The sequence below is a fragment of the Salmo salar genome, chromosome ssa10, assembly GCF_905237065.1.
Source record: "Salmo salar chromosome ssa10, Ssal_v3.1, whole genome shotgun sequence".
Classification (NCBI taxonomy): Eukaryota; Metazoa; Chordata; class Actinopteri; order Salmoniformes; family Salmonidae; genus Salmo; species Salmo salar.
Window position 1 is genome coordinate 70,559,068 of NC_059451.1, and position 144,179 is coordinate 70,703,246.

The 144,179-nt window shown below is 42.8% G+C and overlaps 2 protein-coding genes across 4 annotated transcripts; one reads left to right on the forward strand and one right to left on the reverse strand.

The window, feature by feature from the left end:
- Window positions 1-5,430: 5,430 nt before the first annotated feature.
- psma4 (proteasome 20S subunit alpha 4) lies at window positions 5,431-37,826 on the forward strand. 3 transcript variants are annotated; one of them, XM_014124037.2, is made up of 9 exons: window positions 5,431-5,559; window positions 6,233-6,257; window positions 6,388-6,430; window positions 9,819-9,981; window positions 10,110-10,187; window positions 19,995-20,083; window positions 20,394-20,524; window positions 33,279-33,402; window positions 37,562-37,826. In XM_014124037.2, the coding sequence occupies exons 1-9, from the start codon at window positions 5,519-5,521 to the stop codon at window positions 37,714-37,716; spliced, it is 849 nt and encodes a 282-aa protein (XP_013979512.1). In that variant the 5' UTR covers window positions 5,431-5,518; the 3' UTR covers window positions 37,717-37,826. The 3 variants fall into 3 exon arrangements, with proteins under 3 accessions (XP_013979512.1, XP_045544005.1, XP_013979515.1); XM_045688049.1 differs by having other exon boundaries at window positions 5,520-5,637; XM_014124040.2 differs by lacking the exon at window positions 6,388-6,430 and having other exon boundaries at window positions 5,548-5,637.
- Window positions 37,827-39,763: 1,937 nt separating this feature from the next.
- oaz2a (ornithine decarboxylase antizyme 2a) lies at window positions 39,764-69,050 on the reverse strand. Its single transcript, XM_014124041.2, is given in 6 exon segments — window positions 39,764-42,286; window positions 44,442-44,527; window positions 47,186-47,358; window positions 59,561-59,641; window positions 59,643-59,709; window positions 68,825-69,050. Coding segments are annotated over 6 exon segments (648 nt in total). The 5' UTR covers window positions 68,935-69,050; the 3' UTR covers window positions 39,764-42,155.
- Between the last annotated feature and the right edge of the window lie 75,129 nt (window positions 69,051-144,179).

A 144,179-nucleotide genomic window follows, 5' to 3' on the forward strand; every position in this document is an offset into this window, starting at 1 on the left:
GTTTTCCCCGCATTCATAGCATAAGGCGCTCGTCGATTCAGGCGCAGCTGGGAATTTCCTTGACAGATCATTTGCCCATAAATTAGGGATCCCCATTGCTCCTGTGGATATGCCCTTCCCAGTTCACACCCTAGACAGTCGACCATTAGGGTCCGGGTTGATTAGGTAGGTCACCGCGCTCCTGGGCATGGTGACGCAAGAGGCTCGTAAGGAGAGAATCAGTCTCTTCCTTTTTGATTCTCCTGCGTTTCCCTTTGTGCTAGGCCTACCCTGGTTAGTCTGTCATGATCCCACTGTTTCGTGGCAACGGAGGGCTCTCACGGGGTGGTCATGAGAGTGCTCAGGGAGGTGTTTAGGGGTTTCCGTTGGTGCTACTACGGTGGAAAGTCCAGACCAGGTCTCCACCATGCACATTCCTCCTGAATATGCCGAAGAAGGCAACTCAATTACCACCCCATTGACAGGGGGATTATGCAATAAATCTCCTGGTAGACGCCGCACTTCCCAGGAGTCACGTGTATCCCCTGTCACAAGCGGAGACGGCGGCTATGGTGACATATGTCTCCGAATCTCTGTGTCAGGAGTACATTCGATCTTCCACTTCACCCGCCTCCTTTTTCTGAAGAAGAAGGAGGGAGGTCTGCACCCGTGTATTGACTATCGAGATCTAAATCAAATCACGGTGAGGTACAGTTACCCGCTACCTCTCATCGCCACCGCGATTGAGTCAATGCACGGGGCGCGCTTCTTCTAGATCTCAGGAGCGCGTACAACCTGGTGCGTATCCAGGAGGGAGACGAGTGGAAGACGGCATTCAGTACCATCTCAGGGCATTATGAGTACCTCGTCATGCCGTATGGGTTGATGAATGCTCCATCAGTTTTCCAAGCCTTTGTAGACGAGATTTTCAGGGACCTGCACGGGCAGGGTGTATATTGATGACATTCTGATATACTCCGCTGCACGTGCTGAGCATGTGTCCCTGGTGCGCAGGGTGCTTGGACGATTGTTGGAGCATGACCTGTACGTCAAGGCTGAGAAATGCCTGTTCTTCCAGCAAGCTGTCTCCTTCCTAGGGTACAGCATTTCCACCTCAGGGGTGGAGATGGAGAGTGACCGCATTTCAGCCGTGCGTATTTGGCTGACTCACACCACGGTAAAGGAGGTGCAGTAATTATTAGGGTTTGCCAATTACTACCGGCGGTTTATCCGGGGTTTTGGCCAGGTGGCGGCTCCCATTACCTCACTGCTGAAGGGGGTCCTGTACGTTTGCAGTGGTCGGCTGAGGTGGACAGGCCTTTTGGTCACCTAAGGGCTCTGTTTACCTCGGTTCCTGTGCTGGCCCATCCGGATCCTTCTTTGGCGTTCATAGTGGAGGTGGACGCGTCCGAGGCTGGGATAGGAGCCGTGCTCTCTCAGCGCTCGGGCACGCCACCAAAGCTCCGCCTCTCGAAGAAACTCAGCCCGGCGGAGCGGAACTATGATGTGGGGGACCGGGAGTTGTTGGCTGTGGTGAAAGCTTTGAAGGCGTGGAGACATTGGCTTGAGGGGGCTAAACACCCTTTTCTCATCTGGACTGACCACCGCAACCTGGAGTACATCCGGGCAGCGAGGAGACTGACTCCTCGTCAGGCAAGGTGGGCCATGTTTTTTACCCGTTTTGTGTTTACCCTGTCCTACAGACCAGGTTCCCAAAATGTGAAGGCAGATCCACCAGCTACAACCACCGCCTGACAAGATCGCACTGATGCACAAGTGATAGGCCTACATTGTATATCATGCTGACCACACCGTCTGCGTTGCGTGTGTGAGCGTTGAAAAATAAATGTACACATACATGTTATTCAATCATTTCATCCAAAGCTTGCACGTCAATGAGCGTCTGCGTGGCCAGGTGCTAAAATAGAATTTGGCTCTATTTTTGACGCTTGACATGCTGCAAGTCCAGCCTCTCTAATTTCCTCATTGGTTTTTAGGAGCATATACCCATGTGGGTGATTTGAAAGATGACTGAGGTCCACACTCCAGTCAAAATTGTTTGCCAACCGCCATATAAAGGCCATAGAAGAAGACTAAACTAACTAGGTTTCTCCTTTTATCTGTGGATTCATTGTTGGAGTAGAGAACACATGATTTTGTGTGACTCAAAATAGGTAAAAATTCTACAAAGATCCATAAAAAAAGGACCTTGTACATTTCAGGTTAAATAACAACCCAATGTTTATGTCCCTGGACAAATAAGCTAGCAATGGCCAGCTAGATAGGTAAATATCCATTCATGTTTCATGTGTTTCGACCTGTCCCCAAATTAATATAGTTGGTTCAGAGTTTGTTTGGATATTTCAACCTACGGGTCCTGATCACATCTGGTGTGGATGGACAAAATCAACATGCACGGTCTAGTCAGCACGACTCGGTGAACATAAGATATTACCGTTTTTAATGTCCATTGGTAGGATATTCGTGATCGTAACTCGTCTATTTTGTTATCCATTGATTGTACGTTGGCTAATAGGACCGATGGTAAAGGCAGATTACCCACTCGCCGTCAGATCCTTACAAGGCACCCCGACCTACGTCCCCGAAAACTCTGTTTCTCCTGCGAATGACCGGTTGGCCTTGTCGGGTGTCAGACGTAAATCCTTCGCATCCGACTCGTTAAAGTAAAAATCTTTGTCCAGTACGAGGTGACTAATCGCTGTCCTGATATCCAAAAGCTATTTTCGATCATAAGAGACAGTGGCAGAAACATCATGTACAAATAATGTGAAAAAACACACACAATAGCACAATTGGTTAAGAGCCCGTAAAACGGCAGCCATCTCCTCCGGCACCTATTATGGCCATTGCACTACTGACGTCACAAACTGCAGTAAGAAATCCATCGCCATCTGCGCCCATTCAACATAGCCTATGTTTACGTTTTTATTACTTCTAAATAAAATAACTTTTTGGGGTTCTCATACGCTTTCACTGATGTTTTGATTCTTGCTTTAACAGTCGCTAAGATTAGATTTGGTTGTGATATTTTCTAAATAACTATTTTGGATGCGGCAGTTGTTAGCTAGAATGCTACCTTGCATAACCTAGGACCTAGGTGCATTACTATCAAAGGTCATAGAGGGGGCAGAGGATACGGACTGTACCTCTCAAAGGACCAAAATAACAAGGGTTACATAAGCATAACTCAGGAAGTGTAGCGGAAATGTTGTTTCCTCAGATGGAGCTGTAAGTGTATATTTTCTAGTTGAAGGATTCTTTCTCGCTGATGAAAGATAAGGGCCATATGTTTCGAAAGCCGTGTCGCAAGCGATGATTATTGATGTTTCTAAACGTTAAAACATAGCATTGGGATTTTAGTTCACGAGTTAATCGTGAGCGTAGCCAGTGGTGTAAAGTACTTAAGTAAAAATACTTGAAAGTACTACTTAAGTCGTTTTTTTGGGGTATCTGTACTGTACTTTTCTATTTATATTTTTGACAACTTTTACTTCCCTACATTCTTAAAGAAAATTACGTACTTTTTACTCCATACATTTTCCCTGACAACCAACAGTACTCCTACATTTTGAATGCTTAGCAGGACAGGAAAATGGTACAATTCACATACTAAGAGAACATCCCTGGTCATCCCTACTGCATCTTATCTGGCAGACTCAGGAAACACAATTGGTTTGTTTGTAAATTATGTCTTAGTGTTGGAGCATGCCCCTGGCTATCTGTAAAAATAATAATAATTATGTCATCTAGTTTGCACAATATAAGGAATTTTAAATGGTTTATACTTTTGATACTTAAGTATATTTAAAATCAAATACTTTTAGACTTACTCGAGTAAAAGTAAAGATACCTTCATAGAAAAGTACTCAAGTAAAAGTGAGACATCCAATAAAATACTACTTAAGTATGACAATTGGCTAATGGCTGAAAACTGTAGGTAGAAGGCAGAATGCCCCTGAGATTGAGAGCTATGTTCAAAGCAAATATCTTGAAAATGTCATGTCCAGGGCCCAGTTTTCTATTTTCTTTTCTAAAGCTGTCTATCTGGATTTCGGATATTGGATGGGATTAAATGCATAGAAATAGAATGAATAGAATGAGAGTCCCCATTAAACTCAATTATTTGTATTTCTATGCATTTAATCCTATCCAATAGGTGAAATCTAGAAATACAGATAGATAATTTTTGAAAACTGGGCTCTGGGGTGCAAAACACGTGCCAAGTCCTCCACAACACTAGGTGGCATAGCCGAGGCAGTTGGATTTTGTATTATAATATATATTTTTTATTTCACCTTTATTTAACCAGTTAGGCCAGTTGAGAACAAGTTCTCAATTACAACTGCGACCTGGACAAGATAAAGCAAAGCAGTGCGACACAAACAACACAGTTACACATGGGATAAACAAACGTACAGTCAATAACACAATAGAAAAGTCTAAATACAGTGTGTGCAAATGAAGTAAGATTAGGGAGGTAAGGCAATAAATAGGCCATAGTGGCCGAAATAATTACAATTTAGCATTAACACTGGAGTGATAGATGTGCAGAAGATGAATGTGCAAGTAGAGATAATGGGGTGCAAAGGAGCAAAAATATTAAACAATATGGGGATGTTGGGTGGGCTATTTACAGATGGGCTGTGTACAGGTGCAATGATCAGTAAGCTGCTCTGACAGCTGATGCTTAAAGTTAGTGAGGGAGATATGTGTCTCCAGCTTCAGTGATAAAAAAATAAAATAATAATATTATTATTATTATTTTTTGCAATTCGTTCTAATCATTGGCAGCAGAGAACTGGAAGGGAAGGCGGCCAAAGGAGGAGTTGGCTTTGGGGGTGACCAGTGAAATATACCTGCAGGAGCGCGTGTTACGGGTGGGAGCTGCTATGGTGACCAGTGAGCTGAGATAAGGCGGGGCTTTACCCAGCAAAGACTTATAGATGACCTGAAGCCACTGGGTTTGGTGACGAATATGAAGCGAGGGCCAGCCAACGAGAGCATACAGGTCGCAGTGGTGGGTGGTATATGGGGCTTTGGTGACAAAATGGAGGGCACTGTGATAGACTACATCCAGTTTGCTGAGTAGAAAGTTGGAGGCTATTTTGTAAATGACATCGCCGAAGTCAAGGATCGGTAGGATAGTCAGTTTCACAAAGGTATGTTTGGCAGCATGAGTGAGGGATGCTTTGTTGCGAAATAGGAAACCAATTCTAGATTTAATTTTGGATTGGAGATGCTTAATGTGAGTCTGGAAGGAGAGTTTACAGTCTAACCAGACACCTAGGTATTTGTAGTTGTCCACATGTTCTAAGTCAGAACCATCCAGAGTAGTGATGCTAGACGGGCGGGCGGGATCTGTCTAAAGTCGGAGTGGCCGGTCTTTAAGATTGTTGAGTCAATGGGCGGGTAACAACACAACCAAATCACAGATAGAACAAGAAAGGAAAGGGAATTTTATGTACTTTGCCCGTGACTGGCTTCATACTCCAGTACAGTAGGTGGCGGTGTAAATTGGATGCGATCCTCCAACCTAATCCCGAAGAAGAAGTTGAAGGGGTAAAAAAAGTTGAACAAGGAAATATCTTTGACAGTCTTCTTTCACGCCGGCTACGTTAGGTTACAACGCAAGAGAAGGTGTATGACAATTTGCGTTGTATATTTCAGCTTTTAGTTATCCCTTTAAAAAAAAAATGAAAACACGCTTGTTGCTTTGCACAGTAATGATATTGTAATTCATGTCATTAGCTAGCTAGCCATTTCCTTTAACATCTATAATGGTGGATGGAGTGGGGAGCTAGTGAGCTAAAAGTTGCTGCTTCATGGTAGCTCGAGAGCTAACAGTTAGCTAGCAAGCATCCTAATTGATAGAGCTTGCGCTAGTAAAAAAGTTGTAACTTCTATTTCTGCCATAGTTAACTAGCTAGTAAACGTTAGCTTGCAATGAATCAAACCATATTGGTGTGTACATATGTTGTCCTTTATAGCGAATTATTTCCAATTCCTCCGGTACTACTGCACTTTCAGTTTCACTTTGCTGGCCTCCGTACTAGCGCAGGCAAACTAGCTAACGTTAGCCATAGCTATGACATGCAAGTGCTGTAGAACTAGAATACCGGTACTGATAAATATCAATCTGTGGCAGAATGAGTTGACTAAGTCTTTAGCAACTTGCTTATCACATAGTGGAGTTGATTAATTTATCTAAACATTATTTGTTTAACCTCCACAGCATTTTAAAGGAAACTACTAAGATGGTGAGTATCAAATCAACCTGAGATCTAAGTTTTTGTAATGGAGCCAAAGAAAAACTGATGGAAGCACAACAGCAATTTGTGATAGTTTGTAGTCTGCCCTATATAGTGTGATATTGTTGACCTTTTACAGTCTCGTCGATATGATTCAAGAACAACCATCTTCTCGCCTGAAGGTAAGATTGAGCCTCTCAATTTATAGGCAGTGAAGTTATTGACAACTGATGGACATTCATGTTGGAATACTTTTGAATGCATCCTTCATTTGCTCCTTGAAATAAGATGGATCAAATACAATTGGATAGGTGAAAGCTTATGATCCTACTGCGAAGGTTTACAAATCCAATAATGTCAGATTAGTTATTTCTAAATCTTGGGCCAGCCCGCTCATTAGGCAGGACTAGGCGGCCGCCAGGTGGCAGATTGACAAGGATGGTATTTTCTGAACTAAACTGATCAAGACGCACCTCTAACAGCACAAAATCTCACAATTCTACCCCAAAACAATGACAATTTGTCAGCCAGTGTCATGGGCTTTTTGGGTGAGCGTTGATGCCACCCTGTGATAAGCAGTGCCCACTTTGTCAAAGGCAGGGCCGAAAAATATTTATCTTGTCCATTCAAAGCACGCCTCTCCAGGCTGCTGTTGGAGAGACTCACCTCCACCAACATTCTGTCAAAAATAATCAAACGTAAATCATGTAGCAAATATAGCATATGGTAGAGTATGTGGTCTTCTCTGTAGCCTACAGGCTGGAGATAAATGTATGACAACGTAATGAGACAGAAACATTTTACCTCATGCAGGTTTCTCTGATCAAATAGCCTAACCTAAATGGTGCCCAATTTACCCCCCCCCCAAAAAAAATGTGCTGACCTGTTGAACAACATATCCTAAAAACAGGACAGGCCAAAGTAAAATGTAGAATATGGAACGGACAATCGGGCTACTCACAACTGCTGTCCATGAGTTCCGTGGACAGCAGTTGTCATGATCAGTGATTTCAAGTTTTTAACTGTCAATCTTTTATGGGCTGATCATAGCGAAAAGAAAATACTTCTGCATTTCCCACTGTGTTAACATATTGCAAATAGGTTTAGGAGAACTCCTGATAAATTTGGGTATCTGATATTCAGAGCTTAAAGAGCCACGTCGATTAGTGACAGGAAAGAGGACTAATAAAGCCAATGCGATGGCCTGTTTTTTGAAGTGGTGGGCCTACCACATGGATGGGCTTTCATAAAATTCCGTTGCAGGCTGATATGTTAGGCTGACGCCAACATCTTTTTTGGGGTCCTGTCCGGACTGGCCGTCTTGTGTTTTACAAACATTAGACCTACCACATAGATGGGCGTTCCTAAAATTAAATTTCAGACGACACTGTAGGCTATACCTCAGTAATCACGGACCGCCGCAGACGTCTTTTGGACATTTTTTTTTTTGGTGCAGTTCGGACCGGCCTTGATTTCCATTTCCACGGACTTTGCTTTTTGGTCCGGACCAAATCCAAACCAATCATAGACGTCTAATGTTTGGTTCAGATTTTGTCCGGTCTGTACAGACCTTGATTTGGCCCAAACATGGATGTCTTTTAAATTATGTATTTTTACCATTCATATCATAACTTCAATGGCTGGTAAATAGGTCTCAGAACGGCCAGGACCGGCCCTGTCTAAAAGGAAAGGTGCATTTATAAACTCAGTAAAAAAAGAAACGTCAACTGCGTTTATTTTCATCAAACTTAACATGTGTAAATATTTGTCTGAGCATAACAAGATTCAACAACTGAGACATAAACTGAAGAAGTTCCACAGACATGTGACTAACAGAAATGTAATAATGTGTCCCTGAACAAAGGGTGAGGTCAAAATCAAAAGTAAGTCAGTATCTGGTGTGGCCACCAGCTGCATTAAGTACTGCAGTGCATCTCGTCCTAATGGACTTCACCAGATTTGCCAGTTCTTGCGGTGAGATGTTACCCCACTCTTCCACCAAGGCACCTGCAAGTTCCCAGACAAATGGCCCTAGCCCTCACCCTCCGATCCAACAGGTCCCAGACGTGCTCAATGGGATTGAGATCCGGGCTCTTTGCTGCCATGGCAGAACACTGACATTCCTTTCTTGCAGGAAATACCGCACAGAACAAGCAGTATGGCTGGTGGCATTGTCATGCTGGAGGGTCATGTCAGGATGAGCCTATAGGAAGGATACCACATGAGGGAGGAGGATGTCTTCCCTGTAATGCACAGCGTTGAGATTGCCTGCAATGACAACAAGCTCAGTCCGATGATACTGTGACACACTGCCCCAGACCATGACGGACCCTCCACCTCCAAATCAATCACGCTCCAGAGTACAAGCCTCGGTGTAGCGCTTATTCCTTTGACGATAAACGCGAATCTGACCATCACCCCTGGTGAGACTAAACCGCGACTCGTAATTGAAGAGTATTTTTGCCTGTCCTGTCTGGTCCAGCGACGGTGGGTTTGTGCCCATAGGCGACGTTGTTGCCGGTGATGTTACAATAGGCCTACAAGCCCTCAGTCCAGTCTCTCTCAGCCTATTGCGGACAGTCTGAGCACTGATGGCGGGATTGTGTGTTCCTGGTGTAACTCGGGCAGTTGTTGTTGCCATCCTGTACCTGTCCCGCAGGTGTGATGTTCGAATGTACCGATCCTGTGCAGGTGTTGTTACACGTGGTCTGCCACTGCGAGGACGATCAGCTGTCCGTCCTGTCTCCCTTTAGCGCTGTCTTAGTTGTCTCACAGTACGGACATTGCAATTTATTGCCCTGGCTACATCTGCAGTCCTCATGCCTCCTTGCAGCATGCCTAAAGCACGTTCACGCAGATGAGCAGGGACCCTGGGCATCTTTCTTTTGGTGTTTTTCCAGAGTCAGTAGAAAGGCCTCTTTAGTGTCCTAAGTTTTCATAACTGTGACCTTAAATTGCCTACAGTCTGTAAGCTGTTAGTGTCTTAACGACTGTTCCACAGGTGCATGTTAATTAATTGTTTATGGTTCATTGAACAAGCATGGGAAACAGTGTTTAAAACCGTTACAATGAAGATCTGTGAAGTTATTTGGATTTTTACGAATTGTCTTTGAAAGACAGGGTCCTGAAAAAGGGACGTTTCTTTTTTTGCTGAGTTTAAATGTGCTGAGCCACAGGCAATTCCATGGTAACAGAGTTACGCAGTGACTCAGATTTTCACAGTAATGTATACCAAACAAAAACAATGATTTCACAGTTTAATAAACCATAGAGCTCTATGCACAAGGACTACTTTTAATAATTTCCACTGACAATTTTACAAAAACACATTTACAGGAACTGTGGAGATGCAGTATTTGGTAAAAATAAAAAAACTGAAGGAGGTTTTACCTTTGTTTCCAAACTTTGCATCTGCACAGTTATTCCTGGAAAGTTTCTTTTTATTATTTCTTACTGTGTAAATTGTTCAAAGTAGTCATTGTGCATGGAGTTATATGGTTTGTTAAACTTTGACATTCCGTTACCATGGAATTGCCCACACTTATTATTTTCCATCTCTGTCATTGGCAGGCCGCCTATACCAGGTAGAGTATGCCATGGAGGCCATTGGTCACGCTGGCACTTGTCTGGGGATTTTGGCCAATGACGGTGTGCTGCTGGCGGCTGAGAGGAGGAACATCCACAAACTATTGGACGAGGTGTTTTTCTCAGAAAAGATCTACAAGCTGAATGAGTAAGTTGCTGCATCCTTTGTGTTTATCTTCAGATAAAAGTCCAGATGCATCATCTAGTGGCAAGCAGAAGTGCCCTTCCATTGCCTCTACTGGCTTGTGTGACATTTCCTTTTGTCTTGCGTTGCAGGGATATGGCGTGTAGCGTGGCTGGAATCACATCAGATGCCAACGTACTGACCAATGAGCTGAGACTAATAGCACAGAGGTGAGCAGAGGACCACCTAAGAGATGAATAGAGGGTGGCGCTGGGTGGGCAGAGCAGCGTGTCAATCAAGCACTTATATACATTTGATTGATTGATTGATGCGCTTCATAGCTATGATGAAACATAATAATAAATTAGGAAAACATTTCGGAGAACCTTACCAATGACAAATGTCACTGTTCCATTTTACTGTCAGTGACATCTGAAATGCCTCTCTGTGTTCACTTCACACAAGGGTTTGCGCAAGGTGCTTAAAGTACTTGAATTTGGCACTCTGAAATTCAAGTACTGGAATACCTTGAAAATCAGACATTTTCGGAAGTTAGTACTTGAATTGAAATGAGAGAACAGAAAATGATCGAATATATTAATATGAAAAATGTATTGGTCTTAAATTAATTTCCTGGCAGACTGACAACTTTTATTTCATTGTGTGTTTTGTGTTCTGGTTGCCAAGCGAGCTCACTCATTCCACCCACACTGCCACTCAGCCAAGCAGGTACAGAACTGACTGATTAGGCGGTGGAAAACGTCACATCGATAGGTAAAATGACTGGCAAATGTAGATTAAATCCTGCCTTTTGTACGTATGAAACATTTCTGGGATCTTTTAAATCTGCTCATGAAACATGGGACCAGCACTTTACATTTTGCGTTTTATATTTTTGTTCAGTGTAGTTTACCCACTTACATTTCTTTTATATACCACTATCACTGGTCCCAACCAACCCACACCGTGTAAGGTGCAAGAAATGCGTCAGACTTTGACATTGCGAGCATGGGTGAATCGCCCCTGAAGGGGGAAAGACCCAATGCTGCATCCATCCTCCGTATGTGACTTTTTTTCTCTCCAGAGATTTTTTGCCTCTTTCAAGGGGTGCCCGTGATATTCCACTTTATCAAGCGTCAGCTCCTGCCATTCTGGTGGCCGTTCACCTGCCGTTTTCCTCACACAGCCCACCCGCCCTTCTCCTCACCGGTGACATTAAAGCTGCCAGTCGGAAGCAAGAGGCTTTTTCATAGCTATTAAGTAGTAGATTCCCAAATGCCCAATAATGTCTTCCGGCGCCGACAGAGATGGCCGCCTCGCTTCACATTCCTAGGAGACTATGCAGTATTTAGTTTTTTTATGTGTTATTTCTTACATTGTTACCCCAGGAAATCTTAGGTTTTATTACATAGAGTCGGGAGGAACTATTGGATATAAGAGCAACGTCAACTCGCCAACATTACGACCAGGAATACGACTTTCCCAAAGTGGATCCTCTGTTTGGACCACCACCCAGGACAATGGCTCGGATCCCAGCCGACGACCCAAAACAACGGCGCCGCAGAAGGGGCAGACGGAGCGGTCTTCTGGTCAGGCTCCATAGACGGGCACACCGCTCCTGAGCATACTACTCGCCAATGTCCAGTCTCTTGACAACAAGGTAGACAAAATCCGAGCAAGGGTTGCCTTCCAGAGAGACATCAGAGACTGTAACGTTCTTTGTTTCACGGAAATATGGCTCACTCGGGATACGTCATCAGTCGGTACAGCCACCTGGCTTCTTCACGCATCGCGCCTACAGAAACAAGCATCTCTCTGGTAAGAAGAAGGGCGGGGGTGTATGCCTTATGATTAACGAGACGTGGTGTGATCATAACATACCGGAACTCAAGTCCTTTTATTCACCTGACCTAGAATTCCTTACAATCAAATGCCAACCGCATTATCTTCCAAGAGAATTCTCTTCGATCATAATCACAGTCGTGTATATCCCCACCCCAAGCAGACACATCGACGGCCCTGAAATAACTTAATTTGACTCTTATGTAAAATTGGAAGCCACATATCCTGAGGCTGCATTTATTATAGCTGGAGATTTTAACAAGGCTAATCTGAAAACAAGGCTCCCTAAATTTGATCAGGATATCAAATACACGACCTGGGCTGGCAAAACCCTGGATCATTGTTGTTCTAACTTCCGCGACGCATATAAAGCCCTCCCCCGCCCTCCTTTCGGAAAATCTGACCACGACTCCATTTTGTTGCTCCCAGCCTATAGACAGAAAATAAAACAGGAAGCGCCCGTGCTCAGGTCTGTTCAACGCTGGTCCGACCAATCGGATAACACGCTTTAAGATTGCTTCGATCACGTGGATTGGGATATGTTCCGCATAGCATCGGACAATAGCATTGATGAATACGCTAATTCGGTGAGCGAGTTTATTAGCAAGTGCATCGGTGATGTTGTTCCCACAGCGTCTATTAAAACATTCCCCAACCAGAAACTGTGGATTAATGGCAGCATTCTCGCAAAACTGAAAGCGCGAACCACTGCTTTTAATCAGGGCAAGGTCACCGGAGACATGACCGAATACAAACAGTGTAGCTATTCCCTCCGCAAGGCAATCAAACAAGCTAGGCGTCAATATAGAGATAAAGTAGAGTCGCAATTCAACGGCTCAGACACGAGAGGTATGTGGCAGGGTCTACAGTCAATCACGGACTACAAAAGGAAACCAGCCCCGACGCGGACTACGATGTCTTGCTCCCAGACAAACTAAACAACTTCTTTGCTCGCTTTGAGGACAATACAGTGCCACTGACATGGCCTGCTACCAAAACCTGCAGGCTCTCCTTCACTGCAGCCAACGTGAGTAAAACATTTGAACGTGTTAACCCTCGCAAGGCTGCCGGCCCAGACGGCATCCCCAGCCGCGTCCTCAGAGCATGCACAGACCAGCTGGCTGATGTGTTTAGGGACATATTCAATCAATCCTTATCCCAGTCTGCTGTTCCCACATGCTTCAAGAGGGCCACCATTGTTCCTGTTCCCAAGAAAGCGAAGGTAACTGAGCTAAATGACTACCGCCCTGTAGCACTCACTTCCGTCATCATGAAGTGCTATGAGAGACTAGTCAAGGACCATATCACCTCCACCCTACCTGACACCCTAGACCCACTCCAATTTGCTTACCGCCCTAATAGGTCCACAGACAACGCAATCGCAATCACACTGCACACTGCCCTAACCCTTCTGGACACGAGGAATACCTATGTAAGAATGCTGTTCATCGACTACAGCTCAGCATTTAACACCATAGTACCCTCCAAACTCGTCATTAAGCTCGAGACCCTGGGTCTCGACCCCGCCCTGTGCAACTGGATCCTGGACTTCCTGACGTGCCGCCCCCAAGTGGTGAGGGTAGGTAACAACCTCTCCACCCCGCTGATCCTCAACACTGGGGCCCCAGAAGGGTGCGTTCTCAGCCCTCTCCTGTACTCCCTGTTCACCCATCACTGGGTGGCCATGCATGCCTCCAACTCAATCAAGTTTGCAGACGACACTACAGTGGTAGGCTTGATTACCAACGATGATGAGACGGCCTACACGGAGGAGGTGAGGGCCCTCGGTGTGTGTGGTGTCAGGAAAATAACCTCACACTCAATGTCAACAAAACAAAGGAGATGATCGTGGACTTCAGGAAACAGCAGAGGGAGCAGCCCTTATCCACATCGACGGGACAGTAATGAAGGTAGAAAGTTTTAAGTTCCTCGGCATATACATCACGGACAAACTGAACTGGTCCACCCACACAGACAGCGTGGTGAAGAAGGCGTAGCAGCGCCTCTTCAACCTCAGGAGGCTGAAGAAATTCGGCTTGTCACCAAAAACACTCTCAAACTTTTACAAATGCACAATCGAGAGCATCCTGTCGGGCTGTATCACCGGCTGGTACGGCAACTGCTCCGCCCATAACCGTAAGGCTCTCCAGAGGGTAGTGAGGTCTGCACAACGCATCACCAGGGGCAAACTACCTGCCTTCCAGGACACCTACAGCACCCGATGTCACAGGAAGGCCAAAAAGATCATCAAGGACAACAACCACCCGAGCCACTGCCTGTTCACCCCGCTATCATCCAGAAGGCGAAGTCAGTACAGGTGCATCAAAGTGGGGACCGAGAGAGAGAAGCTGTTTTTCAGTCTCAAGGCCATCAGACTGTTTAACAGCTATCACTAACATTGAGTGGCTGCTGCCAACATACGGACTCTAGCCACTTTAATAATGAAAAAAAATGGATGTGATACATTTATCACTAGCCACTTTAAACAATGCCACTTTATATAATGTTTACATACCCTACATTACTCATCTCATGTATATACTGTACACCATCTACTGCATCTTGCCTATGCCGTTTGGCCATCGCTCATTCATTTATTTGTATTTACATATTCTTATTCATTCCTTTACATGTGTGTGTATAAGGTAGTTGGTGTGAAATTGTTAGGTTAGATTACTTGTTAGATTTTACTGCATGGTCGGAACTAGAAGCACAAGCATTTCGCTACACTCGCATTAACATCTGCTAACCATGTGTATGTGACAAATAAAATGTTATTTGATTTACAATAGTCATTAACCTGGAATTGTGTAGTAATGCCAATAGGAAATGTGTTCACCAGTACGCATGTCTCAACTCTGCTCATCACTACTCAAATTTTATCCACAGTACTGACTTACCACTCATGTATGTATTGAAAGGTAGCGATGAATAGTATGTGTAATTGTTTGTTTTTTCTTTAGGTTGAGATATACTGGCATCTGGTGGCGACTAGAAACAATAAAAAGTAAATATTAGAGCTTAAAGTCCTTGAATTTGACTTGCCACTGTCTGTACGAACCTTAATTCACACTGAAAAAGTGCACATATCCCTGTATGAACCGGATCCTGGATCGTTTGTTACCCTGTTCCGCACTGACTCGTGTGAGTTTATTCCACGTTTTGTTGTTACATCCTGAATAAAAAATGGATACCAATAGATTTATTTTCTACTCATCTACACACAATACCCTGTGATAACATGTTTAGAATTTTTTTTTTAAATGTCTTGAAAAGGAAATGCAGAAATGCACTATATATACAAAAGTATGTGGACATCCATTTAAATGAGTGGATTCAGCTATTTCAGCCACACCTGTTGCTGACAAGTGTATAAAATCGTGGCCACAGCCATGCAATCTCCACAAGGAACATTGGCAGTACAATGGCCTTACTGAAGAGCTCAGTGACTTTCAACATGGCACTGTCATAGGATGCCACCTTTCCAACAAGTCAGTTCATCAAATTTCTGCCCTGCTAGAGCTGCCCCGATCAAATGTAAGTGCTGTTCTTGTGAAGTGGAAACGTCTCGGAGCAACAACGGCTCAGCCGACAAGTGGTAGGTCACACAAGCTCACAGAACGGCACCGCCGAGTGCTGAAGCGCGAAAAAAATTATCTGTCCTTGGTTGCAACACGCACTACAGAATTCCAAACTGACTCTGGAAGCAAAGTCAGCACAAAACTGTTTGTCAGGAGCTTCATGAAATGGATTTCTGTGGCCGAGCAGCCGCACACAAGCGTAAGATCATGTGCAATGCCAAGCATCAGCTGAAGTTGGTGTAAACCTTGCCACCATTGGACTCTGGAGCAGTGGAAACGCGTTCTCTGGCATGATAAATCTTCACCATCTGGCATTCCAACGGACAAATCTGAGTTTGGCAGATGCCAGGAGAACGATACCTGCCCGACTGCATAATGCCAACTGTAAAGTTTGTTGGTGGAGGAATAATGGTCTGGGGCTGTTTTTCATGGTTTGGGCTAGGCCCCTTAGTTCCAGTGAAGGCATATCTTAACGATACAGCATTCTAGACGATTCTGTGCTTCCAACTTTGTGGCAACAGTTTGGGGAAGGCCCTTTCCTGTTTTCAGCATGACAATGCTCCGTGCACAAAGTGAGGTCCATACAGAAATGGTTTGACGAGATCGGTGTGGAAGAACTTGACTGGCCTACACAGATCCCTGACCTCAACCCCATCAAACACCTTTGGGATGATTTGGTACACCAACTGCGAGCTTAATCGCCCAACATCAGTGCCAGACTAATGCTCTTTTGCTGTGGGGACTTGCTTCCATTCAGCCAATGTTCCAACAGCCTTTCTAGAAGAGTGGACGCTGTTATAGCAGCAAAGGGTGGACCAACTCCATATTAATGCCCATGATTTTGGAATGAGATATTTGAGCAGGTGTCAACATACACTACCTGAGCAAAAGTATCTCATTTACATAAGTATTCACACCCCTGAGGCAATGCATATTAGAATCAAATTTTTGTAGGGCTTCCCGAGTGGCGCAGCGGTCTAAGACACTGCATCGCAGTGCTTGATGCGTCCCTACAGACCCGGGTTCGGTCCCGGGCAGTCACAGCAAGTCGTGAACGGAAGAGCCGTGAGGCGGTGCACAATTGGCCCAGCGTCGTCTGGGTTAGGGGAAGTTTCAGCCGGCCGGGATGTCCTTGCCCCATCGCGCTCTAGTGACTCCTTGTGGCGGGCCAGGTGCATGCACGCTGCCACGGTCGCCAGTTGTATGGTGTTTCCTCTGACACATTTGTGCGGCTGGCAACCGGGTTAAGCGCGCAGTGTGTCAAGAAGCAGTGCGGCTTGGCAGGGTCGTGTTTCCGAGGATGCATGGCTCTCGACCTTCGCCTCTCCCGAGTCCGTACGGAGTTGCAGCGATGGGACAAGACTGTAACTACCAATTGGCCATCATGAGAATTTGGGAGAAAAAAGGGTTAAGTACAAAATAAGAATAACCTTTAGCAGTGACTACAGCAATTAGTCTAGAGAAGTCTCTAAGAGCTTTGCACGCCTGGATTGTACAATATTTGCACATTTTATTATTTTCCAAATTCTTCAAATTGGTTGTTGACCGTTGCTACATTTTTTTACATTTACATTTTAGTCATTTAGCAGATGCTCTTATCAAGATGATAACTGTTGTGAATGCATTCCATTTTTTTGTTTTTGTACTGGCCCCCCGTGGGAATCGAACCCACAACCCTGGCATTGCACACACCATGCTGGCGTTGCAAACACCATGCTCTACCAACTGAGCCACAGGGAAGAAGTCTTGCCCTAGATTTAAAAGCAGATTTAACTTCCCTGGCGTCCCACCTAGTCAACAGCCAGTGGAATCGCGTGGCGCGAAATACAAATGCCTCAAAAATGCTATAACTTCAATTTCTCAAACATATGACTATTTTACACCATTTTAAAAACAAGACTCTCGTTAATCTAACCACATGGTCCGATTTCAAAAAGGCTTTACAGCGAAAGCAAAACATTAGATTATGTCAGGAGAGTACCCTGCCAAAAATAATCACACAGCCATTTTCAAAGCAAGCATATATGTCACAAAAACCAAAACCACAGCTAAATGCAGCACTAACCTTTGACCTTTCTCAGATGACACTCCTAGGACATTATGTTATACAATACATGCATGTTTTGTTCAATCAAGTTCATATATCAAAAAACTGCTTTTTACATTAGCATGTGATGTTCAGAACTAGCATACCCACCGCAAACTTCCGGTGAATTTACTAAATTACTCATGATTAACGTTCACAAAATACATAATTATTTTAAGAATTATAGATACAGAACTCTTTTATGCAATCGCGGTGTCAGATTTTAAAATAGCTTTTCGGCGAAAGCACATTTTGCAATATTCTGAGTACATATCACGGCTAGCTAATTTGACACCCACCAAGTTTGGCCCTCACCAAACTCAGATTTACTATAAGAAAAATTGGATTGCCTTTGCTGTTCTTAGTCAGAATGCACTCCCAGGACTTCTACTTAAACAACAAATGTTGTTTTGGTTCCAAATAATCCATAGTTATATCCAAATAGCGCGTTTTGTTTGTTCGTGCGTTCAAGTCACTATCCGAAGGGGGACGCGCGAGCGCATTTCGTGACAAAAAAAATTGAAATATTCCATTTCCGTACTTTGAAGCATGTCAAACGCTGTTTAAAATCAATTTTAATGCTATTTTTCTTGTAAAATAGCGATAATATTCCAACCGGGCGACGTTGTATTCATTCAAAGGCTGAAAGAAGAAAATGGAGAATTCTCATGAACGCGCATCTCCAGTGTCACTGTTCCCAGCCTGACCACTCACAAATTATCCTGCTGTTCTTCGCCCAGAGACAGGAGACATGTCATTCCACTTTCTGGCGCCTTCTGAGAGCCAATGGAAGCCTTAGAAAATGTCACGTTACAGCAGAGATGCTGTATTTTCGATAGAGATGCAACGGAAGGATAACAAATTGTCAGACAGGGCACTTCCTGTATGGAATCTTCTCAGGTTTTGGCCTGCCATATGAGTTCTGTTATACTCACAGACACCATTCAAACAGTTTTAGAAACTTTAGAGTGTTTTCTATGCAAATCTACTAATTATATGCATGTTCTCGTTTCTGGGCAAGAGTAGTAACCAGTTTAAATCGGGCACGTTTTTTTTATCCGGCTGTGCAAATACTGCCCCCTAGCCCCAACAGGTTTTAAGTCAAAACTGTAACTTGGCCACTCTGGAACTTTCACTGTCTTCTTGGTAAGCAACTCAGTGTAGATTTGGCTTTTTTTTATTTTAGGTTATTGTCCTTCTGAAAGTCGAGTTCATCGCCCATTGTCTGGTGGAAAGCAGACTGAACCAGGTTTTCCTTTTATGGTTTTGCCTGTGCTTAGCTCCATTCCATTTATTTGGTATCCTGACCAACTCCCCAGTCGTTAATGATTACAAGCGTACCCACAACATGATGCAGCCCCCACTATGGTTGAAAATATGGGGAGGGTATTCGGTAATGTATTGGATTTGACCCAAACATAGCCCTTTTGTATTCAGGAAAAAAAGTAAATAGCTTTACAACATTTTTTGCAGTATTACTTTAGTGCGTTGTTGCAAACAGGATGCATGTTTTGGAATATTTGTGTTCTGTACAGTCTTCTTTTTCACTCTGTCAATTAGGTTAGTATTGTGCAGTAACTATACTGAACAAAAATGTAAATGCAACAATTTCAACGATTTTACTGAGTTACATTTCATATAAGGAAATCAGTCAATTGGAGAAAAAAATATATTAGGCCTTATCTATGGATTTCACATGATTGGGGTGCAGCCATCTATGGCCCTGGGAGTGCATAGGCCCACCCACTTGGGAGCCAGGCCCTGCCAATCAGAATTCGTTTTTCAGAAATACCCATCACTTTCATCAACTGTCTGGGTGGCTGGTCACAGATAATCCACAGGTGGAGGTCCTGGGCTGGTGTGGTTACATGTTGTGAGGCCGGTTGGACGTACTGCCAAATTCTCTAAAATGACGTTGGAGGTGGCTTATGGTAGAAAAATGTACATTAAATGCTCTGGTGGAGACATCTGTGGCATTATGTTGTGTGACACAACTGCAGATTTTAGTATCCTTTTGTTGTCGCTACCACAAGGTGCACCTGTGTAATGATCATGATGTTTAATCAGCTACTTAATATGCCACACTAGTCAGGTGGATGGATTATCTTGACAAAGGCTAAAATGCTCACTAACAGGGATGTGCTCAAAATTTGAGAAATAAGCTTTTTAATGCGATTGAAACATTTCTGGGATCTTTTATTTCAGCTCATGAAACATGGTCCCAACGCTTAACATGTTGCATTTTATTTTTTTTGTTCAGTGTGTTTGCCTGTTCTAAGTAAGCTAGCAAGCTAACGTCACGTAGAATGTGTGTCTTGCTAGTCGCACCCTGAAAAGTTTTCTGTAGAAATCTCACACGCTCCAGGAATCCAAACCAGAGTAACATGTTTCATATGTGAAAATGCCCTAAAGGTAGCCTAAATTTCGGTCTATGTGCCTTTTTGTTGTTGCTCCTAAATAGTTTATTGAAGCTAGTGTTGAAGCAACATTGTGGAAACGTATGGAATTCCTCTTCTCCCTTCCCACAGATACCTACTGCAGTACCAGGAGCCTATTCCCTGTGAGCAGCTGGTTACAGCTCTATGTGACATCAAACAGGCCTACACACAGTTTGGAGGTAAGTTACTGTCTACACCAGATGAGGCTTAATTCAGTAGCACTCTCCAATGAAACGAGAGTCCACCTGCAGGTCACCGTAAGCAACTAGAGCGCTGTGTCAATTGGAAGGCCATTGTGTTTAGCTCACTGCTCCTCAATAGTGTCATTTCAAGTGTGAAGTTGTAACTGGCTGGTCCGGCCACCTTCAGTGTAAAAAGCAGTGTCTTCTGAATTCATGATTGCCTTTCGTTCTCTGAGGTTGTTCAAAAAGCAAAGTTGAAGTTATAGATCCAATTCTTTACATTTCTGTTTGTGCGGTTTGACCACAGGGAAAAGGCCATTTGGCGTGTCTCTGCTGTACATGGGTTGGGACAAACACTATGGTTTCCAGCTCTACCAGAGTGACCCCAGCGGCAACTACGGAGGCTGGAAGGCCACCTGTATCGGTAACAATAGCGCCGTAAGTCCCTCTTAACATTGGATGTGTTTACATGCTGCGTTCTTCATCTGCTGTGGCAAATTGCAATCACCAGAGATGGACCACGGGTCGACTATGGACTTCAACCACAAATTACCCTCTTTTTTTTTTTTGTCAGCCCTAAATCCCCTTTATATAAAGCAGCCTGTTTCTGTGGTGGATTCTCAGATGACCTGTAGTATACTTTGAGATTTGGGTTGGTTATGGAGAACCAGTACATGAACGGTACCATAATATAGGTTCCTACATAACTACCACACCTGATTTCACTTAGTCCACCAAAAGACCACTCATGACTGCACCTGATTCTCCTGCCCCTCTTTGTCCGTATGCTGTGACGTCTCTCCTGCAATAAACTGAATGATGAAACTATGCAACGCTTGGGCACCAGAGGGCGGCAGCTGTGCTTCTGAAGGTCTCTGCATGTTGGAAAGGCGCTCACCATTGAACAGATTAAAAGAGTAAACTCAAATGTTTCACCACACAGCATTGTAGTATAAGAAGTGTCACCATGATGGCTCAGTCTTTGACTAACCTGAATATCAAGGACATGTTTGCTTAGCACGATTGTCTGTGCATAAGAGCTCTTAATGGTGCACTATGGAAATGGAGTTGCTAATTGTTTTCCCCAAAATGTTGATTGTGTTGGCTGTATGATTCATACACTTAAATACTTTATTTCATTTTTTTGCCAAACCAAGATTGAACTATTTGTCCTGAATGCCAAGCGTCATGTCTGGAGGAAACCTGGCACCATCCCTACATTGAAGCATGGTGGTGGCAGAATCATGCTGTCAGGATGTTTTTCCGTGGCAGGGACTGGGAGACTAGTCAGGATCAAGGGTAAGATTAACGGAGCAAAGTACAGAGATCCTTGTGCTCAGGACCTCAGACTGGGGCGAAGGTTCACCTTCCAACAGGACAATGACCATAAGCACACAGCCAAGACAACGCAGGGGTGGCTTCGGGACAAGTCTCTGAATATTCTTGAGTGCCAGAGCCTGGACTTGAACCTGATTGAACATCTCTGGAAAGACCTGAAAAAGCTGTGCAGCAACGTTCCCCATCCAACCTGACAGAGCTTGAGAGGATCTGCAGAGAAGAATGTGAGAAACTCCCCAAATACAGGTGTGCTAAGCTTGTAGCGTCATACCCAAGAAGATCCAAGGCTGTAATCGCTGCCAAAGGTGTTTCAACAAAGTACTGAGTAAAGGGTCTGAATACTTACAGTACCAGTCAAAAGTATGGACACCTACTCATTCAAGGGTTTTCTTTATCTTTACTATTTTATACGATGTAGAATAATAGCGAAGACATCAAAACTATGAAATCAAAATATATTTTAGGTTCTTCAAAGTAGCCACCATTTGCCTTGATGACAGCTTTGCACACTCTTTGCGTTCTCTAAACCAGCTTCTTGATGGAGTTCCCACATATGCTGAGCACTTGTTGGCTGCTTTTCCTTCACTTTGCGTTCCAACTCATCCCAAACCATCTAATTTGGAGGCCAGGTCATCTGTTGCAGCATTCCATCACTCATTCTTGGTCAAATAACCCTTACACAGCCTGGAGGTGTGTCGGGTCATTGTCCTGTTGAAAAACAAATGATAGTCCCACTCAGCGCAAACCAGATGGTATGGCATATCGCTGCAGAATGCTGTGGTAGCCATGCTGGTTAAGTGTGCCTTGAATTTAAAAAAAATCAGACTGTGTCACCGGCAAAGCACCATCACACCACCACCTCCATGCTTCACGGTGGGAACCACTCATGCGGAGATCATCCGTTGACCTACTCTGCATCTCACAAAGAAAAGGCGGTTTCGACCAAAAATCTCCAATTTGGACTCCAGACCAAAGGACAAATTTATTCCGGTCTAATGTCTATTTCTCGTTTCTTGGCCCAAGCAAGTCTCTTCTTATTATTGGTGTCCTTTAGTAGTGGTTTCTTTGCAGCAAATCGACCATGAAGGCCTGATTTCAGTCTCCTCTGAACAGTTGTCTGTTACTTGAACTCTGAAGCGTTTATTTGGGCTGCAATATTTAAAAAATATATATTATTTAACCAGGTAGGCCAGTTGAGAACAAGTTCTCATTTACAACTGCGACCTGGTCAAGATAAAGCAAAGCAGTGCGACGAAAACAACACGGAGTTTCCCATGGGATAAACAATCGTATAGTCAATAACACAATAGAAAAATCTGTATACAGTGTGTGCAAATGAAATGAGGTAAGGCAATAAATATGCCAATAGTGGCAAAGTAATTACAATTTAGCAATTTACACTGGAGTGATAAATGTGCAGATGAGGATGTGCAAGTAGAAATACTGGTGTGCAAAAGAGCAGAAAAACTAACAAATATGGGGATGAGGTAGGTAGGTGGTTGGTTGGGCTATTTACAGATGGGCTGTGTGCAGCTGCAGCGATCGGTAAACTGCTCTGACAGCTGACGCTTAAAGTTAGTGAGGGAGAAAAGTCTCCAACTTCAGTGATTTTTGCAATTTGTTCCAGTCATTGGCAGCAGAGAACTGGAAGGAAAGGTGGCCAAAGCAGGTGTTGGCTTTGGGGATGACCAGTGAGATATACCTGCTGGAGCGCGTGCTACGGGTGGGTGTTGCTATGGTGAACAGTGAGCTGAGATAAGGCGGAGCTTTACCTAGCAAAGACTTATAGATGACCTGGAGCCAGTGGGTTTGGCGATGAATATGTAGCGAGGGCCAGCCAACGAGAGCATACAGGTCGCAGTGGTGGGTGGTATATGGGGCTTTGGTGACAAAATGGATGGCACAGTGATAGACTGCATCCAATTTGCTGACGCTATTTTGTAAATGACATTGCCGAAGTCGAGGATCGGCAGCATAGTCAGTTTTACGAGGGTATGTTTGGCAGCATGAGTGAAGGAGGCTTTGTTGCCAAATAGGAAGCCGATTCTAGATTTTACTTTGGATTGGAGATGCTTAATGTGAGTCTGGAAGAAGAGTTTACAGTCTAGCCAGACACCTAGGTATTTATAGTTGTCCACATATTCTAAGTCGGAACCGTCTAGAGTAGTGATGCTAGTCGAGCGGGCGGGTGCGGGCAGCAATCAGTTGAAGATCATGCCATATGTGAATTGATACCATATGTGAATTGATTGCCCCCCATCTATCTTCAGAGCTTGTGCTTTTAGGTGACCGAAACTGGGACATGCTTAACACCCTGGCCATCCTACAATCTAAGCTTGATGCCCTCAATCTCACACAAATTATCAATGAACCTACCAGCTACAACCCCAAATCTGTAAACACGGGCACCCTCATAGATGTCATGCTAACTAACTTGCCCTCCAAATACACCTCTGCTGTTTTCAATCAAGATCTCAGCGATCATTGCCTGCATCCGTAATGGGTCTGCGACCAAACAACCAACCCTCATCACTGTCAAACGCTCCCTAAAACACTTCTGTGAGCAGGCCTTCCTAATCGACCTGGCCGGGGTATCCTGGAATGACATTGACCTCATCCCGTCAGTAGATGATGCCTGGCTATTCTTTAAAAGTGCCTTCCTCACCATCTTAAATAAGCATGCCTCACTCAAAAAATGTAGAACTAGGAATAGATAGTCCTTGGTTCACTCCAGACCTGTCTGCCCTTGACCAGCACAAAAACATCCTGTGGCGTTCTGCATTAGCATCGAATAGCCCCCGTGATATGCAACTTTTCAGGGAAGTTAGGAACAAATATACACAGGCAGTTAGAAAAGCTAAGGCTAGCTTTTTCAAACAGAAATTTGCATCCTGTTGTACTAACTCAAAAAGGTTCTGGGACACTGTAAAGTCCATGGAGAATAAGAGCACCTCCTCCCAGCTGCCCACTGCTCTGAGGCTAGGAAACACTGTTACCACTGATAAATCCACTATAATTGAGAATTTCAATAAGCATTTCTCTACGGCTGGCCATGCTTTCCACCTGGCTACCCCTACCCTGGTCAACTGCCCGGCACCCTCCACAGCAACCCGCCAAAGCCCTCACCATTTCTCCTTCACCCAAATCCAGATAGCTGATGTTCTGAAAGAGCTGCAAAATCTGGACCCATACAAATCAGCCGGGCTAGACAATCTGGACCCTCTCTTTCTAAAATGATCTGCCGAAATTGTTGCAACCCCTATTACTAGCCTGTTCAACCTCTTTCACATCGTCTGAGATTCCCAAAGATTGGAAAGCTGCCGTGGTCATCCCCCTCTTCAAAGGGGGGGGACACTCTAGACCCAAACTGCTACAGACCTATATCTATCCTACCCTGTCTTTCTAAGGTCTTCGAAAGCCAAGTTAACAGATTACCGACCATTTCGAATCCCACCGTACCTTCTCCGCTATGCAATCTGGTTTCAGAGCTGGTCATGGGTGCACCTCAGCCACGCTCAAGGTCCTAAACGACATCGATAAGAGACATTGCAGCCGTATTCATCGACCAGGCCAAGGCTTTCGACTCTGTCAATCACCACATTCTTATTGGCAGACTCGACAGCCTTGGTTTCTCAAATGATTGCCTCGCCTGGTTTACCAACTACTTCTCTGATAGAGTTCAGTGTGTCAAATTGGAGGGCCTGTTGTCCGGACCTCTGGCAGTCTCTATGGGTGTGCCACAGGGTTCAATTCTCAGGCCGACTCTCTTCTCTGTATACATCAATGATGTTGCTCTTGCTGCTTGTGATTCTCTGATCCACCTTTACGCAGACGACACCATTCTGTATACTTCTGGCCCATCTTTGGACACTGTGTTAACTAACCTCCAGACGAGCTTCAATGCCATACAACTCTCCTTCCGTGGCCTCCAACTGCTCTTAAACGCAGGTAAAACTAAATGCATGCTATTCAATCGATCACTGCCCGCACCTGCTCGCCCGTCCAGCATCACTACTCTAGAAGTCTCTGACTTAGAATACGTGGACAACTACAAATACCTGGGTGTCTGGTTAGACTGTAAACTCTCCTTCCAGACTCACATTAAGCATCTCCAATCCAAAATTAAATCTAGAACCTATATCGCAACAAAGCATCCTTCACTCATGCTGCCAAACACACCCTCGTAAAACTGACCATCCTACCGATCCTCGACTTCAGTGATGTCATCTATAAAATTGCCTCCAACACTCTACTCAACAAACTGGATGCAGTCTATCACAGTGCCATCCGTTTTGTCACCAAAGCCCCATACACTACCCACCATTGCGACCTGTATTCTCTCATTAGTTGGCCCTCGCTTCATACTCGTTGCCAAACCCACTGGCTACAGGTTATGTACAAGTCTCTGCTAGGTAAAGCCCCGCCTTATCTCAGCTCACTGGTCACCATAGCAGCGCCCACTCGTAGCATGCGCTCCAGCAGGTATATCTCACTGGTCACCCCCAAAGCCAATTCCTCCTTTGGCCGCCTTTCCTTCCAGTTCTCTGCTGCCAATGACTGGAATGAACTGCAAAAATCTCTGAAGCTGGAGACTCATATCTCCCTCACTAGCTTTAAGCACCAGCTGTCAGAGCAGCTCACAGATCACTGCACCTGTACATAGCCCATCTGTAAACAGCCCATCTGTCTACACCATACTGTATTTATTTATTTATTTATCTTGCTCCTTTGCACCCCAGTATCTCTACTTGCACATTCATCTTCTGCACATCTACCATTCCAGTGTTTAATTGCTATATTGTAATTACTTAGCCACAATGGCCTATTTATTGCCTTACCTCATTTGCACTCACTGTATATAGACTTTTTGTTTTCTTTTGCTCTACTGTATTATTGACAGTATGTTTTGTTTATTCCATGTGTAACTCTGTGTTGTATGTGTTGAATTGCTACGCTTTATCTTGGCCAGGTCGCAGTTGCAAATGAGTACTTGTTCTCAACTAGCCTACCTGGTTAAATAAAGGTGAAAAAAATAAAAATGCATTTAGTTTTACTAGCATTTAATAGCAGTTGGAGGCCACGGAGGGAGTGTTGTATGGCATTGAAGCACGTTTGGAGGTTTGTTAACAGTGTCCAAAGAAGGGCCAGATGTATACAGAATGGTGTCGTCTGCGTAGAGGTGGATCAAAGAATCACCCGCAGCAAGAGCGACATCGATGTATACAGAGAAAAGAGTCGGCCAGAGAATTGAACCCTCTGGCACCCCCAGAGACTGCCACAGGTTCGTACAACAGGCCCTCCGATTTGACACTGAACTCTATCTGAGAAGTAGTAAGTGAACCAGGCGAGGCAGTCATTAGAGAAACCAATCTGAGGTGCCGTTAACTCTAATGAACTTATCCTCTGCAGCAGAGGTAATTCTGGGTCTTCCTTTCCTGTGGCGGTCCTCATAACGCTTGATGGTTTTTGCGACTACGCTGGAAGAAACTTTCAAAGTTCTTGAAATGTTCCATATTGACTGACCTTCATTCCTTAAAGTAATAATGGACTGTCGTTTCTATTTGCTTATTTGAGCTCTCCTTGTCATAATATGGACTTAGCTCTATTTGGTAAAATACAATTTTCTGTATAGCAACCCCCCTAACACAACTGATTGGCTCAATTGTATTAAGAAGGAAAGAAATTCCGCAAATGTACATTTAACAAGGCACACCTGTTAATTGAAGTGCATTCCAGGTGACTGCCTTATGAAGCTGGCTGAGAGAATGCCAAGGGTATGCAAAGCTGTCATCAAGGCAAAGGGTGGCTACTTTGAAGAATTTCAAATATAAAATATATTTGTTTAACCTGTTAGGGCTAGCGGGCAGTATTGACACGGCCGGATAAAAAACGTACCCGATTTAATCTGGTTACTACTCCTGCCCAGTAACTAGAATATGCATATAATTATTGGCTTTGGATAGAAAACACCCTAAAGTTTCTAAAACTGTTTGAATGGTGTCTGTGAGTATAACAGAACTCAAATGGCAGGCCAAAACCTGAGAAGATTCCATGCAGGAAGTGGCCTGTCTGACAAGTTGTGTTTCATCTTGGCTCTTTTTATTGAAGACAGAGGATCTTTGCTCTAACGTGACACTTCCTACGGCTCCCATAGGCTCTCAGAGCCCGGGAAAAAGCTGAACGATATCGAGGCAGCCTCTGGCTGAAACACATTATCGCTTTTGGCAAGTGGCCGATCAGAGTACTATGGGTTTAGGCGCGTGCCCGAGTCGACCGAATGCTTTATTTTCTTTCGTCTGTTTACCTAAACGCAGATTCCCGGTCGGAATATTATTGCTTTTTTATGACAAAAATGGCATAAAAATTGATTTTAAACAGCGGTTGACATGCTTCGAAGTACGGTAATGGAATATTTAGAATTTTTTTGTCACCAATTGCGCCATGCTCGTCACCCTTATTTACCCTTTCGGATAGTGTCTTGAACGCACGAACAAAACGCCGCTGTTTGGATATAACTATGGATTATTTTGAACCAAACCAACATTTGTTATTGAAGTAGAAGTCCTGGGAGTGCATTCTGACGAAGACAGCAAAGGTAATAACATTTTTCTTATAGTAAATCTGACTTTGGTGAGTGCTAAACTTGCCGGGTGTCTAAATAGCTAGCCCTGTGATGCCGGGCTATCTACTGAGAATATTGCAAAATGTGCTTTCACCGAAAAGCTATTTTAAAATCGGACATATCGAGTGCATAGAGGAGTTCTGTATCTATAATTCTTAAAATAATTGTTATGCTTTTTGTGAACGTTTATCGTGAGTAATTTAGTAAATTCACCGGCAGTGTTCGGTGGGAATGCTAGTCACATGCTAATGTAAAAAGCTGGTTTTTGATATAAATATGAACTTGATTGAACAAAACATGCATGTATTGTATAACATATCTGCTGACATAATCTAATGTTTTGCTTTCGTTGTAAAGCCTTTTTGAAATCGGACAGTGTGGTTAGATTAACGAGAGTCTTGTCTTTAAAATGGTGTAAAATAGTCATATGTTTGAAAAATTGAAGTTTTTGCATCTTTGAGGTTTTTGAATAACGCGCCACGGGATTACACTGGCTGTTACGTAGGTGGGACGATTTGGTGCCACCTACCCTAGAGAGGTTAACAATCTAAGCCAATTTTTGGTTTTGTGTAGATTTATTGGGGGGGGAACAATTAATATACATTTTAGAATAAGGCTGTAACTTAACAAAATGTGGTAAAAGTCAAGGGGTCTGAATACTTTCCGAATACACTGTACATGCATAATAATCTTCCGTTAACAGACGTGCACTCTCCCTCCCTTCCTCACACACTGTCTCCCTCGCTCTTAAAAACACACCACACATGCACACACTGCTCCCAACTTTTAAAATGTTAGGCACCAAACATAATTTTAAGTGGTAACAGAAAAAGATTTTTGGTATAGTTTAGGCTTACATTAGGCCTAAATGAGTCCTTTTTTGAAGCACATGTTATGAGTAGCAGATCCTTTTCCTTCATTTGCCAATCAAATTTGCCTAAACCTACTGTCAACTTACAAAGTTGTTTATCAAACCAATAATTTGGGACCCGGGATAAGTATAAACAGCCCGCGACATGGTTTGTGAAATTATTTAAAATGCACGTGAATTCCAATAGAAAGAAAAGTCATCTCCGGTAATATGGGTAATTGTTTTTACTGTTCAGGCTAGAGACAAACCGTTTTCTTTGCTGTAAAGTTGCAATCATGCATTTACCTTCTCGGACACTGAGGCTGCATGACAGTGAACTTGCAAAGTCTACTCAGTCTGGTCTGTGCTCTTGTTTATAACAAGCGATTCAATTATGTATCAACATTGCTCGCTTTGTGCGCTGCTCCAATGTAGCAAATGTACAAATCGTACGTTTAAATTTTTTGGGATAATTTAGGAGTAATATAGACGTGCAAAGAGCGGATGGAGAGAAGCAGAGTGAGGGCTGGTAGGGGATGTGGCTGGCTGATATCAGCTGCCACACATGATATGCGCATGAAAGGGAAGTGGATGTTATTGTTCCTGTGTATACAAGAGACTAGTGGCAGTTGCTTAAATTCAACAATATGTATTAACAAAATGGACTAAACATTTTAGAACAGGCGCCAGCAGGTTCTTTAGAGCGGTAGGGCTGGAAAAAGTTGGTTGTAAGCATATGAAACGGTACTACGGTATTCTAAAATGTTGCTATCATGAAGTTTGGTACAATGATATTACCGTGGAACTGGTATACCATGGAACACTACATCCGCATATAGTTGTTTACAATTTTGAACAGATTGACCAATGGGATTTATATAAACAGTTTAGTCCAAATATCAACCCCAGTGGTACCTCTTATGTACTTCAAGAAATTCAGACTTCACTCCATCAATCACGAGGGCCTGTCACTAAGACAATCATGAAACCATGAACAGGCTGTGAAATTCGACCATTGCAGGCTGGCAAAATGTGTGCAGTGTTGGGATTAACATGTGTAACCGGGATACCGGGACTGTCCCAGGAGCCTACTTTACATTTCCCCAAAAAAATTCAATGCCGGGATGCTGGCCTTCTAGGCGGAGTTCCTCTGTCCAGTGTCTGGCAAAATAACACAATCTTAATATTTTCTTTTTATTGGCCAGTCTGAGATATGGCTTTTTCTTTGCAACTCTGCCTAGAAGGCCAGCATCCCAGAGTCACCTCTTCACTGTTGAAGTTGAGACTGGTGTTTTGGACCTCTGTAAGCCTATGTAGATATTCCATAAAAAATCTGCGGTTTCCAGCTACAATAGTCATTTACAACATTAACAATGTCTACATTGTATTTCTGCTGTTTTTAATGGACAAAAAAAGTTGCTTTTCTTTCAAAACAAGGACATTTCTAAGTGACCCTAAACTTTTGAACAGTAGTGTACATGTACTTCTGCCAGGTAAGCCTACTTTGCATTTAACATTTTAATTGAGAAGGTTTTTTGGGAAAGTATTTGTCAATCCACAAGGCGCTTATCACTTCAATTGCTAGTGATGGGCGTTCCCAGTCTTTTCTGTGAGCCCAATCATTTGGCTCCATTCACCTAAAAGAGCTGTTAATTTGGCTCATCTCTCCTTGCTATTGTTCCTGCACTGAGGAATTACCATCTTCAGAGAATGTTTTTATAATTCATCTGCAGATCAGCAGTAGTAGCTGTATGCAATTCTGGGAGCCAAATGAAAGTCTCTTCACATATGCGATTCGCTCCCGACGTTCACCAAAAAGAGCCGCTCATTTGCAAACGACCCATCACTACTGGCTACACATGGAGTGATTGACAAATGCCTGCACCACACACAGTAAAGGGAAATATTGCTGGAAATAATTAACAGATATTGTGTTAGGTTTGGTTTTTAAAGCTAATAGTGGATAACCAGGGGTGAGAGAATGTTCTGTTGGTTAGATAGTAGCTGGGATCTTGCCGTGTCTGATACTTGAGATTTGTTTATGACAGTTTGTGGTGGAACACGGGGAAATTGCATGTTCTTTCGGAATTGTTTGGTGAGCTGCTTATAGGTGGTCTGCGAGCTGCTGGTAGCTCACGGTTGACCTGTTGGAGACCCCTGGTATAGCCTACAAAATAACGTGTGCCTCTTTGGACTGTCATTGACACTTCAGACAGTCACATTTGATAGGCCTATGCACAATTCACAACATAGGCATCTCTGTCAAAGACATGAATCCTGTTAACAATTCAGAGGCATGAGGGGAAATTGTATCTTCTGTCCTAGAGCCTAGGCTAGTTTCCAATCCCACTGAAACCCCAAATCCTGACTTCTGTCTCGCATGGAAATTCCTAACTGTTCTGTCATCCATAGGTTGCATTATCAAAAAGCACATCTTTCAACCTATGAATGCCAAAATACCGGCACGACATTTCACCCTCTTCTTTGCGCTGTCCCGTACTTTCTGCCCGTATGAGAGCTTCGGCAGAGAATGTGAGATCAACCTTGGTATTTTAACTACACTTAACAAAAAATATAAAAGCAACATGTAAAGTGTTGGTCCCATGTTTCATGAATTTAAATAAAAGATCCCGGGAAACTTTCCTTAAGCAAAAAAAGCTTATTTCTCTTAAGATTTTTTTTACATCCCTGTTAGTGAGCATTTCTCCTTTGACAAGATAATCCATCCACCTGACAGGTGTGGCATATCAAGAAGCTGATTAAACAGCATGATCTTTACACATTTGGACCTTGTGCTGAGGACAATAAAAGGCCACTCTAAAATCTGTAGTTTTGTCACACAACACCACAGACGTCTCAAGTTTGAGGGAGCATGCAATTGGCATGCTGACTGCAGGAATGTCCACCAGAGCTGTTGCAAGAGAATTTGTTTATTTCTATTCCTTAAGCCGCCTCATTGTCGTTTTAGAGAATTTGGCAGTACGTCCAACTGGCCTCACAACCGTGTATGGCAAGCGATTTGCTGACGTCAGCGTTGTGAACAGAGTGCCCCGTGGTGGCGGTGGGTTAAGGTATGGGCAGGCATAAGCTATGGACATTTTATTGATGGCAATTTGAATGCACAGAGAGATCCTGAGGCCCATTGTCATGCCATTCATCCTCTGCCATCACCTCATGTTTCATCATGATAATGCATGACCCCGTGTTTCAGGGATCTGTACACAATTTCTGGAAGCTGAAAATGTCCCAGTTCTTCCATGGCCTGCATACTCACAAGAAATGTCACCCATTGAGCATGTTTGGGATGCTCTGGATCGACGTGCACGACAGCGTGTTCCAGTTCCCCACAATATCCACTAACTTCACACAGCCATTGGAAGAGGAGTTTGACAACATTCCACTGGCCACAATCAACAGCCTGATCAACTCAATGTGAAGTAGATGTGTCGCGCTGCATGAGGCAAATGGTGGTCAACCCAGATGCTGACTGGTTTTCTGATCCATGCCACTACTATATTTTTATACGTATCTGTGACCAACAGATGCATATCTCTATTCCCAGTCATTTGAAATCCATAGATTAGGGCCTAAATGAATTTATTTAAATTGACCGATTTCCTTATATGAACTGTAACTCAGTAAAATCTTTGAAATTGTTGCATGTTGCGTGTTTTTATATTTTTGTTCAGTATATTTCCACTGTTCATTAACACGATTTTGCCAAATATAGGAGATATTCTGTCATTTGTTGAAGGTTCTCTAGCAAGCTTAGCAACTTTGGTCATTTGACATTTGTTTGACTACCATTTAAAAAGTTTGTATGATTCGACAGCGCTATACTCTGGGTGCGCTCGGTGTCGAGAGAGCCAACTGCTGAATTAAGGAACATGATAACGCTCAGAATTTTTGAACGGCCTGTTTTTTAATTAACGTCATTGGCGATCCGGTGGCGCAGCCAAACTCTTATTTGAGGAGAACCCTGGCATAGTGATCATATCTTGGTTTTAAACGCTTTAAATGGGCACTTCTGATTTTTGCGGTATTTCCCGGGAATCTCTGATAAATATGAATGATTCCCCGTATTAAAACTTGGTAGATTTTTGGGAAAATATTCATCACCAGTGCAGTGCATGTGTAATTCTTGATATAGGTCTATTTATTGATGTTATTTCATGAAACCACACAATTATTTTGTAATATTGTATTTTTCTCACAGGTGTGGGGGTTTTTCTGGACAATATTTCTGGCCATTTAGGGGACCCTTTTTGGCTCACCAGCACCCCCAATGTCTTCAGTAATGTAACTTTTTAAAGTGTGTGTTTTTTTCTTCTTCTTAGTGTTGTGTTAAAGATGTTAAGTGTCTTGTTTGTTTCCTCTCCAAGGCGGCTGTGTCCATGCTGAAGCAGGACTTCAAAGAAGGAGAGATGTCTCTGTCCTCTGCCCTGGCTCTGGCCGTCAAAGTGCTCAACAAGACTATGGACGTCAGCAAGCTGTCTGCTGAGAAAGGTGTGTGTTAGTGAAAGATTGTCTGTGTGTATGAGAGAGCTCTTGAGACTCAATCAGAATGGAATATTACTCAAATTGAGTGTTAATGGACCTTTTTAACTTAAGCCATGTTGACATTGGCAGTTTGAAGTGACTCAGATATTTCAAGCCACATTTCAAACCACCTTCATAGGTTGTTTAAAGTCAGATGCAAATCTGATCCCTGCTCTAGGGCTGGGTAGGATACCATATTTTACTATATACTGGTGTTGATGGACAGACCAGGCTGGGTTTTTACTTTACCTTCTGTAACGGCATTTGAATGTTGGTTTGTTAAATGTGATACACTGTGTGTAACATCCATTTTTATAGTTGACTTTGTTACTTGAGTCATCTCTCTCTATGCCACTTTCCACACAGACCTAGCCCCGACCCCTGTCACTCAAGGAGCGCGATTTGTTGTTCCTCGAACACGAGACAGAGACACTTGCATTCAGTCTGCATGGTCAATGCAGCACATGCAACAATGTTGATGACGACAATGCTGTTTTCACTTTGCTTCTTACTATAAATCCACTAGTGTTCTATACTGAACAAAAATATAAACACAACATGCAACAATTTCAAAGATTTTACTGCGTTAGTTCATAGAAGGAAATCACTCAATTGAAATAAATTCATTAGGCCTTAATCTATGGATTTAACATGACTGGGGCCCACCCACTGGGGAGGCAGGCCCAGCCAATCAGAAATACTTTTTCTCCACAAAAATAAATACTCCTCAGACGATCCCGCAGGTAAAGAAGCTGGATGTGGAGGTCCTGGGCTGGCGTGGTTACACGTGGTCTGTGGTTGTGAGGCCAGTTGGATGTACTGCCAAATTCTTTCAAATTATGTTGGAGGTGGCTTATGGTAGAGAAATGAACATTACATTCTCTGTTGACATTATTGCAGTCAGCATGCCAATTGCACGCTCCAAGACTTGAGACATCTGTGGCCTTGTTATGTAATTATCATGCTGTTTAATCAGCTTCTTGATATGCTACAACTGTCAGGTGGATGGATTATCTTGGCAAAGGAGAAATGCTCACTAACAGGGATGTAAAAAATGTGTGCACAATTTGAGAGAAAAAAGCTTTTTGTGTGTATGGAACATTTCTGGGATCTTTTATTTCAGCTCATGAAACATGGGACCAACACTACATGTTGCGTTTATATTTTTGTTCAGTATATAATTACACTATTAGTTTGTTTCATACATCTGCAAACAGCTAGTTTATTTTTTCTTAGCAAGTTAGGCCTAAATCTTGTTAGTTGCTAGCAAGTTAGCTGGCTAGCTAGCTAATAAATGTACTGAGTCAGAGCAAACGTAATTAACTATACAGACTGATAATACCAGTGATGGTGTAGATTTAAATCTGCATGTTTGTGCAACAGGATCTTCTAAATCAGTGGTTCCCAAACATTCAACCTCCAGCTGCGTGCCCCTTCTAGCACCAGGGTCAACCCAGCTCGTGGGAAGTGACAAAGAGCTCTTATAGGACCAGGGCACAAATGATAATAATCAATAATTATGCTCTTTATTTAGCCATCTTACATATAAAACCTTATTTGTACATTGAAAATTGTGAATAACTCACCACAGGTTACTGAGAAGGGTGTGCTTGAAAGGATGGACATAACTCTGCAACGTTGGGTTGTATTGGAGTCGGTCTTAAATCATTTCCATGCACAGTCTGTGCCTGTATTTAGTTTTCATGCTTGTGAGGGTTGAGAATCCACTCTCACATTTGTACGTCGTTGCAAAGGACATCAGTGTCTTAACAGCGTGATTTGCCAAGGCAGGATACTCTGAGCGCAGCCCTATCCAGAAATCTGGCAGTGGCTTCTCATTTTAAATTCAATTTTCACAGAACCGCTTGTTGCAATTTTGATGAGGCTTATATCGGTAAGTGGACTGGAGGCAGGGCATGAAGGGGATAACAAATCCAGTTTGTCATCTGTTTCGGGAAAGTACCTGCGTAATTGCGCACCCAGCTCACTCATGTGCTTCGCTGTATCACATTTGACATTGTCCGTATCTTGAGTTAATTTGCACACACATCATACAATGAGGGAAAGACCTGTGTGTTGTCCTTGTTAATGCAGACAAAAAAGAGCTCCAACTTCTTAGCCTCAATTTTGTCCCACACATTGAATATAGTTGCGGAGAGACCCTGTAATTCAGATCATTCAGGCGAGAAAAAACATCACCCAGATAGGCCAGTCGTGTGAGAAACTCGTCATCATGCAAGCAGTCAGACAAGTGAAAATTATGGTCAGTAAGAAAACTTTAAGCTCGTCTCTCAATAAAAAAAAAAGTGTCAATACTTTTCCCTTTGATAACCAGCGCACTTCTGTATGTTGTAAAAGCATTACATGGTCGCTGCCCATATTGCATAATGCAGAAAATACACAAGAGTTCAGGGGCCTTGCGTTAACAAAGTCCAAAATATATTTCAATCAGTCAGGTATTCCCTTGGCAGCAAGAGCCTCTCGGTGGATGCTGCAGTGTACCCAAGTGGCGTCGGGAGCAGCTGCTTGCACGCGCGTTACAAATCCACTAGGTCTCCCTGTCATGGCTTTTGCGCCATCAGTACAGATACCAACACATCTTGACCACAAGTCCATTTGATGTCACAAAGCTGTCCAGTACTTTTTGCAGAAGAGGATGTCTTCCTTAATTGACCCCCATAAACGTAACAGACACATACCAGGAGCTTCCCCCCCCACCACATATAATTCACTGGCTTGTATGCGAAGCAGTAATTGTTTCAAAATAGTGTTGTTTGATGAAGGCATTGTCTATAGTTTTTTTGGCCTTTTCCCCCAGCATTGTCCCAGCCATATCCGCGGCAGCAGGAAGAATTAAGTCGGTAGCTCACCATATAAGACGCTCCTAGCCTCTTCTTATTAATGGTATCTGTTGCTTTTATACATGTCCTACTACTCAAAAGTAGTCTTTATTCTCGCTCAATAAACTCCTGTGGCTTATTTTTCAAATTGTCATGTTTCATTTCTAAATGTCTGCGCAAGAGTGAAGATTTCCCACGAGAAAGTAACGGTTAATGTGGTTGGATGTTAATTATTTGACTAGGGTACCTGTATTTGACATAGTGTTGTTATTTCGCTGAACACTAGATGGTTTAATTGTATTTTTGGCAGTGAAACGAGGTTCCTCAGGTGAGGGCAAAAAACCTCACCCAAATGTATACCCCCGTTGGAAAATATAAATGTACTGTTTGAAAATGTGAAGGAAAAAAATATGAATCACATTTTTATTTGGCGTACCCCTGAGGAATATGCAAGGCATGAATGGTAGCTACCTGAAATAGCTAAGAGTAAAGATTCCATGTAGCCAAAGATTATAGGGTCACCTAGGAAACACTTTATCAACACTTTGGTTCCTACCGTCACAACTTTTATTATTCGACAACATAAAATACCATCATACTGTCAATTTCTTTTTCAATACTGTGATATATTTTGGCCATATCGCCCTATCCTGGACATGTGACTTGTCTGAACGGTCAAATTTGATATATTTGCCCTCAAGTGGTTTTTATATTGTTGATTGCTAGCTACTCTGTTTGACAAGAACATGGTAGCTAACTAGCTTGTTAATTGTTTACAAACAAATTGGTGATTGTGCTAGAAAGCCAAAAAGGTCTTATGAAAGTTATCCTTTTGAGGCTTTAATAACATTCAAAGGAAATGGAAAATGGCCATGGCAGGCATTGTCACCTTAGCTTGCTACTTAACTTCTGAGGAATGGGAAACAAGCACCACCATCAATCAGCCTACACACTGCACACACACTGTTGTTACTATGACAACTAGCATAGACTTGTCAGCAAATGACTGCTGTCTGAACACACACGTTTTGGTCACTTGCTGTTTGGACAGTCCAGTAGTCCAAAATAGTTTTGAAAAACAGATTTGAGCATTAAGGCCTGCTGTGTGAACAACGCTTTATTTGCATATACTGTATATGTATGTCTGTTGTATTGCGTTCCTCATTTTCCCCCTTCCAACCTCTTAAGTGATAAATATTCCCCCCAAAAGTTATGTTACTGGTTTACATGCTGGGTGGTAGCCTCCTTTTTGTAACCCTATGTGTCTCCGCTTTGGTGTTATCTAGTGGAGATCGCCACTCTGACCAGAGAGAACGGAAAGACTTGCATCAAGGTGCTGAAACAGAAGGAAGTGGATGAGCTGATCAAGAAACACGAGGCGGAGGAGGCCAAAGCGGAGAAAGAGAAGAAGGAAAAAGAGCAGAAGGAGAAAGACAAATGAGTGGCCCACATTGTTACTTTTCTGTAAAAAAAAATAAAAAATTGTTCAGGTTTTCTAAATTGTTCTTTGACTATCTGTTGTATTTCTTTAAATAAAGGCTAAATACTATACATGTCTGGCATCTGCTGAATGATGTTTATTCAGAAAGCTAGGGCTGACTGCGTGTTGTCATTCACATTTTCTGTGTAACAACTCGTACAAAACTCACGAAGCCTCTGCACAGTCTAATATTTGTCACACTACGTGTGTCGTATATTAAACATGAGCCATCAAATGAGAACACAGTATGTTTGAGAGGAAATGTGACTTATGCTGTAAGCTATATGCTGAGCCATCAGTGCTAAGGAAATGTTCATGAATAGTGTTCTGATCATGTAATGTGGAGAATATTGAAATTCCCTAAATGTGCTTATGCAACATCCATATTCCATGCGCTTTTCTGGTGGAATTAGCGGATATCGGATGCGATGTAAAAGATGAGTCAGGTCATTTTTAGAAGGGATTAGTCATTGATTCTAGCTTGCTTTAATTCTGCTGACCTGATCCTCAAACCCCGATAGCTGTACATGCAGAAAAGGGACTTGTGCAAAATGCCGTGACTGACATCCATGCGGTAGCAGCGTCAATCTGAAGGCTTGTTATGTAAAGTCAAGTGAAGATTAAGGTCAGAAGGGACTGACTGTCCTTTTTTGCTCCACCAGGGATTAGTGGTGGGAGCCAGAATGGCAGCTGGGTTTCTGCTGTGTCAGTCATGTTGCATAAAACATTTTGTGTGGAAAAAGTAATCGAAAATATGTAAAATGTGTTGTACTGTAAATCAGCCTTACAACCTGAGTGTGCACAGGGCCTAAAATACACCTTGTAACCCAGCAACAAAATAGGCCCACATTCAGACTAAATAAATAGCATGTCTAAATGTCTGAGACCATAGTGATTGTGTGACTACATAGAAGTTTTAAAGTCCGCTTCAAACCATGCTGCTGCTATGAAACACAGAACAGATGCCTTGGGGGCAGCCTAGGCTAAACAAGCTACTTTCCACTTAGCAGTAAACAGGCCTAACTCTCATCTGCACACAACGCCTGTAATGAGGTCAGAGGTCAAGCTCTGTCCTTTGCGCTGCCTTGACACTGGACTGTGGAAAATGCCTAAGGCATGTAGCACAGCACCTTTACTGGCCTGACACCGGAAATAGACGGAAAGATCAACCAGTTTGGGACAAAGTGGGCTTGGCTGAACATCAGGAGTGTCGGACAGTTTCCAGGAAACAGCCTGAAGATTATTGGTTGAATCGGCAAGAGAGCTGAGAGCCCAGCGGGAGAAGAGCGTTTTATAGCCTTTGGCCTACTCATTCTGATAAACAACTCTGCATTTGACTCACCTATTCCATTAATCCCAACATCTTTGTCTCTCACATGCACTAGGTTACTGTTGGTAGATACCTTTGAGGTTTTGTAAAGCCTTGCCTAAATAAGGTTGAGGGGGTAGTTCACAATCACAAGTGTAGGCCTACAGATTGCAGACCCAAAATGTATTTGTGCTACATCTGAGATAAAGGGAAGGCCCACACATGGTGTATTGCTGTTCCCCATTGTATCATATACTGCAGCAATAAAGCAAAGGTTTGACTTCACAGAAGTCTTTGTCAGGGCCAGACATCTGAAGTCTAAATGATACAGGAAATGGAATAAAGTTCTGGGGATGATGGAGACTTCTGTGAAGTCAACACGTATAGTATCATAGTGCAGGTATAACACAGTGCACTTATTTCTACAATTTACTTTTTGACCAACCCTATTTAGCGTCACTACTACATCGTCCTAAATACAGAAGATTAAATGCTAAATTCAACAACCTGTTTGATGGACCGTTGTCAGTACAGCGGTCTGTCAAATAATGGTGCTCATGAGTCGGTTATTACCGTTCCTTTTTTTGGTGCCAAAACCCGGGATCAAACCCAGGGACAAATTCTTACTCAAACACATTCTCTCTCAATTGTCAGCAACTATGCACACACATCCCGATGGATAAACAAACACAAGCAAGATAGATTAAAACAATTTAATTTTTTTCCGGACAGAAAAAGTGAAAGGTATAAGTATGGATTGCCATTGAATGATTCTCTGTACGCCACTGTAAACAAAACAACTAAACTAGGCTATAAGAAAGAAACAATCAACCAAGAAAGATACAGAAAAATATAACTCTGAAGATGAATAGACATTGTCCTTTTCGTCACTGCTCATTCAACAGCTATAGACAGGGTTGGTTGTTTAGCAACAACTGACGCGTGCGCAACTATGGGGCAAAAGCGACTGGGTTGACTTGTAAACTATATTTCTTCAATGTTTATTGAAATCATAAATGCATTTCCACAATGAACACTTGTCTCTCAAATACATCTTTACAGTTGTTGGTTGGCTAGCTAGCTAGCAAAACTTTGCCATAAGCATTGACATGAAATCAGTCAAAACAAGACAAGACATGGTATCAAGAACATGATGAAACTAGCTAAAATGAGTCATTTACGATTCCCCACATGGCAGATTGTCCAGATTGGTACCGACATATGGACAATCAGAATCACAACTCCTCATGGACTTCTGCCCCATTTGAAGTGTGTGTATAGTTTTTGTGACGTCATCTAACCCATCTATGAAGACTCAACATCTACACACATGCAAAAATTAAAGCCCCCTGCACATAGGATCCCAAGCACAGATCACTCTTGACCATGTTCCTCTGAGACAAAATGCTATTGGTAGGGGAATATATTTGTATACTGCTTTCCTGAAGAAACCAGGTCACCCTAGAACTGTTTTAGGGATCTTGTTAGTGTGAGAGAGAAACTTAAGCCAGTGTCCTATAGGATTACTGTTAACCGGAACGTTTTAACTGTTACTGCTGAATGTAGAACTATTTCTTTGGCAATTCTGTCTGGTTTGCACGGCAAAACAAAATGGAAGGCGCTGGCCACATCTCCATAATGGACCCTAATGCACTTCCACTCGATTTTACGTGGCTACCTAAAGTGCTGTGTTGTGACTTTTCCCTTCATGGGTTGGTTTCCTTTTTGCCACATTGCTTTGGGTAGCTAGGGATGAATGTGGGAAATGGGGAACATTCTACAGTAAGACTGAAGTGTAAAAGAGAACATTGCTGTCTTTTCTTAGGCGGAAAAGGCCCCACCACAACCCTCTCAAAATAGTTTCAACTGAGCAGAGGTGTTGTTGGGGGTGGTACTACTAGTACAAAAGGGCTCTGGTTGATAGAACTGTATACGAAGATATGAATTTTAACTGGGATTGAAACCAGGAAGAGCTGTCTCAGCCTATTCTTATATCGCTTCAATGTATTTGCAAAATGATGAGGGCTAAGTCTAGCTATGTTTATGTGGTAACTTATGTGCCGAGTGAGAATGGATTACAACATTTATGTTTAATGGTTCTTCCACTCTTCTCGATGTACCTCTACTGGCTCAATAATTCAGGTGTTGTTAGTTTCACAGGCTCATTGCGTAGCTGAGCGACCTCAGGCGAGGGGAACGCACATCATTGCTGCAGAGAGCTGTGAACTAGATTGCCCTGACCCAACATTCAAAACGACGACCTTCGACCAGCTTTCAAATATCAGACGAGACTAACAATATCACGCTAACTATAATCTGGTAAGAAAATAAGAAAACCGTAAGCTGAACGATCATAGCTAGTGATGCAAAAGTAGGAATGATGACTTAATATACCCAACAGTTTGAGAAAAAATATATATGTTATAGAATGATTGCAATTGTAACGGAAAGATCAGTGTTATACTTGTCCCAATCATAGAAAAAAATACAAGCAGAACTATTAATTCATTCATGTTGACCCAACCATACCCAGGCAAATATCCCCTTAAAATAATTCCCTTATGCTACCCATTACATTGCTGTCCCTACTAAACAAGCCCTGCTTTGTATAGAAACCACTGTACATTAAAAGACCCAAGTCAGGCTCTTTGATATTCCGTGCAAGCTGTCAGAGTATAGATATGCTTTTACTTCCAGCCAAAAAGTCACCCTGTTGGATTGTTGTGGGCAGGCATGTAAAGCCTGGCATGGAGTGGAGCCCATCGGTGGGGCGATTAGTCAAATCTGAACCAATCGGGTGATGACTCAGTCCAAGCTCCGCCCTTTCCATGCTCCACCGCTGTGTATCACCACAGAGATCTTAGCATCCCCAAGCACCACACCCCTCTTATAATAGACTCTACAAAAGTATGACAACCCAATCAATGAGAAGGGTAGAGATTTGGGTGGAAGAGAGTATCTTTGGGGTTAGGGAGGGGACACACAGTTTGAGGATGGGGGACAGGGATGAAGGCAGCTGGCGGGAGGGGTTCTGTGGGGGTCATGTGTGGGCTAGGGAGCGGCAGGGTGGTCCGGTTTTACAATGTTTCATTCACTCCTCATCGGAGCTGCTGTTTTCCAGAGAGTAGACCATGAAGATGAGGTCTGTCCGAGCCGGCACCAGAGGGTTGCCGGGTTTCACCACCTCAAAGCCCATGTAGTGGAAAGTCTTTATGATGGATACTGTTAAGAGAGACCATACAGAGAAGTTAGTGAACCTAGCAGGACCAGGACAGGATTAACCAGTGTTGTGGCCGTTCTGTCTTGGGTACCAGATTAGAAGCACTATCTAAGATTAACTTCCCTAGAACATCACTGCCACTTCTAATCAAGATACACTACATGACCAAAAGTATGTGGACACCTGCTCATCGAACATCTTATTCCAAATTCATAGGCATTAATATGGAGTTGGTCTCCCCTTTGCTGCTATAAGAGCCTCCACTTTCTTGGAAAGCTTTCCACTAGATGGTGGAGTGGCAGGTAGCCTAGCGGTTAGAGCGTTGAACTAGTAACCGAAAGGTTGCAAGATCGAATCCCCGAGCTGACAAGGTAAAAAATCTGTTGTTCTGCCCCTGAACAAGGCAGTTAACCCACTGTTCCTAGGATGTCATTGAAAATAAGAATTTGTTCTTAACTGACTTGCCTGGTTAAATAAAGGTAAAATAAATAAAATAAAAATGGTGGAACATTGCTACGAGGACTTGCTTCCATTCAGTCACAAGAGCATTAGTGCGGTTGGGCATTAATGTTGGGTGATTAGGCCTGGTTCACAGTCGGCGTTCCATTCTACCTCAAATGTGTTTGATGGGTTTGAGGTTAGGGCTTTGTGTAGACCAGTCAAGTTCTTCCACACCGATCTCGACAAACCATTTCTGTATGGACCTCGCTTTGTGCACGGGGGCATTGTCATGCTGAAACAGGAAAGGGCCTTTCCCAAACTTTTGCCACAAAGTTGGAAGCACAGAGTCATCTAGAATGTCATTGTATGCTGTAGAGTTAAGATATCCCTTCACTGGAACTATGGGGCTTAGCCCGAACCATGAAAAACAGCCCCAGATCATTGTTCCTCCTCTACCAAACTTTACAGTTGGGACTAGGCATTCGGGCAGGTAGCGTTCCCCTGGCATCCGCCAAACCCAGAATCGTCCGTTGGAATGCCAGATGGTGAATCGTGATTCATCACTCCAGAGAACGCGTTTCCACTGCTCCAGAGTTCAATGGCGGATAGCTTTGCACCACTCCAGCCAACCCTTGGCATTGCGCATGGTGATCTTAGGCTTGTGTGCGGCTGCTCGGACATGGAACCCCATTTCATGAAGCTCCCGACAAACAGTTCTTGTGCTGACGTTGCTTCCAGAGGCTGTTTGGAACTCAGTAGTGAGTGTTGCAACCGAGGACAGACGATTTTTACACATTCTGTGAGCTTGTGTGGCCTATCACTTCGCGGCTGAGCTGTTGTTGCTCCTAGATTTTTCCACTTCACAATAACAAAACTTTCAGTTAACCGGGGTAGCTCTAGCAGGGCAGAAATTAGACGAACTGACTTGTTGTCAAGGTGGCATCCTATGGCGGTGCCAAGTGGAAAGTCACTGAGCTGTTCAGTAAGGCCATTCTACAGCCAATGTTTATCTATGGATATTGCATGGCTGTGTGCTCGATTTTATACACCGGTCAGCAACGGGTGTGGTTCATTTGAAGGGGTGTCCACATACTTTTCTATGTATAGTGTACTTATAAGCTATGGTCGTTTGATTTCATGGACGTTATTAATATACAAAAGGATAGCTCAATCAAATGTCATTATCCATTCAATGTTTTTTTTCTCCAAGGAAATGTTCTACAGTTGGAAAGGAACTGCAACCCTTGCTTTCCAATGTGTATCATAGTCTAAACATCTAATTGGGACAGTCCAAGTACATTATATGGAAATGAATTAGCATGCTAATGCTAACCACCAATTATGTGCCCATTAAAAGCTAGAATTGGCAGTTGCTTCATCCATTTGTGACTTATACATTAATGATATATAGCCATTGATTCTTTAAGAATATAACTTATAAATGCCCCATGAGCCTAGCTTAAATGTCATACCTCATCAGAACCCAAAATATAAGATTGTTTTACTCTAATCTTGTAAACAATGTAAATGTAAACAAACAGTGTATAGCCTCAACATGTTTAAAACTATAATTTTGATATCATGGATGGTCAGTCCTTGCATCCACCCAGAGCTTTTCACCAAAACAGAGGCGGGGTGACATTTTTTGGGGGTTTCAAATAAGAATTCTAGCTGCACTCCTCCTTTGAATCCAGCACTAAATAGTGGAGCGCTTACATCGATCCTCTCTGGCTCTATCGAACCACAAGAACACGTAGTTGACTTTCAGCTTCTCCTCAGCAAACTCCAGCAGGCTGGTGAGCCTGGGGAGAAAGAGAAGGGGGAAGAGAATGAGATGATGCACTGTTTTTACATAAGAGAGTAGACTTACATAATAATGCAGTGGCAGCTGCAGTGCCCCCTTAGAATTAGCTTGTTAGCTCTGCAGTGTTGGAGAAGCCGCTGGCACTGTGCCAAGGCCGTGCCAAGAGGATATTGACATGACACTGATGACATAACGACGCCGCGTAATGGCTCATTTCTATTCATAAGAGGAATGGACTAGAGCAGTGTTCCCTAACCCCAGTCCCCCCAACAGTACATATTTTTGTACTGGCCCTGTTGACAAGTAGAAACATACCTGATTCTACTTGTCAACTATTGATCAAGCCCTTGACAAGTTGAATGAATCAGGTGTTTTTTGTTTGGGACTACAACTAAAATGTGTGCTGTTAGAGGGGTACTCGAGGACCAGAGTTGGGAAACACTGGACTAGAGAGAGAGAGAGAATAGCCTCCCTGAAATGCATTGTTTCAAGTTTTATTAGTCATATGTTAGGGACATGCATGCAGGGCAGGGTTACCGAACAAGCACACAGGGCATGTGCCCCTCGTGACAAAATGTGTAGAATAGTGTTATAAACGGCACATTTTTCTCTCCGCACCATGGCAAAATGCTGTAAGTCAGATTTCTTCCACCGAATATCTTTAGAAGCATTAGGAAGTAGAGACGCTGTTGCACCCTCTTGACTACTGGTGATGTTGTTGGTCCATGTCAAGTCCTCGGTGATGTGGATGCCGAGGAACTTAAAACTACTGACTCTATCGGAAGTCCCGTTCATGTGGATCGGAGCAAGTCAACAATCAAATATTTTGTTTTGCTGATGTTGAGGGAGAGGTTGTTGTACTGGCACCGCAATACCAGTTCACTTACCTCCTCCCTTTTAGGTTCACTCGTCGTTGTAGGTTATCAGGCCTACAATTGTTGAGTTGTTAGCAAACTTGATGATGGAGTTGGTGTCGTGCAAAGCCACGCAGTTGTGGGTGAACAGGGAGTACAGCAAAGGGCTGAGGACACACCCCCGGGGGGCCCCTTTGTTAAGAGTCAGTGTGGTGGCGGTGTTGTTGCCAATCCTCACAGCCTATGGTCTGCCCGTCAGGAAGTCCAGGATCCAGTTGCAGAGGGTGGTGTCCAGACCCAGGGCTCTGAGCTTGGTGCCGAGCTTGGAGGGAACAATAGTGTTGAATGCTGAACTGTAGTCACTTAACAGAATTCTCACTAAGGTGTTCCTCTGATCCAGATCAGAGTATGTGAGTGGAGTTGAGTGGTCGGAAATCCCGCTCATTGCTCATGGAGCGGTGGCTTGCACACCACTCCGGCGCTCCACGTCCTTTCCAACTGCTTCGCTAAAAACCGCTCCTTGCTCAAAGGGAAATAAAACTGCTGCTCCAAATTCACTCCATTCATTCAAATCACAATTTAACCAACACACATCTATTTTTTTTTGACTACCTGAACCTACCATTTGGTTTTGAAGTATTGAAACCAAATCTCCCAAGTGGTGCAGCAGTCTAAGGCACTGCATCTCAGTGCAAGAGGCATTACTACAGTCTGTTGAGGCTGTATCACATCTGGCCATTATTGGGAATCCCGTTGGGCGGCGCACAATTGGCCCAGCGTCGTCCGGGTTTGGCCATCATTGTAAATAAGAATTTGTTCTGACTTGCCGAGTTAAATAAAATATAATTTGAATGAAAAGTATTTCAATAAATAACAGGAAAAAGAGACTGTAAGTGCTTATAATTTCAAGTAGGCTACATGTCATACAGTATTAAACAGCATATAAAAACTCTAAATAGGTCAGGAGCAAGACAGTTAGCCTAAGAAGGAACGATTAATTTATTATTTAGGTTATATTATTTATATTATTTCAAGGCTATAGCCTTCAAATAAATAAATAGTGAAGCATTTGAATGTGTGACACACTAGGTTGGCAGGGACATTAAGTGCTCAGAATTTAAACATTTAGTTGGATTAAATAATTATAGTTTAAAAATTGCACATAAGCTGTGACTTACTTAGAATTAAATACAAATTTAAAAAATGCCTTATTAGGCTCATTCGTATGTGCCTTTTGAATTCATTTTTAGAAACATGAGTTTGGCCAGAGTCTGGTCCCTGGAGAGCAGGCCAGCAGAGGAGAATACCCTCTCAGCGCTTGCAGAGCCACTGGGGACGCTTAACACCCTTTGTGCCACTCTTGCCAGGCTGTGCAGGGATGTGTAGTTTTTTCTTCTTCTGTAGGTAGGCCTAAAGGATTTTAGATAAAATAATCCTATTAAAACTGAAAGCTCCCTGAAAGAGGTAATATGCCAGGCCTATTGGGCCAAAATCAATCATGGCCTTTTGTATAGATAATAGAACGAAAATGAGATCAGATATTTTGTTGATAAATACTTTGCTACAATGACACAATGACCCACCTCGTCCTTTCTGTTAGCATGTGCACGCTCCATTGTCCTTATACTATAAATGTTGTCAGAGTATAACTTGCATGGGAAATTAGTAACCTAACAGGTCATCCAACATTTCTGTAATGGGTGTCTGCAGGCAAGCTGGTAGGTCTTAACAAGGGGTATGTGTCTCAGAGCTGTATGTAACACCCTGCCTGTCTGTCCTTCTTCGTGTGTGCCTATGCTTACCCCTCCTTGCTGCCCTCCGCCAGCGCCCCAGCGGGGATCTCCAGAAAGAGGCTGTCTGAGGAGAGGGCTGTTTCCCAGCAGGCCGTGCGGCACTCGCTCAATTGGTAGTGGAAGTGCAGGATGGCTGGTGTCCCATTGACAGGAGCTGCCCGCGTCACCGTAAGCCTCTCGTCCTTTAGTGGAGAGGAAGGGAGGACAGACGAAAAGGTACATTTCCTGAAGATAATTTGTGTGCTTGCGTCATACAAACTGTACACACAGCACTTTGACACTTAGCTCATTTAAGACAACGTCAGTGGCCTTGGCGTTTTTCAAAAGAGTGGGGATTAGAGTATTATGTGATGTCTAAATTCTCTAAACCTTGAAAGAATGCAGATTTTCTTTTCTATTGACTGTATTAAATCCCATGAGTTTCCCATGGACTTATTTGAGGTAAAACCAATGAAGTACAGTGTATAAAACCTGGATTTGTCACGAATGTCGTAAGAACATTCAGACCAAAGCGCAGCGTGAAATCGGTTCGACATTTTATTAGAAGTGAACCGCACAAAAAAACAATAAACGAAACGTTCTGGAGTGCTCACAGGCAACTACACAAAAACAAAACAAGATCCCACAAAACACAGTGGGGAAATGGCTGCCTAAATATGATCCCCAATCAGAGACAACAATAAACAGCTGCCTCTGATTGGGAACCATACCAGGCCAACATAGAAATAGAACAACCTAGATTACCCACCCTAGTCACACCCCAACCTAACCAACATAGAGAATAAAATACTCTCTATGGTCAGGGCGTGACAGGATTGCTGATGCTATGTATTGGCCAATGAGAGGCTTAAAAGCCACCAGTCAGCCATATTGATATTCCCCAGTAGGAGCAGTCCTCCATAGGTATGAATGGAATTCTACAGTGTTTCAAGAACAAAATGACATGTATTTAAAGACTGACTGACACTAAAAAAACAATTAATCCCTTTGAAAACGGCCCATGTGGCATCGATATGAGTCAGAAACATTGATTTTTGTGTCAAAATGTACTACAAAGTGTAAATAGGATAATTTTGGTCATAAAGTCAGTCTTGTCTATAACTGAGTTTGGAACCTCAGTGCGTCACAACGAGGTTGGGTTTGGATTACAATTATGTCTATCGTGGGTGAAAAGAGACAATAATGAGATGAATGTCGCCTATCATTGAACGTCTGACTGACATGTGACAGCTGCGTTTTAGAAAATAGCATTGAGCTATATTGTTCATCTGCAGGCTATTATAATACCCTAAGCCTCAACTGTGAGAGGGTCTACTCATACAATTTAGATTAGATTGTCTTTTAGGTTCAAAAGAATCGTGTCCTCTTACATGGTAAGCCTACTGCTGGTAACTTTAGACTATATTGTGCTGGGTTTTTTTGGGGGGGGGGCACCGTTGCATTGGATGTTGGCATAAACACCATGGCAATTATGCACTCCAACGGTAATTATATGCAACATGCATCAATCCACTATAGGCCTATCTAACAATGTAATTATTACCCCAGGATCACTCCCGTAGTGCAGTTTCTCTGGACCACCGCAAGGTCGGAGTTCAGACAGGCTAGGCCTATTTTAGGAAACTTTCTGAATGGACATAGTGAGAATTAGCAAACTGATACACACACACACTTAAAAAGGACCCATCAACCAAAGCCACCTGCAGTGCATCTCACTCAGACACATAAGCAAATCAATTTCTCCAAAAACCTTGCCTTAGCTTTAAATCCTTTCTGTAGGATATCAAAAACTAGTCTGCTAAATCAATGTAGCCTATCATGTAAATTGAGGGGGAAAGTTCAAATCAAATCGTATTTGTCACATGTGCCGAATACAACAACCTTACCGTGAAATGCTTACAAGCCCTTAACCAACAACGCAGTTTTAAGGGGAAGATAGAGACAGCTGTGATATACAATGCCTTCCGAAAGTATTCACACCTATTGACTTTTTCCACATTTTGTTGTGTTACAAATTGGGATTATAATGGATTTAATTGTATTTTTTTTCTTGACGATCTACACAAAATACTCCATCAATGTGAAAGAGAAATTCGAACACTTTTAAAGAAGAATGAAAAAGAAAACACTAATATATCTTGATTAGATATACTGTAGTCAATACATGTTAGAATCACCTTTGGCAGCGATTACAGCTGTGAGTATTTTGGGGTAAGTCTCTAAGAGCTTTGCACACCTGGATTGTACAATATTTGGCCATTTACTCTTTTTTGAAACTCTTCAAGCTCGGTCAAGTTGGTTGTTGATCGTTGCTAGACAGCCATTTGAAAGTTTTGCCATAGATTTTCAAACCGGTTTAAATCAAAAACTTTAAATTAGGTCACTCAATGTTCAATGTCGTCTTGGTAAGCAACTCCTGTGTATATTTGGCCTTGTGTTTTAGGTTATTGTCCTGCTGAAAGGTGATTTGTCTCCCAGTGTCTGTTGGAAAGCAGACTGAACCAGGTTTTCCTCTAGGATTTTGCCTGTGCTAAGCTCTATTCCGTTTCTTTTTATAAAACAAAACACTCCATAGTCCTTGCAGTTGACAAGCATTCCCATTTGATGCAGCCACCACTATGCTTGAAAATATGAAGTGGTACTTAGTGATGTGTTGGATTTGCCCCAAACGACATAATGCTTTGTATTCAGGATAAAAATGTTTATTTATTAGCCAAAAACCTCTGGTCTTTGTGGTTGAATCTGTGCTTGAAATTCATTACTCGACTGAGGGACCTTTACAGATAATTGTATGTGTAGGGTACAGAGATGTGGTAATCATTCAAAAGAATCATGTTAACCCCCATTATTGCACTCAGTCCATGCAATTTGTGACTTAATCAAATGTTTACTCCTGAATGTATTTAGGCTTGCAATAACAAAGAGGTTGAATACTTATTGATTAAAGACATTTTAGCTTTACATTTTTTTTATTAATTTCAAAACATTTCTAAAACTAAAATTCAACTTTGCCATTGTGTGGTATTGTGTGTAGATCAGTGTCACAACATCTCAATTGAATCCATTTTAAATTCAGACTGTAACATAACAAAATGTGGAAAAAGTCAAAGAGTGTGAATACTTTCTAAAGGCACTGTAGGCCTAGGCTATGAAGATGAAATTGACAACCCTTAGAAAATAGAAACACATAAACGCAACCTGTCCATAGCCTATTAGCCGTTGATTAATTTAAGTGAATCAATGGGTAGTTATGTTGACACTAAGCCTGCATTTACATTTTAGTGCTTTATCTGTGACACGACTTATTGATATGGGTAACCTAAACTCCGGCGGATATTTCACTGTTCCCTTCTTGTAATTCACGCATCTCCGCTGGCAACTCTCCTATCCCTTCCCCCTCTCTCTAGCTCTTAAGCAAGTAGCCTAGGCTATACTGAAAATTATTAGCTCTGGTGTGGTGTGATCCCATTGGCTAAATTGATACATTGTCGCAATGATGCATTGCAACAACAACAACAACAACAAAAAAACAGGCAGAGAAATTCAAACATTCATTCACACAACGAACCCACAGACCTGTCAGCGGCAGACTGTCAGTGGCAGGCTATAAAGCCTTCCCTGTATTTTTCGTTGTCTTAAAAAGATTCTGATAATGTCTCCAGTCATATAAAATGTAAAAAATGTTGCCAGGCAAAGAAAGGAGAAGAAATGTCTCTCTATTTGCCATTTCTAACATAGGCATTGGAAGTCTTCCATGCAGCTCTCACGCAGTAGCGTAGGCTACATATACCTACAATAAAGCAATGTTTTGTAAAGTTTTATACACTGCTCAAAAGAATAAAGGGAACACTTAAACAACACAATGTAACTCCAAGTCAATCACACTTCTGTGAAATCAAACTGTCCACTTAGGAAGCAACACTGATTGACAATAAATTTCACATGCTGTTGTGCAAATGGAATAGACAACAGGTGGAAATGATCGGCAATTAGCAAGACACCCCCAATAAAGGAGTGGTTCTGCAGGTGGGGACCACAGACCACTTCTCAGTTCCTATGCTTCCTGGCTGATGTTTTGGTCACTTTCGAATGCTGGCGGTGCTTTCACTCTAGTGGTAGCATGAGACGGAGTCTACAACCCACACAAGTGGCTCAGGTAGTGCAGCTCATCCAGGATGGCACATCAATGCGAGCTGTGGCAAGAAGGTTTGCTGTGTCTGTCAGCGTAGTGTCCAGAGCATGGAGGCGCTACCAGGAGACAGGCCAGTACATCAGGAGACGTGGAGGAGGCCGTAGGAGGGCAACAACCCAGCAGCAGGACCGCTACCTCCGCCTTTGTGCAAGGAGGAGCAGGAGGAGCACTGCCAGAGCCCTGCAAAATGACCTCCAGCAGGCCACAAATGTGCATGTGTCTGCTCAAACGGTCAGAAACAGACTCCATGAGGGTGGTATGAGGGCCCGACGTCCACAGGTGGGGGTTGTGCTTACAGCCCAACACCGTGCAGGATGTTTAGCATTTGCCAGAGAACACCAAGATTGGCAAATTCGCCACTGGCGCCCTGTGCTCTTCACAGATGAAAGCAGGTTCACACTGAGCACGTGACAGACGTGACAGAGTCTGGAGACGCCGTGGAGAACGTTCTGCTGCCTGCAACATCCTCCAGCATGACTGGTTTGGCGATGGGTCAGTCATGGTGTGGGGTGGCATTTCTTTGGGGGGGCCGCACAGCCCTCCATGTGCTCGCCAGAGGTAGCCTGACTGCCATTAGGTACCGAGATGAGATCCTCAGACCCCTTGTGAGACCATATGCTGGTGCAGTTGGCCCTGGGTTCCTCCTAATGCAAGACAATAGCTGGAGTGTGTCAGCAGTGTGGCTGGAGTGTGTCAGCAGTTCCTGCAAGAGGAAGGCATTGATGCTATGGACTGGCCCGCTCGTTCCCCAGACCTGAATCCAATTGAGCACATCTGGGACATCATGTCTCGCTCCATCCACCAACGCCACGTTGCACCACAGACTGTCCAGGAGTTGGCGGATGCTTTAGTCCAGGTCTGGGAGGAGATCCCTCAGGAGACCATCCGCCACCTCATCAGGAGCATGCCCAGGCATTGTAGGGAGGTCATACAGGCACGTGGAGGCCACACACACTACTGAGCCTCATTTTGACATGTTTTAAGGACATTACATCAAAGTTGGATCAACCTGTAGTGTGGTTTTCCACTTTAATTTTGAGTGTGACTCCAAATCCAGACCTCCATGGGTTGATAAATTGGATTTCCATTGATTATTTTTGTGTGATTTTGTTGTCAGCACATTCAACTATGTAAAGAAAAAAGTATTTAATAAGATTATTTCTTTCATTCAGATCTAGGATGTGTTGTTTGTGTTCCATTTATTTTTTTGAGCAGTATATTTTTGTTCAGTATAGTTAAAGCAGGGCTCCCCGGCCCTGTTCCTGCAGAACGTCCTGTAGGTTTTGCCTCCAACCCTAATCTAGCACACCCGATTCTAATAATTCGCTGGGTCAGGTTAGTTATAACTGGGGGGAAAAAACTAAATCATTGTCTAAATGTCCTGGACCATAGGAAATATAATAATAGCGAAGTCCAATGTCCAGCAATAATAATGAGGGCAGCATCACAGCCATAGCCACGGAAAGTAAGGGTGCTAAAGCACCCCCTGAAAAATTGGGAATATTACAGTACCAGTCAAAAGTTTGGACACACCTACTCATTCAAGGGTCTTTCTTTATTACTATTTCTACATTGTAGAATAATAGTGAAGATATCAAACCGATGAAATAACATGTAGTAACCAAAAAAAAGTTTAATAAATCAAAATATATTTTAGATTCCTCAAAGTCGCCACCCTTTGCCTTGATGACAGCTTTGTACACTCTTGGCATTCTCTCAACCAGCTATTAGATTACTCTGCCAATGAAAAACATAATCAACATGTAGATGTTTGTAATGCGTTCATGGTGACGTCTATAATAATAACTACTTACACATCACGTGTCAGTTTATCTTTAGATAAAGCAAGGCAGGCTAGCTAACGTTAGCTAGTGAGGCAGGCTAGCTTACGTTTTTTGCTAACATTAGCATAGTTCGCTAGCTAGAGAACTAGCTAGCTAGCTAGCTAGCTACCTCGTTACAACAGGTCGTAGCTCATACAAGTTTGTGTATTGTCATTTTGGTTGTGAAGTGCAATTTCAAAAAATGTTGTCCTTTCTTTATAACAAAATGCAATTGACCACTTGGCTGTCTACTGTATCAACTTGTCACAGGCCCTCCCAGTCAACACCACCTCATAAGATGAGGAAGTACATTGTTTATAAGGATTGCCTGCTGCAGTTGTTCGAAAGATGTCCAGTTTGCAGCCAAACATGCAACATAGAGAAGACCAGCGAGGGGACCCTCAGCATTACACAGACATGGCCTCACTGTGAGCATTCCTATAAATGGAACGGGGAGGACACTTGAACCAGATTAGTGACATCTGACCTTGTCAAAACAGTTTCGAGTTTTGTCCCAATTCACCTTCATAACCTAGGCTGGTGGAATCAGCCTGATTGCTGTGTTTTACCATTCCATTTCACTTCACATACCATGATATCTGAAGTGAAATAGAAAGGTGAATGCAGCGATCAGGTTGGTTGCACCATGCTAATCATAACCACCATTGATAATGTAATCAGTGCTTTGTGTGTGTGTTTTTGTGTGACCGACCAGTATCTTTGATGAAGGGCCAGGAGCCGATCTATACTGCCATGCCCATCAATGGGGCCCTGGCAAAGACCTCACCTCTTGCCTGCTCGGTCGCCGATGGGGAGACCAGAATTAGGTAGGTTTAGTCTGACCTGTTCAACATAGTATATGTTTGTCAGATATCACCTATCCTAACTGCCATCGGTAATTGAACAGTGACTGTGAATGTGTTCATAGATGCATCTATGGAGCCGGCACTTGGAGACTTGCAAGATGATGTGATGGAGTCCTGACAGGCTTGATTCTGACGTCTCTGAATGGAGAGAGACCTGGCACTTAACACATCCACAATGTGGGACTGAAGGTGATTACTAATAAAACATTACAGCAGAAATGTCTAGTATTTGCAACACCCTTTTCATTATTTTAATTCCATTGGAGACACCAGTTAGTCCTCTCACTCAAACCCTGTCATTTTTTTGTCTTGTTTCACCTACCACACATTTTCCAGGAATATCCGTATAATGTTCCTGAATGTATCCAGAGTATTTTCAGATTTCGTTGCCGTGAAAAGTACAGTAAATGTAAAATTCACATCAAGCGTAATGTTTGGATTCATTCTTGCGTCAGGTGAACTGTCGTGTCCTCATCTTTGGTCTAATCATTTTCCCATCATCTCGAAACTGTTCCCTTGCAATTGCTTCCATGCTTATCCATATGCTTTTCATATTTCTTCCTGTAAGAAACATTTCAATTTAGCCCTATCCATATATGCCAATTCCCATGAGTGTAAAGGGTTAAGGAAAATGTTTTTATTTGTATGTTTAGCTCACATAATACTATGTAAAAGTATTGCTTCAAGACAGTGTTTCCTGTCAGTCATCTAGTGTATATATATACAACAACAACAACAACAAAAATCACTGGGTAAAACTAATTTCAGCATCAGTCAATTCAGAAATTGAACTGGACACAGTATCCAATACGACCCCACCTCTGTTTTTGTTATTAAATGTGTTTAATGTTGACCCCCCACCTCTCTTTCTCTCTTCTCATTGGTGGTACCTAATAAAAACAGTGGGTAACAGTAGAGCTGCGAGCCTTCTGCTGTCAATGAAAGGGCTCTTTCTTTCATACGCGAGGCAAGGATGTTGATATCACAGGTGTGACTGATCTGTTTAAGCCTAACCCTCTTAGCCCACTCTGAGACAGTCACATGTCTGGGGCAAGGACACACCTGTGTGTGCAAGTGTGTGCAAAGAGAAGGAGGGTAGAGCAGATTCAGGTGCTGCTCTTAAATGCAAGTAAAACTAAATGCATGCTCTTCAACCGATCGCTGCCCGCACACGCCCGTCTAGCATCACTACTCTGGACGGTCTGACTTAGAATATGTGGACAACTATAAATACCTAGGTGTCTGGTTAGACTGTAAACTCTCCTTCCAGACACATTAAACATCTCCAATCCAAAATTAAATCTAGAATCGGCTTCCTATTTCGCAACAAAGCATCCTTCACTCATGCTGCCAAACATACCCTCGTAAAAAACTGACCATCCTACCGATCCTCGACTTCGGCGATGTCATTTACAAAATAGCCTCCAACACTCTACTCAACAAATTGGATGCATTCTATCACAGTGCCATCCGTTTTGTCACCAAAGCCCCATATACTACCCACCACTGCGATCTGTATGCTCTCGTTGGCTGGCCCTTGCTTCATACTCGTCGCCAAACCCACTGGCTCCAGGTCATCTACAAGTCTCTGCTAGGTAAAGCCCCACCCTCTCAGCTCACTGGTCACCATCGTAGCACGCGCTCCAGCAGGTCTATCTCACTGGTCATCCCCAAAGCCAATTCTTCCTTTGGCCGCCTCTCCTTCCAGTTCTCTGCTGCCAATGACTGGAACGAAGTGCAAAAATCTCTGAAGCTGGAGACTCTTACCTCCCTCACTAGCTTTAAGCACCAGCTGTCAGAGCAGCTCACAGATCACTGCACCTATACATAGCTCATCTGTAAATAGCCCATCCAATCTACCTCATCCCCATACTGTATTTATTTATCTATCTTGGTCCTTTGCACTCCAGTGTCTCTACTTGCACATTCATCTTCTGCACATCCTACCATTCCAGTGTTTAATTGCTTTATTGTAATTACTTCGCCACCATGGCCCATTTATTGCCTTACCTCTCTTATTCTACCTCATTTACACATGCTGTATATAGATTTTTCTACTGTATTATTGATTGTATGTTTGTTAATTCCATGTGTAACTCTGTGTTGTTGTATGTGTCGAACTGCTTTGCTTTATCTTGGCCAGGTCGCAGTTGCAAATGAGAACTTGTTCTCAACTAGCCTACTTGGTTAAATAAAGGTGAAAAAAATAAAATTATAATAAATAAAGGTGCGAATACACTTGCAAAGAGACTCAAATATGTGTGCTCGGGGCCTCCCGAGTGGCGCAGTGGTCTAAGACACTGCGTCGCAGTGCTAGCTGTGCCACTAGAGATCCTGGTTCGAGTCCAGGCTCTGTCGCAGCCAGCAGCCAGCCAGCTGCGACCGGGAGACCCATGGGGCGGCGCACAATTGGCCCAGCGTCATCCGGGTTAGGGGAGGGTTTGGCCGGCAGGGATATTCTTGTCCCATCGTGTTCTAGCGACTCCTGTGGTGGGCCGGGCTCAATGCACGCTGACACGGTCGCCAGGTGTACGCTGTTTCCTCCGACACATTGGTGTGGCTGGCTTCGGGGTTAAGAGGGCATTGTGTCAAGAAGCAGTGCGGCTTGGCTGGGTTGTGTTTCGGAGGACGCACGGCTCTCGACTGTCACCTCTCCCGAATCCGTACGGGAGTTGCAGCGATGAGACAAGACTGTAACTACCAATTGGATACCACGAAATTGGGGAGAAAAAGGGGTAAAAGTAAAAAATAAATATATAAAATGTGTGTGTTCAGCATCCACGGTAGCACAGATGGGAATTAAAAACCCAAAGGATATTGTGGTAGAGAGCTTCAAGTTCCTCGGTGTTCAAATCACTAAGGACGTATCATGGTCCAAACAAACCTACACAGTCGTGAAGAGGGCACTACAACACCTCTTCCCCCTCAGGAGACTAAAAGATTTTGCATGAGCCCTCAGATCCTCAAAAAGTTCTAAAGCTGCACCATTGAGAGCATCTTTACTGGCTGCATCACAGCTTGGTATGGCAACTGCTTGGCATCTGACCGTAAGGCGCTACAGAGGGTAGTGCGTATGGCCCAGTACATCACTGGGGCTGAGCTCCCTGCCATCCAGGACCTCTATACCAGGCTGTCAGAGGAAGGCCCAAACAATTGTCAGACTCCAGCCACCAAAGTCAGACTGTTCTTTCTGCTCCCGCACGGCAATCGGTACCAGATCGCCAAGTCTGGGACCAAAAGGCTCCTGAACAGCTTCTACCCCCAAGCCATAAGACTGCTGAACAGTTAGTCAAATCACAGATAGACACACTTTCACACACACGCTGCTGCTACTCTGTTTATTGTCTATCCTGATTGCCTAGTCACTTTAACCTCTACTTACATGTACATACAGTGCATTCGGAAAAGTATTGAGACCGCTTGACTTTTTCCACATTTTGTTACCTTACAGCCTTATTCTAAAATGGATACAATAAAACATTTTCCTCATCAATCTACACACAATACCCCATAATGGCAAAGTGAAAACGGTTTTTTGAAATTTTAGCACATTTATAAAAAGACAGAAATACCTTATTTACATAAGTATTCAGAGCCTTTGTTATGAAACTCAAAATTGAGCTCAGGTGCATCCTGTTTCCATTGATAATCTTTGAGATGTTTCTACAACTTGAGAGGAGTCCATCTGTGGTAAATTAAATCGATTAGACATGATTTGTAAAAGCACACACCTGTCTATATAAGGCCCCACAGTTGACAGTGCATGTCCGTAGAGCTCCAAGACAGGACTGTGTAGAGGCACAGATCTGGGGAAGGGTATCAAAACATTTCTGCAGCATTGAAGGTCCCCAAGAACACAGTGGCCTCCATCATTCTTAAATGGAAGATGTTTGGAACCACCAAGACTCTTCTTAGAGCTGTCCACCCGGCCAAACTGAGCAATTGGGGGAGAAGGGCCTTGGTCAGGGATGTGACCAAGAACCCAATGGACACACTGACAAAGCTCTAGAGTTCCTCTGTGGAGATGGGAGAACCTTCCAGAAGGACAACCATCTTTGCAGCACTCCACCAATCAGGCCTTTATGGTAGAATGGCCAGACGGAAGCCATTCCTCAGTAAAAGGCACATGACAGCCCGCTTACACTCTCAGACCATGAGAAACAAGATTCTCTGGTCTGATGAAACCAAGATTGAACTCTTTGGCCTGAATGCCAAGCGTCACATCTGGAGGAAACCTGGCACCATCGCTACAGTGAAGCATGATGGTGGCAGCATCATGCTGTCACAATGTTTTTCAGCGGCAGGGACTGGGAGACTAGTCTGGATCGAGGGAAAGATGAACGGAGCAAAGTACAGAGATATCCTTGATGAAAACCTGGCCCAGAGCGCTCAAGACCTCAGACTGGGGTGAAGGTTCACCTACTAACAGGATAACAACCCTAAGCACACAGACAAGACAACACAGGAGTAGCTTCGGGACAATTATTAGAGCCCAGACTTGAACCCGATCTAACATCTCTGAAGAGACCTGAAAATAGCTGTGCAGCGACGCTCCCATCCAACCTGACCGAGCTTGAGAGGATCTGCAGAGAAGAATGGTAGAAACTCTCCAAATACAGGTCTGCCAAGCTTGTAGCATCATAGCCAAGAAGACTTGAGGCTGTAATCGCTGCCAAAGGCGCTTCAACAAATTACTGAGTAAAGGGTCTGAATACTTATGCAAATGTAATATTTACATTTTTCAGAAGAACAGTTTTTGCTTTGTCATTATGGAGTATTGTGTGTAGATTGATTTTAGAATAAGGCTGTAACCTAACAAAATGTGGAAAAAGTCAAGGGGTCTGAATACTTTCCGAATGCACTGTATTACCTCAATTACTTACACATTGACTCTGTACCAGTAGTCCTTGTATATAGTCTCATTATTGTTATTTTATTGTGTTACTATTTTTTTTATTGTACTTTTTACTCTGCATTGTTGGGAATATTTCACTAAATGTCTACACCTTTTGTATTTGGCGTATGTGACAAATAACATTTGATTTGACTTGATATTATGATATTAGCTCTTGGACAATGCACACTTTCTAGATCACCATGTATAGAGTCTATGGTTGATAAACTATCTCAGTTATTTTGACTGCCTCTGTTCAAACCATATATGGTTTCAATATTGTCAGCCAGAGCTATAGATCAGCAGCATTTTCATGTACCATAATTGTACATAAGACACCTTGTTATCAGGTTATTACTTTGACAGTACACTGTGTACATTAGAAATGCTGACATGGGGTGATCAGGGCAAAATAGGAAGTGCATGTAGGATTCCTGTGTTGTCTCAGCATAAAGAGCATAAACCATTCAATGATATTCAGCTTTTCAAGGGATCCATTTGAGCAAGGCGAGGCTCAGACTCGTTTATCATGATCACTTAAGGAGTATTTACGGGTTGATGTGATTTGTTGATCAGTGACTGCAATGAAGTTGCCTCTGGGGTTCTCACCTTGTGTAGTAACAGGCCGAGAGAGTGATCCCTGCCAGTCCCTCGCCCACCCGGGATCTTCAAGTGTGGGTGAGGGGCATCAGGAGCACCACAGAGGCCCCGGAGCCTGGTGCCTGGAGCAGTGGAACCTGGAGCCCACTAACAAAGAACTGTAGAGAGGGGATGGAAGGAAAAGAGAGAGAGAGAGAGAGAGAGAGAGAGAGAGAGAGAGAGAGAGAGATGAATGACCATGCCACAGGATTCATGAAAGAGACATGAAAAGCAGGAGCACTTGACTGATTGACCATTCAGGTTCAGGTTTAGATTTGTCGGTTTTTGGAGATTTGGGGCAAGGTTTGGGATATATATGATTTGCCTAGTCTCATTCACCAGCCTTGTGTCTGTTGGCAGCTATTAACTTGATAAAATGTTGGCGGAGATACTATTTCCGTAAAACCAGTGTTTCAACATAGGACCAGGATCAATAAGTAGTTAAAAGGGCCCAGGGTATTTAATCTTCTTTCCTAGAGGTACCAGTTCTGTCTCAAATTGCACCCTATTCCCTACATAGTGCACTAGTTTTGACCAGAGCCCTATGGATCCTGGTCAAAAGTAGCATACTATACAGGGAATAAGGTGCCATTTGGGATGCAGCCACCGTTACAATAACACTAAGTGGTGCACTGCCATGTCATAAAGTCACCGGGACACTACTCAACCCACATACCTCCCGTTGCTACTCTACTTGGACATTTATGATTTTAATACACTTAATGGAAGTGGATGGCTAATGGGAACCAAGTGCCCAAGTAATAAAAGTGCCCAGTTTGCATTAGATTGATGTCTTTCTTTGGTTGTGTTCAATTTGCCAGCTTGTTGCGTCACTGGCACTATGACAGTCCTACATTAGTTTTAATCAAGTGCTGTTCCACAAATACCACCAAATAACAGCACCTCAGTAACAACACCTCTTTGCTCCTGCCTATGCCAAAGGCAAAGTAATATAGTTAGGTTTTGAGAAGTCGCAGTGTGCCATCTGCACTGCTTCTAAACTCGGCAACCTCAACCTTCATTGAGGCAGGCGATGTCATAGAGAACAAATTGACTTTTACAATAACAACCTGCTGAAGTTAAGTGTTAGCTCTGCCTCTGTCAATGCCCGCCCCCTCTGTGTTATTCATGGTTCACCTCACTGCAGTCCTTGGCTGGAACAGCTTGCCCTATTTTCCCCGAGTCATGTCTAATCAGGGCCGGAAGAATAGTGCATTATACCATGACATGCTGTGCTGTGGCCAGTACTTGTCATTGTCTGCTCTCATAAGACGTCTCGTAAACATCCCATAAGACTAAAGCAGCCGCCAAGCCTCTTATCAGACGCAGGTAGTACTGAATGTACAAAATCAGTGGCCTTCACCTTGAGCTTTAAGGCAGGCTGAAGAGGCATGGCTGGTTTTAACTTTCTCTGGGGCAGACAAGTAAACAAGTCTGTGTAAACAACTCTTTGGCCTCAGGGCCCTTCGACTAGTAATAAATAATACTAACCCAGCCTAAACCATAAACAAGGTAAATAATCAAAATGTCAGGGGTGGCCAACTCTGGTCTCCGGTCCTGAAAATATTGTTATGGAACAAATGTGCGCACACACTGTAGCTCTTCAGGAAGGGGGTTGTCTATGCTACCCATTGTTGCAATATGGGAATTTATTTTCAAAGCTATGAAATTATCAGCACTTAAATCAAAAAAAGTCACACTACACTGTGGTTTGACTTGAGAGGCAGCAGAGGAACTACTGTGATGTGAAGAGAAAGGATCTGGCTTGTTTGTGATGCATGCCTTTCCACCACAACGGCATGATCTGTAAACACCTCTGCAAATAGCCTCGTCGGGGCCCAGGAACACACATCTTGGTCGTTTGGAGTTACGGGGCCTAGTTTCAGGCCAGTAGTAAAAATAGCCCGATGCTCCCGAGGGGGCTTACAAAAACATTGCATGGGCCAGTATTACCATTAAGAAAACGTGCCGCCACACATTTGACAGGCAGCATTTTAATTTACCAGAAATTAACCGGACCCATACGCATTGGGTGCATAACCCGATTAGGGCATCCAACCACAGTGCTCAGAATGACAAATCACATTTAGATTATGGTAGTTCATCTTAACAGACCATGCAAGTCGAGGACGCAACAACATGGGTCCTTCTTACCGAATTCCGATGTGTACTTTGAAGATTTTAGAATAATGCCCCATTCACATTAACCATAAGTAGTCCACTACATTGCCACAGAGGTAATTCATTTGAATGGGGACCGTGCACAACGGAGTGGAATCACAACGCCCCCTTACGGTTGAAGGCTCAGTTCATCAGTCCGTCGAAGAACAGGAAGTTGCCAAACCACTGAAGAAGATGAAAATGTGGTTTTGGACGATGGATTTATGGGATAGCTAGCAACTTGTAAACAATTACACATTCCTTCCTGTATGTGAGTACTATATTAATAGTATGTTAAATAATACATATTTACTGTTATGCCAATTATACTTCATGACTGTTGCCTCCCGTTTTAGTTTGTGATGGTAATGGCGTTAGTTTTTTAAAAGAATTATTAGGTGGAGGTCGCTAGCTACAGTATAGCCTAGATCTTAGCTAGCTAGCTGCTCTGTAAGCTAGCTTGACTTGCTATAAAGTTATAGAAACAAGTTCAGGAAAAAGTAAACAAAACATGTTTTATTATCAACTGAAACAATATGTTTCCACCTGTCTTGAATAAAAAGGTCCTATTTGACAATCTCACAAAATAAATTCGATCCCTGACAAGACACTAGGCTCTCCATCTTATCTTGCATTGTGAAAACGTCCTTAAACTCTCCCTCCAGTAGCTGAACAAGATTGCATGAAGATGACGTATGGCATAATGAAACCCGTTACGATGTAAATGAGGCATAACTGTCCACATTTACTTTTCCTCAGCCAACAAGACAAGTAACAAACAGCAAAATCACTAGCCTATGTCAATCTACTATACCCCAAAGTAGAAAAGTTGACCTATTCTATTGGTCACCCTGTAGATAAAGAAATAGCCTATTCCTAACAGACTGTGGGACGATAGATTCGAAATTCATACAACCAGTAGGCCTGGGCTACATAAAACAACTTTAAAAGGCAATGAGGCAGATGCAACAGATTAGAATGTTTAGCTTTAAATGTTGATAAACTATTATTTCTTCACATTGTAAGCGCAGCAATGCGCACAAGGCAGTAGGCTACGCGAAAATGTTCATTCCATGATGCAATTAGCATAAAAACACTGTTGTCAAAAGTACACCGCACATGGGAGCGGTTCCATGTGACCAAGATGAAAATACCCATTCGAAATTTAGAAAGAGGGCAGATCTAAAGATGCAACGCGATTTAGAATTGTTGCGCAATGATTGGGTTTATAAAAGCACGTTTCACTCCAGCAGCAATGAAAGAGCTGTTTGAGGAGCTGAAGTAGCAGATGTTCTGCTGCCAATTTAATTCCACAGAAGTATGCAAATTAACCACATAATGTATTTCCATCGACTGGTATTTCCATTGATTAATAGGCAAAAAAAAAAAAATTCGCAATGGGTTTTTTGTCCTTTTCCCGGACAATTGGCCGTTGTGAATTTTATTCATCGGCTTTAAAAAAAAAAAAAAAGATATCGGCCAAAAGCCGGCTATTACTGGCTAACTGAAACCCTGGCATGGGGTCACATTCACTCTGGGGAGTGTCTGTATGTCTCGCCCGCAGCCAGTGTGGACTGGTGGTTAGCCACGTAAGTTCAGAGGCTTTTCAAATAAATTATTATTTGTCACATGCGCCGAATACAATGGGTGTAGACTTTACGGTGAAATGCTTGCTTACGAGCCCTTCCCAATGATGCAGAGTTAAACACCCTCTGTAGTGCTTTACGGTCGAGGGCGGTGCATTTACCATACCAGGTGGTGATGCAGCCAGTCAAGATGCTATCTATGGTGCAGCTGTAGAACTTTGAGGATTCAAGGGCCCATGACAAATCTTTTCAGCCTCCTGAGAGCATCTTCTCGTGTCCTCTTCACGACTGTTTGGGTGTGTGTGGACCATGTTAAGCCCTTAGTGATATGGACGCCAAGGAACTTGAAGCGCTTGACCCGCTACACTACAGCCCTGTCGATGTGGATGGTGGCGTGCTCTCCCCTCTTTCTCCTGTAATCCACGATCAGCTCCTTGGTCTTACTGATGTTGAGGAAGAGGCTGTTGTCCTGGCACCACTCTGCCAAGTCTCTGACCTCCTCCCTGTAGGCTGTCTCATTGCTGTCGGTGATCAGGCCTACCACCTCTGTGGCGACAAAAAATGACAGCAAAATTGAGGATGGTGTTGGAGTTGTGCGTGGCCACGCAATTGTGGGTGAACAAGTACAGGACGGGACTAAGCACACACACCTGAGGGGCCTCTGTTGAGGATCAGCGTGGCAGTGGTGTTGTTGCCTACCCTCACCACCTGTGACCGGCCCATCAGGAAGTCCAGGATCCAGTTGCAGTGGGAGGTGTTCAGTCCCAGGGTCCCGAGCTTGGCGACGAGCTTGGAGGGGACTATGGTGTTGAAGGTTGAACTGTAGTCTATGAACAGCATTCTCACATAGTTATTTCCCCTCTTGTCCAGGTGGGAGAGGGAAGTATGAAGTGCAATTGAAATTTTATCATCTGTGGCTTTGTTGGGGCGGTATGAGACTTGGAGTGGGTCCAGGGTGTCTGGGATGATGGTGTCATGACCAGCCTTTCAAAGCACTTCAATTACAGATGATAGTCATTGAGGCAGGTTACCATTGAGTTCTTGGGAACAGGGACAATGTCGTTCAGCCTGAAACATGTTTGTATTATAGACTGGGACAAGGAGAGATTGAAAACGTCTGTGAAGACACTTGCCAGCTGGTCTGTGCATGCTCTGAGAACGCGCCCTCGTATTCCGTCTGGCTCGGCTGCCTTACGAGTGTTAACCTGTTAAAAAGTTTGACCTACATCGGCCCCAGAGAGCGAGATCACACAGTCATCTGGAACAACAGGGGCTTTCATACAAGACTGTGTTGTTTTCCTCTAAGTGAGCATAAAAGGCATTTTGCTCATTTGGAAGTTCTTCGTCACTCACGGGTGGGTTTCGCATTTTAGTCTGTTTATTGTCTGCAAGCCCTGCCACATACAACGAGCATCGGAGCCGGTGTAAATAGGATTCCACTTCCTATGTTGTTTTTCATTTTTTATGTCTCGGAGTTCATAGTTTCCTTTTATGTGTCCATATCTGTGTCCCGTTCCTTGTAAGCGGTAGCTCTAGCCTAGTGCGTAAATGTATTGATGAAGTCCGTGACGGATGTGTAAACTCCTCAATGCTATCAGATGAATCCCAGAACATATCCCAGGCTTGTACTAGCAAAACAGTCTTGTAACCTCGCGTCTGCTTCATCAGACCACGTCCGTATTGAGCATGTCACTGGTACTTCCTGTTTGAGCTTTTGTTTGTAAGCAGGAACCAGGAGGATAGTCATGGTCTGATTTACTGAAGGGAGGGCGAGGGAGGGCCTTCTATGTGTTTCTGTGGGTAGAATAAAAATGGTCTAGCGTTTTAGCGCCCCTATTGGCACAGGAGACGTGTTGGTAGAAGTGAGGTAGAACGGTTTTAAGTCTCCCCTCGTTAAAGTCTCCGCCCACCAGAAATGATGCCTCTGGGTGTGCGGTTTTTTGTTTGTTTATAGCCCCATACAGTTTGTAATTCAATCAAAAGTGGTTTCTAGGAGTTACCTTGGAAAGGCTTTGAGAGAGCATTATCTACCAGTTGCTGTTCTTATAGTTGATTTAGTTAATAAAAAAATGTAATAGTTAATCTATTGATTATATTATTTCAAATGTGCAGCGCAAAATCTAGCAGTGCAAAAAATTATGCTCTTTGGTCGAATCCTGGAAACTCCTAGTAGGTGACTTGCATTGATTTATTTGTTGTCACTAGCCACATGATTACTCAATGTGTCACGAGATGACGAGAACATTCCAACAGTTTCAGGAGGGTCACAGCTCCTAAAAAGTTTTGAACCAGCTCAGCATTCTTAGTTGTGCTAACACTTTCTCGGGCACATTCCATTGTTACATTTTATACATTTACCAGACACTCTTATCCAGAGTGACTTACAGTAGTTAGTGCAGGTTTTGTTTTTACTTTTTTGTACTGGTCCCCCATGGGAATCAAACCCACAACCCTGCCGTTGCAAGCGCAATGTTCTGCCAACTTCCTAAGGAGGTTACAGTTAGGGTTAAATAATGGTGGCACTGCTAATAAAATGCTGAGAACCAGCACCTTTTTCCATTCCCTTATATAGGAAAGCGCCTGTCCTTGCACAGAATGCCAGCTTGTTTTGAAAGGCAACACTCTCACCCTCTGACATTCAGACCCCCCCCCAGTGCCAAAGGGCGCTAGGCTAAATAACCACAGTCACAAGTTGAAAAACTAACAACAACCACTGCACCCTAGTATAAACATTATTCAAGTCTTGCAGCAGTGACCTAGCTTGCACCGTACTGTATTAACATACTGGTGAGGTATTAATCATATCTGTGTTGCAGGCACAGCACTGGGACACAAGGATATAAGTGCGTCATGCACCATGTATTCTCCCAGGACTTGTGTTAGGAGAGTGTGAGAGAGTGGTTGTATAATCACTGGAACCCAGGCAAGCATACCAAACTCTGCATTAGGGTTTAATATAGAGTACACTGCAGTGCAATGAGAGAGTACTGTATGGAAGGTCGATAAATAATAGGGTCTGAAGGTGATAGGTAAATCCAAAACCCATAGTGCTTTTTGTCTGGTCAGGGTGTTTTCGATTATTTCAAATATCATGAGTTCTGCAATTATTAATAAAACTGGTTTCTTCAGTCCATTTCTCTTGGTGCTGCAGTTGTTTGAGTTTCAACCTTTGGCAGCCTGATTTTAGTTAATTATTCCTTTGAATCCAAAGCCATTATCTATGTTTGCCCTGGTGACTGGTTAAGAGTTTTGTGTGGCACAAGTCCAAGGAACACAAGGCTCCAAAACAGGATACTATTCCTCGCAAGTCTTCCAGGAAAGCGCTAACAGACTAGCTCCGAGAGTTGGTGGCCAAACCACCTCTTACTAGCCAGTTAATCTATGGGTCAAACCTGAGCTGCTCCAAATATTTTATGACTAGTTTTATACAATTTAAGTTAGTCAACAATATACTATTAACCATACTATTAACCATTGACCTACTGGATAAATAAATCCTTGCCTACATAGCAAACCAAAAGTTCCCATGAGCTTGATGGGTAAGATTTAGAGCTGTACAGTATAAGTGTGAATGTAGGTTCTCGTTTCTAAAAAACCCAGGATACCAAACTGAGAAGTTCTGGTAATTCGAGCTGCGTGTGCTCATTGGAGACCACCATGTGTACCCTGTCCCGATCCCCTTTCCACTCTTGACTTGGCTTAGGTCAAGAGTATCATGACCACAGTAAATGTCACCTGACAGCCAGAACCTACTACTTACAAACATGTTTATATGAAGTTTGTCTTAACCTACAGTACTGTATCAAGTTGCATTCAGGATGCCATTTTAGGACAGAACAGCGCATCACAAGGTGATCCCTTGAGGAGATCAGTGTACTGTACAGCATGTCATAGCCTCATCTGATCTATTCAAAGTGTTCCCCTATCATCCATAGAAATTAGTCGCATTAGACTAGAAAGAAAATCGTACTGTTAAACAGATCCATAGCATCCCACACAGGTTTCCACTGGTGCTTTAGCCACAAGCTAATATAATCTAGTCCAAGCCCATTGGGGGCTCGGCTGGTTGTGTAATAGTGTGTGTCTGTGTGATGTAGGGCAGCTGATGCCTTCTGCTGACAGGGACATAAGCTAGCACGCTAGTGAATGGACCCTGCGCTTGCCACCACACATGTAAAACATAAATGCACATGCATGCATAGTACACGCACATACTATGTTGTCAATGTAATATTCAATGTAGGCTATTTTGATATTCTTAGCTTCTGCATATCATGTAATGCATACTTTTATGAGACAGGCTGGTGGTATATGATGATGGAATACTGCTGTGGACATTGACACTCATTCTTCAAAAGGCAGTACTGTGTTTACCAAGATTGAGTGATAGGCTATAAACGACTCTCCTGATGGAACATGGAAGAAGATTCTGAAGATGATAGCATTGTGGATGCATCACGTCATTATATAGGCTAGTCTAGGAGGCTACTGTTGCTCTGCTGCTTCGACTACAGCTAAGCAACCCTGTCCTTTGACGCAAAGCTGATTTTCGATGAAAGCAAAAAAATCTAAGTAGGTCTAGGCATGGGGGTGATATCAGGTCATAGGTAGGCATGGCACCTGGACAGATTATGGCAACAATAGCCTAATAATAAGAGGTGCATCTATATTTTTCCGTATTAACATCTCATTTATATTAAAGGGATACTAACCCTATTGATTTGACTTTCTAATAAAATATGCGATATTAGTGCGACATTTGGGCATCAAGAAAATAGGTTACATTCACTGACACTGCACAAAATGAAATGTCCCGTGCGCAGAAAGTACAAGGCGGAAATGTTTTTGGTAATTCGATCCATCTTCTACGCTGTATGAAAACAACTTCGTAGGACAATTGTTGTAGACTTAGGGGTAAGCATTATAAAAAAAATATTAAGTATAGGCTAATTAAATTATTGTTGGAGCAATTAAATGCAAATGCATAGTGCGCAATAGGGTCATTGTTGAATACATTGATACAAAATTGCCTATAACCAATAACAAACAATATGTGGTCTAGGTTATGCATGTAGGCGTACAAATGCTATTAGGACATGTTACATTATATGGGCCTAGTATGTGACATCGATACTATTCTATTAGTGTTCATAAATAGGATCGAAAATTCACATGCATAATGCTACTGTAAATTAATCTAATCACAAACCTAAAGCAAATCATGAATACATCAGCTGTAATTGATAACCTACAGACAGGAATTACAGCCAAATATTCAGTGTTATTATCACAACATGAAATATCTGGTTATTATTGTGTTATTCTGAAAAGTTAAAGGGTGGAAAACTAATGCATTTAAATATTCGTAATCATTTAAATATTCATAATCAATGGTCAGTTTAGCAAATCAATGAAAAAAAAAGATTAGGAAAATAAATATCTATAATTGTAGAAATGTATTCGCAAAATCGTGTAAGACATTGCCTACCTTTCCTCGGTATTCAGCATGATACCCTCGAGGAAATCGAAAACTTTATGTCCTTTTTGACAACCAAAGCAATGACTATTTAACAGAAGCTCCACGGAGAAGTGCACCATCCGTAAAAAAACGGAATTAGAGTTAACTCCGGCGCGGTTCTAGCTATATAATATGAGGCTTCAATTCGCAAAAGAAATAGCCGTAGACGCCTCTGCATCGACTATAGTGTTGATGCTGGAAAGGGGCTATTTATATGCCCGTCCGACACGACCATTGGAATCATGGGTAATTCAAAGCAGGAAGCAATGTACTAGCTATTGACCGATTGGGTAAAGACAGTACAGTATGAAGATACGCAGAAACAGCTTCTCCAATAGAAATCCCCGATCACGTATGTAGACGATGTCATGGCAACGTTGGCTAGCTAAACTCATGCGCAGAAACACGTAATCGTCTAACGTTCGTCTTGTGCCAAACTGCGCATGTGCAGACCGTCAAACCAACGGCACTCTTAGCATATAAAGTTGTTTTTGACGAAAATTAAAACGTGTAGGTTTGTAAATTCCACGAGGTTGGATTAATAACATGTTCAACTACTTAAGACATTGGCTCGAATTTAGGTTGTGCCTTTTAGATTTTTAGATAATTAACAACTAAGAAATCATTTTTCACTTATTTTATTAACTTCTCACACCCTACCCTAATCTAACCGTAACCCTTGTCTGCGTGTTCTTCTTCGCAAGCGTATGCTGAGCTTCTGCGTTTAGAAACTCTGTGATTTGTGTGTGTTTCAAATAGGAAGATTAGTGCTAACTGGAATCCTTGGGAAATCCCTTACCTAAGCCTACCCTTAACCCATACCTTAAATATTTTATTATGGGTTAGGGATCTCTCAAGGACCTCAGATAGCAAGGACTGTTCCGGATACACAAAGGGTCACAGGCCTGAGCTGGTTATCAAATCTTTACAATGGTTGCTCAGCCTGGTCTCATAGACTAGACGTAACATAGTAAACGTAAATTCAGGACACTGAAATTAGTATGACACAGCATGTTACATTTGGTATGATTACAAAATCGACGGTTACTTAAGACAAAAACTAAAGGAGGGTGGTTGGTTAGCCACCTATTTTAGATTTTTTTTCCAACAGAATCGGTGGAATGAATACACATTAATAAACACAGTTAATTTTCATAGCAGCCACGTTGTATTCCTTCTCACATCTATGCACTCTCCTCCTCTCACCTTTTCCCTTTTCTTGTGGACTTCAATGCACAACTCATCAGCTGTATGTGACCAGGCAAAAAACCTTTCCAAGCCAAACCATATCATATCTGCTACACACAGCCTACATCGTTGTCACCATATTAGCTAAAGTAAGGTCATAATAAACATAGCTAATAGAACTAACACATTAGTAAACACCCTACAATCATGGGGCGGCAGGTAGCCTAGTGGTTAGAGCGTTGGACTAGTAACCGAAAGGTTGCAAGATCGAATCACCAAGCCGACAAGGTAAAAATCTGTCGTTCTGCCCCTGAACAAGACAGTTAACCCACTGTTCCTAGGCTGTCATTGAAAATAAGAATTTGTTCTTAACTGATTTTCCTGGTTAAATAAAATAAAAAAATGCAGTAACGGTACAGTGTAATACTGTCAGTAAGCAGTTTAGCACTTACATGAAATTTCATCAGCCGGTAATTGTCAAGCAAATAACTGTTGGTCTCACGATAATTGACCATTAATTAACATAAACACATTTAGCATCTCCTGGCTTCCACACATAGCCTACCAGCCATTTTAAAAAGTCAAATAAATCCATCTAATATAGCCTACACCTTCACAATGAATCCATTATTTATTTTAGACAGGTCTAAAGAAGCATAATATGAAGAAAATGTAGTCTATTTCAGAAGAAAAGAATAGCATACTCTGAGTTGTCCTTATGTTAGGTCCTGATGTGGCTATGCCAAATGACTGTGGGCTGCACTAGTTTATTTAGCAGACAAGATTTGCTTATAATTCTGTGGCATTATTTTATATTATTTTATAGTATGAAGAATACAATTGAACAAAGCTGAAAAAAATATAAATATTTTCTCCAAACAATTTGAGTCAACCTATTCTGTGCGAGAAATAAATATTCCATACATAGTCTGGGACAGTTGTGGGATGCGATAGATCCCAAATTAATACAACCACTAGCATAAAAAAAAATGTTTATGCAATGTGGCTGACACAACAGATCAGAACGTTTAGCTTAAAATGTTGATAAAATATTAGATTATTTCTTCACATTATAACCGCAGCAATGCGCACATGTTAGTAGGCTATAAGCGTGAATGTTCCATTAGCAGAAAACACCATTATCAAAAGTGACCGCAAATGCAATTATGCATGTAATGCTTTTATTATAAAGGTGCATTGTTTATGGTGATAATGATCTTCCCCGAAATTGAAACTCACTCGCTGCTTATATATGCCAGTTAAGCTCTACACGCCCGGTAAAGCGGATGAATGTGGTTAATTTTAAGAAGATATTCGCCCACTTTACTTGTGATACAACCCTTATTAAAACATATAGGCCTATGGGCTAGGCTACATGAGGTGTGTAACTATGATTAGAACAAGTCGCAAAAAAAGGCATTGTTTCTTATGCTGGGCGTCATTCACAAGTGATAATATATCATTGACAAGTGATAGGCTAATATTGTAACCCATCAGTCTATTCATGATTTAATCTTGTCTTTACATATACTAAATAATATATGTGTGACATTTTGTTTTGATTTAGAATGGACCACTATCAAGCACCTGTGTCAAAACAGGGGGCAGCGGGAAAAAATACATGTCATCTATGCACTTATATAGCGAATGGAGGACCCTTTTCCCCATGGTTTATTTTCATGCCAGCCAGGTAGGCTATATTCCTGTTATAAATATAAGCAATGTGCTTAATATTAGGAAAGTTGAGAAATAAATATAGTAGGCCTAGCCTATAGAAAGCTCATGGGATCCTCCTCTTTTTATTAGAGGCCGTCATTCTGTTTTCCCTCGCAATTGCATAGCCTATAGAAATGTTGCGTAACATGAGCTCATGGGCTCTCATGAAGTGTTTGATTAGATTTTCAAATTAATTTGCATTGATGACAGAGTGATTAGAGGGACAATAGAGTGCTGAGTGCCAGGCATTTAACACGTTTGGTAGGCTATGAAATGTATGAAATGTATGCATTCACTACTGTAAGTCACTCTGGATAAAAGCGTCTGCTAAATGACTAAAATGTAAATGTAAATTTGCTAGGTAAGTAAGTGAAACTTAAAGTGGAAAAAAATGCAAAATCTCTTCTCCTTCATTTTGGAAGTAATGAATTTGTTCACAACTGTTAAACTATTGTCTTTCTCTCTCTTTGGGTCAACTAATCACCACTAATCACCACAGTGCTAGCTAGCTGTAGCTTATGCTTTCAGTACTAGATTCATTCTCTGATCCTTTGATTTGGTGGACAACATGTCAGTTCATGCTGCAAGAGCTCTGATAGGTTGGAAGACGTCTTCCGGATGTTGTCATAATTATTGTGTAAGTCTATGGAAGGTGGTGAGAACCATGAGCCTCCTAGGTTTTCTATTGAAGTCACTGTATCCAGAGGAGGACGGAAGCTAGCTGTCTTCCGGCTACACCATGGTGCAACCCTACAGAGTGTTGTTGACGCTACTGTAGAGCTTCATTGCAAAACAGTGTGTTATAATCTATTATTTGGTGCCGTGAATATATTTGGTATAGTTCTATCAAATAAGGATAACTTTTAAATGTTTTAACATTTTCATTTTTATGAAATTCTGAGGAGGGTGGTCTTTCCTCCTCTGTGGAGGCTCCAATGGTTTGAAACAACATTAGCTAGTATCAACATATATTTATAACTGTTTTGGTTGTTTATACCACCAAGTGTATCCCAACATGTAGAACACTTATGTAAAGCCAAGGATGGAAAAGAGCCACTCTGCCAAAACAGATTAAGAGATTAGTAACAAGATACCAACTTTGGTACTTGAACTTGGCACCAAGGTGACTTTAATAATGGTGTCAGTCCGACTGGCCTTGATAAAGCTTGCTGTGTGAAGGCTAACAGAACCACAGCCACCTTGTCCCCTCAGTGGAAAATATGTCCATTCCCTAATATGTCTATTCCCTATATAGCGCCCATGGCTCTGGTCAAAAGTAATGCACTATATAGGGAATAGAGTGCCATTTGGGATGGACCACATGTGAGACACTGAAATTCTGTTGTTATGCAAATTCTATTTGACAGCTCGTCTCGGACATTGTGTCATCGTTCAGGCCGAGATGTACCGTATAAATGCTGATTCATGAGGGGTGCTGATTCTGAATCAAAGGTTAAAGCCCCGGAAGGGAATGCTCTCCCATGTGTGTTATCCCACTGTAACATTGCGATGGGATCATCTACAGTATGTCCACTCCAGATATCCATGTAAGCATACACTCAAATGAGACTTAGACCCTTTCCATAAACATAGGGCTCTCGTCAAAAGAAGTGCACTATGTAGGGAATAGGATGCCATTTGGGAAGCAACCTATATCCCTCCCTCCCATGGGGATGAAATATTCAGGAGCTCTAGGTGGAGAACAAAGCCGTGAAAAATTGGAGCCAAAGAAGGTCTGCGCCTCCTGTTACCAGATAGAGAGGTTAGATAAGAGAACATGGCTAGTCGTCAGGGCTGGGACATCCCAAGGAAAGTACATATCTCATGGAGATTTAGCTGGACAGTGTATTGTTCATTCTGTGGAGAGTGATAGCCTCCCTCCTATCCATACGGTGCACACACTGTCCTGTCTACCTGGTGTGTGTGCGTGCCTGTCTGTCTGTGTCCAGTGCATGAGTGTATCTCTATGACCGTGCCTATGTGTGTGTGTCTTGTGAGTGAGATGCCGACCTTTTCCACCGCCTCACATTCTCTGGACAGCCTACTTAATCTAATTAAAGGGTCCATTGTATCTCTTCCCCTCTGGCACTCTCCTTCGGTATGTCCGGGAAATGTATATTTACTAGGCCAGGTTATCACAACAAACATTGAGTGCAGGAGAAGTGAATTCCATGTTGGCTTGATTGTCCGGATTGTGTAGCGGGATGACACTGGCAAGGACCCACTGCAGCACTCTTGCAGCATCCACTTCCATGGATTTTTGATTTAAGGGCAAAGTTCGGGTGCAAGCTCAGAATAATGCACTTGACTGGCTTGCTCTCTTTCTCTCCTTCGAAATGTATTTGCTCTATTTTATTCTCTCTGATGTGTATGTTTTTTTTGTCCCACTGCAATGCTATGTCAGTAACCTTACTCCATCCATGTTTGGGAAAAATGCGAAACATCTCACCAAATATTGTTTGTTGAAAACTTTAAAAAAAAACATTTGGATTCCACAATCAATCATCTAGGACAAGATCCCAAATTAATCTGTTTTGAGGGGAAGTTTGCAGCTGAGATGATGCTATTTACATTCTTTAGAAATCAGGCTGTTATGGTATGAGAGCTGGTCCAAGATCTGTTTGACATGTTAAGGCTGACGTAACCATGGAGTTGGCAAGGCATCACAAACAGATCTGGTAAATAAACGCACAAGCACCTTCCGCAGCATTACTGCATCACATTTTAGCACACAAGGAACTGTCTTGTCTCTCTCACGGATGAAATCAACACCTTCTTAAGCTGATTGTGTGGCAGTAATACGGCCCAGGTATGGCTACCTCAGAGTTTCCATGGCAGGGATACACACAAACATGCACGCACGCAAATACACACACACGAACGTATTAAACACACGCACGCACACACGAAAGTACACAAACACATGTATGCACGCACGCAGACACACACATGGGTTAGCAAGGCTAACTGAGGACAACGCTAACCCAGGACAAATTATGTACAATAAATATGTATGTTTTGATTAGAGGCGCTGAAGTAGGTAAGAATGGTAATATCATTAGGAACTCCTAGAAGCTCAAGCACACACTACTCTAAGCCATTGCTAAATTAGAATATCGTGGCTAGCCTCTTAGAAAGGGACACTGCAAATATCAATGCAGAGTAAATCAAATATCTGGCAGCATGCAGTCAGCGTGTGGATCTGTAAAGTCAGGTTTTTTTAAACCAAAACTAAATTGAGGACAAAAATAAAAGTGAATTACATGAATGACTTTCAGTAAAACTTCTTCCCTGATCCATTCATTCACTAGATTTCCTATTTGTCTATATCCTAAGATAAGTTTATGTTGCTTGCCTAAAAACGTAATGCTAAGTGGTCATGTGACCATTGTCATCCTGAGGCGAGTGAGGCAGTCTGTGCCACTCTGCACTGTCAGGGCCCATGATCTTTGCTCTGTTACACATCCGTCTATTCACCCCACTACCTGTATTACCAATATGCATTTCGCAACACCCGCAATAACATCTGCTAAACATGTGTATGTGAGAAATAAAATTTGATATGCTCTTATTTTCTCAAAAGGAGGTCTGTGCTTTGCTATGTAACCCCCTCCCCTTCTCCACTCATCCTCTCCCTCCCCAGACTGCAGTGCAGTCCAATGGAAAATGCTGGAAGCCTAGGTGTATCACACACACACACACACACACACACACACACACACACACACAAATGTGCATGTACACACACAGAGAGAAACACACACAGGAACAAAAGTATGCATGGACACACACACACACAAAAGTGCAGATTCAAGACAGAACCCACTCAAGGTCTCGCCTGAGCATTACAGTAAGATTAATATTTAATAAGATTACGCAACCTGGACCCACTGCTTAGCTATCCTTTTAAGTGTCTTGTCACTGCTGTCAAAGCCCTACATGAGACAGGGCCTGCTAGGGAGGTGTGCGGACTGCTATGTCAGCCTTGTGTTCCATGGGGTGTTGTTGTATGGTACTTATCCCTGAGCACTGACCTAACGTCAGCTTTTATTCAAACTCTCAGTGCTCAAGGGCCAGGTTGAAGGAGAAGTGAACAGATTCTAGAACAGCGCTTAGGGGAGACTCCGGCTTAGGGGAGACTCCGGCTTGGAGCATTGTATTACACCTTAGGGTATTGCATTACTCCCTATTGCTAATTCAGGTATCGCTGCCAGACACAGGGGGATAATTTGTGATGACAATTACTGAAGAGAGGGAGAGCGAGAAAAAAATACAACATACACACACACACACACACACACACACACACACACACACACACACACACACACACACACACTAGCACATAAAAGAACATGCACACACTAAGATCGCCAGATGATAAGGTTTGCAGCCTGTGCAAAACAAATAGCTTCATGGTTTTAATTACCAAATCAAATTTTATTGGTCACATACACATGGTTACCAGATGTTAATGCGAGTGTAGCGAAATGCTTGTGCTTCTAGTTCTGACAATGCAGTAATATCTAAGTATTCTAACAATTCACAATAACTACCATATACACACAAATGTAAGAGATGAATAAGAATATGAACATATAAATATATGGGTGAGCGATGGCCGTGCGGCGTAGGCAAGAAGTGGCTAGAGATGAGTCAGTATGTTGGCAGCAGCCACTCAATATTAGTGATGGCTGTTTAACAGTCTGATGGCCTTGAGATAGAAGCTGTTTTTCAGTCTCTTGGTCCCAGCTTTGATGCACCTGTACTGACCTCGCCTTCTGGATGATAGCGGGGTGAACAGGCAGTGGCTCAGGTGGTTGTTGACCTTGATGATCTTTTTGGCCTTCCTGTGACATCAGGTGCTGTAGGTGTCCTGGAGGGCAGGTAGTTTGCCCCCGGTGATGCGTTGTGCAGACCGCACTATCAATCAAATCAATCAAATGTATTTATAAAGCCCTTCTTACATCAGCTGATGTCACAAAGTGCTGTACAGTCCCCTACCCTCTGGAGAGTCTTGTGGTTGAGGGCGGGGTAGTTGCCGTACCAGGCGGTGATACAAACCGGTACGGCCCGGGTACAGGATGCTCTCGATTGTGCATCTGTAAAAGTTTGTGAGGGTTTTAGGTGACAAGCCACATTTCTTCAGCCTCCTGAGGTTGAAGAGGTGCTGTTGCGCCTTCTTCACCATGCTGCCTGTGTGGGTGGACCATTTCAGTTTGTCCGTGATGTGTTCTTCAAACTTTCCACCTTCTCCACTACTGTCCCGTCGATGTGGATGGGGGGGGACACCCAGTCAACATTTTTTGGTCAATCTCATGTGAACCAAAAACAGTGGCATTTCTTTGATGACTTTATTTACCATTCCCATCCTGACATTCAATATCTATTTCAGTTGAGCTTCTGAGAAGAAACCCAGATATGATCAGATCCTTTTGGTAATTCCCATGGGAGAGAGAGAGCTAAGGATGACCAGACCTTGCCCTGCAGCTTCCATCGCCCTCTCTGTTTGTTTGACTAAATTAGCCCTGCGGTGCTCTCTGAATGGACTGGAGGCCTTTGTTGACTTCCTGTTTCGAGCCCTCAGCGAGCAGTAAAGGTGAAGGAAGTGCAGGGGGTCGTGGGAACTCGCTCTGTGCCATAACACACCACGTCCATGTCCCAGTGAAAGCTATTCCAGAGAACAACATCACTCTGAAAAAACGCCACAAAAAGAAAAGAAAAAAAAACAGAGGAAGCTTGATAACAATGAAGTTTCATGTCGAAACAAGGCAGTTTAGTGATCTTGGGTGGGAACCCAGAGCCTGTGGCCCTACGTTACTGTGCTGTTAACCTAACATTGTGGGCGTAAAAGAAATGCCTGAGCGGGGTATATGCAACCGGTTTTCAGTCCCCCAGCTTCTTTTCCCCTGAAAACGGATGCTTCCTGTTTCTACAACCCAGCTGAGGGTGCTGTGCTGTAGCCTAGCCTGCATCTGGGTCTCTGCATAGTCGTGGGAAGATGTTTGGGGGGTGGTGGTTCTGCGGGGGGGGGCTATATCAGTCCTCTAATCCAGGACTGGTAAAGGCCCAGTCCACTACTTTTGTAATAAAAAAATGTTATGTATTATTAATATTATTTTTAAATTCAGATTTTTCAGTGGGTACTGCAGCACCCTTAGCATCCTTACTTCTCATGTCTGTGGGTCTCTGGCCATCCAAGCTCATTGACCCAAAATTTGACCTCAGTTCCCACAGTGACCGTTCCCACGGTAGTTGCAAGTCTTCTATTTACATGTGCCTTGTTGATCTACTTCCCCTCTGACTGGGCAGAGTCACAGCACTTTCTTGATGAAAGTATTACTGTTGTATTTGACCCTGTGTGATTTATGTTTTTCCATTTTTCAGGCAGATTTGTCTGGATTTTGTTGTTTGAGTTGAAAAAGATAGCCATGGCACTGACCAGAGAACTCATATTTTAGACCATATTCATTTCCAATGTGACACGAGTTGTCATGAACTGTCATTCTGTGTTAGGTCAAGTTCCAAGTGGAGTTGTTTATGACAACGTTATGTAGGCAATTCTGAAACAATAATGCATGTTTTTTAGTTCAACCTGTCCTGCAAATTTACAATGTACACAGGGAAATTAACCAGTACAGACAGATCTTTGGAATCCATCTGTATCTGTGGCCTAGTATACACTCAGCTTGTACTGATGTAGGCTACAATGCATTTGACACAACGGTTGTGATACAAGTTTTTCTGCACAAACATTTTTACACAACCATCGTGTCGAACCAATCCTAGCAAAGATAACTGCAGAAATGTGTACTAGAGTGCAGTACATTGCAGTTATACTGTGGTTATACTGCAGCTACTGTTTCCTAAAAACTAGGCACTTTCATAACAACAATGTTATTTCAGTATGCAGCATGTCTGCAGTGCAGTCATTTTGCATTCAACTGCAGTTCAACTGTGTTCACTTTACATTTACATTTAAGTCATTTAGCAGACGCTCTTATCCAGAGCGACTTACAAATTGGTGCATTCACCTTATAATATCCAGTGGAACAACCACTTTACAATAGTGCATCTAAATCTTTTAAGGGGGGGTTAGAAGGATTACTATATCCTATCCTTTGCAGTAAGACTGATAAATATGATATTTGACACTGATATGATCCTTGCTTGATATTATTTTGTGGTGATACTGCAATTTCTAGGTCCACAAACTTAGTTACTTTCGCAACTGCAATAATATTTTTGTAATGGGTGGCACAGGAAGAACAGACATAAGAGCTGTACGGGCCATCGGTGTGACAGAATGCATTTACGGCCATCCAAGCTGGTGTGTTGTGATTCCCTCCGCGGTCTTTAATCTCTGTGATTTCGTAACAAAGCCACTTACAGGAAGCTATGCCAGATATGTCCGGCCCGTCATGCCCTTCCCAGCAGAGCCGCTTCGTGAACAATAACACTGTTTCACTGAACAATCCCAATCGACACAAACAAGGCCAAGCTTCACAACAGGGGATTTAGCCAAGTCCACGTTTGTGCCGACTCCAGGGAATTCTTTCCATACTTCCCTCCCGGTGAGCCACCGTATGCCTGACTGCACCTGGGCAAAACAAGGACCATAGCAGTTATGAGATAGGTCTGACCTGGTCTGGTAGAAAGCCCAGAGTGTTTCTGTCAGAACAACACAATTCTGTTTTTTTCAGAGCTGGTGGATGGACGTTTAGACAATCCACAGCAACCAGGTCGAAGGAATTTTGTGGTCAGTGCAAAACAACATTCTTCCACAGCAACAAATCATGCTTGAATGGAGGGCCTTCTTTCTACAGAGTTCCCATTTGTTTAATAGAGTCGCTGAATGTAAAAGCAAATTCACAAAGCTCACATGGTATCCAGATCCCTCAATATTGCTTTTCATTGAATAGTCTCATCAGTAATAATAATTTATTTCATCACACAGTTGTATTTAGCCTCATTAGACTCATCGTCACTTTATAATAAGGTAGAATGATGTGTGTGTCTCTAACTGTTAGAAACTGGAGTGGAGTTTATCGCTGAACACAGACCCAGTCATAGTGGGTGTGTCTGTCGGTCCGTCTTTGTCGGTCCGTTCGTCCGTCCCTCTGTACGTGCGCGGGTGTGTGTGTGTGTGTGTGTGTGTGTGTGTGTGTGTGTGTGTGTGTGTGTGTGTGTGTGTGTGTGTGTGTGTGTGTGTGTGTGTGTGTGTGTGTGTGTGTGTGTGTAAGAGACGGATCGACATTTACAGAATGGTTACTTGGAGGAAAATGGTAAGGGTCACGCTTTTTCAATTTCAGACAAGGGGAGGTTTTAGTATTTTTTTCATCTAAATTTAGTTGAGGGGAGGGTCATGTAATTTGAAATTGATGAAATGTCAATATCTCTGACTCTTTTAGAATTAGTTGCTTATTAGGCTATGCTGTATATATCACTGTGTGCCCAATGCCGCCCCTCATCTCTAATTCTCCGCTGGGCGCGGAATATCAATTGTACATATAGGTTATTTAGTGTGGTCTCAATCAAATGATCCATATCCTATAGGCTATAGGCTATAAAGTGCATGCTCGGAGAAGCACAGAGCAAAGTTATCTAAATCACACTGCAATAGATATTCCATCCCTGAGCCCCGGCCTGGTCTGCTCTTGCTGATCATAAACTTTTTGTGTGCTGCTTAACCAATGGCTGTTCTATGTAGAGCTATGGTGGCAGTTCAGGAAGAGTCAAAGGTTTCTTCTGAAAATATTTTTTTATTGTGCTTAGTCCAAAAAATGCACTATCATGCACGCGGACTAGCCTATGTTCTGTTCAGTTTGAGGAGGACAGCACAAAGACGAGGAGGACCGGAGGTCAACTTTGATAGCTTGCTACTACTATAATTGATTTAATTAAAAACAATATATTTCTTGCCCATGATATACAGTATTTATCAGAGTTACTGACTTCACAATATAAGCCAGATTCGTTGACACAGCAGATGCGGCACAATCAATTGGAAATGGACAGCTCATGGTGCTGAAAGTAGACAAATTCGAGTAGGTATAATTAATTTAAACCGTCTTCATTTTAGTAAGACTTTACTATCTAACAACGAGGTCTTAGTGTTGGAGCCTATTTCTTCCTATTTAAGAAATAAGAGGTAGGCCAGTGGAGGCTCTTCAGAGGAGGAAGTGGAGGACCATCCTACTCAGTGGATTTTAGAAAATGTAAAATAATGAAACACTAAAAAACATAATTTTTTAGATAAAACTGTACTAAATATATCCATTTACATTTAGTAATTTAGTCATTTAGCAGACGCTCTTATCTAGAGCGACTTACAGTAGTGAATGCATACATTTCATACATTTTTTTCTCCATATCCACGTCACCAAATACCTGTTTTTGCAATGAAGGTTTACAGTAGTCTCAACAACACACTCTAGGCTAGCACCTTGGTGTAGCCGGAGGACATCTATTTCCCGGCCGCTTCTGGCTACATTGACTTCAATACAAAACCTATGAGGCTCGTAGGCCTTACCCCCTTCCATAGACCTACATGGTAATTATGACCACTTCAGGAGGATGTTCTATGACTAATCAAAGCTTTTGCAATATGAACTGACATGTTGTCCATCTAATCATAGGATTGGGATCAGAGAACAAACCTAGTGTGGTGTATTGGGGTTGTGCCACAGAGCATTATGGGGGTTCTATGTGTTGAGAAGCTTGGTGAGTTGGTGACATATTGGATTGAGAGTGAAGAGTGCTAGTTGAGCATTTTTAGGATATTATTCAATTCAAATTAGTTTCTTCAAACTACTGGAGACTGAGGAGGTAGATTATATGTTATTTTCTTGGTTTTAGAACAATTTTTGTGTGGAGTTAGTGCAATTTATTTCAATTTGCCTTCCTAACTTTAGTAACAAGTAGCTAGCTAACGTTCACTAGCTACCATAGAATGCCAAGAGTGTGCAAAGATGTCATCAAGGCAAAGGGTGGCTACTTTGAAAAACCTCAAATATAACATATATTTTGATTGGCTTAACACTTTTTGCGGTACTACATGACTTCATATGTGTTATTTCATAGTTTTGACGTTGTCACTATTATTATACTATAAAGAAAAACCCTTGAATGAGTAGGTGTCCAAACTTTTGACTGGTACTGTATATATATTCCTGATTTTTCAGAGGCTGCAGCACCCTCAGCACCCTTACTTACCGTGGCTGTGATGCTGCCCTCATATTATTATTATTATTATTGCTGAACATTGGAATATTATTATATTGCCTATGGTCCAGGACATTTAGACAATGATTCACCGGCAATTAATGAACAATGGACAGACAATATATTGAAGTGTCATATAGACTGGGGTTGCGTCCTTGTGGGGCTACAGCGCATTGCATCCCTATGGGCTAAACTGTTTAGGATAGATGGCCAGTCCCAACTTTTTTTATTTTATTTTTTATTTTTTAAATGCTGTTTTCGCTGCTGAATTTATCTCCCAAGGAGGACTTTTCCTACAAGCCATGATTCATTATTGTGAAGATCTGGGTTATCGGTCTAGAATGCATTTCTTGCACATACCCTCTTCTTTTATATATTTTTTTGTACATAGTATAGAGCACCTATATGCTTAATACAAATTTAGGGGACATTATGTTTAGGATAATTTACACCATATTGCTAATGAAAATGGATCAGGAGCTATTGTTCCTATAGCCATCCCGTTTGGCTCTTTAGGCTTGCATTTCTGTTGTTACATTTAACTTCTTTTTCATTTTCCCTTCCTTTTCCCCCTCATTAACCACCCTAATTCATCAAGGGCCCGATTCCGACTTAGAAAATTACGCCTTTCTTATGCACACCCTTCCTACGCACTTCTCAGTAGTTGGTATTCAGACTAACCTTATGAAGGTGCGTATTGGGCTTTGCAGGCGTGGTACCCTTGCACACACTGAATAAATGCAATTAAACTGCTGAAAACCTTCCCACTTGCTGGCCAGCAGATTTTCGTGGAGTTTTCATTCAATGGGGCTTTCAGTACATTTATCTTAAGCCATCCCTTTAAATACGGTGGACATTTTAGTTAGAATTTTGTCAACAGACATATAAGAAAAAACATAAAATAATGTACAGTACCAGTCAAAGTTTGGACACACCTACTCATTCAAGGGTTTTTGTTTATTTTTACTATTTTCTACATTGTAGAATAATAGTGAAGACATCAACACTATGAAATAACACAAATGGAATTATGTAGTAACCAAAAAAAGTGTTAAACAAATCAAAATATATTTTAGTTTTCAGATTCTTCAAAGTAGCCACCCTTTGCCTTGATGACAGCTTTGCACACTCTTGGCATTCTCTCAACCAGCTTCATGTGGTAGTCCCCTGGAATGCATTTCAATTAACAGGTGTGCCTTGTTAAAAGTTAATTTGTGGAATTTATTTCCTTCTTAATGCGTTGGAGCCAATCAGTTGTGTTGTGACAAGGTAGGGGTGGTATACAGAAGATAGCCCTATTGTCACGACCATCGTATAAATAATTGGACCATGGCGCAGCGTGAGTAGAGTTCCATTTTAATGATAGTGAAACTTCAAAAACAACAAAGATATAACGATCGTGAAATACGTAGCGCACATAGGCACTCATACAAAACAATATCCCACATCGCAGGTGGGAAAAAGGACACACTAAGCATGATCCCCAATTAGAGGTAACGATATTCAGCTGCCTCTAATTGGGAACCATACATGCACACAAACATAGAAATATAATACCTAAAACCCCCCTAGTCACGCCCTGACCTAAAACACCATAGAGAACACCGAGGGCTCTCTATGGTCAGGGCGTGAAAACAATTTCACTTGCACTGTACAATACACATTTTCTACACTCAACCAATTAATTTTCTAAACCTTAAATGCACATTGCCCTGACCTTGAAGAACCTAGCAGTGGGGACTGCTCTGGAACATGATCTGGACTTTGTGGAGGAGTGGCCAAGTTCCTCAGTGCTCCTTTCCTCTCCAGTTCTCCACCGTTTACGCTTCTGATGCTGGTCGCTCTCACTTAAAGCACTGATCTTTTTCTTTTTCCCTGCCTCAACATTTCTTTACCATCTCTGACGCTCTCTCTCAAGGTATTTTTCCCTTTTCTCTTGGTCAGCATTTTGACGTGCTCGACACTGCCTTTGTCTTTCTGCTGCTGATGTGGGTGCCCTCATTCCCTAGATGTTTCAATGGATAACGTTAAATCAAAGATTCTTAGAATATATACAGTTGAAGTCGGAAGTTTACATACATTTAGGTTGGAGTCATTAAAACTCGTTTTTCAACCACTCCACACATTTCTTGTTAACAAACTATAGTTTTGGCAAGTCGGTTAGGACATCTACTTTGTGCATGACACAAGTAATTTTTCCAACAATTGTTTACACACAGATTATTTCACTTATAATTCACTGTATCACAATTCCAGTGGGTCAGAAGTTTACCTACACTATGTTGACTGTGCCTTTAAACAGCTCGGAAAATTCCAGAAAATGATGTCATGGCTTTAGAAGCTTCTGATAGACTAATTGACATCATTTGAGTCAATTGGAGGTGTACCTGTGGATGTATTTTAAGGCCTACCTTCAAACTCAGTGCCTTTTGCTTGACATCATGGGAAAATCAAAAGAAATCAGCCAAGAACTCAGAAAACAAATTGTAGACCTCCACAAGTCTGGTTCATGCTTGGGAGCAATTTCTAAATGCCTGAAGGTACCATGTTCATCTGTACAAACAATAGTATGCAAGTATAAGCACAATGGGACAATGCAGCCATCATACCGCTCAGGAAGGAGACGCGTTCTGTCTCCTAGAGATGAACGTACTTTGGTGCGAAAAGTGCAAATCAATCCCAGAACAACAGCAAAGGACCTTGTAAAGATGTTGGAGGAAACAGGTACAAAAGTATCTATATCTACAGTAAAATGAGTCCTATATCGACATAACCTGAAAAGCCGCTCAGCAAGGAAGAAGCCACTTTTGGTATCTTTTAGTTGCTGTATTAAACTAAGCATTGATGATGTTGAAATGTTTAAGTTGAAATGGTGCTGGAATAGTGGAGGCAGCTCCTGTTTTCTTTGCGACTTGCTTTAACTCTCTGTGATTCTAAATCAAAAGTTGTTTAGTAGTCCGAAAATGTTGAAAACGTTAACTTGTTTGAACATTCTTTAGGTCATGTAACTGTATGTTACATGCAATATGCTTTGTGTATTTCAATGGACAGAGGCTGCTCTCAGGATTTGTGATGGAAAAGGAGGAGTGGTTGAATTTATTCTGACACTGTCTTCTTATTGTCTCGGCCTTAAGCCTAAGTATCATGGTCACAAGGCATATGAACTAACAGGTTATAGAGCAAACAACGCAATTATCACAACACATAAGTTGTAATTTGTCTTTTTTTTCTGGCTTAACTTCCCCAGTGATATTACCCACGCACCGCTACTGACCTAAATATATGCATATTTGTCTCAGTTTCAGCACCAATTGGTAGATTTAAAAATGCTCTGATCTTGTAGATTATTTAGGGTTAGGAAAGTATTAATTAATCATAAAAAACAGGGTGGGGAACCCCATTGGGTGGGTTTCCCTGTGGGTCCTGATTTTTGTTTCACATCCATGGGCTTATTAACCTTAAAGATAACAATTACATCATTAATGATTAAAAAAATGATTATATTGGCAACGCTAGCTATTCTCACTTGGAATTTGAAAGGCCTAAACTGCCCTATTAAACATTCCAGCTGTCTTGATATCCTAGCAAGAAACCATGTTGATAGCAATGCTCCAAGAAACACACCTGTTCCAAAATGACTCACATAGAACAGAGAACCATTGCAAACTGGCTGCTTTTTCATCAGCCCCATACAAAAAGGTGTAATCCTAACGGTCCATAAGAAACAAAAAATTACTATCTTGGGTAAAGACGACAACCAAGAATTCAGAATTACTTTCCTTAATGTACCTATCCATAGTGGAAAGAATATTACCTTTGTTAATGTGTATACTTCAAATTCATATAATCTTACGTTTTTTGATTCTCTGAACAGCATATTGTTAGAATTAACTGAATTTCATCTGGTTATTGGGACAGACATGAATTCCATTTTGGACAAGCGGGACAAATCTAATAAAACCAATTACAATATACATGCCACCAAGGCACTCCAGCATATACTTTCTGATTACAACCTCATTGATGCCTTGCCGAGCACCTAATCCTAAAGCTAAAGAGTAGACTTTCTACTCAAACAGGCATAAATGATGATCTTGAATCGATTTCATACACCTTTATTTTCTTTCATTAAGAAAATTGAAATTTGACATACAGTATATCACAAAAGTGAGTACACCCCTCACATTTTTGTAGATATTTGAGTATATCTTTTCATGTGACAACACTGAAGAAATGACACTTTGCTACAATGTAAAGTAGTGAGTGTACAGCTTGTATAACAGTGTAAATTTGCTGTCCGATCAAAATAACTCAACACACAGCCATTAATGTCTAAACCGCTGGCGACAAAAGTGAGTACACCCCTAAGTGAAAATATCCAAATTGGGCCCAAAGTGTCCTCTTCCACTCCTCCATGACGACATCACGGAGCTGGTGGATGTTAGAGACCTTGCACTCCTCCACCTTCCATTTGAGGATGCCCCACAGATGCTAAATAGGGTTTAGGTCTGGAGACATGCAGGGCGGAAAATTCAAAACAACAAAAATCTCATAATTCAAATTTCTCAAACATACAAGTATTATACACCATTTTAAAGATAAGATTGTCCTTAATCCAACCACAGTGTCCGATTTCAAAAAGGCTTTACGGCGAAAGCATAACATTAGATTATGTTAGGACAGTGCCAAATCAAGAAAAACCACACAGCCATTTTCTAAGCAAGGAGAGGCGTCACAAAAAACAAAAATACAGCTAAAATGAATCACTAACCTTTGATGATCTTCATCAGATGACACTCCCAGGACTCAATGTTATACAATACAAGTATGTTTTGCTTGATAAAGTTCATATTTATATCCATAAACCCCATTTTACATTGGCGCGTGATGTTCAGAAAATGTATTCCCTCCAAAACTTTCGGTGAATGAGCACATCAATTTACAAAAATACTCATCATAAACGTTGATATAATTTACAACAGTTATTGAAAGAATTATAGATACACTTCTCCTTAATGCAACCGCTGTGTCAGATTTCAAAATAGCTTTACGGCGAAAGAACATTTTTCAATATTCTGAGTACAGAGCTCAGCCATCAAAGCAAGCTATACAGTTACCCGCCAATTTCTGGAGTCAACTAAACTCAGAATTAGTATTATAAATCTTCACTTACCTTTGCTGATCTTCATCGGAATGCACTCCCAGGACTCCCACAAGAAATGTTTGTTTTGTTCGATAAACTCCATATTTATGTCCAAATACCTCCGGTATGTTCGCGCGTTCAGATCACTAATCCAAAAGCATAACGCGAGAGCGCAAAACCAGAGACGAAAAGTCAAATAGTTCCATTACCGCTCGTAGAAACATGTCAAACGTTGTTTACAATCAATCCTTAGGGTCTTTTTAACATAAATCTTCGGTAATATTCCAACCGGACAATAACGTATTCATTACAGAGGAAAAATAAGCAAGGGTGCGCATGTGTGCTCGCACAGTAAACAACTCGTTGGTCCCAGGCTTGAGTCAGCTCCTATTCTGTGCCCAGCAACAGTAGCAGCATAAAACAAGGTTCTAAAGACTGTTGACATCTAGTGGAAGCCTTAGGAAGTGCAAAATGACCCCACAGACACTGTAGTTTGAATAGGGATTAGATAGAAAAACTACAAGTCACTTCCTGGTTTGATTTTTTTCTCAGGTTTTTGCCTTCCATATGAGTTCTGTTATACTCACAGACATCATTCAAACAGTTTTAGAAACTTCAGAGTGTTTTCTATCCAAATCTATGCATATCCTACCTTCTGGGCCCGAGTAGCAGGCAGTTTAATTTGGGCATGTTATTCATCTGAATATCTGAATACTGCCCCCCGTCACCAAGAAGTTTTAACAGCTCCTACCCCCAAGCCATAAGACTGCTGAACAATTAATCAAATGGCCACCAGATTATTTACATTGACGCCCCCCTCCGTTTGTTTTGTACACTGCTGCTACTCGCTGTTTGTCTATGCATAGTCACTTCACCCCTACCTACATGTACAAATTACCTCAACTAACCTGTACCCCTGCACATTGACTTGGTACTAGTACCCCTGTATATAGCCTCGTTATTGTTATTTTATTGTGTTACTTTTCATCATTTTTTACTTTAGTTTATTTGGTAAATATTTTCTTAACCAACAGTGCAGTTCAAGAAGAGTTAAGGGCTTGTAAGTAAGCATTTCACGGTAAGGTCTACACTTGTTGTATTCGGCGCATGTGACAAATAAAGTTTGATTTGAAGTGATCATATTTTCACCCATCAGACTATTCTCAATTTAACCTTGTCTATACTAATATGTAAAATTAGTTTTGATTTAGATTGGCCCATTATGAAATGGACAGGAACAGGGGCAGGGGAAAAAAGATTTGTCATTCATATGCACACGTTTTTTTCAATAATTGTTCAATCATGCAAGTCAATAGGCTACTCCAGTTATTTCACTCCACACATCCACCACTGTATGAGGAACATGCAGTGTCTTGCTGTGCGACAGGTGATATTCCGCCCAAACTATGTATGTCATGGGCTCTCTAACCATGTTTCTGCAGCTACCCAGTGCTTAATTTGTTAAACCAAGTGAAATGTGTTTGGGAACATAGATAGTGACATGTTTTCACAACAAAACATATTTCATTAAACTGTAGATAGCCACTCTCTGCTCGCTTGAGAAAGGAATGAAGGAGAGAGAGGAGGAGATGGAAACACACAGTGGTGAGATATTATGTAGCTAAAAGTAATGCATCAGCCTATTAATTATGCAAATATAAAAAATGCCCTATTACTAGGCTATTTAAAATACAAATTCACTACAATTGTAGGCTAACTTTGTAAGCCGCCCTGCACCATCAATTAACCAATAGCATCGCCTAGGCCCATAGATTCTCTCCCAGACTGGGTATGCAGTTTGGAGCATAGTATAAGGTAACCAGTCCATCCAGTATGCATAATACAGTCCACACTCAAAGGCGATTACTAGAATAGCGAGTTGGGTACTACCAACACATGTCCAGAGAGCATAAGAGGAGATTACTGTTATGGAGATTACTGGAATTTTACTGCGGTCATGACTCATGACTGCTGGTGATGCGGTAATACGGTTACCACAACAGCCCTATTCTCAACAAACACTCTTTTCAGACCAGGTAGCTATTACTCTTTCCAAAGTCAAGACATAACTTAATTTATTGATGAGACAGAGAGCAGAATCTGCCATCCATCGAGTATGGCTCAACCATTGCTTCCATGGTAATAGTCCCAGTTGTTTACTGGCCAAGCTACGCAGTAATGATCAATTGGCTGATATAGCAACTATTGAATCTGAAATAGAAGAATTCCTATCAGAACCCAAGTTAATAAAAGATTGTCCCACTTCTATAAAGAATTGTACACCTCTGAATTTAAATCCACACCAAGCCAGACTAAGTCCTTTCTAAAAGAACGAAGAACTCCTCTTCTCACAACAGAGGAAGCCACCTACCTGGGAGCACAAATCTCTCTCAATGAACTCAAAAGGCCATTGGTTAGCATGAATAAAGGCAAATCACCTGGATGAGACGGTATTTCTCCTGAGGTCTATTTAAAATGTTGGAATCAATTAGGTCCACTATTGCTTGAAGTGATTAATACAGCCAGCCGTTTACAAAGGTTCATTTGGGTGAGATGTGAATAAATCACTAATTTAGCTTTTATTAAAAAAAGGTAAGGATGCCAACCAGTGTTCTCACTATCGCCCCCTATCTTTGATAAACACAGATATTAAACTGTTTTCTAAAATGTTGTCGTCCTGTTTCGAGACTTACTTACCCAAATGGGTCCACACAGACAAAAGCGGGTTTGTTAAAAAGCGTTTATCCTTAGATAACCTCTGTCGACTATTACATATCTTAGATGCTTCCTCAGACACAACAGCTCCTTGGGCTGTATTATCTCTCGAAGCAGAAAAAGCTTTTGATAGACTAGAAAGGTCATATCTCTGGTCGCTCTGGAACATTATGGGAATTAGCTCAAATATAATTAATATGATTAAAATATTATATGCCAATCCCTCAGCCATAGTTATAACAGGCAATATCGTCTCTGCTCTGTTCAGATTTACTAGAAGCAGCAGACGAGGTGATCCAATTTCACCTTTGCCATTCTTATTATCCATGGAAACTCTGGCCCAAGCAATTTGTAAATCTAAGGAAATAACACAAATTTCCCTCAAATCTATTGATCACTTCATCTCATTATACGCAGACGATATATTACTATATCTAGACATTGTATCTCAATCGCTCCCAAACACATTGAAGATCATAGATAACTTCAGCTTAATCTCAAATTATAAAATGTGTCTAACCAAATCAGTCCTACTGCCTCTCAATACATTTTGAAACCGCACTATGAATTTTACCCTAATAGCCATAGAAAGCATTGAACTACAGAAATTCAGCCGTGGCAATATATTCATTTTGACAATAGATATTCTGTCGGTTAAAGCAACTGGGATATTATTCCATCTACTGAGGTCAGGTTGAATTGATGTGAGTGTTCTGTTAAAGTTTCTGGCAATGTTTTTATCTAAGGAAGGAAATACAGTGTATCTATTAAAATGGGAAATTATTGCACCGATATCACCGATTTCATGGACAGTAATGGTTTGAGAACATTCCAAGATCTGAAAGATACATACACATTACCAGGCAACTCCTTTTTTCTATATTTGCAACTTAGGTCACCTATTCTGGCCTATTGAGTCCCTTGGGAAACCAAACTACTATCCAGTGATGGGATTTATAAATAAATGATCTGGGCTCCCAAAAGGATGGGTCTCTATAATATATAAAACACTTTTGGAAAGCTCATATTCTGAGCTTGCCATTAAAAATGTATGGTCCACAGATCTAATTGAATCTTGACAACCCTTTAACTGGAACAGTATATGGAAAAATATGACCTTGGCATCCTGCAATCCGAACCATCAACTTATATATTTTATGTTTGTTCACAGACTGTAGTTAACACCAAGGAAATGTTTTACGATGGAATTGCCCCAAACTCCTAACTGTTCACTGTGTCCCCTAAATCAGGTAGGCACATTCCTTCGTATGATGTGGGAGTGCCCTGCAGTTATTAAGTGCTTCTCGGACAACGTTTAGGTAGGTTACCTTAGTTTTCTTGGGTACAGGGACAATGGTGGACATCTTGAAGCATGGGGGACCACAGACTGGGACAGGGAGTGGTTGAATATGTCAGTGAACACTCCAGCCAGCTGGTCTGCACATGCTCTGAGGACACAGCCAGGGATGCTGTCTTGGCCGCGCTTAAAGGTCTTACTCACGACGGCCACAGAGATTTTGAGGATGATCAGTCTTGATTGCCTCTAAACGAGCATAGAAGTTGTTTAGTTTGTCTAGGAGAGAGGCATCTGTGTTCGCGCCGCTAGTTTTCCCCTTGTAGTCTGTGATGATTTGTAGACCTTATACTTTGTACCTGTGCTTTCTTTTTCGTCCTTGACTGATTTCCGGAGGTTGTACCTGGTAATTTTGTTCTCATCCATATTCCCAGATATCCGACCAGAGTTAAATGCTTTGGTCCATGCTCTCAGTTTTGCACGGATGTTGCCATTTGCCCATGGTTTCTATTTGGGGTATGTGCAAATAGTCATGGTTGGGATAACATCCTCTATGCATTTCCTGATGAACCCAGTGACTGAGTCTTTATACTCGTTGATGTTATTGTCGGAGGCGACCCGGAACATTTCCCAGTCCACGTGATCAAAGCAGTCTTGTAGCATAGATTCTAATTGGCCAGACCAGCATTGAACGGATCTTACCACGGCTACCTCCTATTTAAATAATAATAACTTTCCCTACATTCCTTTTGTCCAGGTTGGGGGAATAGAACGTCTTAAGGGTTTGTACATTCCTACAATCACACCATGAGTTGTTGATCATGAAACATACTCCTCCGCCTTTGTTTTTCGCATAAAGCAAATTGTTTCTGTCCGTGCGGTGTATGGAAAACCCCACAGGCTGTATAGTCGTATCAATCACCTCCCCCATTAGCCAAGTAAAACAGATTATGTTACAATCTCTCGTATCTCTCTAGTAGAAAATCTGTGCTCTTAGCTTGCATAGTTTATTATTCAGAGACTGTACATTAGCAAGTAACATACTAGAAAGCAGAGGGTGGTTTACCCTTCTCCTTAGTCTGACTAGAACGTCAACTCTTCTACCCATTCTACGGCGGAACCTTTTTGGGAGGGTTCCCGTGATGATTGGAACTGCTTCGGATAATCCAGACAAAGGATCCAACTACATTTCTAATTGGGACTGAAGAACCCAAGTACAAGCAGTCTCAGTGAAGAAGTAAGACCTAACGTGCTAGCGTAGCCTGAACCATACACTAAGCAGTCTCAGAAGAATACTTTATTATTGGCTGGAGTTTAGGCGGCGCTAGTGTCAAACGCACAGTCTTTGGCAATTTCGACTTGAAAAAGCCAGTGCTCTGCTATTTTCCAACCCTGGCACCAGGGTTGGTAATTGACCTGTGTCATGACTCTCCTGTGAGAGTCCAAGAGATTAGGTTACAGTGGATCAGCTCTACAGATCTCTTTCTCTCCCGCAGAGGGGGAGAGAGATGGAGGTGGGGATTATATGACACCTCACGCCCATCGTAAATTGTAAGGCAGCAGACCATTCCTCTCTGCTCTAGTATGGGGACTGGAATGTCTTTGTGTGCCTTATGAGAGTATACCTCAAAACTACAACACCAAATAAATTGACTCTGGGACAATATATTTCATCCTCCAAATGCTGGTAATGATAAGAGGTGGAATGTGGAAGATTAATGTCTATATTTGTGATGTCATTAAAAGTTAAATGAAGATGTTATGATGAAAACATTGTAAGTTGAAGAGTTTTCATGTGTATATGATGTTTACATACTTTACGTTGTGTAGAAAATATCCAGATTAAAGAGTGTTTTTGTGACGATGAGACTGTGATTTTAGTTATCTAAACGAGTCATAGTAAATTGTGATACCTTGCCTTGTAACTAGCTACGCCCCAGGGAACCTAGAGCAAGCAAGCAAGATGGAAACGGACTCTTTCTAAAGCATTTGAGTTAAGAATTAACATATTGGAATAAGATGACCACTCGCTGCAGCCGAGGTCTATGATTAGTCACAACCCCAAACGCAACACGAGGTTGAAGAATACAAAGAAAACCTCTTAACAATCAATGCTATGGTGGAGTAGCTATAGTACTGTATCTAAGAAGGTGAATTTAAGCAGGACCATCCGGTGATTCTCTTCAAATCATCGGTTGTCTACACAGCTTTCCGACTCACGCTGGGAGCATCGACACGGCTGATTAGCCGTCCTCAGAAGACCACTCTTACAGAACGAGTGCAAGAAAACAGACAACTAAGTGAAAGGACATTGTGACATCTTGTGGACAATCAGAGTCTTACACCTGAGGACAAAAGACAAGGCCATCCGAAGTGGGCCCAACAGAGATATCCAACAGAGATACCCAATGGAGACCTTCAACACGTAGTTTACAAATGTATCCAAGTGTTGCTTTTCTCTCTTGCTCTCTCTATATTTAAATCTCCATCTTGTGTAATGTGTCATATTGTGTTGGTCCGCTAGGGACCTGTTGTCATTGTATTAAGTTCTAATCAATAACCTAGACTGTGTGTGTGTGTGTGTGTGTGTGTGTGTGTGTGTGTGTGTGTGTGTGTGTGTGTGTGTGTGTGTGTGTGTGTGTGTGTGTGTGTGTGTGTGTGTGTGTGTGTGTGTATGTTATCATTTAGCTTGTTAGTAAAAAATTATCAACTCAATTTGTGTGGTACGGAAGGATTTGTGAGACCCGGGTTTGTGCAGATTTACAGAGTCTACGACATTCAGAATGAGACTGATTTTAACTGTTATGATATCGAGATATTCTGATATATTCTTGAGTTAATTTGGAAAATGGTAACTCATTAAACAAACTTTTCCTGTGGTGCCTCAAGTTACTAATGAGTTAATTGTTACATGATTAATTTAATCATGTAATAATTAAACATAGTTAATTATTCAATAAATATCATAGTCACGACACGACACACGTCTTATATCAACTCACTTGCGCTGAGGTGGGAGAGGTAAAATATTTTAGGTGTGTCCTCAAAAACATACTTGAATACATACTGGTGATATTTAAAACTCACCAAAAGCCGGGTTTAGCGGTAATGCAATTGGTTATGGCATCGAGTTTGCCAGCGGAGGCGCACAGTAGCCTAATCAGTAGGCTATAACCAATGTTTAAAGAATTATCATGAGCAGCAAAGCAGTCAATCGACATACCTGTTTTTCTTTATATTAGACATCATTTTTGACCATGCAGCTTCTGTGAAAAATTCTGTGAAAAATTTGGGCCTATGTGCGACGCATATTTAATGAAAGGTGTCAGTGAATTTGAAGTGTCTGTTTAGGAACATGAAGTCATTACAATAGACTGCTTATTGTTTTTCCGGTAACAGTTTATTTGGCTAGTCTGCAAAGCATCTACAGTTTATCAGCAACATTTCAGCTAACCCTTATCCTAAACCTAAATTTAACCCTTACACTTACCCTAGCCCTAACCTTAACCCTTACACTAACCCTTATTCTAAACCTAACCTCAGCGAGCAGTTGCTTATCAACAGATAGTTTGTTGATAGTATGACCAACTGTGGAGCATCTACAGATGGAAAATCCGGACTACCCAAATAAATTGTGACTGTTTTTCTTTTACCATTTTGTAAAAAGAAGTTGTAACTGTCATTGTGGGAATTCCGATCTCTGTCCTTGGTGCTGAATCCGCTTGCAGCCCAGGCTATTTGCCTGCTTGTTTGTTTACCTTTCACTCAAAGTCACTAACAGGCCATATCAACGGCGATGGTACACAAAAGTATGTGGACACCTGCTTGTCAAACATCTCATTCCAAAATCATGGGCATTAATATGGAGTTGGTCCCCCCTTTGCTGCTCTATCAGCCTCTACTTTTCTGGGAAGGCTTTCCACTAGATGTTGAAACATTTAGCCACAAGAGCATTAATGAGGTTGGTCACTGATGTTGGGCAATTAGGCCTGGCTCGCAGTCGACATTCCAATTCATCCCAAAGGTGTTCGATTGTCACGGTTGTCGTTGGTTAAGGAGGACCAAAATGCCGCAGGTATGTGTATGCTCATCTTGACTTTTAATAAATTCCAAAATGAACACCAAAATAACAAAAAGAGAACGAACGATCAACAAACAGTCTGGCAAGGCACAAGGCTAAACACAGAACAATCTCCCACCAACACACAGACAAACACACCCAACTAATATAGGACTTCCAATCAAAGGAGTTGAGGTCAGGGCTCTGTGCAGGCCAGTCAAGTTCTTCCACACCAATATTGACAAATAATTTCTGTATCGACCTCGCTTTGTGCACAGAGGCATTGTCATGCATTGTCATGCCCCAAACTGTTGCCACAAAGTTGGACGCACAGAATCGTCTAGAATGTCATTGTATGCTGTAGCGTTAAGATTTCCCTTCACTGGAACTAAGGGGCCTAGCCTGAACCATGAAAAACAGCCCCAGATCATTATTCCTCCTCCACCAAACTTTACAGTTGGCACTATGCATTCGGACAGGTAGTATCCTCCTGGCAGTCGCCAAACCCAGATTTGGCGGCTGCCAGGAGATTCGTACATCGGGACTGCCGGATGGTGAAGCGTGATTTATCACTACAGAGAACGCGTTTCCACTGCTCCGGAGTCCAATGGTGGCGAACTTTACACCAGTCCACCCGACGCTTGGCATTGCACATGGTGATCTTAGGCTTGTGTGTGGCTGCTCGGCCATGGAAATCCATTTCATGACTGTGAAGATTGCATGACTGTGTATACACCTCAGCAAAGGGTGTGGCTGATATAGCCGAATCTACAAATTTGAAGGGGTATCCACATACTTTTGTGTATATATAGTGTATCTTCAATGGATAGGACAAACATCCATGCCTCCTGCCGAAGAGCACTTAGGCCTACATGTGCACACATTGCCTTATGCTCATGGAATGAGAGATATTATTTATATAATTCTGACCCGATCCTACTTAGAAATATTGTTGTTTTAAAAAACAGATTGATGGTTTTTCATTTAATTTGATTAAAAAACAAACTTATAAGAAAGATTCACCGTCCATTGGTTGATGTTGAGAACGTACATGCCTCGAACGTAATGCAATTTCGTCTGTTATTTCTGGAGAAGTGTAAATATGATCTGCACTATAACGGTGAATGAACATTCCCCCTTTTTATATTGGATCTTTGTCCAGCTCCTGGGAAAAGTTTGGATGTGCGTATAACCCTCAAGTCTAAGGCCTAGATTCAATCAGATCAAGGGTTAGCGGACACCCGCATAGCGGATGTTTTGGCGTGTCAGAGGTGGAACTGTGTTGGAGCCGTCAAATCGCTGAGTAGCTGCTCTTGTGATCATTGTCTGGAAGCCACATCCGCCCCACTCCTGTTGGAAGTACAGACCGTGAAAGTGTAGGCTATATAGAAATAATTATGCTCATTGAAAAATCATTAAACAAAATAATGAGGATTTCTATCATAATCGAGGTGTAGATTACATCTCACATTCCATTGTTCGAACTTGTAAACAAGACAGCATGGGGATTTCTGTTAATGCGACTCCGTGCAGCCAATGGCAATGTTCGCTTTAGGTATAATGCCAGGAGCCACTTGTGGATTTGAAACCACAAGTTCCACCTCACTGTCAAAACAACCACTATGTTGGATGCTAGCTAAAGTGGATCTGATTGAATAGAGCCCTTAGTTGCCTTGTCTGTATAATATGCACACAGGGAGCAAAGATGGTGCCTGTAACTATTTTCAGACATAGCCTATTTAAAACAAGTTGTTGTTTCATTTTTATTAGAATTTATTTGTGACACAACGGTTGGTGATAAGGCCTACCACCACCGTGCCGTCAGAGTTTATTCCAAAATCCTGTATCCACCAATTTTTCATGTTTGTTTTTTAACAGAAATGATTGCTAATGGGTACCTTCATGTGTGTTTAAAATATTACTGTTCATAGATTTTAGATCGGTTTGAAAATGAGTTGCAAAACACTATATATACATTGTTTAGCTGGAAAGGAAAGTTCGTATCCTGTTTACAGTGCCTTCCGAAAGTATTCAGACCCCTTAACTATTTCCACATTTTGTTAGATTACAGCCTTATTCTAAAGTTGATTAAATAGTTTTTTCCTTCATCAACCTATACACAATACTCCATAATGACAAAGCAAAAACTGTTCTTTAGAAAAACGTAAATATCACATTTACATAAGTATTCAGACCCTTTACTCAGTACTTTGTTGAAACACCTTTGGCAGCGATTACGGCCTTGAGTCTTCTTGGGTATGACGCTACAAGCTTGGTCCACCTGTATTTGGGGAGTTTCTACCATTCTTCTCTGCAGATCCTCTCAATCTGTGTCAGGTTGGATGGGGAGCGTTGCTGCACAGCTATTTTCTGGTCTCTCCAGAGATGTTCGACTGGGCTCTGGCTGGGCCACTGTAGGACATTCAGAGACTTGTCCCGAAGCCACTCCTGCATTGTCTTGGCTGTGTGCAAGGGTTGTTGTCCTGTTGGAAGGTGAACACTCACCCCAGTCTAAGATGAGCTGAGCTCTCTGGAGCGGGTTTTCATCAAGGATCTCTATGTACTTTGCTCCGTTCATCTTTGCCTCGATCATGACTAGTCTCCCAGTCCCTTCTGCTGAAAAACATCAAAATAGCATGATGCTGACACCACCATGCTTCACCGTAGGGATGGTACCAGGTTTCCTCCAGATCACGCTTGGAATTCAGGCCAAAGAGTTGAATCTTGGTTTCTTCAGACCAGAGAATCTTCTTTCTCATGGTCTGAGAGTCTTTAGGTGCCTTTTGGCAAACACCAAGTAGGCTGTCATGTGCCTTTTAATGAAGAGTGGCTTTTGTCTGGCCACTCTACCATAAAGGCCTGATTGGTGGAGTGCTGCAGAGATGGTTGTCCTTCTGGAAGGTTCTCCCATCTCCACAGAGGAACTCTAGAGCTCTGTCAGAGTGACCATCTTGGTGGTTCCAAACTTCTTCCATTTAAGAATGATGGAGGCCACTGTGTTCTTGGGGACCTTCAATGCTTCAGAAATGTTTTGGTACCCTTTCATAGATCTGTGCCTTGACACAATCCTGTCTCAGAGCTCTTCGGACAATTCCTTCGACCTCATGGCTTGGTTTTTTCTCTGACATGCACTGTCAACTGTGGGACCTTTCAAAATCATATCCAATCAATTGAATTTACCACAGGTGGACTCCAATCAAGTTGTAGAAACATCTCAAGGATGATCAGTGGAAATAGGATGCACCTGAGCTCAATTTTGAGTCTCATAGCAAAGGGTCTGAACACTTATATAAATTAGGTTTTTCTGTTTAAAGAAATTTATACATTTGCAAAAATGTATAAAAACCTGTTTTTGCCCTGTCATTATGGGGTATTTTGTGTAGATTGCTGAGGATTTACATGTTTTAAATTATTAGAATAAGGCTGTAATTTAACATAAATTGGAAAAAGTCAAGGGGTCTGAGCACTTTCCGAAGGCACCATATTTTACATTGATATGTGGTTGTCTCACCTAGCAATCTTAAGATGAATCCACTGTAGTAAGTCGCTCTGAATAAACATCTGCTAAATGACTAAAATGTAAAATGTTGATGTTTTACATACAGATCTCACATTACTGTATTGAATTATGTTATCACAAACGTTTATTAAATGTTACATTTGACTGTGTAAAACCTAGCAGTACTACTTATTTATCTGAGAGTGCGGAGGATATATAGCATATTGCAACAACAAAAAAACGGGATTATTTGTCTCTCTGAAAATGAAACCATCATGTGATAGCTTAAACAAATACATGTCTGTCATTGAACAACCCCATGCCGTGATTAGATTGTGTTTTTTCACTATCTCTTTCTTTAGACAATAAAAGCTCATTTACCAACATTTCTGAAAATGGATATGCCTGTATAGTGTTTTGGAATTTAGCTCCTCAATTATACACTGTCTCTTTAGACCTGATCAATAGCCTAGTGAATGTAATCTTGATTATTGACTATGTTTGGCATATCCATGTCCAGACTGCAATTTACAGTAGGCCTAGCCCCTATTTCAGTGAAAATGCTGTATAGCCTGTGTTTAACAATGCGTTTCATCATGTAAAAGCTGGCGCACTGGCTTTTTCCACTACTTATGCCAGGTTCGGCAATTTACTTACCTGGAAACCCAACATTGAGTTGCATAGAATTCTATGTTGGGCAGAAATGAGTGTTTGAAGCAGGAAAGTTTCCTTTCACGACCTCTCCAAGCCAAAATGTTTAATGAAATATTAAGTGCCAGGCACACCGTTTTGAGTGTGTCAAGAACTACAACACTGCTGGGTTTTTCATGTTCAACAGCTTCCCGTGTGTATCAAGAATGATCCACCACCCAAAGGACATCGCCCCAACTTGGCACAACTGTGGGAAGCATTGGAGTAAACTTGGGCCAGCATCCCTGTGGAATGCTTTCAACACCTTGTATAGTCCCTGCCCTGATGAATTGAGGCTGTTCTGAGGGCAAAATGGGGTGCAGATCAATATTAGAAAGGTGTTCCTGATGTTTTGTACACTCAGTGTATATTTGGGAGCAGTAACAGTGAGTGGACATTCCCGCTTTCTTTTTATATTTAATATTTTCCCAGCTCTTGTGAAATGTTTGGATGTGCATAAAACCTAGTCTGTTGTCTTAGGCCTAATATTATATGCCCACGGGCAGCAACTATGGTGCATGTAACTAAATATCTAACTTAGACAGCCTATTTAAAACAAGTTGTTTTATTTTAGGTCTTATCAATAGTGAATTGAATCTTGCTTATTGACAATGTTTGGCATGTCCATGGCTCAGACATAATGCATTTTACAGTAGGCCTATATCAGTGCGAAGGCTATGCTAACAGTATATTTCCATATTGAAGCCTTGCAATTATTGTTCAAAAACATGTTCAACACATTTAACAAATATGTGATTGGCCTACATTTTGTTATCTTGTTTCTGTTGGCTTTTTAACAAACAAGGCTATAACGGGCTAATATTCAAATTGAAGTTAAAGACAATGTAATACATAAAAGACCATGAATAGACAACTTGAAAAAAAAACATATTTTGCCATGGAGCATGTTCTGATTGGATAGTGAGGGGTCAAGCCTCGACACACCTTCAATTGGTTAATTAATCAAAACCAAGCCCTTCGCGTCACCGCCAGCTACTGCGTCCATAATTCTGTTTGTGAAAATAACATTGCATTTAAGAGTATCTCACTGGGCACACACTGGTTAATCAATGTTGTTTCCACATCTTTTCAATGCAATTACTTTGAACCAATGTGGAATAGACTTGTGTTTTTGGTACACATTTCTTTCTATCAGGTCATAACCTAAACTGAACATGTGCAAAAAAAACATGTTGCTGGGATGTGTGTTTGTGTGTGTGCGCGTGCGCATGCATCTGTGTGTGTGTCTCTGTCTGTCTGTGTGTGTGGGTTCAGAGGTGATTGGGTGTACACAGTGATAAGTAAACTTCCCCATGGATTTTATTTAGCCCTCGTCATTAGAAACCAATGTCCATATCAGACTTAATTAGGCCAAGCGGATGAGGTCCTGGATGTTTACAGCAGCGGATGATGTCAGAGTTGTTTACAAATACTATTCCCTCGTCCTTTGGCAGTTGTCGGGACAGGCGAGGGCCCTCAACCCTCCACATTCCTCCAGCGGATTTGCCACATTGCTGTCGCAACGTGTGGTTGGCTTATCAAGGGAGAGAATGGTGCCAAAGTCTGGAAGCATTAGCAAAGGCATCAGAATGGATGGACAAACCACTGATGTGTTCTATTGCACCAAGGTCCAGGCACAACATCCATGCACTGTAACTAGCAACTAGGTATTATAAGGGCACATAATGAATCATTGAGAAATGACAACCTGATTATGTATTTTCCTGCAGAAAGATACTATCGTGATGTATTAGTAACAGACCTTTGAAGTTCAGTAGGACCTCAAAGATAGATACACGCTGGGAATGGAGGTCATTTGGAACACAGAAATTATAACTTTGAAATTCGCTTTTTTTTATGCTTTAACGTTTATGAAAATGAATGATTCTGTATTCTCATTTTCTATTCAAATGTATCAATACACCCAGTCACTACAAAAATACAGGCATCCTTCTGAACTCAGTTGCCAGAGAGGAAGGAAACCACTCAGGGATTTTACCATGAGGCCAATGGTAATTTTATGTCAGTTACAGTGTTCGATGGCTGTGATAGGAGAAAACAGGATGTATCAACAACATTGTAGTTATACAATGTATCCGTGATAGGAGGACATACATGTAAACAGGGCTGAAAAGTGACTGGCTGCAAGAATATATAAATACTTAGGATAATATACTAATGGTAATATATACATATAAACAGGAGTAATAGTGGCCAGTAGCAGGATAAATAGATAGATGCTAATGGTAATGGCAATCAATAATCAATGAACAGTATCGTAGTGGTAGTAATACATCTAATCAGTAATAATTTTAGCAGCAGCATAGGTGTGGGGGGGAGCAGTAGTTGTTAGCCCTTTAAAAGTCTTATGGCAGGGGATAGAAGCTTTTTAGGAGTCTGTTGGTCTGAGCTTTAATGCACCAGTACCACCTGCCAGACACTCCATGTCTTGGATGGCTTGAGTCTTTGGCAATTTTCCAGGCCTTTTTGAGACACCGCCTGGCATGTACGTCCTGGATAGCTGGGAACTCACCCCCAGTGATGTTCTGGGCCGTCTGCACCACCCTCTGTAGGGCCGTCCGGTTGAGGGCGGTGCAGTTGCCATACCAGATGGTGATGCAACCAGTAAGAATGCTCTCGACGGTGCAGCAATAAAAGGATCTTAGGGGCCATGCCAAATAGTTTCAGACTCCTGAGGAAGAAGAGGCACTGCCGTGCCTTCTTCATGTCTGTGCTTGTGTGAGAGGACCATATTAAGCCCCCAGTGATGTGGACACCGAGGAAGTTGAAGCTCTTGGCCCTCTCAACTGCGGCCCCGTCGATGTGGACGGGGGTGTGCACCTTCCCGTTTCCCGTAGTCCACGATCAGCTCCTTGGTCTTGCTGACGTTGAGGGAGAGCTTGTTGTCCTGGCACCACACTGCCAGGTCTCTGACCTCCTCCCTGTAGGCTGTCTCATCGCCATTGGTGATCAACCTACCACCGTCATGTCATCAGCAAACTTGATGATGGAGTTGGAGTCACATGTGGCCCCACAGTCATGGGTGAACTCTTGGTTGCAGGGTGGGGGATGTAATGGAGTTTTGAGTATCAGTCTCCCCATAGTTATCATATAATCTCAGACAGACTCCTGTGATGCAACCAGTCCAGATGTTCAAAGGATGTTATGTGAACCTTAAATCCACTTTGTGTTGCTGCATCTTAAGCAGAAGCGGAGCTGCAAAGTATCAAATATACATATCAGGTACAGTTGCTTCCTGCTTTAGATGGATTGCAATTAATTTAGAAGTCAATGCAGTAAGCTAGTTTTACTTTTAATTAATTCATATAAATTCAGAGTGTAAAATATTGACATTACAGGCATTTAAATTACATTACAATTCATGTTCTGAGTTGAAACTGAGTTGAATTTGACCCCCTCTGGTCAGTCTGGTCAGTGATATGCAGATGGATGTTTAGCAATCTTGGTAGAGGGGAAAGAGGACCTTACTCAACCTCTAATGATGTCACAGCCACCAATATTGAGCTCTGGGCATTTAGTGACTGGTATGGCAGGTTATGCAACATTTGCATGTTGATGAGAGGAGGCTGTGTTGTGACCGTTGCTTGGGAACGATGCATTGATTGAGAGGGCAAGGGGATGACAGCTCTAGAGCATTCTGCATCAAGGCATTCTATTAAAAGTCGTCCCACAAAGGAAAACCACTACACTGTGTTTTGCTAGCAAGCTACGTTCTTATCCATCCAAAATGCAGCTGCATAAATAATGGACCTACACTGTACAGTAATTCACACTTTCAGTTCAGCCCTTGTCATCGTAAACAGTGAATAGTACATTTCAGTTCAGTCCTAGTCATTATAAACAGTGAATAGTACATTTCAGTTCAGTCCTAGTCATTATAAACAGTGAATAGTACATTTCAGTTCAGTCCTTGTCATCATAAACAGTGAATAGTACATTTCAGTTCAGTCCTTGTCATCATAAACAGTGAATAGTACATTTCAGTTCAGTCCTAGTCATTTAAAACAGTGAATAGTAAATTTCAGTTCAGTCCTAGTCATTATAAACAGTGAATAGTAAAATGTACTACTGTATGTGCATTTTTATTTTTTGCTTGTAGTAAAGGTGGTGCAAAATGACGGATAAAAAAAAAAAGATTTGTAAGAGTTTTCATGGGAGAAAAACACGAAAAGTGATGTAAAACAATTGTGATGTATTGTGTTATGTGAGGATATCTATGAAATTTACTGCAGGTATATCTAAAACAACAACAACAGCACTATGCTGCTTTCTTGTCAGTGAATAAGTGGATCTGAGCCTCTTTTGTGACATAACCCAACTGGAGATATGGTGGTTCATATCCAAACCTTGCCTTTATCTCTCTGTCATACATGACACATAAATGACCTTATACTGAAATACTAACAGCCCTTTTAAAAAGTAGCATAACTCCTGGGACTGCAGGGCTTAATACGCGTCCTCTTCTGTCGTCAACTAACTTCCACTGCAGAACTCCATTAGCTTAGCTGTAACAAACGTAGGCCTACTGGTAACGAATGAGACTTTGGTTCCTCCATGTACTAGTGCCATCTGCTGAAATATTTTAGTATGACTTCCAAAACAATCACCTTTACCAAACTTTTCTGTTGGTTTTACTTTTATTGTCATCCCATTGAGGATAAATAAATAAATGGATAGAGGAGGTGGGAATGAATTCGGGATAAGGGGAAAGATAAGAACATTTATTCGATTTTAGAATAATTGTATCTGGTTAGAACAGACACTCAGAACCAATTACGTGACACAGCTTACTCAGAACCAATTACATGACACAGCTTACTCAGAACCAATTATATGACACAGCTTACTCATTTGATGATAAATCATATGGAAGGGACATTGATTATGACGATCTGACGAAAGGCTGTGTACATATCCAGTAAAAATAAACCAACTTCACTTGGAATGCTTTTCTAACAGTCTTGAAGGAGTTCCCAAATATGCTGAGCACTGGCTGCTTTTTTTTTTGGCTGCTTTTCCTTCACTCTGCGGTCCAACTCATCCCTAACCATCTCAATTGGGTTGAGATCGGTTGATTGTGGAGGCCAGGTCATCTGATGCAACACTCCATCCCTCTCCTTCTTGGTCAAATAGCCCTTACACAGCCTGGAGGTGTATTGGGACATTTTCCTGTTGAAAAACAAATAATAGTCCCACTAAGCGCAAACCAGATGGGATGGCGTATCGCTGCAGAATGCTGTGGTTGCCATGCTGGTTAAGTATGTCTTGAAGTCTAAATAAATCACAGACAGTGTCTCCAACAAAGCACCCCGACACCATCACACCACCTCCTCCATGCTTCACGGTGGAAACCACACATGCGTAGATCATCTGTTCACCTTCATGTCTCTTTGCTTATTTGAGCTGTTCTTGCCATAATATGGACTTGGTCTTTTACCAATTAGGGCTATCTTCTGTATACCACCCCTACCTTGTCACAACACAACCGATTGGCTCAAACGCATTAAGAAGGAAAGATTCCACAAATTAACTTTTAACAAGACACACCTGTTAATTGAAATGCATTCCAGGTGACTACATCATGAAGCTGGTTGAGAAAATGGCAAGAGTTTGCAAAGCTGTCATTAAGGCAAAGGGTGGGTACTTTGAAGAATCTGAAATATAAAACATATTTTGATTTGTTTAAGACTTTTTTATTACTACATACAGTGAGGGAAAAAAGTATTTGATCCCCTGCTGATTTTGTATGTTTGCCCACCGACAAAGAAATTATCAGTCTATAATTTTAATGGTAGGTTCATTTGAACAGTGAGAGACAGAATAACAACAAAAAAATCCTGAAAAACGCATGTCAAAGATGTTATAAATTGATTTGCATTTTAATGAGGGAAATAGGTATTTGACCCCTCTGCAAAACATGACTTCGTACTTGGTGGCAAAACCCTTTTTGGCAATCACAGAGGTCAGACGTTTCTTGTAGTTGGCCACCAGGTTTGCACACATCTCAGTTTAGGTTTTGTCTCACTCCTCTTTGCAGATCTTCTCCAAGTCATTATGGTTTCGAGGCTGACGTTTGGCAACTCGAACCTTCAGCTCCCTCCACAGATTTTCTATGGGATTAAGGTCTGGAGACTGGTTAGGCCACTCCAGGACCTTAATGTGCTTCTTCTTGAGCCACTCCTTTGTTGCCTTGGCCGTGTGTTTTGGGTCATTGTCATGCTGGAATACCCATCCACGACCCGTTTTCAATGCCCTGACTGAGGGAAGGAGGTTCTCACCCAAGATTTGACGGTACATGGCTTCGTCCATCGTCCCTTTAATGCGGTGAAGTTGTCCTGTCCCCTTAGCAGAAAAACACCCCCAAAGCATAATGTTTCCACCTCCATGTTTGACGGTGGGGATGATGTTCTTGGGGTCATAGACAGCATTCCTCCTCCTCCAAACACAGCGAGTTGAGTTGATGCCAAAGAGCTCCATTTTGGTCTCATCTGACCACAACACTTTCACCCAGTTGTCCTCTGAATCATTCAGATGTTCATTGGCAAATTTCAGACGGGCATGTATATGTGCTTTCTTGAGCAGGGGGACCTTGCGGGCACTGCAGGATTTCAGTCCTTCACGGCGTAGTGTGTTACCAATTGTTTTCTTGGTGACTATGGTCTCAGCTGCATTGAGATCATTGACAAGATCCTCTCGTGAAGTTCTGGGCTGATTCCTCACCGTTCTCATGATCATTGCAACTCCACGAGTTGAGATCTTGCATGGAGCCCCAGGCCGAGGGAGATTGACAGTTATTTTGTGTTTCTTCCATTTGCAAATAATCGCAGCAACTGTTGTCACCTCCTCACCAAGCTGCTTAGCGATGGCCTTGTAGCCCATTCCAGCCTTGTGTAGGTCTACAATCTTGTCCCTAACATCCTTGGAGAGCTCTTTGGTCTTGGCCATGTGGAGAGTTTGGAATCTGATTGATTTATTGCTTCTGTGGACAGGTGTCTTTTATACAGGTAACAAGCTGAGATTAGGAGCACTCCCTTTAAGAGTGTGCTCCTAATCTCAGCTCGTTACCTGTATAAAAGACACCTGGGAGCCAGAAATCTTTCTGGTTGAGAGGGGGTCAAATACTTATTTCCCTCATTAAAATCAAATCAATTTATAACATTTTTTACATGCGTTTTTCTGGATTTTTTTGTTGTTATTCTGTCTCTCACTGTTCAAATAAACCTACCATTAAAATTATAGACTCATCATTTCTTTGTCAGTGGCCAAACGTACAAAATCAGCAGGGGATCAAATACTTTTTTCCCTCACTGTAAATGGCTCAGTAGAATAGGACAAAAATCAGGCCCATGGAGATTTGAAGTTTCCATGGATTTCATCTAAATGGGGCCTGTCTACTAGTTGGCCAGAAGCTCTCATTTGGATTCTTCTCTCTGTACTCCTCCCAGAGATGGGCATTTTTATTTATTTTTAATATTTCACCTTTATTTAACCAGGTAGGCCAGTTGAGAACAAGTTCTCATTTACAACTGCGACCTGGCCAAGATAAAGCAAAGCAGTGCGGCAAAAACAACAACACAGAGTTACACAAACAAACGTACAGTCAATAACACAATAGAAAAATCTATGTACAGCGTGTGCAAATATAAAAGATTAGGGAGGTAAGGCAATAAATAGGCCATAGAGGCGAAATAATTACAATTTAGCATTAACGCTGGAGTGAGAGATGTGCAGATGATGATGTGCAAGTAGAGATACTGGGGTGCAAAAGAGAAAGAAGATAAATAACAATATGGGGATGAGGTAGTTGGATGGGCTATTTACAGATTGGCTGTGTACAGGGATAGTGATCGGCAAGCTGCTCTGACAGCTGATGCTTAAAGTTAGAGAGAGAGAGTAATAAGTCTCCAGCTTCAGTGATTTTTGCAATTCGTTCCAGTCTTTGGCAGCAGACAACTAGAAGGAAAGGCAGCCAAAGGAAGTGTCGACTTTGGGGATGACCACTAAAATATACCTGCTGGAGCGTGTGCTATGGGTGGGTGTTGCTATGGTGACCAATGAGCTGAGATAAGGCGGGGCTTTACCAAGCAAAGACTTATAGATGACCTGGAGCCAGTGGGATTGGCGACGAATGTGTAGCGAGGGCCAGCCAACGAGAGCATACAGGTCGCAGTGGTGGGTAGTATATGGGGCTTTGGTGACAAAAAGGATGGCACTGTAATAGACTACATCCAGTTTGCTGAGTAGAGTGTTGGAGGCTATTTTGTAAATGACATCGCCAAAGTCAAGGATTGGTAGGATAGTCAGTTTTACAAGAGTATGTTTGGCAGCATGAGTGAAGGAGGCTTTTTATTGCGAAATAGGAAGCCGATTCTAGATTTAATTTTGGATTGGAGATGCTTAATTTGAGTCTGGAAGGAGAGTTTACAGTCTATCCAGACACCTAGGTATTTGTAGTTGTCCACATATTCTAAGTCAGAACCGTCAAGAGTAGTGATGCTAGTTGGGCGGGAAGCAATCGGTTGAAGAGAATGCATTTAGTCATACAAGCATTTAAAAGCAGTTGGAGGCCACGGAAGGAGTGTTGTATGGCATTGAAGCGTGTTTGGAGGGTTGTTAACACAGTGTCCAAAGAAGGGCCAGATGTATCCAGAATGGTGTCGTCTGCGTAGAGGTGGATCAGAGAATCACCAGCAGCAAAAGCGAAATCATTGATATATACACAGTAAACAGTCGGCCTGAGAATTTAACCCTGTGGCACCCCCATAGAGTCTGCCAGAGGTCCGGACAACAGGCCCTCCGATTTGACACACTGAACTCTATCTGAGAAGTAGTTGGTGAACCAGGCGAGGCAGTCATTTGAGAAATCAAGGCTGTTGAGTCTGCCGATAAGAATGCGGTGATTGACAGAGTCGAAGGCCTTGGCCAGGTCAATGAAGACGGCTGCACAGTACTGTCTTTTATTGATGGCGGTTATATCGTTTAGGACCTTGAGCGTGGCTGAGGTGCACCCATGACCAGCTCGAAAACCAGATTGCATAGTGGAGAAGGTACGGTGGGATTCGAAATGGTAGGTGATCTGTTTGTTAACTTGGCTTTTGAAGATTTTAGAAAGGCAGGGCAGGATGGATATAGGTCTATAACAGTTTGGGTCAAGAGTGTCTCCCCCTTTGAAGAGGGGATGACCTCGGCAGCTTTCCAATCTTTAGGGATCTCAGACGATACGAAAGAGGTTGAACAGGCTAGTAATATGGGTTGCAACAATTTCAGCTGCTAATTTTAGAAAGAGAGGGTCCAGATTGTCTAACCCAGCTGATTTGTGGGGATCCAGATTTTAAAGCTCTTTCAGAACATCAGCTATCTGGATTTGGGTGAAGGTGAAGTGGGGGGGGGGGAGGACAAAGGGCTATCTAAGGCATTTTTTGTGCTGGTCAAGGGCAGTCAAGTCTGGGGTGAACTATATCTGTTCTTACATTTCTATATTTTTTGAATGGGGCATGCTTATTTAAGATGGTGAGGAAAGCACTTTTAATGAGCAACCAGGCATCCTCTACAGACAGGATGAGGTCAATATCCTTCCAGGATACCTGGGCCAGGTCGATTAGAAAGGCCTGCTCGCTGAAGTGTTTTAGGGAGCGTTTGACAGTCAGGGGTGGTCGTTTGACCGCGGACCAATAACGGACGCAGGCAATGAGGCAGTGATCGCTGAGATCCTGGTTGAAGACAGCAGAGGTGTATTTAGAGGGCAAGTTGGTCAGGATGATATCTAAGAGGGTGCCCATGGTTACGGATTTAGGGTTGTGTCTGGTAGGTTCCTTGATAATTTGTGTGAGATGGAGGGCATCTAGCTCAGATTATAGGACGGCCGGAGTGTTAAGCATATCCCTGTTTAGGTCACCTAACAGTACGAACTCTGAAGATAGATGGGGGTCAATCAATTCACATATAGTGTCCAGGTCACAGCTGGGGGCTCAGGGGGTCTATAACAAGCCGCAACGGTGAGAGACTTGTTTCTGGATAGGTGGATTTTTAAAAGTAGAAGCTCGAATTGTTTGGGCACAGACCTGGATAGTGTGACAGAACTATGCAGGCTCTCTCTGCAGTAGATTGCAACTCCGCCCCCTTTGGCAGTTGTATCTTGTCAGAAAATGTTGTAGTTGGGGATGGAAATTTCAAGATTTTTGGTGGCCTTCCTAAGCCAGAATTCAGACACGGCTAGGACATCCGGGTTGGCGGAGTGTGCTAAAGCAGTAAATAAAACAAACTTAGGGAGGAGGCTTCTGATGTTAACATGCATGAAACCAAGGCTTTTATGGTTACAGAAGTCAACAAATGAGAGCCTTTGGGTAATGGGAGTGGTGCTGAGGGCTGCAGGGCCTAGGTTAACCTCCACATCACCAGAGGAATGGAGGAGTAGGATAAGGGTATTGCTAAAGGCTATAAGAACTGGTCATCTAATGCGTTCAGAACAGAGAGTAAAAGGAGCAGATTTCTGGCCGCGGAATAATAGATTCAAGGTATAATGTATAGACAAGGGTATGGTAGGATGTGAGTACAGTGGAGGTAAACCTAGGCATTGAGTGACGAGAGGTTGTGTCTCTAGAGGCACCAGTTAAGCCAGGTGAGGTCACCGCATGTGTGGCGGGGTGGGACAAAAGGGCTATCTAAGGCATATTGGGCAGGGCTGTAGGCTCTACAGTGAAATAAGACAATAATCACTAACCAAAACAACAATAGACAAGGCATATTGACACTAGGGAGAGGCATGTGTAGCTGAGTGATCTTATGGTCCAATGAGTAACAATAGGTGAGTCAGGGATCCGATTCAGTAGTCGCTACTACGCTAGGCGAGCTGGAGACATGGCGATTCAGACAGCTAGCGGGCCGGGGTTAGCAGATGGGCCTTCGGCGATGTCGCAATAGAAGAGCCTGTTGAGACCATGTCGGCAGTAAAGGGTCCAGGCCAATTGGTAAAAGAGGTATCGTAGCCCAAGAATTAGCTTGTGGACCTCTTCAGCAAGCCGGGAGATGGGCCTAGCTCGAGGCTAGCTCAAGGCTAACTGGTGCTTGTGTAGCGTGGTTCGTTCTGCGTTGTGTACTTTTAATCAGGACACTGCCACAACTGGAATTATGATAGTTGAATCATGTTTATTGGTCCTGCACACGAAGAGACAACACACAATATGTTAGCCCTCGGTGCAGTCACAGCTCTCGGGCACCTTGCTAGCTGAAGGTCCGGCCAAAAGAGAACGATAAAAGGGTCCGTAAGTACGGATAACCCGCGATGGACCAAACCAAAATATACAAACTTTTACAATTAGGTGTATTTACAATATAGATATCAAAAAATGTTTGTACACCGAAAAATAACATTAACTATGCTGCTGTAATTAAATAAAGAAAACACATTGAATTATTATTATTGTTATTAACTTATTAACATCCCCTCTTGACCTGGCCTACTTGAACTGTCCTTGCGTGCAACTTGGTGCATAATCTAGGGGAACAACATCACTCTACCACATTCACCCCCACTGTTTTACACTAGATTATAGGCACAAAACAAAACACATTACCTCGAAGGTAACAAAGCAAAGAAAGAAAAAGAAAATTCACACCCACAGAGCGACGGAGTAACCCAGTGTAGTCCCTTAAATCTAGACCCACAAATGATCGATCAGCTGGAAAGCTATCCCGCGAAGGATTAGGAAAAATAAGAGGTAGCTAATCCCTTATTCAACCGTATACAAAAAAATGCCAAATACATTTTATGCTGATGAACTACACCCAAAGTTACATGAATTGTCAAAAATATTAGACCAACCCACGCATCACTCTAAGACCCAGTTAGATTACCATATACACCCAAAAAAATGAAAAGGTAGGCAATATCCTACCGTCACTGAGAAACCAAGAACGGTTTCATTTCCTGTGTAGACATAGTTTGGATTAACCTATTCACTGGCTTAATAAATCTACCTAGTCTAGTCCGAACACCCTCACCCAAAAACCTAGCAGGAATGTCACGGACAGCACTAACCGTGCTCAGAGGTCTAACCTCAGGTTGGGGAATACTACAACTCGGCCTATCCGGAGCCAGCACACTTTCAGTTAACACTAGTAGTGTCAGACGACTGATCAGAATCCTGGTAGATTGCCACAGACCACACTGACAAAGCATCTTCAACCAAGTTAACAACATCTGTTACAGCACCATCCCCACTGAATGGAGTTTCGCCATCAGAACTCTTGTAGGCTTTGGGGATCTCTCTCTGGTCCACTTCTACTGAGCACACCTCACTCAAGGGGACGTCATATGGCCGTTCCACTTCACTTCCATCAACTGGGACTACACCATCCTCTTGGAATATCCTCCCAGAAGTCTCAGGAAGGCTTGCTACCCAGTGGACAGTCCTTGCGTCACTCCCATCCATTTTGCTGGACGCTGCAGACATCTCAGAGAACACGTCACCACTCGATAGATATCCGTGACTCTCAGGTTCCTCCCAAAAAGGCAAAGGCAGAAAGTTGACTGGCATAATCAGGTTCCTATCCACCGTCTTGATGCGTCCAGTGGTAGGGTGCTGTATACGATATGTGTTCAGTGAGCTGTTCTTCGCAACAACTATGTACACCGCACTGTCCCAGCGATCAGCCAGTTTCTTCTTGCCCCTCTCTCCCTTGTTAGCAAGTAGAACTCTGTCTCCCTTCTCTACCGAATGACCCTTCGACCGTCTGTTGTCGACCTCGGCTTGTCTCTTTTGTTGCTTACTTGCATGCTGCTGAGCCAATGTCATGGCTTCCCTCAGATCCTCACCCAAAGACTGGACATACTTATCCACATCGACCGTGTCCCCATCCAACAGCACACTTTCAAACATAACATCTACTGGCAGCCTAGGGGTGCGTCCAAACATCAAGAAGAAGGGCGGAAACCCAGTAGTCTCGTGAACAGTGCAGTTATAGGAGAATGTCAATGTGTTCAACATCTGAGGCCATTTAGCCTTGGACCTAGCTGGCAGAGCTCTAATCATCCCACCCAGCGTGCGATTTAGACGTTCTGCTTGACCGTTCCCCATGGGGTGATAAGGTGTGGTGTGGGACTTTCCAACACCAGATAACTGAAGTAATTCTGCAATAAGTGAACTTTCAAAGTTAGCACCCCTGTCAGAATGGATACAATCAGCGAACCCATAAACGCAGAAGAAATTATTCCAGAGAACACGAGCCACAGTCTTAGCAGACTGGTTTGGACACGGATACGCACATGCCAGCTTAGTAAAGTGATCAGTCACTACTAACACATCAATAGACTTGTTGTTTGAATCTTCTGCAGTCCAGAAATCAATACACACAAGTTCCAAAGGTGCCGTTGTCACAATGGAGACAAGTGGAGCTCTTGCTTCAGGCTCAGGTGCTTTACTCAACACGCATCTCTTACAGTGGGCCACGTATTCCTTGACATCCTTTTCCATAGAGTCCCAGTAAAACCGCTGTCTCGTAAGCCACAATGTGCGCTGCTGACCCTGATGACCAGCATCATCATGAACTCCCTTCAACACAAGGCCTCTCAAAGACACAGGTACAACATACTGGAATATTTTCTTCTTACTCACTGGGTGTTTTGAGACACGATACAGAATCCCTAACCGCGTGGTGAGTTTTCCCCACTGTCTTAGAGTATAAACTGTTTCATTAGCTTCAAGGACTCGCTCTCTCCTAGATGGGCGCCGGCCTCTATCTACAAAGAACATGACTCTGCTGATGACAGGATCCAGTGACTGGTTATCATACAGCTCCTTGTGTGTAAAGACAGGTAAAGGGCTCTGACCCATGGACATCAACTTCTCAAGGTGCTGCGCGTGTGAAATGGCCCTCACCGTGGCACCATCATCCCATCGGCGGTGAGCATGGAGGACAGCAGACACCTCTTCACAGGAAACCAACCCACTGACATCGTCTCCAGCTCTACTTAACTCACTCCCAGGAGCCATAGACGTTCCACAGCCAGCCTCGGGCTGTTCACAGGAGAGGCGGAACATGTCTTGAACATCACCCACTCGAAGACCTCTGGCTTCCTCCAGCAGGACATCATATGGGATTCTTGTCAGTCGGTGCAAAACTGTGGAGCGAACAAATGGCTCTCTGCTCAAGGCATCAGCAACGACATTCTTGGGACCTGGTATGTACTGGATATCAAAGTCAAAGGGTGCCAGCTTTGCGACCCATCTCTGCTCGCATGCATCAAGTCTCGGCTTTGTAAGAATATATTTGAGTGGATTGTTGTCGGTCCACACAGTAAACTTATGCCCTCGCAGCCAATGGCTGAATTTATCATGAATGGCCCATTTCATGGCTAGAAATTCCAGCCGGTGAGCAGGATACTTGGATTGTGCATGATTAAGAGATTTACTAGCAAAAGCTATTGGCCTGGCTATTGCCGTCCCATCTTGCACTTGGGATAGTACAGCTCCCAAACCACTAGTAGATGCATCCACAGAAAGTAAAAATGGCTGAGAAAAATCTGGATGAGCCAGCAGTGCCTGGTCAACTAGTGCTGATTTCAAAGCTTCAAAAGCGAGTTGACATTCAGCAGTACAGTCTGCAGCAGTGAGCCTGCGAGAGGGACCAGGCCTCCTCCTACCCTTGCCTCTCCTAGGCTTCTTCTGACCTGTAGTTAGCTGAAACAACGGCCTAGCAACCATGGAACAATTCTCAATGTAGTGTTGATAGTATACTACCATACCAAGAAAATAACGGATTTTGCTAGGAGACGGAGTGACACCATCAGCTTCCATCATCTCGCTCTCAGTCACGTTCAAAATAGTTTGAACTTTAGCAGGGTCAGTGGCTACACCCTCCTGAGAAATGATGTGACCCAAAAACTTAACAGACCTCCTCAAAAACTTGCACTTAGTTGGAGACAGTTTAAGATTGTGCTCCTGCAACCGCTGAAAAACCATCTCAAGTCTCTGCAGACTCTCTTCCTCAGTCTTAGCAAAAACCATCAGATCATCCAAATAACAAAGGAGACTTAGAAAGTTTTGGTCACCAAAGATGGTCAGCATCATTCTCATAAACGTAACCGGGCTGTTGCATAGGCCCTGAGGCAACCGATTGTACTCGTGCAGACCTAAAGGAGAGGAAAAGGCAGTGTATTTCTTATCCTCTTCATGCAGTGGCACGTTATAATACCCTGACGTCAAGTCCATTGTGCTGAAGAAGGCATTACCTCCCAGCGCGGCCAGTACATCAGCCTGATGAGGCAGGGGATGAGCGTCCTTTACAGTGCGTGCATTTAACCACCTAAAGTCAGTACATAGGCGCAAGTCCCCATTCTTTTTCCATACCAGCACCAAAGGTGAGGCATACTCACTGCTGGATTTTCTGACGATTTCCTTTTCCTCCATATCATCCAGTGTTTCCCTGAGTTTTTGGTAATGAGCTGGAGAAAGCCTACGATAAGGTAATCGAAATGGGCGGTCATCAGTCAGCCGTATGCGATGGCAGAACCCCTTTGCCTCACCACAATCTAGGCTATGTCTAGAGAACACTGTGTCATACTTCCCAATTAAATTGACAAGTTTATCCTTCCAGAACTGTGAAACTGGACACTCCTCAACAGACAGGCCTTGAAGTCCAAGATTGCTCAGTGTACTGTTGCCATGAACTACACTGCCACCAACTGAACTCTTAGCTGTCAGACTGCCGTGTGAGCTGTCACATTGAACTTTAGCCACGTTCTGGTAAGCTGCTTGCTGCTTGACATCATCAAAATCCTCTAATGCAATGCAAGGATACACATCCGCCACTTTAGCATTTCGTCTCAGGGTAACTGGTGATGTTGTTGGATTCACTATCTTCACAGGTAGCCATCCATCCCCCCACAGAGGCGTAACTACTCTCCCCACTAGTATGTGTCGATTCACACAGCGAGATGTGCTGGGCTCGACAACAACAGTACTGCCCACAGAGAGTTTTGTCTTTGGGGGTAGGCGGCCCCACACCAGATGCTCACTCATGGGTTGGAGCGTTACTGCTCTCTTCAACTTAATGGTGCCTACTTTATCTGGGATGGAGTCTCCTCTCCATCTCTCCAGATTTGACAGGAGACGCAGGAAGTGGCTGTCATCGCACTGGCTAGAGGAACCTGGTGTACCCACCACCCGCCAGTAGCTGTCATTCGATTTGAACTGTCTAATCAAAGACTTCAACACATTAGTGCCCACAATGAGTTCATCAACCTGCCCATCTACAATAAGCACTGGGACTACATAGCTGAAACCATAAAGCTGAATTTTTAAATCACACATGCCCACTGGGCTAGTTTGCTTCCCACCACAACCCACCAGGATGATGTCTGAAGGAGCTAGAAAGTTCCCCTCTACCACTCCTGCCTCCCTCAACCGAGGTACAATATCTGCGCGCAGAGTAGTAGCCATGGACCCACTATCTAACATCCCCTTCAGCTCAACTTTATCCTGTACTAGCACGGAGGTGTAAAACAAACTGTCATTCTGCGTAATTCTCATTGTGTTCTGAAAAATGACTGTGTTGTTCTTGGGTACTGACTCACAAAAGTAAGAATAAACAGATTGGATATCATCATCAGTGGAGGAAAAATAAGACTGCCCCACATTGCCCTCCTCAGAATGGAGGCATTCTAGTTTTCCTGAGACCTGCCAGTCTGTCCACATCCAGGGCCCTGTCGCTGCCCAGCCTCACTACAGTCAAAGCTAATGTGGCCCGGAGAGAAGCACTTGAAGCACAGCTGGTGCATCTGACAGTGAGCTTTGGTCCAGTGATTAGTGCTTCCACAGACGGCGCACTCACGCTGACGTTTGTGGAACTGTTTACGGGGCCCTCTGTTCACAGACTGAGTATTGCTGACCAGAGCCTTCTCTAACAAAGTCAAAACCTTCTCTAATGTCTCACCCTCAGATATAGATGGTGCCTGGTCTGGTTCACGGCCACATTGAGAAAAGGATGACACCTTAGGTCTGTTCACAGGACCCACTCCCTCCTGGGGGGGAGTCAAAGACGGCAGCCACCTGCTGTGAAAGTTGTGTTCTACATGCTTTACGTTCCCTTAACAGTTCATCCAACTGATTCTGTACCTCACTGGCTGTCCAGTCACGAAGGGGTTTGCTCTTGAACACTTAGGCCAACTCTTTATCAGGACAGTTGCGTACAAACATGACTGCCAACTCTGAGCACTCATTGGGTAGGGTCCTGCCCTCACTCACAAGGTACTGTTTGGCTGCCTCTGCAGCTTTGTTAAGCCTAATCCAGAAATCTATTGGACCCTCATTAGCATATGGTTTGATTGAATAGAAATCAGCTAATGGCATACCTGAGCAGACAGTATCCCCAAAGTGTTGCTTGAGAACACTGAACACCGCCTTAACATCTGTGACAACAGGGTTGTTACGCATCCAGACTTTGGTCACATCCCGTGCCCTCCCCATGAGCCTAGACATCACCTCCCCAACATTCTCAGACCCAGTGTAACCCCTCTTCTCTAAGTAGACTCCCATTAACTCCTCCCACTCCAGGACAGAGTACTTATCTGAGCCATCACCCCTAAAGAAAGGTGGAGGACTAACATCGGACTTCACAACCAGATTCAGCTTGGACGCATCAATAAAGGTTGACCCACACTGCTCAGGCAGGGGAAACTGCTGGGGTTGGTGAGGGGGACAGGCAGGAGCAAGACTTGAAACCCCAGACTGCAGTAAACTCGCTCTGATAGATTCACCTATCTCTGAACCAATCTGCTTAATAATGTCACTAAGCTGACTCGGAGGCGTCCCATTATCACTGAGGACTGTGGATGACGGTACATCAAAAGACAGAGGTGGGATACCCTGGTCAGGTGGAACAAACAGCCTACCCCTCCCAGCGCTTGCAAACTCAGGACTAGCAAACGCTCTACTCCCAGGAGCTGACTGTACAAGTGGTGTAAATGCAAGGACACCCCTCCCTCTACCCACACTAAAATCCCCAGCATAACTACATTTGTGGACTTGAGAGTCTTCCATGGCTCAACAGAGCACTAAAATACAATGTAATTTACTGCATTCAAATACAAAAAAAATTGCAATAACCAAATTCATCAAAAACATACAAATAAGCACGAATACCTGTATCTAATGAGTATGCTACACTCACATTCACTGTTCACAGTATATATTAGCTTACAGCAAACCATCAACAAATGCGCATGCGCAGGTCGTGCGCCTCAGCCACATGCACAGCTCCCGGGGGTCGGCTTGAGCTGACCAGTCGGCAGGTCACGGCACCAGTTTGTAGCGTGGTTCGTTCTGCGTTGTGTACTTTTAATCAGGACACTGCCACAACTGGAATTATGATGGTTGAATCATGTTTATTGGTCCTGCACACGAAGAGACAACACACAATATGTTAGCCCTCGGTGCAGTCACAGCTCTCGGGCACCTTGCTAGCTGAAGGTCCGGCCAAAAGAGAACGATAAAAGGGTCCGTAAGTACGGATAACCCGCGATGGACCAAACCAAAATATACAAACTTTTACAATTAGGTGTATTTACAATATAGATATCAAAAAATGTTTGTACACCGAAAAATAACATTAACTATGCTGCTGTAATTAAATAAAGAAAACACATTGAATTATTATTATTGTTATTAACTTATTAACATCCCCTCTTGACCTGGCCTACTTGAACTGTCCTTGCGTGCAACTTGGTGCATAATCTAGGGGAACAACATCACTCTACCACACTTGCTTCGGGACAGAGACGTTAGCCAGGAGTAGCCACTCGGATTGCAGCTAGCTGCGATGATCCGGTGTAAAGGTTCAGAGCTTGCGGTAGTAATCCGGAGATGTGGTAGAGAAAAAGCAGTTCGAAATGCTCTGGGTTGATATCACGCTGTGCAGACTGGCAGGTATTGACCGAGCTGATGCTGGCTGTTGTCCGAGTTAACGGTGAAGACAGCTAGTTAGCTGGCTAGCTTCTGATGGGGGTTCCGGTTCTAAATAGGGCTGAAGATCCATGATATAGTGTGACTAAAACGTAAAGGTAATTCCCAACTGAGACGACATATGCAGAGTTTACAGTGAATTTGCTGCGTGATCGCAGGAACATTGCCTTTAAATTGTGCTATACCGCAGATTTTATTGTATTTTTTAAAATCAAGCCCTAAAATACTATGGTGTGACCTGGCGGTAATTACAACAAAAACAATGGGATATGGTATTGTGAGGCGGTTGATAAAATAAGTGCAGCAGATCTACACCACCCCAGGTTTACACAAGAGCATGGGGAGTTCTGCCTAATCATACAATATATACAGGTTCTTTAAAGCTGGTGGGAGTGCACACTTTCACCCAGGGAAGAGGCCAAGATGGGAAATGCAGTCTGAAAGTTTTATTTTGGACCGAGTCTCTTTCCTCTAAAAAAAAGGTATGGAATATTAAAAGGGATAAACAAATTAAAATACAAAATGAACTGGAAGATAAAATACAAAGATAAGTCCTTGGTTGAAGCCTCCACAGTAGTACAGGCTAGTGGTGTAAACCACTTAAGTAAAAATACTTTTTTACACAACTTTTACTTCACTACATTCCTAATGAAATAATTAGCTTTTTACTCCATACATTTTCACTGACACCCAAAAGTACTCCCTTAGCAGGACAGGAAAATGGTCCAATTCATACACTTATCAAGAGAACATCCCTGATCATCTCTACATCCTCTGATCTGGCAGACTCACTAATACTTTATAACCGATGTCAGTGTTGGAGTGTGCCCCTAGCTAGTAAATACAATTTAAAAAAACACATTGTGCATTCTGGTTTGCTTAATATAAGGTTTTGAAATTTGAAATTACACTTAAGTATATTTTAAACCAAATACTTTTACTCAAGTAGTATTTTACTGGGTGACTTAATGTCATTTTCTATGGGTGGGAATAATTTGTGGAACATTCCAACAGGAATCAGTAAATAACAAGGTCGCCAACAAACAAAGTTGTATAACGGGAGAATGCACCTCTCGACGAAAACCACAACAGCACGGGCTATAGATTTGGCATCTCCTCCCTTCAACTCAACAAGCCCCAGAAATGTTAATACAATTGTCTGCTTGGTGTCACTAAAGTACCTTATCACAACCCCCAGGTACTTAGAAACACTTACATCCGTGGACTCATCGAGGAGGAGGCTGAGACGCTGGTCACCCACATCTGCGACCAACTTTTTCAGAAAGTATGCTGCTAGAACACCATTAATCATTTCTGTGCACTTTGTCCTGTGCATTTTGAAGTGGGTAGCAGCAGTGGAGTCTGAGAAAGCAGCTCTACATGCTTCTCCAATGTGATCACATGCCAGCATGGAACAGTGTTCAGCGATAGCTAATGTCATGGTGGCCTCAGCCATTTTTGCAGAGTCAATTTTTTTAACCATAAATGGCAGTTTGTTTTGGGTAGAACTGTTAAGGCTTTGTTTTTGAGTTGTCATGTGTTTTTTTACATCACTAAGTTTGGCGTAGAAATCAGCCTTACAATACAGGCAGTATGCCCGTGTATCATCTCCAATAAACAGCTTCAACCAGCCTTTGAATTCAGGGTTTGATTCCCACTCCTTTCTGTATTTTTGAGTGTACAGTTTAGACTGAGACATGATGAGCTAGCCAGCTAGATGTTTAGCTTATGTCACAGAGAGGCACACACAGTGGACAAGGTGAATAAGTGACTGAGGCTGTGTGAGTCAATGCAGTGATTTATTTTTGTGTAGTGATTTATTTTAGACAAAGAACATTTTACATTTACATCCCGCCCTGAATGTAAGCCAGGGCGGGATCAGCCAGCAACGGCTTCCCGCATGCACGATTCATTTGCAGTCTGGACGCAGAGGGGTGAACATCTGCTTTGACTGCAGCTGGGAGGGACTGCTATGAGTGCTTTGGGACGGGGGTGGGGCCCACGGCAGCACCTGCTATTCGTTGAGAAGAGTGAGAATGATATGTGCTTTCACGTCAGAGTCTCCAAAAGTCTCCAATAACACCAGAGAAAGCCGCTAGATTTGTTGCTAGTCGATTTTTTGAAAATGTGTCGCTAGAGGGTAAATAAATATATCGACAAATTCGCTAAGTTTGCAACACTGGTACTGCGCCTTTTGGAGTATATGTGGCCGCAGTCTGCTTCTATTCGTTTACTTCTCATTGGTGCTTGCTTCATCACTGGTTCTGCTAAATTGGTAGCTAGCTATTGTGGTAGCATGTGACTGTGTCAGCACTTGAAGCTGGAGCTCTGGCTGGTATGACGTGCAGGTGGAGAGAGAAAAAGGAGCGCCCATCCCTCATTATAAGGGGAGCCAAGCAGGTGCGCCTGTTCAGGTAATCAGAGGCAAGCTAGTGATTTGGCAGCCTGGTCTCATAGACTAGACATAACATACTAACTGTAAATATTGACACTCAAATTAGTATGATACGTTACGTTTGGTGCAGTGATTTATTTTTTGGTATGTTACATAAGGCAGGTTACTTAAAGAGCCACTGAACATATCGATTGGCATGTGTCTTTTTATTTTGCTCATTAGATAAACGAGATTTCAGTCTTGGAGATGTGTTTCCTGACTGATTCCGCGTTTGGTTGATAATGTTTCTACTTCATTTCACTTCCTCAAAATCCCCAGAATGAATCTAAGATGACTCGAGAAATCTGTAATTCATTTTGACGTATTTGCCAAGGGTGTTTTAGTTCCCAATTTTACATCTAACTAAGGTGTTTTGTGCAGTATTTCGCAAGTAAAGAAATGCGCAATCTGAGCTGCTGAGCCGGTCTGTTGCACTGTCTGGGCTATTGGACAGAGAGCAATCACAGCAGCTGTTCACCCAATGTTAGTGGGCAAATGGACATCGTCAAATCAAAACCCAACCTTCGTTTACCTGTTGTGACGCATGGATATTCCAAACTCCGTTTTAGATGAGACTGACTTTATGACCAAAATTATCCTATTTACGCTGTAACTGTTTTTGACTTATATCGATGCCACATAGATTGTTTTCAAAGGAATTTGTTGCTTTTTAAAGGCAGTCGCTCTGGCAAAAAAATTGAATGATGAACGTGTAGCAACCGAAAGGTTGTGCGTTCAAATCTCATCGCGGACAACTTTAGCAATTTAGCTAATTAACAACTTTGGAACGACTTACTATGTTTTAGCTACTTTGCAAATACTTAGCATGTTTTCTAAACTTTCCCCGAACCTTAACCCTTTAACCTAACTCATATCCCTAACCTTAAGCCTAACCTTAACCCCAACCCTAAAACCTAGCCTTGCTAACATTAGTCACCTAGCTAATGTTAGCGTTAGCCACCTAGCCACCTAGCTAAGGTTAGTCAAAACAAATTGGAATTTGTAAAATATAATTTGTTTTGCAAATACAGAAAATATCATATGAATTGTAATTCGTAGCATATCATATGAAATGGATGATGGACAGCAACAAATAATACATATCAGAGATGTTCACAAGTCTTTGAGGTAGAGTCCAAGTCATGTCTCGAGTCTTTTAGGGCCAAGTCTAAGTCAAGTCTCAAGTCTTTAAGGCATTTTGGAGGTCACGTGGCTAAACCTCTTATTTTTTCATCATGGTGACCAGGAAAATGTAATAAATATTTTTACCTTTTTAATAATGCCACCTAGTCCAGTCCAATAACCTATTTTTAAAATAAAAAAAACGAAATAGTTGCTCTTTAAGTTTACTAAGATGATTCACTAGGTCAACAGTCAATGTGAACCCGTGTCCGCTTACATTTTTTTTTTTATAATAAAGATAATAATAAACAGAAATTTCCTACATTCTTTTTTGGACAATTTCATTAATTTAAAGTTAGTTGCCAAACACTGTCATAATTATATAATTTACAGCATATTATTTAAATATGACATGATTTGACGTACTACAGTATGATAAATGATATCTAACTTTTGCTTCTCTTAACCTGTTGGGTCTAGGGGGCAGCATTTGCACGTCTGGATAAAAAAAATGTACCCGATTTAATCTGGTTACTAATCCTACCCAGTAACTAGAATATGCATATACTTATTATATATGGATAGAAAACACTCTAAAGTTTCCAAAACTGTTTGAATGGTGTCTGTGAGTATAACAGAACTCATTTGGCAGGCAAAACCCTGAGACATTTTCTGACAGGAAGTGGATACCTGATGTGTTGTATTGACTTTAAACCTATCCCATTGAAAAACACAGGGGTTTAGGAATATTTTGGCACTTCCTATTGCTTCCACTAGATGTCACCAGCCTTTACAAAGTGTTTTGAGTCTTCTGGAGGGAGATCTGACCGAACAAGAGCCATGGAACGATGATGTCCCATTAGACACCTGGCGCGCTAGTTCATGTTGGGTACCCTCGTTCCAATACGTTATAAAAGAGTATGCATTCGTCCACCTTGAATATTATTCATGTTCTGGTTAAAAAAGGCCCTAATGATTTATGCTATACAACGTTTGACATGTTTGAACGAACGGAAATATATTTTTTCCCCTCGTTCATGACGAGAAGTCCGGCTGGCTTACATCATGTGCTAACGAGACGGAGATTTTTGGACATAAATGATGAGCTTTTTTGAACAAAACTACATTCGTTATGGACCTGTGATACCTGGAAGTGACATCTGATGAAGAGAATCAAAGGTAATGGATTATTTACATAGTATTTTCGATTTTAGATCTCCCCAACATGACGTCTAGTCTGTATCGCAACGCGTATTTTTCTGGGCGCAGTGCTCAGATTATTGCAAAGTGTGATTTCCCAGTAAGGTTATTTTTAAATCTGGCAAGTTGATTGCGTTCAAGAGATGTAAATCTATAATTCTTTAAATGACAATATAATATTTTACCAATGTTTTCTAATTTTAATTATTTAATTTCTGACGCTGACTTGACTGCCGGTTATTGGAGGGAAACGATTTCCTCAACATCAATGCCATAGTAAAACGCTGTTTTTGTATATAAATATGAACTTGATAGAACTAAAAATGCATGCATTGTCTAACATAATGTCCTAGGAGTGTCATCTGATGGAGATTGTAAAAGGTTAGTGCATCATTTTAGCTGGTTTTATGGTTTTGGTGACCCTGTCTTTGACTTGACAAACCATTACACACAACTCTTGTAAATGTACTGTCCTAACATACTCTAAATTTATGCTTTCGCCGTAAAACCTTTTTGAAATCGTAAAACGTGGTTAGATTAAGGAGATGTTTATCTTTCAAATGGTGTAACATAGTTGTATTTTTGAAAAATTTGAATTTTGACATTTATTTGGATTCAAATTTGCCGCTCTTGAAATGCACCTGCTGTTGATGGAGTGCACCACGGGTGGCACGCTAGCGTCCCACCTAGCCCCAAGCTTAACTTAAGATAAACGATAGCTTAACTTTGACTTGCGTTTTAATGTTCCGATATACACTGCTCAAAAAAATAAAGGGAACACTTAAACAACACAATGTAACTCCAAGTCAATCACACTTCTGTGAAATCAAACTGTCCACTTAGGAAGCAACACTGATTGACAATACATTTCACATGCTGTTGTGCAAATGGAATAGACAACAGGTGGAAATTATAGGCAATTAGCAAGACACCCCCAATAAAGGAGTGGTTCTGCAGGTGGGGACCACAGACCACTTCTCAGTTCCTATGCTTCCTGGCTGATGTTTTGGTCACTTTTGAATGCTGGCGGTGCTTTCACTCTAGTGATAGCATGAGACGGAGTCTACAAGCCACACAAGTGGCTCAGGTAGTGCAGCTCATCCAGGATGGCACATCAATGCGAACTGTGGCAAGAAGGTTTGCTGTGTCTGTCAGCGTAGTGTCCAGAGCATGGAGGCGCTACCAGGAGACAGGCCAGTACACCAGGAGACGTGGAGGAGGCCGTAGGAGGGCAACAACCCAGCAGCAGGACCGCTACCTCCGCCTTTGTGCAAGGAGGAGCAGGAGGAGCACTGCCAGAGCTCTGCAAAATGACCTCCAGCTGGCCACAAATGTGCATGTGTCTGCTCAAACGGTCAGAAACAGACTCCATGAGGGTGGTATGAGGGCCCGACGTCCACAGGTGGGGGTTGTGCTTACAGCCCAACACCGTGCAGGACGTTTGGCATTTGCCAGAGAACACCAAGATTGGCAAATTCGCCACTGGTGCCCTGTGCTCTTCACAGATTAAAGCAGGTTCACACTGAGCACGTGACAGACGTGACAGAGTCTGGAGACGCCGTGGAGAACGTCCTGCTGCCTGCAACATCCTCCAGCATGACCGGTTTGGCGGTGGGTCAGTCATGGTGTGGGGTGGCATTTCTTTGGGGGGCCGCACAGCCCTCCATGTGCTCGCCAAAGGTAGCCTGACTGCCATTAGGTACCGAGATGAGATCCTCAGACCCCTTGTGAGACCATATGCTGGTGCGGTTGGCCCTGGGTTCCTCCTAATGCAAGACAATGCTAGACCTCATGTGGCTGGAGTGTGTCAGCAGTTCCTGAAAGAGGAAGGCATAGATGCTATGGACTGGCCCGCCCGTTCCCCAGACCTGAATCCAATTGAGCACATCTGGGACATCATGTCTCGCTCCATCCACCAACGCCACGTTGCACCACAGACTGTCTAGGAGTTGGCGGATGCTTTAGTCCAGGTCTGGGAGGAGATCCCTCAGGAGACCATCTGCCACCTCATCAGGAGCATGCCCAGGCGTTGTAGGGAGGTCATACAGGCATGTGGAGGCCACACACACTACTGAGCCTCATTTTCACTTGTTTTAAGGACATTACATCAAAGTTGGATCAGCCTGTAGTGTGGTTTTCCACTTTAATTTTGAGTGTGACTCCAAATCCAGACCTCCATTGGTTGATAAATTGGATTTCCATTGATTATTTTTGTGTGATTTTGTTGTCAGCACATTCAACTATGTAAAGAAAAAAGTAATTAATAAGATTATTTCTTTCATTCAGATCTAGGATGTGTTGTTTAAGTGTTCCCTTTATTTTTTTGAGCAGTATATATAGCAATAGCATACACAATGTCCGCTCAATCAATCCGTGGCCTCCAACTGCTCTTAAATGCAAGTAAAACTAAATGCATGCTCTTCAACCGATCGCTGCCCACACCTGCCCGCCCGTCTAGCATCACTTCTCTGGACGGTTCTGACTTAGAATATGTGGACAACTACAAATACCTAGGTGTCTGGTTAGACTGTAAACTCTCCTTCCAGACTCACATTAAGCATCTCCAATCCAAAATTAAATCTAGAATTGGCTTCCTATTTTGCAACAAAGCATCCTTCACTCATGCTGCCAAACATACCCTCGTAAAACTGACTATCCTACCGATCCTTGACTTCGGCGATGTCATTTACAAAATAGCCTCCATCACAGTGGCATCCGTTATGTCACCAAAGCCCCATATACTACCCACTACTGCGACCTGTATGCTCTCGTTGGCCGCTTCATATTCGTCGCCAAACTCACTGGCTCCAGGTCATCTATAAGTCTTTGCTAGGTAAAGCCCCACCTTATCTCAGCTCACTGGTCACCATAGCAGCACCCACCCGTAGCACGCGCTCCAGCAGGTATATCTCACTGGTCACCTCCAAAGCCATTTCCTCTGTGGCCGCCTTTCCTTACAGTTCTCTGATGCCAATGACTGGAACGAACTGCAAAAATCACTGAAGCTGGAGACTCATATATCTCCCTCACTAACTTTAAGCATCAGCTGTCAGAGCATCTTACAGATCATTGCACCTGTAACATAGCCCATCTGTAAATAGCCCACCCAACTACCTCATCCCCATATTGTTATTTGACATTTTTTCTCTCCTTTTTGCCATTATGGCCTATTTATTGCCTTACCTCCCTAATCTTACATCATTTGCACACACTGTATATATACTTTTCTATTGTGTTATTGACTGTATGTTTGTTTATTCCATGTGTAACTCTGTGTTGTTGTTTGTGTCGCACTGCTTTGCTTTATCTTGGCCAGGTCACAGTTGTAAGTGAGAACTTGTTCTCAACTGGCCAACCTGGTTAAATAAAGGTGAAATAATAAATAAAATAAAATGAGGAAAAAGTGCAAATATGAGTAACCACTTTGTAACCAACCCATTGAAATAGATACATCCTTGTCTGCAATTCTTTTGCAGAACGCAGATGTTCTAGAACGCCATTCAGCCCTCTGTATTAAAATACTTTCTCTGTGTTACAATGCCGCCTGTTCCATGTTATCTGACAGAATGCACAACAAAAACTTATCCCAGTACTGACTTGCATTGTTCACGAGTCTCTCATCTAGAGTCCAAGTCAAGTCTCAAGTCAATTGATCACGAGTCTAAGTAATTGTCTTTGTGACTTAAGTGCAACTCGAGTCCGAGTCTTAGACTTGAGTTTCCATCTCTGATACATGCCATACATACATACGTAACATATCATACTAATTGGAGTGTTCCGGACTCACATTTACTATGTTGCGTCTACCCCTGAGTCCAGGATGGATTTGGGGCTGCAAATATTCAAGCAGTTAGAGCGCTAGACCAGTTACCGAAAGGTTGTTGGTTGGAATACCCAAGCCAACAAGCTGACAGAATTTGCTAACAAGCTGACAGAATAGCATGAGACTGACACATCGGATACAAATCACAGTAAACCCCCTTTGCCTCATGTTACATCATTATTACATATTTGGTGAGAATGAACATCATAATGAAGTAAATAAGAACATTTAAAAAAGCTTTGAAATTAGTTATTCGTTTGTAGCCTCTTTTGCATTGCACTGCTTGCTAAACCCAGTCACACACATCCATGCGATAGCCTGCCAAAAAAGCATATCATATTCATCCCCACCAGTCGTCTGGCCCTCGGTATCGCTCCCTCTATGTCTACCCCAGCTAGTTGACGTTAGGGTGGGAAAGTGAGGCTGAGGAGGCAGGAGGACCTCCAAGAGCTTCCAGGAGCATGGATCCTTAAGACCAATACCCCCTATTTCCCACAGAGGCTGTTATTGGGAGAGATGGGGCTTAGGTATCTCCTTCCCCACCTCCCTGATATCAGGCTAATGCCACATTTGAAAACTCAACCCTGTAAAGACCTTTTCTTCTATTTAATTCATACTACGGCCCTTGATTCAGTTATGCAAATTAATGGAAGGTATCAAACACATCAAACATATGGAAAACACGTTTGGCTCCATTCCATTAATTACATTTCAGCTATTATAATGAGCCCGAACTCCTATTGCTCCTCCCACCAGCCTCCTCTGCACAGCCTACTATATGCATGGTTTGTGTAGCATGGGAGAATTTCAATTGCATTTCCTTGATTCCCCCTGTCCGCCCTTATCCTTCTCAAACCCCATTGGATGTTCTGACCTTCTCATCCAATGAGTTTTGAGAAGGAGCCAAGGACACAAGGAATCAAGGAAATGCAATTGAGATTCTTCCCATGAGTTGTCCATTTGTGCAGTCTTTCACATCCATTGCTCTTATTGACATCCCAAAGCATTTTCACTGTTCTCCAGTAGAGAGCAGCACACACACACAGAATCCGTAGTATCCTGGGGCACTAGTTTCAAGATATACTGTACTGTACCCAGCACCGGAGGTTGGTGGCACCTTAATTGGGGAGGGCGGGCTCGTGGTAATGGCTGGAGCGGAATCAGTGGAATGGTATCAAATACATCGAACACATGGCTTGATGCCATTGCATTCGCTCTGTTCCAGCCATTATTATGAGCCATCCTCCCCTCAGCAGCCTCCACTGGTACCCAGTAACTTACTGCATTGTACACCCTCCAATGTACTTACATATTACTACTAATATCGCTCTAATTGTTGGCTTTTCAGCATGGCTTTTCAGAATGAAGAGGATGAAGATTGTGATGATGATTAAGTACATTTTATGTACAAAGGGTCAAACATATGTATCCATAATTTGGCCTTTGGTCTTGTTTAACAAACCATGTTCCCAGATTGTATGATTCTCTGGGCAGTAATCCAGGCTAGCACATGATGTTCTGAGAACCATATGTTTCTTAGAGCTTGGTGAGTGCATAGTTGTCCTATGCTTCTTTTGCATACAACCATCCCACAACTTTCTAAGAATGGTGCAGTACAGTTGCTTGGCTTTGGAACATTCTCAGCACATTTAAGGAACTTGACAAAAAAAACGTTATTTTCTTGGAATTTAAATACTACACCAGAACATTTCCTAAGATTTCTAACATGGTTACATTTAATTGAATTGTTGGTAATGTTCCGAGAACGTTAAGAAACAACGTTGTTCTGTGGGAATTTCATTACTTCCACAGGGCATTCCACACAAGTTCCCATGCAGTTCTATTTAATGTCATATTTTTACTACATTCTGGGAACGTTCTCAAAAATGGTGTGACTTAAGCAATGTTTTTAAAACGTTCAGAGAATTTATGGTTCTCTTATGTCAGTTCTTGGCAATATTCTGGGAACGTTCCAAAAACATTGAAAACTTTTCATCAAAAAACACAAGAGAACTTTAGTAACGTTCAGAAAATGTTATTTAAAAACATATACATTCCATTTTCAGCGTCACCAAATGCTCTGTAACCTCTATCTTGTTACTCAATCAATCCCATTTATTTTGAAGCCCTTTTTACATCAGTAGTTGTCACAAAATGCTTACACAGATACCCAGCCTAAAACCATAAAGAGCAAGCAACGCAGACGTAGAAGAGCAGTGGCTAGGAAAAACTCCCTAAAAAGGCAGGAACCTTGGAAGAAACCGTTAGAGGAACCAGTGAACTAAGTCAAATAAATGAAACAATGAAAATTGTAAAAAAAAAAACAACAATAGAAATAGCACTAAATACATAATAACTGTAACAGTGATAAACATATGTCCATTGGGGTGGAGGCAGAGTAAAGACTGTTGGGAGGGTGTGGGGGAATGACCACAGGGGAAGCAGTAGTGAGACTAAATGACCATTGAGCGGGTGTGGGGACCAAGTGAAATTATGTTTATTGTATTGTCATAAAGATTTAAATAATAATATACAGTTGAAGTCGGAAGTTTACATACACTTAGGTTGGAAACTCGTTTTTCAACCACTCCACAAATCTCTTATTAACAAACTATAGTTTTGGCAAGTCGGTTAGGACATCTACTTTGTGCATGACACAAGTCATTTTTCCAACAATTGTTTATAGACAGATTATTTCACTTATAATTCACCGTATCACAATTCCAGTGGGTCAGAAGTTTACATTCACTAAGTTGACTGTGCCTTGAAACAGCTTGGAAAATTCCAGAAAATGATGTCATGGCTTTAGACGCTTCTGATAGGCTAATTGACATCATTTGAGGATTTGTGGATGTATTTCAAGGCCAACCTTCAAACTCAGTACCTCTTTGCTTGACATCATTGGAAAATCAAAAGAAATCAGCCAAGACCTCAGAAAAAAATTGTAGACCTCCACAAGTCTGATTCATCTTTGGGAGCAATTTCCAAACGCCTGAAGGTACCATGTTCATCTTTACAAACAATAGTACGCAAGTATAAACACCATGGGAATACGCAGCCATCATACTGCTCAGGAAGGAGACGTGTTCTGTCTCCTAGAGATGAACGTACTTTGGTGCGAAAAGTGCAAACAATCACAGAACAACAGCAAAGGACCTTCTGAAGATTCTGGAGGAAACAGGTACAAAAGTATTTATATCCACAGTAAAACGAGACCTATATTGACATACAGTGGGGGGAAAAAGTATTTGATCCCCTGCTGATTTTGTACGTTTGACCACTTACAAAGAAATGATCAGTCTATAATTTTAATAGTAGGTTTATTTGAACAGTGAGAGACAGAATAACAACAACAAAATCCAGAAAAACGCATGTCAAAAATGTTTTAAAGTGATTTGCCTTTTAATGAGGGAAATAAGTATTTGACCCCTCTGCAAAACATGACTTATTAAAGATGGCCACTCCAGGACCTTAATGTGCTTCTTCTTGAGCCACTCCTTTGTTGCCTTGGCCGTGTGTTTTGGGTCATTGTCATGCTGGAATACCCATCCACGACCCATTTTCAATGCCCTGGCTGAGGGAAGGAGGTTCTCACCCAAGATTTGACGGTACATGGCCCCGTCCATCGTCCCTTTGATGCGGGGAAGTTGTCCTGTCCCCTTAGCAGAAAAACACCCCCAAAGCATAATGTTTCCACCTCCATGTTTGACGGTGGAGATGGTGTTCTTGGGGTCATAGACAGCATTCCTCCTCCTCCAAACACGGCGAGTTGAGTTGATGTCAAAGAGCTCCATTTTGGTCTCATCTGACCACAACACTTTAACCAGTTGTCCTCTGAGTCATTCAGATGTTCATTGGTAGACTTCAGACGAGCCTGTATTCTTGAGCAGGGGGACCTTGTGGGCGCTGCAGGATTTCAGTCCTTCACGGCGTGGTGTGTTACCAATTGTTTTCTTGGTGACTATGGTCCCAGCTGCCTTGAGATCATTGACAAGATCCTCCCGTGTAGTTCTGGGCTGATTCCTCACCGTTCTTATGATCATTGTAACTCCAAGAGGTGAGATCTTGCATGGAGCCCCTGGCCGAGGGATATTGACTGTTCTTTTGTGTTTCTTCCATTTGCGAGTAATCGAACCAAATGTTGTCACCTTCTCACCAAGCTGCTTGGCGATGGTCTTGTAGCCCATTCCAGCCTTGTGTAGGTCTACAATCTTGTCCCTGACATACTTGGAGAGCTCTTTGGTCTTGGCCATGGTGGAGAGTTTGGAATCTGATTGGATGATTGCTTCTGTGGACAGGTGTCTTTTTTACAGGTAACAAGCTGCGGTTAGGAGCACTCCCTTTAAGAGTGTGCTCCTAATCTCAGCTCGTTACCTGTATAAAAGACACCTGGGAGGCCAGAAATCTTTCTGATTGAGAGGGGGTCAAATGCTTATTTCCCTCTTTAAAATGCAAATCAATTTATAACATTTTTGACATGCGTTTTTCTGGATATTTTTGATTTTATTCTGTCTCTCACTGTTCAAATAAACCTACCATTAAAATTATAGACTGATCCTTTCTTTGTGAGTGGGCAAACGTACAAAATCAGCAGGGGATCAAATACTTTTTTCCCCCACTGTAAACTCCATGGCCGCTCAGCAATGAAGAAGCCACTGCTCCAAAACCGCCATAAAAAAAGCCAGACTACGGTTTGAAACAAAAATAGAACTGTTTGGCCATAATGACCATTGTTATGTTTGGAGGAAAAAGGGGGAGGCTTGCAAGCCAAAGAACACCATCCCAACCGTGAAGCACGGGGGGCAGCATCATGTTGTGGGGGTGCTTTGCTGCACAAGGGACTAGTACACTTCACAAAATGGATGGCATCATGAGGTAGGAAAATTATTTGGACATATTGAAGCAACATCTCAAGACATCAGTCAGGAAGTTAAAGCTTGGTTGCAAATGGGTCTTCCAAATTGACAATGACCCCAAGCATACTTCCAAAGTTGTGGCAAAATGGCTTAAGGACAACAAAGTCAAGATATTGGAGTGGCCGTCACAAAGCCCTGACCTCAATCCCATAGAAGATTTTTGGGCAGAACTGAAAAAGTGTGTGCGAGCAAGGAGGCCTACAATCCTGACTCAGTTACACCAGCTCTGTCAGGAGGAATGGGCCAAAATTCACCCAACTTATTGTGGGAAGCTTGTGGAAGGCTACCCGAAATGTTTGACCCAAGTTGAACAATTTAAAGTCAATGCTACCAAATACTAATTGAGTGTATGTAAACTTTTGACCTACTGGGAATGTGATGAAAGAATTAAAAGCTGAAATAAATTATTCTCTCTACTATTATTCTGGCATTTCACATTCTTAAAATAAAGTGGTGATCCTAACTGACCTAAGACAGGGAATTTTTACTAGGATTAAATGTCAGGAATTGTGAAACACTGAGTTTAAATGTATTTGGCTAAGGTGTATGTAAACTTCCGACTTCAACTGTACATATTAACAACTGCAACAGTGATGAATGTCATTGGGGTGTGGGCAGAGTAAAAGTACATTGAGCGGGTGGGGGTAAAATGTCCATAAGGGGAGCAGCAGGTAAAGTATGTGACCATGGGGGGGGGGGATTCCATAGGGGGAGTTGCAGGGGGGAGTGAGTAGCTGACTAGTGGTGGCAGCCTGATGGTCTAGGGGTAGAAACCAGTCTTCCAGTTTTTGCCATGATGCTTCTGTACTGCCCCCGTCTGAGTGATGGAAGCGGGGAGTACAAGGCATGGCTCGGGTGTCTGGGGTCCCTGATGATCTTGGCCTGGTGTTGCAGGTGTCCTGGAGGACAGGCAGTGTGCACCCAATGGTGCGTTTGGCTGTGCGTATCACCCTCTGAAGCACCTTGCGGCGGTGGAGTTGCCATACCAGGCTGGGATGCAGACTGACAGTACAATCTTGATGGTGCTCCTGTAGAACACTGTGAGGGCCCCATGGCAACAGGCCAAATCTCTTCAGCATCCTGAGGTTGAAGAGTCGCTGTCGTGCTTTCTTCACCTCTGTGTCCATCTGGTTGGATAATTTCAGCTTTTCTGAGATGTGTACACTGACGAATTTGAAGTTATTAACTGTCTCCACGGAGGCCCAGTTGATGAGGATGGGGTGTCCAGCCTGGATCCTCCTGAAGTCCACAATCAGCTCCTTTGTTTTGCTGACGTTGAGGGAGAGGTTGTTTACCTGACACCACACTGTCAGAGTGCCTACCTCCTCCCTGTAGGCTGTCTCGTCGTTGTTGGCATTCAGGCCTACTACTGTCGTGTCGTCAGCGAACTTGATGATGGAGTTGGAACTGTGTGAGGCACACAGTCATGGGTATACAGGGAATACAGGAGGGGGCTGAGGATACACCCTTGTTGAGAATCAGTGTTGAGGAGGTAATGTTGCCTACGTTCACCACCTGTGGGCAGCCTGTCAGGAAGTCCAGGACATATTTGCATAGAGAGGAGTTCAGACCCAGGGCAGTGAGCTTTGCAATGAGTTTATAGGGCACTATGGTATTGAAGGCTGAGCTGTGGTCGATGAAACGCATCCTCACATATGCATTCCTTTTGTCCAGGTGGGTAATGGCAGTGCAATGGCAATTGTGTCATCTGTGGATCTGTCAGGGCGGTAGGCAAATTGGAGAGAGTTGAATGTGTTGGGGAGGGAGGAGGTGATATGGTCTTTCACTAGCTTCTCGAAGCACTTCGTGATGATGGAAGTGAGTGCTACTGGTCGGTAGTCATTCAGTTCAGTTACTTTCCCTTATTTGGGCACGGGGATGATTGTGGACATCTTGAAGCATTATACATTTTGTTCTTAGAGTGTTAAGAAAACGTTCTATAATAACCATAACAAAACTTTCACAACATTTAGAGAACGTTCTTTAATTACCTTCAAAATACCTAGAATTTCCATTCTCAGATCTTTATTAAAACCTCCCAGGAAAACCTGCAAGGAACCGGAGTAAAACCTTCTCAGATCCTCCATGGACCTAAAAACAAACGTTCCCAGGACAGGTGAAATGTTCACTTCTGTTCTAAGAATGTAAAAAATATATATGTTTTACCAGTCAGGAAACTGTCTTTGTTTTCACAACCAATGTGAAACCAAAAACATACGTTCCCACAACTTCCAAGAAACCAAATGTGCTAGCTGGGATGTTACCTATAGAGCGCTGAAAATCGAATGGCATATGTCTGGTATGTGATGCCCTGTCTTCATGTAAGGGCAGTTGATGAGTTAAAAAGTGGAATTTCACTCAGAGAAGCAGCCACTTCCGCTATTTGCTGGAAATGAAAGGGGTTCTGTCTGTCTGTCTGTCTGTCTGTCTGTCTGTCTGTCTGTCTGTCTGTCTGTCTGTCTGTCTGTCTGTCTGTCTGTCTGTCTGTCTGTCTGTCTGTCTGTCTGTCTGTCTGTCTGTCTGTCTGTCTGTCTGTCTGTCTGTCTGTCTGTCTGTCTGTCTGTCTGTCTGTCTGTCTGTCATTTCAGGCCAGTATCCATAAAGTCTTATTTGTCATAATCTAAAAGGCCAAACTGATCCTAGATCAGCATTCCTACTCTGAGACGCATTGTGAATATGGGCCGGGGCCCTGATCTTATTGACTTTCCCCCACTAATGCAGCGTCATTTTTCTTGTGTAACCCAAGTGTCAATGTACAACTGGAGCAGAAAGGTGCTCAAGGTCAGTCAACACTGTGGAAGTACTTAAAAATACTGTCAAAACGGTTTTGTTTTGGAACAGAATCGCAATGACTGTGGGTTGGGATGATACAAATACAAATGCAGTATATAATATTCTAAACTTGCAAAAAAAGAAACATCCCTTTTTCAGGACCCAGTCTTTCAAAGATATTTTGTAAAAATCCAAATAACTTCACAGATCTTCATTGTAAAGGGTTTAAACACTGTTTCCCATGCATGTTCAATGAACCATAAACAATTAATGAACATGCACCTGTGGAACGATCATTAAGACACTAACAGCTTACAGGACGGTAGGCAATTAAGGTCACAGTTATGAAAACTTAGGACACTAAAGAGGCCTTTCTACTGACTCTGGAAAAACACCAAAAGAAAGATGCCCAGAGTCCCTGCTCATCTGCGTGAACGTTCCTTAGGCATGCAGCAAGGAGGCATGAGGGCTGCAAGGAGGCGTGAGGACTGCAGATGTGGCCAGAGCAATAAATTGCAATGTCCGTACTGTGAGAAGCCTAAGACAGGACAGGTACAGGATGGCAACAACAACTGCCCGAGTTACACCAGGAACGCACAATCCCTCCATCAGTGCTCAGACTGTCCGCAATAGGCTGAGAGAGGCTGGACTGAGGGCTTGTAGGCCTGTTGTAAGGCAGGTCCTCACCAGACATCACCGGCAACAATGTTGCCTATGGGCACAAACCCACCGTTGCTGGACCAGACAGGACTGGCAAAAAGTGCTTTTCACTGACGAGTCGCGGTTTTGTTTCACCAGGGGTGATGGTCGGATTCGCGTTTATCATCAAAGGAATGAGCGTTACACCGAGGCCTGTACTCTGGAGCGGGATCGATTTGGAGGGGGGGGTCCGTCATGGTCTGGGGCGGTGTGTCACAGCATCATCGGACTGAGCTTGTTGTCATTGCAGGCAATCTCAACGCTGTGCGTTACAGGGAAGACATCCTCCTCCCTCATGTGGTACCCTTCCTGCAGGCTCATCCTGACATGACCCTCCAGCATGACAATGCCACCAGCCATACTGCTCGTTCTGTGCGTGATTTCCTGCAAGACAGGAATGTCAGTGTTCTGCCATGGACAGCGAAGAGCCCAGATCTCAATCCCATTGAGCACGTCTGGGACCTATTGGATCGGAGGGTGAGGGCTAGGGCCATTCCCCCCATAAATGTCAGGGAACTTGCAGGTGCCTTGGTGGAAGTTTGCGGTAACATCTCATAGCAAGAACTGGCAAATCTGGTGCAGTTCATGAGGAGACGCACTGCAGTACTTACTGCAGCTGGTGGCCAAACCAGATACTGACTGTTACTTTTGATTTTGACCTCCCCCTTTGTTCAGGGACACATTATTCCATTTCTGTTAGTCACATGTCTGTGGAACTTGTTCAGTTTATGTCTCAGTTGTTGAATCTTGTTATGTTCATACAAGTATTTACACATGTTAAGTTTGCTGAAAATAAACGCAGTTGACAGCGAGAAGACGTTTCTTTTTTTGATGAGTTTATATATATTATACCAGAATATGTTTTACCGAATAGGTATTTCAACATTATTTCGAAGTTCCTGAAGGCCCAACGATTTACGTAGATTCCACTGAATAGAAAGATATCCCTATCTTGTTTGACAGTTGTTTTCAGGCGAAACATATCATCCTTTTTGCTCTGGTCTCCTCCTCCTCTGTTTGTGATAGTAGAGAGCAGACAAAGTGAGAGAGAGGTACAAACATGAAGAGATTTACAAGGCCTTGTTTTCATCATCTCATCTCATCTTTCATCATCCCTGTTATCTTCAACTCAGAGGAAACAAATATAACCCTAAATAGAGTAAGGGAGCAGAAAGTATAGAAAGGGAGATGGCAGGTGAGTAGGAGATCTGTAAGGACTGTGCTGTCATTGCCCTCTTCCCCCTCTTCTTCCTCCTTCTTTGCCTCCCTCCTCTTCATACTCTACAGCTCAGAGAGCCTGCCTTTCACCTGTTTTTAGAATCAGAGAGGAGTGGGAGAGATAGAGAGAAGAAAGTAAGGAGAGGACAGGCAACGGAGGGTGGGATGGAGAGCGACATGAGGAGATGTGGAAAGGTCCCTGAATAACGCATGGGCTGTGGGGCTGAGTTGGGTGGAGGCAGGGCGGCCCTTAGATGTACCTCCAAACAGAAAGCGACAGGGTGGTATAGGCGGGGGAGAAGAGGCCATGAAATATTCACACTGCTAAGTAGGCCTCAGCCAAGCTGTCCCTGATGAGAGGCGATGGGCGGCCGTGTAATGCGACAGGCCTCATGGGAGGACCTGTGTGTAATGCACTTCACTTTGGAACTCTTGAACATTTTACACACCCGTTTCTCTACCTTTTACAGCACCCCCGAAAACCGCATGTATATGCGTACAGATGGATACGCGCATGCATGCACACACACAGACACACACACACAGACACACACACAGTGTGTGTCCAGTATACAGCCCTTTACTGCCATTGCTCCCCCTATGAGGTAAGAACATGCTATTTTGTGAATTTATAAGCCATTCTTTAACACCGTCAATAGGATTTTGTATTTAACACCAGTGATGCACAATTTGGAAATAAATGTTTGGGAGAAACGATAATTCATTCTCTGTTGAAAGGTTCAGAAAACAAAAGTGAGTGAAGATTAACAAATTGTTAGAAACGCTCAGGCTCTGTTGCCAGGGAAACAAGAGCCAAGTTTCACTCACTGGGTCTGATGGGACTTTCATCTCTGTTCAATCTTATTTACATTTACATTTACGTCATTTAGCAGACGCTCTTATCCAGAGCGACTTACAAATTGGTGCATTCACCTTATGATATCCAGTGGAACAACCACTTTACAATAGTACATCTATATATTTTTGGGGGTGGGTTAGAAGGATTACGTTATCCTATCCCAGGTATTCCTTAAAGAGGTGGGGTTTCAGGTGTCTCCAGAAGGTGGTGATTGACTCCGCTGTTTTTTTTTTACCCTCTGGTCCACAGTGACAGAGGTGGAAGGAGATGGATGTTGCATGCTGCATGTTATTTGTATGATTCCCATGTGTGCCAGCCATATTCTTACACTATTGTTTGTATTGTATGGGCACAGATGTATACGCTACATAAAAATCATCATTTGATTGGGAGAAAACAGATCAAACAAAATGTTGATGAATTTGTCATCGAACTGAAAAGCCTCAAATAATACTGGATGGATTTCAGACTCATTCAAGTTTCTCATGTAGTCAGACGGTGTCACAGTTGTTGTCGGTGAATGAGGACCAAAACGCAGCAGGTATGTGAATGCTCATCTTGATTTTTAATTAATCTCAAAAATGAACATACAAAATAACAAAACACAAAAAACGAACACTCGACAAATAAACAGTCTGGTAAGGCACAAGGCTATACACAGAATAATCACCCACAAATCACACATACAAACACACCCTAATATATGGGACTCTCAATCAAAGGCAGATAGACAACACCTGCCTTCAACTGAGAGTCCCAACCCCAATCAACCAAACATAGAAACACACAACCTAGACTAACCATAGAATTAACTAAACATAAACCAAAACCCGGAAATACTAAATCAAACACCCTTTACACAAACACACCACCCCGAACCACATAAAACAAATACCCCCTGCCACGCCCTGACCAAACTACAAAACAATTAACCTTATATACTGGCCAGGACGTGACAGTACCCCCCCCTTAAAGGTGCTACCCCAGAAGCACCTTAACAAAAAATAACCCCAAGCAACACCAACAAAAGTCCCCTTTTCTAAAGGGAGGGAAGGGAGGGTGGCTGCCGTCAACGACGGCACTGTGCTACACCCCCCCTCCCCAACCCACCTATTTCTGGAGGTGGCTCTGGTTCCGGCCGTTCCAGGCTGTCGGGCCACTCTGGCATCGCCGGGGGGCAGTCTGGGCAGTCTGGCAATTCGGGAGAGTCTGGGCAGTCTGGCAATTCGGGAGAGTCTGGGCAGTCTGGCAATTCGGGAGAGTCTGGGCAGTCTGGCAATTCGGGACAGTCTGGGCAGTCTGGCAATTCGGGGCAGTCTGGGTAGTCTGGCAATTCGGGGCAGTCTGGGCAGTCTGGGCAGTCTGGCCACTCGGGACAGTCTGGGCAGTTCAGGGCAGTCGGGGCAGTCTGGGCAGTTCAGGGCAGTCGGGGCAGTTCAGGGCAGTTCGGGGCAGTCGGGGCAGTCTGGGCAGTTCAGGGCAGTCTGGCCACTCCGGCAGTTCAGGGCAGTCTGGCCACTCCGGCAGTTCAGGGCAGTCTGGCCACTCCGGCAGTTCAGCGCAGTCTGGCCACTCCGGCAGTTCAGCGCAGTCTGGCCACTCCGGCGACTGTTGACTGGCGGGCAGCTCTGACGATGACTGTTGACTGGCGGGCAGCTCTGACGATGACTGTTGACTGGCGGGCAGCTCTGACGATGACTGTTGACTGGCGGGCAGCTCTGATGAAGAACGTTGACTGGCGAGGCTGGGTTGACGCACTTGTAGCCTGGTGCGTGGTGCTGGTACTGGGCTTACCAGATTATGTACACGCACCTCCAGGCTAGTGCGGGGAGCGGGAACAGTCGGACTGGGTTGACGCACTTCCGGGTCCGCACGAGAGACAGGAGCTGGAAACCCAGGGCTATGGAGGCGCACAGCCGGTCTAGATCTTACCTCCTGCACAACCCGCCTTGGCTGGATGGAACTAGTAGCTCTGTACGAGCGGGGTGCTCGTACAGGGCAGACTGGGCTGTGCAGGGGCCTGATGGTAGCCGTGCGTAGAGCGGGAGTTGGGTAGCCTGGTCCTCGGAGGCGTACCGGCGACCAGATGCGCTGCGCAGGCATCCTCCTACCAGGCTGGATGCCCGCTCTAGCACGGCACCTGCGAGGGGCTGGAATAACGCGCACCGGACTGTGCGTGCGTATGGGTGAGAGTGCGCTCCTCAGCGAAACATAGCGCTCTCCACCCCATACGCTCCTCCATATAACCACGAGTAGCTGGCTTCCGGCTCTTCTTACGCCTAGCCAAACTACCCGTGTGCCCCCCCAAAAAATGTTCTTGGGGGTGCCTCTCGTGCTTCTCCTTCAGCGCGTACTTGGCCTCGTACCACCGCCTCTCTGCCTTGGCTGCCTCAATTTCCCACTGCGGGCGTCGATAATCCCCAGCCTGATGCCAGGGTCCGGCCCCGTCCAGAACTTCCTCCCAAGTCCACTTCTCCCGCCGGTCCAACTCGAACTCCGTCTGCTCCTTCCTCTGCTGCTTGGTCCTTTGGTGGTGGGTGATTCTGTCACAGTTGTTGTCGGTGAATGAAGACCAAAACGCAGCAGGTACGTGAATGCTCATCTTGATTTTTAATTAATCTCAAAAATGAACATACAAAATAACAAAACACAAAAAACGAACACTCGACAAATAAACAGTCTGGTAAGGCACAAGGCTATACACAGAATAATCACCCACAAATCACACATACAAACACACCCTAATATATGGGACTCTCAATCAAAGGCAGATAGACAACACCTGCCTTCAACTGAGAGTCCCAACCCCAATCAACCAAACATAGAAACACACAACCTAGACTAACCATAGAATTAACTAAACATAAACCAAAACCCGGAAATACTAAATCAAACACCCTTTACACAAACACACCACCCCGAACCACATAAAACAAATACCCCCTGCCACGCCCTGACCAAACTACAAAACAATTAACCTTATATACTGGCCAGGACGTGACAGACGGTCAAATTCAAACTTCCGCTGTCCACATGTAATTCCTGATTGCAAGTTTGATATGGCTGATTTCCAACAGGCTATTATGTAATTAACTGAGGTACTTATTCTTAAATTTGTCGCCTTACAGTTAACGATAACTACCAGTACCACCTGAAGTAAATAAATGCTTTACAAAGAAATAGGAGCGGAATGGTTCTCTGATTCAATCTGTTTCAGTAGGCTAGGTTAGTCTACTATTATGTTACCATTCAAATGGACCCCTATCCTGCCTCATAGGTCTCCCAGGCTGAGTCCCAAATACAGTGCACTACTTTTGACCAGATATAGGGTAAACAGATGCGGTGTCCGAAATCTGTCTTGCCTACTACTTACTAAAACTACATCCCGTGTATTAATCGTACTACATACTATTTACAACATACAATTTCGGAAAAACATATGCAGTTAGCAACATCAACATACTAGGCTCATACAGTACATACTGAGAATGCGTCATCTAATGTGCAATTGCATTGGGCCCTGGTAAAAGAAGTGCACTACATAGGGAATAGGGTGCCAATTGGGACACATCCCCAGTCTGTTCACCTTATATGGCATAGGAATATGACCATACTTTACACTAGGTGGAAGATTTATTTTGTATAATACTGTATGCACTCCTACCTTTTCCCTCACTTTACTCTGCGGAAAACCACTGAATGTTCCTCCATCGAAATCTTTAATTAGCTTATTAGACCATGAGACTCTAGGTATAACAAACACTATCATGGCAGATGTCACCGAGTTTTGGTGAAAAGCATGGAGAAAGGAAGGACAATGTGATCAAAGTGAAGACAGAGAAATGAAAGGGATGTGGCATTGGGTCTGTTTTTTCTCTCTCTTTGCACATTGTGTGTCCCAAATGGCACCCTATTCCCAATATAGTGCACAACCTTTTTACCAGGGCCCATGGGGCGCTCGTCAAAAGTTGTGCACTATGTAGGATGCCATTTTGGACGCAACCTGTGGCTTAGTGAGGCTGTGAGGGTCTCCGGAGGGAGAGGAGCGGGAGGACGTCTTGTAAACAGATGGGGAGAGAAACAGCAGGAATTTCCTGCGAGGCCACAGGGATAAATGAGATCCTTCTCTACCGTCATCGACGGGATGTCCCTGGTGTAAATCACACCGCTTCCGTCTACGCAAACAGGAAATGACTCCCGAAGCCATTCTGTGGCCTCTGTAAAACTCAGCAAGAGGGAGAAAGTTCAATTTAGTCTTACTTTTTAATGTATTTCGACAACTCTGCGTCTGTCTGTAAAACTCTGCTGGGGGGGACAGTTCAATGGTGTCTTACTTTTTTAATGTATCGAGGTTTCCCTGTAACTCCGGGCCTCTCAATCAAAAAGGCCAAACTGGATGACTTTGAATCTCCCATTTTTTTTTTTTTACTTAACTAGGTAAGTCAGTTAAGAGCATTAAGAGCACATTCTTATTTTCAATGACAAGCTAAGTACAGTGGGTTAACTGCCTTGTTCTGGGGCAGAAGGATTTTTACCTTGTCAGCTCTGGGATTTGATCTTGCAACCTTTCGGTTACAAGTCCAACGCCTTAACCACTAGGCTACATGCAGCCCCATATTGTGCTGGTTACAGTCAATGCTGGTGCGTTGGGAAAAAATATATACAGTTATTAGAGAAATTACTGCAAAGTCACACTTTAAGATTTGCAGATACTTATCAATTAAAATAGTCAGAGTTTACATAATTACAGTTTAAAAAGGCACATTTGGTTATTAAGATTTGCAGATGCTTATCAATTAAAATAGTCCAAGCTTTCAATAATTGCAGTTTAAAAAGACATTTGGTTATTAAAAAGTTAAAGTTAACTTGTGGAGGAATCTGCCAATACTGTCTCCCCTTCTCTGTGGTAGGAGATCATGTAAAGCATGTGTCAACCTCATTCCACGGAGGGTCGAGTGTCTGCGGGTTTTCACTCCACCCTTGTACTTGATCAATGAAGTAAGGTCACTAATTAGTAAGGAACTCCCCTCACCTGGTTGTGTAGGTCTTAATTGAAAGGAAAAAACAAAAACCTGCAGATACTCGGCCCTCCGTGGAATGAGTTTGACACCCCTGATGTAGAGGGTGGTCAGGTTGGTGCATGTCCGTGTAAAAGACTATGTCTGATACCTTCTCATAGTCCATCAGGCTATATTAAGCAATACAGAAATGCAGCAATAGTTTAGAAGAATGTCCCTGAAATTACTCAAACACCTCCCAGAATCCTTTTCCCGACTTTGATTATCTGGTATTGGATGAGGACTAAGCCTTACTCTGTTATATGTTAATTAAGAAACACGTCAACAAGTCAATGGATTTCTAAGAGTCCCTGTTGAAGCTCTGTGTATAAAGAAAATAGGGTTTGTGGTGCCCAACTTTCACAACACATTCAACCACCCAAAACCTTGTTGCTTGCCTGTTCTCTGTGGGACGCTTGGGATCCTAGGGAGGCACAGCCTCCTCGCTCCATGCTTCGTGGCGACCCTTTTAATTTTTTATGAGATTAGTTCTGCTGACTGGCTTTGCAGTGTTAGTTCTGCCCAGTGAATTCTTCGGCCTCCTAAATAGAGCAGCAGCGAGTGACTGCCTACCTGCCTGCCTGCTTTCGTGCAGCATATGGGTCTGTTGTTTGTAATGATCCTTGTAAGGGAGGATCTGTTAACCTGGTTAAACCAGACTAAAATAACTAATCTGTGTAGGAGCACAAATTCTTAGCCTAAACCCGAGTTAACGCTCGAGCATAGCCTGTTTTTAAATGTTTATTCTTATTTATTGGATGAACAATAGCCATATCAGACATCAGTACATCCAATTAGCATAATTAATGGTTTGAGGCGTTCATCCAGCACAAAGAGGTGTACTCAATGACAATGCAGGCTTGAGCTTTGAAAAATGTTTCTCGGCCCTCTGTCAAGTTTGTTGGTGCACTGAGGAAGGTGGCCAAGTCTTTGTCCTGGTCTGATGGAGACAGTGGCGACCAGTCATTCATGGCAGGTGGGGCAGAGCCTGTTTTGAGCACCACCTGTTTAGCAAAAAAAAAATATATATATAGAGTACCAGTCAAAAATTTGGACACACCTACTCATTCCAGGCCTTCTTTATTATTACTGTTTTCTACATTGTTGAGTAATAAGCTGTAGACCACATAGGTATATACACTACCGTTCAAAAAGTTTGAGGTAACTTAGAAATATCCTTGTTTTTGAAATAAAAATAAAAATGTTGTCCATGAAAATAACATCAAATTGATCAGAAATACAGTGTAGACATTGTTAATGTTGTAAATTACTATTGTAGCTGGAAACGGCAGATTTTTTAGGCGTACAAGAGGCCCATTATCATCAACCATCACTCTAGTGTTCCAATGGCACGTTGTGTTAGCTAATCCAGGTTTATCATTTTAAAAGGCTAATTGATCATTAGAAAACCCTTTTGCAATTGTTAGCACAGCTGAAAACTGTTGTCCTGATTAAAAAAGCAATAAAACTGGTCTTCTTTAGACTAGTTGAGTATCTGGAGCATCAGCATTTGTGGGTTCGATTACAGGCTCAAAATGGCCAGAAACAAAGAACTTTCTTCTGAAACTTGTCAGTCTATTCTTGTTCTGAGAAATTAAGGCTATTCCATGCGAGAAATTGCCAAGAAACTGAAGATCTCGTGCAACGCCGTGTACTACTCCCTTCACAGAACAGCGCAAACTGGCGCTAACCAGAATAGAAAGAGGAGTGGGAGGC

Bases quoted from the DNA above. Each gene is read 5' to 3' on its own strand.
- psma4 (XM_014124037.2), top strand. From the start codon at position 5,519: ATGCGATCCTCCAACCTAATCCCGAAGAAGAAGTTGAAGGG. The intron at 6,258-6,387 runs GTGAGTATCAAA...GACCTTTTACAG, and splicing joins TAAAGGAAACTACTAAGATG to TCTCGTCGATATGATTCAAG. The intron at 20,084-20,393 runs GTAAGTTACTGT...GTTTGACCACAG, and splicing joins GGCCTACACACAGTTTGGAG to GGAAAAGGCCATTTGGCGTG.